At 41.7% G+C, this 107,306-nt stretch overlaps 2 protein-coding genes across 8 annotated transcripts; both read right to left on the bottom strand.

Moving 5' to 3' along the window:
- Positions 1 to 734: 734 nt before the first annotated feature.
- Positions 735 to 11,898, bottom strand: radx (RPA1 related single stranded DNA binding protein). Of its 5 annotated transcripts, none has more exons than XM_024420256.2 (15): positions 10,770 to 10,966; positions 10,542 to 10,684; positions 10,194 to 10,382; positions 9,921 to 10,029; positions 9,683 to 9,783; positions 9,459 to 9,578; positions 9,254 to 9,349; positions 8,244 to 8,411; positions 6,475 to 6,617; positions 6,136 to 6,281; positions 5,837 to 5,884; positions 5,599 to 5,774; positions 5,099 to 5,380; positions 3,240 to 3,422; positions 735 to 2,393 (listed from the first exon to the last, which is right to left on the bottom strand). In XM_024420256.2, exons 3-15 carry the CDS (start codon positions 10,312 to 10,314, stop codon positions 2,257 to 2,259), a joined length of 1,830 nt encoding a protein of 609 aa, XP_024276024.1. In that variant the 5' UTR covers positions 10,315 to 10,382; positions 10,542 to 10,684; positions 10,770 to 10,966; the 3' UTR covers positions 735 to 2,256. The 5 variants fall into 5 exon arrangements, with proteins under 5 accessions (XP_024276024.1, XP_024276020.1, XP_024276021.1 ...); XM_024420252.2 differs by having other exon boundaries at positions 736 to 2,393; positions 10,190 to 10,382; positions 10,770 to 11,898; XM_024420253.2 differs by having other exon boundaries at positions 736 to 2,393; positions 6,136 to 6,278; positions 10,190 to 10,382; positions 10,770 to 11,898.
- An 8,051-nt stretch (positions 11,899 to 19,949) lies between these two features.
- LOC112250263 (neuronal PAS domain-containing protein 2-like) lies at positions 19,950 to 94,749 on the bottom strand. Of its 3 annotated transcripts, none has more exons than XM_024420258.2 (21): positions 94,590 to 94,749; positions 56,299 to 56,484; positions 51,936 to 51,992; positions 50,937 to 51,091; positions 50,356 to 50,447; positions 50,098 to 50,187; positions 46,402 to 46,522; positions 36,219 to 36,332; positions 35,130 to 35,248; positions 34,290 to 34,372; positions 32,697 to 32,803; positions 32,227 to 32,374; positions 31,873 to 31,957; positions 31,430 to 31,559; positions 31,101 to 31,210; positions 28,826 to 29,023; positions 28,423 to 28,644; positions 28,076 to 28,269; positions 27,470 to 27,562; positions 23,929 to 24,139; positions 19,950 to 23,808 (listed from the first exon to the last, which is right to left on the bottom strand). In XM_024420258.2, exons 2-21 carry the CDS (start codon positions 56,352 to 56,354, stop codon positions 23,572 to 23,574), a joined length of 2,622 nt encoding a protein of 873 aa, XP_024276026.1. In that variant the 5' UTR covers positions 56,355 to 56,484; positions 94,590 to 94,749; the 3' UTR covers positions 19,950 to 23,571. The 3 variants fall into 3 exon arrangements, with proteins under 3 accessions (XP_024276026.1, XP_024276028.1, XP_024276027.1); XM_024420260.2 differs by having other exon boundaries at positions 31,101 to 31,207; XM_024420259.2 differs by lacking the exon at positions 94,590 to 94,749 and adding an exon at positions 61,775 to 62,031.
- Positions 94,750 to 107,306: the final 12,557 nt, after the last annotated feature.

Below are 107,306 nucleotides of genomic sequence, written 5' to 3'. Positions count from 1 at the left end.
GAATCATACCTAGCACAGGAGGCTGCTGAGGGGAGAACAGCTCATAATAATGGCTCGAATGGAATGATATTAAACACATGGAAACCATGTGTTTGTTTAATACCATTTCATGAATTCCGTTCCAACCATTATGAAGAGTCTGTCCTCCCCACTTAAGATACCACCGGCCGCCTGTATTACCTAGCCTACACACACAGTATTAAAGACCCAGTACAGTCACACTGAACAAACACAGAAATGTAAAGTGTTGTTCTCATGTTTCATGAGATGAAGTAAAAGTTCCCAGGAATTTACCATGATTAGAAAAAAATTCTCTAAAATCAAATCAGGTCAAATTTGATTGTTCACATACACATGTTTAGCAGCTATTATTGCAGGTGTAGCGAAATACTTGTTTCTCACTCCAACAGTAATATCTAACAAGTTCACAACAATACACACAAATCTAAGGAATGGAATTAAGAATATATAAATATGGGTGAGTATAGACTAACAGCAGAATAGAATACAGTATATACAAACGAGTAATGCAAAATATGTAAACATTAAAGTGACTAGTGTTCCATTTATTAAAGTGGATTGAGTCTAATATATATATACACACACACACACACACACACACCAGCAACCTCTGATGGCAGTTTAACAGTCTGATGGTCTTGAGATTGAAAAACAGCTGTCTCAGCTTTGATGCCCCAATACTGACCTTGTCTTCTGGATGATAGCAGGGTGAACAGGGAGTGGCTTGGGTGGTTGTTGTCCTTGATCTTTTTGGCCTTCCTGGTACATCATGTGCTGTAGGTGTCCTGGAGGGCAGGTAGTGATGGTTATGCCGAGGAACATGAAGCTTTCCAACTTCTCCACTGCAGTCCTTTCGATGTGGATAGGGGGGTGCTACCTCTGCTGTTTCCTAAAGTCCACAATCATCTCCTTCGTTATGTTGACATTGAGTGAGAGGTTATTTTCCTGCTACCACACTCCCAGAGCCCTCACCACCTCCCTGTAGGCCGTCTCGTCGTTGTTAGTAATCAAGCCCACTACTGTTGTCGTCTGCAAGCTTGATGATGAAGTTGGAGTCATGCATGGCCACGCAGTCATGGGTGAACAGGGAGTACAAGAGAGGGCTGAGCATGCACCCTTGTGTTGAGGATCAGCGAAGCGGAGGTGTTGTTTTCAACACCCATGATTTTTTTTTCTCATTATGTCTGTCATAGTTGAAGTGTACCTATGATAAATTACATGCCTCTCATCTTTAAGTGGGAGAACTTGCACAATTGCTGGCTGACTAAATACTTTTGCCCCACTGTATATGTACAGTCACTGTGGGGATGACATCATCGATAGTGGGGTCAAGCCCTGTCTTCCTGATCATCGTCTGCCTGGGGCGTTGTATTGTAAGCAGTAAACTGACACCTGCCTTCTATGTAACCTAAACCAAATACATCAGTCGTCTCTCTCTTATCTTTGTGGACCTTGCTCACTAGCTTTGCATGTGTTTAGTCCAAGTTTACCTGTGAATGCAAGCCTGGAAAAAGAATACAGCATATTGTTGATTTGACACATGATTTTGTTTGTGATATTGCAGTGTTGTAATCCAAAACATCTTGATCTGTCTTCATTAGTTTCAGCCAGTGTGCTATTGAAAGTGTGTAAGAGGAAATGTTCTAGCAGGATTTAAAATTAGCTGTGTCAACAAACACATGAAACGTCAACACTACTGCTGCCATAACAGTGCACAAGATAATACATCACACTGTAGGCTTGAAACACCAAAGTTCAAGCAAAATAATTTAGGAAATTCCTTCGTTTACAGCATCACAAGTTGGAAAGTTCAGCCTAATGTGAAACCAGTTTAGTAACCACACTATAGCTCAAATGTTTAAACTATATCCTGTTTCAGGATGTTTAACAGAACTAAACTATTTTACCTTCTGCATAGTTCCATGTACTTTTTTTCCCAGAGCCCATGTAGCTTGTCTTTATGCTATGGCATAAATAAACATTAAGCATGTGAATGTGGAAGACGATTTGACAAATATTGAAGTTTAAAAAAAGTTAATGAATCCTCATTTAAAATGTGATTTATTTTATTTCTTGTTGAAAGTGTTTTTTTCAAAAATACTCAAACCCCCATTTAAAAAAATATCTACAAAAATATTTCCAGTATTTAACAATAAAATGTCTGGCTAATCATGTTAAAAGAACACACTAATTTCAGATTTGTCAGACAAGACAACACATACTGTGGTCCAATATCTATACCAAAGCAATATCAGTCATTCTATACACCTTGGTGATTATAACCTCTACTTTCTCTCCTCCCAGATGACAGAGGTCAAGGATACACACAAGATGGGTGTCTTTCAGCTCCTCAGCAGTTGCTAAAATCTCCCCTGAAAGATGAAAAATTAAGAAAAACCAGCATACACAAATTAACTTCGGAATATTTAAAATTGTTGGAAACATTATGTATGCAAACCTCCTATAAACAGGGTCTACATTCTACACTGAGTATACAAACCATTAACTCCTTAACTGACCAGGTGAAAGTTATTGATGTCACTTGTTTAAACCACTTCAAATTAATGTAGATGAAGGAGAGGAGACAAGTTTAAAGGATTTGAGCCTTGACAATTGAGACATGGATTGTGTATGTGTGCCATTCAGAGGGTGAATGGGCAAGACAAAAGATTTAAGTGCCTTTGAACGGGGTATGGTAGTAGCCGTCGAACTGCTGTTTGGTTTTTCATGCTCAACAGTTTCCTGTGTGTATCAAGAATGGGCCACCACCCAAAGGACATCCAGCCAACTTGACACAACCATTGGAGACAACATGGACCAGCAACTCAATACTAGGAAGAAGTTCCTAATGTTTGAGTATACTCAGTATGTAATTAATAAATGCCTAATATTATAAATTGACAATCTACCATATCAATTGTTTGATTTGACCCTGTAATCAATAATCAGTCTAGCCTAAAATGGACAGCGCATTTGATTTGCCATAACTGCTTTCTTAAGTGGACTCAAGTTTTAGAGTTGAAAGCCCCATTTGGAGGTCAACATTAGGAAATATGATATTGTAAATATGCATGTGAGCAGGTCAAGAACCACAAATGGCACTCTCCTTAAATAGCCTGGAGTTTTACCTTAGCTAAACACACTGCCCCATGACTTGCTCTCAGGGGTGTGTTTAACCTTTACCCTCCCCTCCTGTCCCACTCTACCTAGTGTGTTACCTGGTTCAGGGAGAGCAACCTCACTCTGGCTCAGGGGGTCTGCGAGAGGGCAGATGAAGCCTGCAGACAGGCAGGACAGAAGTGTGTTGTCATGGGGGTCTTGTGTTAGACCTACGGACCTGGGGTCCCCAGATGACATCACGGGAACAAAGGCAGCATCGATGGCCATCTGCTGGTTTATACCTGCCAGAGAGAGAGACATGTTAGTGTGTCCCATCACTGCAACTCCCGTACAGACTCAGGAAAGGCGAAGGGCGAGAGCCATGCATCCTCTGAAACACGGCCAAGCCGCATTGCTTCTTGACGCACTGCTCGCTTAACCCGGAAGCCAGCCACACCAATGTGTCAGAGGAAACACCGTATAACTGGCGACAGCAGTCAGCTTGCAGGCACCCGGCCCGTCACAAGGAGTCACTAGAGGGCGATGGGACAAGGAAATCCCAGCCAGCCAAACCCTCCCCTAACCTAGACTACGTTGGGCCAATTGTGCACCGCCTCATGGGTCTCCCGGTCACGGCCGGCTGTAACACTAGAGACGCCTCAAGCACTGCCTTAAACCGCTGCGCCCTGAAATTATAGAAGTTAAATTAAATAAAACCACTAAGGATGTATAAAAAAATGTTTTTAAAAATCAGGGGTGAAAGTGGATTGAATTTTTTACCGGTACAGCATCTCGCACGTGCACAAATATTTTTGATGAGTCTAATAGTAAAGACGTGTCACCTGTTACCTTTTTAACAGTGGTGGAAAAAGTACCCAATTGTCATACTTGAGTAAAGATACCTTAAAAGAATGACTCAAGTAAATCACCCAGTAAAATACTTCTTGAGTAAAAGGTCTAAAAGTATTTGGTTTTAAAATATACTTAAGATTCAAAAGTAAATGTATTGGATAAAATATACTTAAGTATCAAAAGTCAAAGTACAAATCATTTCAAATTCCTTATTAAGTAAACCAGATGGAGCCATATTATTGCTTTTTAAATTTACGGATAACCGGGGTCACAGCTCAACACTCAGACATAATTTACAAATGAAGCATGTGTGTTTAGTGAGTCCGCCAGATCAGAGGCAGTAGGGATGTTGTCTTTAAGTGTATGACTTGGACCCTTTCATGTCCTACTAAGCATTAAATATGTAACAAGTACTTTTGGGTGTCAGGGAAAATGCATGAAGTAAAAAGTTAATTGTTTTAGTTAGGAATGTAGTAAAGTAAAAGTTGTAAAACATAAATAGTAAAGTACAGATACAGCAAAAAACAACTTAAATACTTTTACATCACTGCCTTTTAATGGGCCATGAACACAACCAGGCATGATGTTTTTATCTGATTGTCAAACAAATCACATCTGCATACATTGGTCACCTAAAATAATTCCATCAAACTGTACTGTGCACCTGACATTTGAATGGAAAGAGATATCTATTAAAACACCCCAAAAATGATGACATTCGGCAATTGTCATTGGAGACACTTGCAGCCTGAATTGATTGTGTCCACTCACTGGTGTCCGCTTGCATCACATTCCCGGCAAATCATCTCTGCCTTGCAAAAATGTTGTTTACCTAAAACTACACCGCATTTTGGAGTGATACCACCAAGTTAAGTCCATTCACTCATTTCTCATGAGGCTGACAGGCGCCAACAATAAATTATGGTACAATAGCCTAAAGTTTTAATCTTTGATTTAATTATTGTGATAGGCTCATGTTTTACCAGTACACCGTACCGGCACTATTTATTTTGCCGGTACTCTGTACCGGACTGGCTTACCTTCACCCCTGAGAACAATAAATCACAGATTAACTCCAATCAAATGAAAAATTACAAACAAATGATTTACATGAGCTCTACATTACCTAATATTGTGATTTTATAGTATCCTTTGCAGGTTACTGGTGAGAGGGTGTCTGTGGTTTGCTCTGGAGTCCACCTAGCAGCATGTAGGTTACTTTGCTGCAGCAGAAGGGTCTTGTCGTCAAATCTGAATCTCTGAGAAAGGCTCTCTGAGTACACACCACCAGGATGTAAATATTCTAACACTTCTTGTCTCCGCTTTGGCCACGAGCTGCTTTCCCACGATGTCCTATCACAGTCTGCAACTGCTCTCTCTCCAGTAGCGCCTTCACTCTGTGGAATATCTTAGAAACAAAATAATATAGGCCTATCAATGTCACTAGCCTAGTAACATCCCACACGAATGATGCGATGGCAAGTAGTTTCCATGGTTTCCAACAGCATAGTTAATCTCTGGCTAGCCCCCACACTTCACTAGCCATGCATAACCCATAGAGAGGAATACAAGTTAGGCCACATAGATAAGTGGTGAGATTATGTTAATGTGGCAAAACACTCATACCTGGTAGACCTAGTTGTCCACTGGCTCTAGTTTGGTCAGTTCTTTTTTCTAGTGAACTAACTTCCTCTGTTTCAGAATCACTCTCCTCTTCACCTAGCTCCTCTTCTGTTAAGCCATGGCCAGCCTCTCTGTGAACAGACATGCTCGCACCATAACCTGAGCTACTGGGTGGGTCCCTGATGGGCATAGAGAAATTATTACAGTGACCTGGGATGGTTGACAATAGTTGATTCATTACCTTTTCTCTTGCATCCTGGCACGAGTAATGTAGCATCGCTTCATCACTCTAAAAAACAAAAAATTCTAAAACATTCAAGTAAGAAAATATGCTAATCTAATTTCCAATGCCATAGTAAAGGAGAGTTATAAATACAATTTTGAATGTCTAATAGCCTACCCTTGTTTTAGGGTAGCCATACTAAACAAGTGGACCGTGGTCCAGATTTGGACCTAGAACGGAGTCAACAGACCGCAGGTCCCGATGAGATTATATTAATTTAATCTGCAATGTCTCTCTGCTCCACTTGGATTACTCACCTCTTGGCTTGTTTTCTTTTCCGTCTGCTGGGTGAGCTCTGCACACTAGAGGGCGCTGTTTCCCTGTTTATCAGCGTCTGAGTCACTTCTACAGTCCTCTGATCACTGGGTGGGTCAGATTCAGCCACAACAGACTGAACCATCTGCTGGAGAGAACCAGGCATTACATTAAACTTGCCTTACCAATGACAATACCTATAAAGTTCTGTACAGGCAACTGGTGTTTTTTTGTCTTGCAATTCATCCTGCTAATTTTTCTTGTAAAAAAACAACACATTTACTTTAGTCTTTTTCTAAGTGTGTTGATCACATGAAGTCTGTTATATCTATGAAGCCTACCTGGTCTGACAGAGTCTCCTCTGGCAATGTCACATAGTACACAGCCATGATCTGTCCTTGGATTGCCAGACGCTTGTGCTCACGATAATGCAGACCCTCCATCTCACTCTTCAAGTCATTTGCAGCAACTAGAGGAACTTGAGCTGAGAAATACAGTGCATTCGGAAAGTACCCCTTCACTTTTTTAAAAACATTTTGTTATGTAACAGCCTTGTTCTAAAAATGATTAAATAAGAACATTTCTCAATCTACACACAATACCCCATAATAAAAAAGCAAAAAACAAGTTTTAGCAAATGTATTACAAATAAAAAACAAACACCTTATTAACAGAAGTATTAAGACCCTTGGCTATGAGACTATAAATTGAGCTCAGGTGCATCGTTTCCATTGATCATCCTTGATGTTTCTACAACTTGATTGGAGTCCACCTCTGGTAAATTCAATTGATTGGACATGATTTGGAAAGGTACACACCCGTCTATATAAAAAGGTCCCACAGTTGACAGTGCATGTCAGGGCAAAAACCAAGCCATGAGGTCGAAGGAATTGTCCATATAGCTTCGAGACAGGATTATGTTGAGGCACAGATCTGGGGAATGGTACCAACATAAATTCTCAGCATTGAAGGTCTCCAACAACACAGTGGCCTCAATTATTAAATGGAAGAAGTTTGGAACCACCAAGACTCTTCCTAGGAGCTGGATGCCCAGCCAAACTGAGCAATCGGGGGAGAAGGGCCTTGGTCAGGGAAGTAACAAAGAACTCGATGGTCACTAACAGAGCTCCAGAGTTCCTCTGGAGATGGGGGAACATTCCAGAAGGACAACCATCTCTACAGCACTCCACCAATCAGGCCTTCATGGTAGACTGGCCAAACAGAAGCCACTCCTCAGTAAAAAGGCACATGACCGCCATCTTGGAGTTTGCCAAAAAGCACCTAAAGGACTCTCAGACCATGAGAAACAAGAATCTCTGTTCTGATGAAACCAAGATTGAACTCTTTGGCCTGAATGCCAAGCATCACATCTGGAAGAAACCTGGCACCATCCTTACGGTGAAGCATGGTGGTGGCAGCATCATGCTGTGGGGATGTTTTTCAGCAGCAGGGACTTGGAGACTTGTCAGGATCGAGGGAAAGATGAACGGAGCAAAGAATAGAGAGATCCTTGATGAAAACCTTCACCAGATCACTCAGAACCTCAGACTGGGTCGAAGGTTCCCCTTCCAACAGGACAACGACCCTAAGCACACAGCCAAGACAAAGCAGGAGTGGCTTTGGGAAAAGTCTAATGTCCTTGAGTGGCCCAGCTAGAGCCCGGACCCGATCAAACATCTCTGGAGACCTGAAAAAAGCTGTACAGCAACGCTCCCCATCCAACCTGACAGAACTTGAGAGGATCTGCAGAGAAGAATGGGAGAAACTCCCCAAAACAGACATGCCAAGCTTGTAGCGGCATGCCCAAGAAGACTCGAGGCTGCAATCGGTGCCAAAGGTGCTTCAACAAAGTACTGAGTAAAGGGTCTGTATACTTATGTAAATATATTATAGATGTTTAATACATTTGCAAAATAATCAATTTTAGAATAAGTCTAACGTAACAAAAATGTCAAATTCATGAGGCTGAACACTTTCCAAATGCACTATAATTATGAAAACAATTTAAATGGTAATGTCTGCTGTAGTTAAACAAGCATACAAACAAAACAGTGGTGCATATTACAGACGGATGTAGATCTTTCCTTCTTGAAAAAGGTTTACCTCTTACCTGAGCCATCTGCCACAGACTGTGTGAAGATAATAGGGGCGTGAGGGAAGCAGTAATGGCCACCAACAGCAGTCTTCTTCAGCATGACACTGTCCTTCAGAGTCTTGGTCCATTGGATGAAGCTCTTCACCCTGGGGTCTGACACGTAGGGCTGGCCCTTGTGATACCCTAATGGAAAACTACATCTGATCGAGTATAACAACTACATACTAGATCTTAACATAAAGTTGCAGTGCGTTTCCCCATATATTCCTTTTTAAATAGAGCAGTTTTACTGTTGATCTTTTCTGTTTCACAATGTTTCGCATTTGTTTGATAAGCAGTTGTATGAAAATTGGGTACTTTTTCCACTTGAGTAAAAGATACCCCATAAAAGAAAATGACTCAAGCAAAAGTCACCCAGTAAAATACTACTTAAGTAAAAAAGTCTAAAAGTATTTGGTTTTAAATATCAAAAGTATAAATCATTTAAAATGTCTTATTAAGCAAACCAGACTTGTGTGTGTGTGTGTGTGTGATATATATATATATAACTGTATATTATATATACACACATACACATTTTTTAAAATGTACAAATAGCCAAGGTCACAGTTCAACACTCAGACATAATTTATAAACTAAGCATTTGTGTTTAGTGAGTCATTAGGGATGATCAGGGTGTGAAGTGTGTGAAGTGTGTGAATTAGACCATTTCTGTCCTGTTAAGCATTCAAAATGTTACAAGTACTTTTGGTGTCAAGTAGTACTTAAGTTAAAAAAACTTAAGTACTTTACACCACTGTATGTAAGGGACAATTCTTGTGTGTTTATTATATATTGTATTACCTTGTCTGCTATTTTATTAGTATGTTTTACTTTTATCTACATGTCTTCCTCAACAGTACAGAATACATGTAGATGAAACCAAAGTAAGCATTTCACTGTACTGTCGTCACATCCACTGTATTTTGTGCGTGACAAACTTTAATTTGATCTTTTGTTTCTTTGCAAATGACTGCAGCACTTACCTGTAGTGAATATCTGTGTCTCACAGCTGCTGGTGAGGTAAGGCAGTGAGTCTTGCTCTTGACACTTCCTCATCTGAGTGCAAACCAGGTATGTCACTGCATTGGGAAGAGGGGAGGGTGCAGAGCAGGGAGAAAAGAAGTACAATTAAGAGAATTCTGTTGCAGTTTATCTATGCAATTGTTGGTATTATACTGTCATATTTACTTGGGTATAGCCCATTGAATATTTCTGGTTGTGAAGAAGCAAAAATCTCCAAAATGAAAGGAATATTGGATGTTCCATCCACTGCATGGACCCAGCGGTAAGTCCAGTATTTTTCTGGGCCTGCAAAAAAATGAATAAATTATGGCCATGTGTGTTACACTTTCACATGGAATTACCTAAGTGAGAAATAAGTGAGTAGTGCAAGTGTAATGAGCAACTCTTACCTGTGTTCCCCTTACTCTTTATTCTCTCCACCCGACTCACAAAAGTTACCAAGCCAATGACATCACATGCAGAATTGCTGGCCAAGCTGTCCAGTTCTGATCTAGAAGAAAAACATTTATAAGTAGTTCAGGCAGATGATAAAGACTGCTTAGTAATCTTGGAAAATGTTACCCAGGGAAAAGCCTTTGTTTTTACATCAAATCTAATTTCAACTGCATAATGTGGTTGTGAATTTACCTAATGGCGAACTGGTAGGAAACCTCAGGCAAGCCCCATTGAGGTGGCACACTCTTGGCTGGAACCACAGTAAGGACTGCAGTGGGATTCCGTGGATTCAGACAAATTTCTGCAAGGCAGGCAAAGTCAAAATTCATACTAAAATTAACAGTTTCACAAAAAAAAAATCAGACAATGTTCTCTCAAAATGACTACTCAGGAGTGCTGCCTGGCAACATACTGGTAATGTTGATTTACTAAGTTGTGAATGACTTGGTTCAGTTCAGTACCTACTGAGTGAAAGCTCTTCATTCTGTGGTTGTCTATGTGAGGTCGTGACCTGTTCTGATAGCTCTGCTTGAGGGTGTAGTTTTGGAGATAGAGCACAGTTCCAACATTCAGTCTCTGGTACCATTCTGGGCACAGCTCATTCCACAGGACAAGGGACATGGTGCCACTCTGGTCTGCAACCTCAAAGTAGGCCTGGAGAATAGAGAAATAAACAAAATCCTGATGAAACATAATTCAGAATACTGACACATTCGAAGAGACATTAATTATAGTGTCAGGGTTCAGTAGAGAAGAGATGGTGTATTGGTCAATGGTATGGCACAGATACTTGATTATATGTTTATGCCTCACCTGGTACGGGTAATAAATCTTGAGGTCAGGTTTTCCATAATACCGAAGTCTGGATTTATGAATCACCCTCACTATCAGGGGGAGAGGTCGAAACATGCATCCAAGTGACGACTCTAGATCACACAGGAGGGTCATCTTTGACACTGTTGAAGACAAAATATCTTAACACGATTTCTATTGGAGATTGTGGTTTCTCACAAAAGTCAGCAACTTAAATTCACATCTTACCATCCAGCACCACCTCTGATGGGGGGACATCTGGAACCCATAGTCTGCCTTCAGGATCCTCGTTATTCCAAAGAGACAGGTAATGTTTGCGGCCCACCTGCAGAGGTGAATCACTTTGCAATGCCACAATGTTCCCAAAGCCATCCTTTGAAATCATGGGGAGGGAATCCAAGTCCTTAATCTTGCGCAACACATTAGACTCCTTTGAACCATGTTCAATCTTCTCAATGCAAACACAACCCTGACCCAATCTTCTCTCATTGAAAACAAAGGAGCACTGGGTGATGTTGATATCAATTCCACTACGAATAATGTTTTTGTGGATCAGATGATTTAAACTACAGTCAAGAATGCACTTGGCCTGCCAGACTCCATCAGTCACTATCATGTCATAGCTGTAGCTGTCAGGAGGATGTTGTCCAACATTTTGGTGTTCTGTCAAATATCTCTGAAGTTCAATGACAGCTACAGCATCCGTTTTATCAATTTTAAGTGTACGTGTTTTTGCAGCAAAGAACTGTTCCAAAGTAGAATGTAAGAAAGAATTCTGATTATTTTCAGTCAATGGATCGGAACAAGCCGATATGTTCTGAACTTCTTCGGGCATCATTAATGCGCAACAGGCCATGCACTGGGGGAAATGGGTTTGTTTACAACTACCTACCTTGAATGTATGCCTTGGCTAACGATGTAGTTAGCTAGCTAACTTTAGCTCTGTAAATAAATATTGTTAACAGCCGTTTGCTGACCACGCAAACAAGCGTTGACCATCAACCTAGTGCTAGCTGTATCGGTCTTGCCACATCCAATAATATAGCTAGCTTTTTCTTGCAAAAAAAACCCGCCAGTAGCTAACTTTAGATATTTAGCTAACTAACGCGTTAGCATGCTAATGACGTTACCGATTAACAAGAATGAACAGTCTCCGTTTTATGACTAGCTAGCTCGTTTTGTACTTACAAAAGACGATAAAATCACGATACGTTTTTTGGAAACATTGTAGCTAGCTAATTACAGCATCATAGAGAGTCCCGCTTTTGCTTCGGCGGCAGTGGATTTGAATTTTGGAGGCGGTTATTCTACACATCAACGCGGTGCTGGCATGCCCCACTGACGCACACAGTGCTTTGCATATCACTTATATTATGAAGGAGAAAATCATCTGCAATTGCACATTAACCCATTCATGTCCATAACGTAAATGTATAATTTATTTTAGTACACTTGTTCTCTGAGTTTACTGATGGACAAATCTGAATCATTTTTATAAATCGGCCAAAGGGTTTGTCTACAATGTGAGTTTTTTATATTGTACAATATTGATCAAAAATAAACTCAAAATGTAACAATTTCAAAGATGTTACTGAGTTACAGTTCATGTAAGGAAATCAGTCAATTTAAGTAAATTCATTTGGCCCTAATCTATAGATTTCACATGATTGGGAATATATGCATCTGCTGGTCACAGATACCTTAAAAAAAACGTAGGGACCTGGATCAGAGAACCAGTCATTATCTGGTGTGATCACCACCAGTTGCCTCAGGCAGCGCAATACATCTCATATGCATAGAGTTGATCTGGCTGTTGACTGTGGAATGTTGTCCCACTCCTCTTCAATGGCTGTGCGAAGTTGCTGGATATTGGCAGAAACTGGAACACATGTCGATACAGAGCACCCCAAATGTGCTCAATGGGTGACATGTCTGGTGAGTATGCAGGCCATGGAAGAACTGGGACATTTTCAGCTTCTAGGAATTGGGCACAGATCCTTGCGACATGAAGCCGTGCATTATCATGCTGAAACATGAGGTGATGGCGGCGGATGAATGGCATGACAATAGGGCTCGTGAGTTTGTTTACATGGTTTCTCTGTGGTTTCAAATTGACATCAATAAAAATCCATTGTGTTCGATGGTACTGCCACATTCTCTAAAACGACGTTGGAGGTGATTTATGATAATTTAATATTAATTTCTCTATCTGGCAACAGCCCTAGTGGACATTCCTGCAGTCAGCATGCCAATTATCACATTCCTTAAAAACTTAACATCTGTGGCATTGTGTTGTGTAACTAAACTGCACATTTTAGAGTGTCTATTTATTGTCCCCCAGCACAAGGTGCACCTATGTAATGGTCATGCTGTTTAATTAGTTTATTTATATGTCACACCTGTCAGGTGGATGGATTATCTTGGCAAAGGAGAAATGCTCACTAAAAGGGATGTAAACAAAATTTGTGCATAACATTAGAGAGAAATAAGCTTATTGTGCATATGGAACATTTTACATGTTGCATTTATATTTTTTGTTCAGTGTATATTTTGTATTTGGACACATGGGTTTACTGTTTTTTTTTTTTTTTTACACATTTCATGAATCAAGTCATGTGAAGTAAGTATTAAAACTGTCAGATAATAATTTTTAGTAAACAGATTGTCCGGACCAATATACAGTACCTATCAAAAGTGTGAACACACCTACTCATTCAAGGGGTTTTCTTTATTTTTGACTATTTTCTACATTGTAGAGTAATAGTAAAGACATCACAATTATAAATAACACATATGAAATCATGTAGTAGTAAAAAATGTGTTAAACAAATCAAAATACATTTTAGATTTTAGATTCTTCAAAGAAGCCACGCTTTGCATTGATGACAGCTTTGCAAATGCAATGCAAGTCAATGGAGATTAGAGAGCGAGGTAAAATAGTGACTTAATTATACAAGCATGTAACTTCTTTTGAGAATAAATGCAACAACACTTGCAAGTGCATAACGCAATGTGTGAATAAACACTATTTGCAAACATAAATTGATTTGTTAATAAATTCAATAAGATTTGCAAGCATGCACCTACATTTCAGAATGACACTCATTTACAAGCTAGTTAAAGTTAGCCAACTTGAGCAGATATCACAGCTTGCTAACTAGCAAAGCCAACCAACTACACACCAAATATACACAGAGCAAATAATGATTTTATAAGCTAATGTTAGTCTCAACCAAATGACAAGTACATAGCTAGACCTATTGCTCTGATACACAACGTAAGAACCACTAGATACAGGCTAGCCAGAAGGCTCTAATGCTAGCTAGCTAACCAGTCATGTCTGACATCCTCATTTTTTTTTTTTGATTGAATGTTTTGTTTGTGGGAACTGTAGAATTGTTATTTTTTTACCATTTAGATGTGGAAATAACACTACCAGTCATGATGTTTTTGTCTGATTGTCAATCACTTCAAAAAGGCGCTTCTATAGGTTACCCACAGGCTGTGGCGATTTTAGCATGTAAATCTTGGTGGGGCAAAATAATATATACAGTATGTTTTTTGATGCATGCCAGCAAAGCTACTACACAACACAAGACTAAACAATACATTCATTGCACTATAATGATGACTAACAGTTCATTCAGCCTCATTTACTGCCTTTAAAAAAACAGCTGATTTGGCTGACTTACTGAAACAAATGTGGTTTCTACTGACAATTGAGATGTACAAACTATGGCATAAGGGGACGACGAGCGGATAAGAGGCAATCCGTAATTTCGATTAAGACATAAATGAGCAAGCTAGGACAGACGTAGTCAATATAACTATTTGTTCAGCACTTTTGAAATGTACATCGACAGAATTCAGAACAGTATTCTTACAGTATTCTCCGTGTACACCAAGTCATAACCGTAGGATAAATTATGGGGGCATAAATGTAGACAATGAAAGCTCTTACAATATTCCATGATTACATTTGTCTAAAACAGGGTATACGCAACATGTGCACCACCAAGTCAAAACAGTAGGCAAAATTAAGAGGGGGAAAAAGGATCAAATTATTAGTGTGAGGCACTACTAACAGCTTACTACACAGCATACACTTAATATTACTTTCTTAGCTACAGTATACATATCTCCCTGGCACATATAATTTATGCAGCAGCATACAATACATTTTTGGACTCATCTTGTTGTGCTGTGCTCACTTGAACAGGATGGTGGTGCGGCGGTCCTTCGTGGGCAAAATTTGTCTTCAACATCTGGCATTCTCTAGATTTCTGGTGCTTTCAGGACAACTGGGAACTCTGAAAAAAACAAGGCCAAATCATGATGACGTCAGTGACCTTCAGGTCGGTGCTCTAGAAAGAGGCCCGAGATCCCGACTTTGCAATTCAGTTGGATGACCATTCAAAATGTATTTTCTCAGTCAGAGCTCAATTTTTCAAGTTCCCAGTTGTCTTGAAGTTACGGAAGTCAGATTTCCTAGTTCTGAGTTTCCAGTTGTTTTGAAAGCACCAGAAATCTAGAGAATGCCAGACTTTGAAGACAAATTTTGCCCACGAAGGACCGCCGCACTACCACGGCAAAGGTCATGCTGGATTGACAGCATGGCCAATGTTGAATGTTTATCCTTTTAAGCTTGAAAAAGAAACCCTTAAATCCAGACTTGGTACCACACACCCACTCCACTGCATAGCAGGTTAGTGATTGCTTTGCAATACTTTCAGTTAGCCACTGTTTCCTTCCAAACCACACATTGTTGAATTTGCAATTTCCAACTTGTTGTATCATGTTTATGTCCAATGGCCGATGAGCAACGATACGTTTTATCTCTAATTCCTCTTAATTTTCTTCTCTTCATAAGTATGACAAGGATTAAAAAGCATTTTCCAGTAGATAGCTTGCTAGCTAAGATTTTGAAAGTATGATGTTGACATGATCAGTCCAATCAAAGCTGTAGATATAATGTGATTTTACATAATTTTATCTGTGGCCAATTACCTTGAGCCAAATTTGATGGGCACTTCTATTGTATGGGCACTATATGGCAGCACCCAATGGTGTTGAATTCTCAACCTCTACCCTTAGATTTGGCGGTAACGTAGTGTCCCCACGAGTGACAGAACACTGAGCCAATCACGGTGCAACTAGAGAACATTATCCAATCACAGCGCAACTAGAGAACATTACCAACCCCTACACTCTGTATTTTCCACGGGCTGCCCCACCACCACAGACTGCCCATCCACCACAGAAAGCACTGAGCTAGACTGAAACACCTGCATTTTGGACCTGCCTTACTCAAGAAAACAAAAAAGAGACCAAGTTTGTATGCAGCTTTATTAACTCAATGATTTTATTTGTTTTACATTGTTTGCAAACTGATGTGACAGGTATTAATGTCAAAATAACGTGAAAAACATGCATGCCTGTTTTTAGCTAAATGACGGTTTGCCACTGCCCACAGGTCAGCTGTTTGTTCACCCACGGCAATTGCTAATAACCCATCCGGCTATATGTGATAAAGTGAAAATCTGAGGCCAGCACCCAACCCTAAATACAGAAAACGCGCTATAGGATACAGTCAAAGATTTTTTGATACAGGGTGTAGGATTTTTTTTGCTGCCTGGTTTAGATACAGTGGGGCAAAAAAATATTTAGTCAGCCAGCAATTGTGCAAGTTCTCCCACATAAAAAGATGAGGCCTGTAATTGTCATCACAGGTACACTTCAACTATGACAGGCAAAATGAGGGGGGAAAAAAAATCCAGAAAAATCACATTGTAGGATTTTTAATGAATTTATTTGCAAATTGTGGTGGGAAATAAGTATTTGGTCAATAACAAAAGTTTATCTCAATACTTTGTTATATACCCTTTGTTGGCAATGACAGAGGTCAAACGTTTTCTGTAAGTCTTCACAAGGTTTTCACACACTGTTGCTGGTATTTTGGCCCATTCCTCCATGCAGATCTCCTCTAGAGCTGTGAGGTTTTGGGGCTGTTGCTGGGCAACACGGACTTTCAACTCCCTCCAAAGATTTTCTATGGGGTTGAGATCTGGAGACTGGCTAGGCCACTCCAGGACCTTGAAATGCTTCTTACGAAGCCACTACTTCGTTGCCTGGGCGGTGTGTTTGGGATCATTGTCATGCTGAAAGACCCAGCCACGTTTCATCTTCAATGCCCTTGCTGATGGAAGGAGGTTTTGACTCAATCTCGCGATACATGGCCCCATTCATTCTTTCCTTTACACGGATCAGTCGTCCTGGTCCCTTTGCAGAAAAACAGCCCCAAAGCATGATGTTTCCACCCCCATGCTTCACAGTAGGTATGGTGTTCTTTGGATGCAACTCAGCATTCTTTGTCCTCCAAACACGTCGAGTTGAGTTTTTACCAAAAAGTTACATTTTGGTTTCATCTGATCATATGACATTCTCCCAATCTTCTTCTGGATCATCCAAATGCTCTCTAGCAAACTTCAGACGGGCCTGGACATGTACTGGCTTAAGCAGGGGGACACGTCTGGCACTACAGGATTTGAGTCCCTGGCGGCGTAGTGTGTTACTGATGGTAGGCTTTGTTACTTTGGTCCCAGCTCTCTGCAGGTCATTCACTAGGTCCCCCCGTGTGGTTTTTGCTCACTGTTCTTGTGATCATTTTGACCACACGGGGTGAGATCTTGCGTGGAGCCCCAGATCGAGGTAGATTATCAGTGGTCTTGTATGTCTTCCATTTCCTAATAATTGCTCCCACAGTTGATTTCTTCAAACCAAGCTGCTTACCTATTGCAGATTCAGTCTTCCCAGCCTGGTGCAGGTCTACAATTTTGTTTCTGGTGTCCTTTGACAGCTCTTTGGTCTTGGCCATAGTGGAGTTTGGAGTGTGACTGTTTGAGGTTGTGGACAGGTGTCTTTTATACTGATAACAAGTTCAAACAGGTGCCATTTAATACAGGTAACGAGTGGAGGACAGAGGAGCCTCTTAAAGAAGAAGTTACAGGTCTATGAGAGCCAGAAATCTTGCTTGTTTGTAGTTGACCAAATACTTATTTTCCAACATAATTTGCAAATAAATTCATTAAAAATCCTACAATGTGATTTTCTGGATTTTTTTTTCTCATTTTGTCTGTCATAGTTGAAGTGTACCTATGATGAAAATTACAGGCCTCTCTCGTCTTTTTAAGTGGGAGAACTTGCACAATTGGTGGTTGACTAAATAATGTTTTGCCCCACTGTGTCACACCCTGACCATAGTTTGCTTTGTATGTTTCTATGTTTTGTTTGGTCAGGGTGTGATCTGAGTGGGCATTATATGTTTGGATGTCTAGTTTGTCTGTTTCTGTGTTTGGCCTGATATGGTTCTCAATCAGAGGCAGGTGTTAGTCATTGTCTCTGATTGGGAGCCATATTTAGGTAGCCTGTTTTGTCATTGTAGGTGATTGTCTGTTAGTTGCTTGTGTCAGCACAGTTCTCATTATAGCTTCACGGTCCTTATTCGTTTATTGTCTTGTATAGTTTGTATTCAGTGTTCAGTGCTTTCTTTAATTAAAAAATCATCATGAACACATGCCACGCTGCGTTTTGGTCCGCTCCTTACGACGATCGTGACACACTATGTTTCTGCTTATAATTTTCATTTTGGTAGGCTATTTGTAGTCAACTTGTCTATAATTAAATAACTTCTCTTTTGGCATTTTATGAGGCCCTAGAAGATAAATAAACCAATGCTCAGCAGAATAATGTATCATAATAGATGGATAGAACGAATGCTTCAATCTAGTTGACATCAAGTTTTCTCTCATCTTTCGCAGAGCAAAGATGTTTAGGGACTGGGGAGAAAATACAATAACAAAAAGGTCTATATTTTCTGTGCAAAATGTCCAAATGACATTAGTTTTACTGGTTGTAAGGAAAAGAAAGCTGTGAAAACGAGCCAACTGGTTTCTGATAAGATTTCAGTTCAGCTTCGATGCATATTTTATGTGGTTGAAATACTATCTATCAGCTGTTATGATGAAGACAGTACCTTTACATATGGTATCTAACTGAGCATTACAATTCTCTTCTCTCAAGATGCATAAATAAATAAGTCATATTTCTCCACCTGTTCCCAAGTCCAAATTTCTCCTTAATTTGGTGTATAATTTTACTTGAAAAAAATGCATAATTCTGCAGGAGTTATTATTAAGGCTATGTGAGAGGTTATAGTCCTACAGTCAGTGTCCAGATTTCAGTATTCATGTAACCCATCTAAACAGTAGGCCTCAGTTCCCCTGACCTGCCATAGGCCTATTTGAAGTCCCTGTCGAATTTGTATAGTGCCTCACAATCATCACACATACAGCCTGCTATCATCCTCTTTTACTACTTCGTCAAATCTTTTCCAAACATTACTTTTCTGGCCCTCCCTTCTCTTTTTCATCTCTCGTTTCGCAGCTTTTGTTTATTGAATTAAACTTCGACAATGTCCTTTTAGCCTTTGTGGATTGACGTTACATTTTTCTGCCCATTCCCAAAAGCATTATTTGGCGATTGACGCATACAGTTAATCCCTAAAGTTTAGGTTTATGCACTAATACCAGATAGATTGAAATAATGAAAGAAAAACCTCAATATACTGTAGCCTGTATAAATTGCACAATAATTATAAATGTATGGATATTTAAAAATATTGTTTCTCTTTATTCAACTCGCCGGCCACCCACCCGCATTTCAGCCACATAATATTTAATGACCCTAACCCGCCTGCCCCGCATATATAACAGCAGGGAATGCAGGTTATGAGTCAACCCGCGCATCACTATCCCGCGCACATTCGTCCACTCACAAAATAATTCCAGCATCCAAACCACAACTGTGCACTATGCACCTGCAATTTGATGAATGGCATTCTGCGATTTTCATTAGGCCTACACTTGTAGCCTGAATTGATGAGTCCACTTTTGTCCACACGCGCCTCGGGTCTCGGCCACTCATTTCCACCTTGTCCATGCGCGTCTCGGTCTCACATCTCCGCCTTGGCAAAATTGGTCTCCTCGAACCACAAGGTAAATTGGAGCGTATGGCACCGGGTTCAAAGTCAATTCGCTAATTTTCATGTGATTGACATGCAGAAATGTTAAATAATGGTGTAATAGTGTAATAGTCTATAGTTTTTTTGCCATTTTGTGTTAATTATGATATGCTCACGTTGGTACGGCATACCTCCACTATTTCATACTTCTAGTGTCAATCTTAAAATGTCAATGTGGCCTGTGTATTTTGATATTGACATGAATGGGTTAATGAAAACACGCAGAATAAAGTGAACCAAATATATTATATATATATATATATATATATTTATTTTCAAAGCATGTTATCCAGATTGATGTGGAAATAACTCAATATCACTACACAAAATTAATATCCAAGCGGTTTCAGAATGTAAACTTTTTTTATTAATTTATTTTAAAACAATATTAATATGTTACAATTTTATTTTTGATGGTATATACAGAGAGAAAAACAAGCCATACAATATTATCAACTGTGCAACACCAACTTGCTGAATTGAAGAAAATAAAAAACTCAGCTCCCCAATAAGACACTTTAATAATGTGTTACAAAATACTTCTGTTTGTTTTACTTTAAAATCATGTAACATACATACACATACATACATACATACATACATACACATACATACATACATACATACATACACATACATACATACATACATACATACATACATACATACATACATACATACATACATACATATTCAATCTATTTGACATCTTATAAAATAACTATATAATCTAAACATTTTTTGTACATTCTATAATACAATATTTTCAATTAGTTTTCTGCAATGAAATGGCTGTGTACAGTACCAGGTTCTTTTTTGTTTGTGTCTTACTTCTTCCTGGCACATTTTATACAGTATTCATTCATGGACTCTCCACCCCATATACTGCAAGGATGCGCAGTCACTTCTAAAAGGTCAGAAATGTAAAAATGAAGGTCACAAAAAGAATGACACTTGATGAAGAATCAATGAACATAAAACTATCGTCAAACGGTAAAACACAAAGTGCCTATTCTACTGCTGGGGAGACAGATTCAACAGAATCAAAGAGAGAAACAGTACCATTTGATCTAGTGTAGCAATCACAATTAACAAACAAATACCAAATAAACATGAACTTTTGTATAAACTGAAGCAATACACAGCAAACACACAATGGCTATCAGTATGACCTCTGTGGGAAATCATCTGTGGGACTGGGTTAATGGAAATTGAATAACTGCCTGTTGGTGCAAATAGGGGCAACTAAAGCAAATGCTTTACACAAGATGGAGGATAAACTACAGTTAGCTAGAGAGCACACTGGACAATTTTGAGAACATGGTTTACTATTATTCTAGGAGCTTGATAATTAAACATACACTACATGTTCCTTCAACCAGCTTCAAAAGGCAGTTTACTATATGATTGGGCATTGCGCACATTGAACCAACAACTGAGTTATTTTCTGAATGATAAGGTTGAGTGGAGGCCAACCAGGGGACATATTTAGCTGACTATCAACAAACAGGATTTAAAAAGGATTGGGTATGTTAACAGGACTGTTTCTAAACAAATCTGCATCTAGGTCTTGAATAGAGTCACTGTTGTGTCTTTAGAGAAATAACAAACTGACACAGTAAAACTATGTTGAAACAATGTGTTCCTCATATCGCTTAAAACAATGTTTATGTTGGGTTGACCCCAGCAAGAGGCCAACAAGTTTTTACTGAATCTAATATGGCCCCCTTTCCTGATGCCAGCATCACTCTGAGAAAAGTTGACCTGAGTCTTTAGTGTAGATTATGCCATTCTAACAAAGTCTTCAGCAGATACAAGCTGTACCTCAGTAAAGATACTGCTGATATTCATGGTTGAAGGAATGTTAAAGATATTTCCATTTAATTAACATAGTACATTAGTTTATAGTATACAACTATCTCTTTTTTTTTTACATGAGTACATACTTGCCTAGAAGCATAATTTCAACAGCATAAATCATTTCTTCTAAATTAAAACGACACATACTATAAGAATTCTAGAACTTTGTTTGATCTCTTCAACCAAGATGAACAGCACCAGTCTTCGTGAGAGTGCCTGTAACCGATGAAGTGATAGCGACTCAATGTCCACAGCAGAGATTGGTAGGATTGTCATAAACGTTGTACAATTTAAGATTCTTATCACTCCACAATGCATTTCAACCTTCACTTCATGTGAAATGGCACATTTAGTTTAGATTAGAATTCCAATATGTTGTTCCATTTTGTTATGGCTAGTGAGTGTAAAGGGAAATTGAGGCATACATTTCCCTCTTTGTTTGACAGGATATAAGTGTTTCACAGTAGGACTTTCCCATTCAAATATTACAATATCTAATGGGGGTAGGGCAACTCAAGTCAGATACCTACTGTTGTAGTTATTTGGGGAAAACGTATGGAACTTGAAGAAAAAAAAGTAAATAGGAAATACGTAGTATTATTTTAAGTGGTCAGTTTGATTGTCATTTACATTAGCAGGCCATTTGTCTCTGGTTAGTATTTTCTTCATACACAGTATTCCTAAAATCACCAGTGTATGGACATAATTACTCATTCATGGATAAATACACTTATAGTCTCTATAGTCCAAAAATCAACAACATTCTGCTGAATTGCAAAGATTACCAAATATAGACAATTAAACTGTAACCAACAAATTATGAAAAGTACAAATTGTTAATGTAATACTGAGAATATTTGTTTCCACAAATAACCTGAGAAAATAATTATGTTATGAAAGTATACATAATCAATGTAAGACACCTACAATATATTAGTGATGTCTTCCTAATCATTGCAGCATCTCTTACACTTGATACAAAACAATGAGTTCTTAAGTGATTTGGGCAACAAACTACTGTTACTGTGCTGTTAGTAGCTGTTAATGCATTAAGATCTTATTGACCTATCTTTCAATGCCTGATTAAAAACGCACCCAGTAGAACAGCTTAAATTAGTTTAGAAATGTATGATAAACAAACAAACATGCTATGGTAGTCTACTAATAAGGTTTGCTCTTTCCATTAAGGTGTGGATAAAGAATATGAAGCTTGATTTTTATGAATTATTGAATACAAATGTTGCCATAACTAATTGGTACTATTGTTCGCTTTTAGAAAAAATCCTGTCTAAATATTTGATTCTATAACGAAAATAATAGTAATTGAATGAGGACATTTGTTGCTGTGTCAGTCATGCAAAATATTTTTTCCCCAAACATGGACTAATAGTGTTGAGTGGTGAATATACTTCAGTGTTTTAATAATGATATCAACTATGTCTGGGAGTGGCTGATTGAATGTTTGATGAAAAGACGACACGTCCAACATCAAAATTAACCCCTTCCTTTATGTTTCCTTGAAACTACTGTTTCGTAATAGTCTTCCTATGTCAAAACAAATATATGTATGCACAGCAAAACCATAACCTACAGACAAGTGTTTTTCATGTGAAATGAAGATGCAACTTTGAAGGAGTAAATGCTCACTGCAGGTGTTTACTCTCTGGAAACAACAGGACAGATGGTATGACCACAGTGCAGTCAGTGCACAACAAGGCTCACCTAACAACCTCTCTTTTTGTTGAAAACACATCTGCATGAAAACACACAGCAGCACGGTTTTCCTGTTGATTACTTTGATAGTTTTTTTTCCATCCAGCAGTGTCATGATGAAATATGACGAGTAAGCATGGCCTCCAGTAGCACAGTGGAGTGGGACAGAGATGTTGCTGCAGCGAATATTATCATTTTCACGTTTTGTTTTTGCTGTGTAAAAAAGCCACAATGGCTTCTTAAACAGTGAAGAACACAGCACAGCATGGGACCAAATATGCCTCGCTGTGTCTTCTATGCATCCCATAGAATTCTGCCACCAAACCTGTAACAATACGTTTCAGAAGATATCTCACCACTCTGTTTGTGTCTTCGGTGCTACTGAGTGAGCATATTTCGGAAGTCTGAAAGGCTGCCAGGCTGGTTTTGGGAATGGTGGTGTTGCCGCTGTTGCTGCTGTTGTTGCTGCTGCTGTTGTTGTTGCGGTTGTTGTTGCGGTTGTTGTTGTTGCTGCGGTTGTTGTTGTATATAACTGACAGTACCTTGCTGTGGGACATTAGTAGTGTGGAAAAAAGCCTGAGTGGTTCCACTGTGTAAGAGTCCTTGGGGCTGCATCTATCAACAGAAAGGGATTAGGGCATAAGTGAGGCGATACTAGTTCTACAGAGTGAGCCAAACCCCTCCAGCCCAAGGCCTGCTATCACACTACTGCAAGTAGTAGGACTACTACTGTACCTGAAAGAACTGCTGGGGCTGCTGCAGCTGCAGAGAGTGCTGGCAGGCCTGCTGCTGAGCATGGTAGGTGGGCTGGGCCTGGTGCGTGATAAAGCTGTTGTGAGGGATCATGATAGAGGACGTGAAGACGGGAGAGGGGACCAGGACAGCGTTGCAGTTCACATGCTGCATGGGAAACGACGGGGTCATCATCTGCTGCTCCAGGGTGTATCTGGGAAGGGATGGGTGCAATCAACAGGTCAAATACATTTACTATGTTGATAGTTACAGAATGTGTGTGCCATTCAGAGGGATCTATTTTCGGCTGGTGTTACGGTGGTGTTAGTGTCAAACGCATGTTATTTAGAAACATAAAAAACGAATGTTTTTTTCCCATTTAGTTTTATTTGATTAAAAACCAAGCATACCCTCCCTCCTCTTAATTAAGTACTTTTTCCCCCCTGCCAATGCAGTCGCGAAAAAGTCAAGACTGTCGATAAACGGTTTGGATCCTGAGACCGCTTTGAATGACATCTTAATCACCAAAGCTTTATTTATTTTTTTAAGTACGTTTGACAGTCGCAAAACAGTGAATTGACATTCCATTTTTATCTATGTATTATAGGGAGACCCACGTTATTTTAGCCATGCAGGTGCAGTTTTGGACACGAATAAAACCCCCTCCATGATGTAAGCTACATGTCCATGCCCATCATGAAATGAGCAATGAGAACATCTGTACCTGTGAACCTCGTATTTAGAAGTTATTTTCCTGTGACAATTGCTTGTTTTGCGTTTCATATTTTCAAAACCAAAGCCTCCCTTACCCTAGGCCCACTATAATGACTCCCTTACCCTAGGCCCACTATAATGACTCCCGTACCCTAGACCCACTATAATGACTCCCTTACCCTAGGCCCACTATAATGACTCCCTTACCCTAGGCCCACTATAATGACTCCCTTACCCTAGGCCCACTATAATGACTCCCGTACCCTAGGCCCACTATAATGACTCCCTTACCCTAGGCCCACTATAATGACTCCCTTACCCTAGGCCCACTATAATGACTCCCTTACCCTAGGCCCACTATAATGACTCCCTTACACTAGGCCTACTATGACTCCTTTACCCTAGGCCCACTATAATGACTCCCTTACCCTAGGCCCACTATAATGACTCCCTTACCCTAGGCCTACTATGACTCCTTTACCCTAGGCCCACTATAATGACTCCCTTACCCTAGGCCCACTATAATGACTCCCTTACCCTAGGCCTACTATAATGACTCCCTTACCCTAGGCCCACTATAATGACTCCCTTACCCTAGGCCTACTATAATGACTCCCTTACCCTATATTTAGCAAAGATAGGTCTACATTTTGTTATTTCATTTCTGTGAGATATTTAACAAACTATAATGAACTAACATTGGAATTGGAGTTGATTCAATGTATAAAATACCATAAATACACAACTTAAAGGAACCACATACTTCGCCATGAAGCACGTTCTGATTGGCCAGTGAGGGGCCAAGCCTCGACACACCCACAACTTGTTTATTCATCAAAACCCAGCCCTTTCACACCAATGCCACCAAGTGAGCCGATATTTGTAATATTAATAATTCTGCCACACCCCTGAAACTATAACGCATGTGCTTAGATTTACCATTGCGTTAGGTTTCTTAAAATAGAGCCCAGAGGGTGAATGGGCCAGCCAAAAGATTTAAGTGCCTTTGAACAGGGTATGGTAGTAAGTGCCAGGCACACCGGTTTGAGTGTGTCAAGAACTGCAACGCTGCCGGGGTTTTCACGCTCAACAGTTTCCCGTGTGTGTCAAGAATGGTCCACCACCCAAAGTACATCCAGACAACTGTGTGAAGCATTGGAGTCAACATGGGCCAGCATCCCTATGGAACTCTTTTGACACCTTGTAGAGTCCATGCTTTGACGAATTGAGGCTGTTCTGAGGACAAAAGGGGGTGCAACGCTATATTAGGAAGGTGTTTCTAATGTTTTGTACACTCAGTGTATGTAGACCATGTGGGTATGGTGTGATTCTTTGCAACTAAGGGTATATCATGTGTTTTAAGTACATTCAGTTCAGTTCAAGGATAAATGCATTCATTGTTCCCATATTTCACTACATATACAGTACCAGTCAAAAGTTTGGACACACCTACTCATTCAAGGGTTTTTCTTTATTTTTACTATTGGATCACATTGTAGAATAATAGTGAAGACATCAGAACTATGAAATAACACATATGGAATCATGTAGTATCCAAAAAAAGTGTTAAACAAATCAAAATATATTTTACATTCTTCAAATTAGCCATCATTTGCCTTGATGACAGCTTTCCAGACTCTTGTTATTCTCTCAACCAGCTTCACCTGTAATGCTTTTCCAGCAGTCTTGAAGGAGTTCCCACATATGCTTAGCACTTGTTGGCTGTTTTTATTTCACTCTGCGGTCCAACTCATCCCAAACCATCTCAATTGGGTTGGGTTGAGGTTGGGTGATTGTGGAGGCCAGGTCATCTGATGCAGCACTCCATCACTCTCCTTCCAGCCTGGAGGTGTGTTGGGTCATTGGCCTGTTGAAAAACAAATGGGATGGGATGGCGTATTGCTGCAGAATGCTGTGGTAGGCATGCTGGTTAATCGGCCTTGAATTCTAAATAAATCACAGACAGTGTCACCAGCAAAGCACCCCCACACCATCACACCTCCTCCTTCAGAGTGGGAACCACACATGCGGAGATCATCCGTTCACCTACTCTGTGTCTCACAAAGACATGGCGGTTGGAACCAAAAATCTCCAATTTGGATTAATCAGACCAAAGGACAGATTTCCACCAGTCTAATGCCCATTGCTCATGTTTCTTGGTCCAATCAAGTCTCTTCTTATTATTGGTGTAGTAGTTAGTAGTTGTTATTTGCAGCAAAATCGACCATGAAGGTCTGATTCACGCAGTCTCCTCTGAACAGTTGATGTTGAGATGTGTCTGTTACATGAACTCTGAAGCATTTTTTTGGGCTGCAATTTCTGAGGCTGGTACCTCTGATGAACTTATCCTCTGCAGCAGAGGTAACTCTGGGACTTCCTTTATTGTGGCGGTCATCATGAGAGCCAGTTTCATCATAGCACATGATGGGGTTTGCGACGGCACTTGAAAAACTGAAAGTTCTTGAAATATTCCAGATTGACTGACCTTCATGTCTTAAAGTAATGGGCTTGTTTCTCTTTGCTTATTTGAGTTGTTCTTGCCAAAATATGGACTTGGTCTTTTCCCAACTAGGGCTGTCTTCTGTATACCACCCCTATCTTGTCACAACACAAGTGATTGGTTCAAACGCATTTACACTTTTTTGGTTACTACATGATTCAATATGTGTTATTTCATAGTTTTGATGTCTTCACTATTATTCTGCAATGTAGAAAATACTCATTTGAATGAGTAGGTGTGTCCAAACCTTTGACTGGTACTGTACGTCAAATAACCAACAGCATAAAGAGTCAACATAATGATTACACACACTCTCAAACACACACTTACTTGGTTTGCTGGATGGCTGTGTTGCACTGGGAAGCCTGGGAGCTAACACGGCTATCAGGTACGAGTGTCTGCACTGGCTGGTTGAGCAGCATGCTGCCAGAAAGAACAGTCTGTGTCATTCTCAAAGCTAATACTACAAACTTTCTAAAAAATACATTTAAAAAAGCCGCCTGGGCCATGGGGACAGACTGCACAAGCTGTTATTTTCCACCCGTGATATATTTCTCAATTTTCCAAACACAGTGTGAGTACAATGGACAGGACAAAAGGTTTTGTGACTCAACGAGACTATTACCTCTCCAATGTAACCCTAAACTTTCTCTTCAAGGTTAGCGTAAGCACGTGTAAAGCAGGTGTTCTTTCATTCGGAATTCATAAAATGTAGATATGATTTCAACTTCAACTCATAAAGCTTTGTTTTGATAAAATACAGCTTCCCATGTCAATTGTTTCCCAAAATGTACTGAGTTACAAGTTGCTTCAATTTAGACCAAACTAAAGGCTGAATTACACTGACCATGAAGAACAGACTTTCGACAACATGTTCTTGAAAATAATTCTGCAACAAGAAATCAGACTGAGTGGTTTACTGTCTGTAGGGCTCACCGTAGCTGTCTCTCTTGGCTAAACTCAGAGTCTGAGTGTCTTTGGTTTACGTCCTGCAGTGCCTGTGTGGTTGTCTGCTGAGAGAACATCATGGGGTTGCTGTAGAAGGGCATGGTCAAGTTGGCATGGGTCTGCACCGGGAGACTGACTGCCTGCATCTGCCCGCCTGCACTCCTTATCAACCTCTGCTGCACCTAAAGCAACAACAACAACACTGAAACTACCACCAGGTTGACTACAGTCATGCAAACCCACTTCCTTGTACATTTTGACAGAATACCCTGCTTACTCTATACAAAGTAAATGTTGAAAGCTGGGATAAGAGTACGGAGGGAGAACTGGGGTACCTGAGGGGAAAGTGTGCTGTGCTCTGTGAGGAGAGAGTGAGGGGACGAGCCGTGGGCTCCATGAAGAGGCTGTTTGGAGTGGCTCGAAGCCTGCCTGATCACCCCAGACTGGGCCTGCTGCTGCTGCTGCTGGGCTGGCCTCCCTGGACCCTGATGCTGAGGCTGTTGCTGCTGCTGTTGGACCTGGCCAAAGTCACTGTGGACCGGCTGCTGTAACAACATCTACAGTGCGCACAAATACGCACACACACACACACACACACACACACGCACGCACGCACGCACGCACACACACACACACACACGAGGGAGGGATTAGCTACTGTATCCCACTGTATAACAATTAGCTTAGGTTTTGGGATCGTTTTAGGCAGGGTGTCTGACTAGCGGTAAGCATGGTTACCTGGAGGTTAGCCAGCTGCAGCTTCTCCTTGATGTCATGCAGCTCCTGTTGCTGAGTCTTGATGTCCATCTGCAGGATGCGTGTCCTCTCCTCCAGCTGCTCCTTGAGCTGGTGCATGACACCTAGCTGAGGCTCAGGAGGCTGCTGCTGGTACATGGACTGTTGCTGCTGCTGTGGCTTCTGTTGTTGTTGCTGCGACTGGAAGAATAGGATACACAGCCATCATGATAAAGGCAGTTCATATCACAGTACCATGTATGGGTCATGCTCAGGCACAAGCCTTCACAGCTGCTCACACACATTTTCAGAGCCAAGGAGGGCTTTACAGTAGTTCAGAAATACAGCACTCAATAACTTGAGGACCACAGAAATCACCCTCCCAATCATTACAGCTTGATTAGCACTTCCAGCTCTTCTTCTTTCCATATTATGTAGATGTTGGAGATGGTTTTACTGGGCCTCATCTCAGATGAGTTGAAGTGATCATCTTGAGACAATTTTAACATACGTGAGAATAGTAGTTTTGCATCTACACTGAACAAAAATATGAAGGCAACATGTAAAGTGTTGGTCCCATGTTTCATGAGCTGAAATAAAAGATACGAGAAATTTTCCATATGTACAAAAAGCTGATTTCTCTCAAATTTTGTGCACATATTTGTTTACATCTCTGTTAGTGAGCATTTCTCCTTTGCCAAGATAATCCATCCACCTGAGGTGTTGCATATCAAGAAGCTGATTAAACAGCATGATCATTACACAGGTGCACCTTGTACTGGGGACAATACAATTCCTCTCTGAAATGTGCAGTTTCGTCACACAACACAATGCCACAGATGTCTGAAGTTTTGACGGAGTGTGCAACTGGCATACTGACTACAGGAAGACCACCTGAGCTGTTGCCAGACAACTGAATGTTCATTTCTCTACCATAAGCCGCCTCCAATGTCATTTTAGAGAATTTGGCAGTACGTCCAACCAGCCTCACAACCGCAGACCACTTGTAACCTCGCCAGCCCAGGACTTCCACATCCAGCTTCTTCACCCACAGGATCGACTGCGACCAAACACCCGGACAGCTGATGAAACTGTGGGTTTGCACAACCAAATACTTTCTGCACAAAATATCAGAAACCGTCTCAGGCAAGCTCATCTGCGTACTTGTCGTCCTCACCACTCACCAGAGTCATGACCTGACTGCAGTTTGGCGTCGTAACCGACTTCAGTGGTCAAATGCCCACCATCGATGGCCACTGGCACGCTGGAGAAGTGTGCTCTTCACAAATGAATCCCGGCAGCGTGTAAGGCATCGTGTGGGCGAGTGGTTTGTTGAGTACCCCATGGTGGCGATGGGGTTATGGTATAGGCAGGCATAAGCTACGGAACAACGAACCCAATTGCATTTTATCGATGGCATTTTGAATGTACAGAGATACCGTGATGAGATCTTGAGGCCCATTGTGGTGTCATTAATCCGCCACCATCACCTCATGTTTCAGCATGATAATGCATGGCCCCATGTCGCAAGGATCTTCATACAATGCCTGGAAGCTGAAAATGTCCCAGTTCTTCCATGGCATGCATACTCACTAGACTTGTCACCCATTGAGCATGTTTGGGATGCTCCTGATTGACGTGTATGACAGTGTGTTCCAGTTCCCACCAATATCCAGCAACTTCGAAGAGGAGTGGGACAACATTCCACAGGCCACAATCAACAGCCTAATCAACTTTATGCGAAGGAGATGTCACGCTGCAAATGGTGGTCACACCAGATACTGACTGGTTTTCTGATCCAAGCCACTACCTTTTTTCAAGGTATCTGTGACCAACAGATGCATATCTTTATTCCCAGTCATTAGAAATCCATAGATTAAGGCCTAATGAATTCATTTCAATTGACTGATTTCTTAGTATGAATTGTAACTGAGTAAAGTCTTTGAAAATGTTGCATGTTGCATTTATATTTTTGTTCAGTGTAGAATTTAAACATCATCTATATTTACATCTAAATGATGATCATCCTAAATGGCGTTGGTGTGGTCTACAATCAAGTGGGTGTGGAAGCATTTCACGCAATTGAACGAGCAAGTAAATCAACAAACAAGAACAAGCTGTCATAATACTGTGAGACTACAAGACAAACAGTGAGCAGGCAGGCAGGTGACAGACAGGAAAACTCAACACCAACCATTGCGGAGTGCTGGCTGCAAGTAGGAGAAAGGGGAGGCTTAGTTGGGGAAGGAGGTCAAAAGAGTTTAGCCCCAAAGTCTACCTTTGCACTACTGGGTGCGAGTCTGGACAAATTCTTCTCTGTCCCAGCGATGGATGCAGACTGCCGTGATGGTGTGCAAGCATCTGTGTACCGCAAAGATGAGTTGGCTGCTGGGAAAAATGTATCAATAGGTACTGTAGAAGGTTATGCATACTTCATAATTAACCATCTAAATTCAAAATAGTATACATTAAGTAAGTGTGTGGTGGTGCAGAGTTTGGAATAGGGTGAGAGTGGTGTTGTATGGTACAGGGTTCAAGTCGGAACGGACTGATCCAGTATGGGGGTGTTTGGGTTAGCTGGACAAAGAGAGCAGCAAGGGGACTGACATGCCGTGTCGGACAGGGCCGTGTGGGAGGACTTCCGGGAGCTGTGGGAGGACACTGAGCGTGCCCCGCTCATCCTGTCCAGTCCGGAGGGGTCCAGATTGGGACAGATGTCCAGGTACACCTCCTGAGCCTGAAACACACAGGATAGAGGAGCATTAAGTACTGACAGCACCAAAAACAAGATTTGGAACACACATCTGCTTTTACCCTGAATTCACAGCCTGACACTGGATAGCGCCGTATTTGCATGGCAATTCACCATCCCATTCAGTTCTGAACACTGACATTGGAGTGGGAAGTAAAGCACTACTGTACATGATTACTACAACTGGAACTCGACTTTGTAAAATGGCTACGCATTATGAAACTTGAATACTGTATGTTATTGTAACATTCTTCACGATTCATCATTTATATTTGATCGTAGAGTCTCTTCTTCATACCTTCATGGGTGATGAAGTGGCCATGTCAGGGGACGTCTCCTCCAAGCCAAACTCTCTCCTCCTCTCCGCTCGCACCTCCGCATAACTACAAGTCCGCGAAAGAGTGCAATAGAAAGAAAGATCAAATGCCAAATGATCTGCCCGTAAGTCAAGCTTTCCCATTATATTCACCCTAAATGTACAATATCAACTGACAGACAGATACCACAGACCCCTAATGCAGTAGATAAGGTTCAATAGCTCTACACTCGACCGATTTCGAACTACAGGGAGGCGATAACTTTCTCCCCCTCAGGGGGCGTTAGAGTATACAATACCAAATATGACAGAGAGTGACAGAGGAATTAGGTTTACCTGACGACTGTGTGAGTGCACACGATGAACTCTGGCTTGGAGTTCCACTGGTGGTATGTAATGTAGTAGTGTGTCTGGAGCCAGATCCACTGCTGACCCTTGCTTAGAAACCGATAGTAGCAGGATTTACCCTTCCCAAACTGCATTACTGTGAAGACAACACAAGACAGAGGGATATTTTCAGCAGTCAGGCATATACAAACCACTACACCACACTGCCCTAGTTCACAGTGTAGTGTGATGTTTGCATCATCCTAAAATATCAGGGCAGGGGTGAAAAACTCTAAGCAGCCTCATAGTTCCAGGCTTTTTATGCTCATTGGTGAAGCAGAAATAGAAATGTAACTACAGCAGGATGACCTATTTCTGTGAAATGGCTGCCTGGATCCTGTGGTAGTGAGGGAGAGCGAGATAGGGTAGGAGAAGGGGGGGGGGGGTGAAAGAGAGAGAACATGGAGAGAGTTGCTTACATTGCTTATGACACCGGGCTATAAGCTCCAAGTCATCCACATGATAGTAATCGTAGCCAGAAGTCCCAAGAACCTCAAAGGGCAAGTACCCGATGATTGGTGAAGCTCTGAAGAGAGAGAATAATCAAGATATTAAACAACTATGTTTTATGACAACAATAGACTGGTTAAACTGGGACAATAACTAGAGTATTTATTTTGTCAGAATTTACCATTTTATACCCTGAAGAGAATAACTTGATTGATAATTCCATAACTACCTTGACAAGTACATTGAAAAATTCGTAAACATTATGATTAAATAAACCTAACAAGTCTGTATTGTCTCAAGCACATGGGGTAATAGAATCTCATCTTATGCATACTGATATGACACGTTGACAGAATATCAACTCTCTAAATTGGTTAGGGCTGAGCGAGTGGGACGTTTCTCATGCCTCAAAAATGCATAAACATGGCAATGTTGTATAATCACAGCTATGACTTGATTTTGGCTCATTTGATGCATTTCATTCATCAATGCTCAGTTAAATCCATTTAGCCTAGGCCCCCATAAGCCAAATTCAGAATGGCATGCAGGTCACATTATGGAGGCAGCCATTCATGTAACCCAGCACAGTAGATGTCCAATTATAGCTCAGCAGAGGACACAATGTACAATTTCCTCCCCTGGTTTTACCCAATAATATATAAACCCTGGATTGCTGATGCTATGTATTGGCCAATGAGAGGCTTTGAAGCCACCGGTTGGCCATATTGGCACTCCCCAGAAGAAGCAGACGTCCATAGGAATGAATGGAATTCTACAGTATTTCAATTAAATGTTTCAGAGACAAAATGACATGTATTTAAGTATTTTTGTTGTTGTAGTGGGGACATTAACATTAGTACTTGCAAAAAATGATACTTTAAGGAAAATGTTTTTATATATTTGTTCATTTTCTATTTTATGTTCAGCTCACATAATGTCATTTAAATGTGTAATTAATGTGTCTGTAGTAGAATAAACATGAAAAAAACAAATGTTAATGGATTTGATTTGATACTGCAGCGCTGGTGTCATGAATGATAGAACGTAGCAGTCTGGGCTGTTTCTTACTGGGCCGTTATCTCTTGGTGTTGCAGACTACTCTTGGGGCTCCCCTGTCACTATCCAGGGTATGGCAGCAGGTTTAAAGGCCTTACTGGGTGAGGAGGCCCGGCCCCACAGTGGAAACTAGCACAATCAGTCAGTCACGCTACTAGCAGCAGCAGCAGTCTGCTGATCACTGAGCTTGATCACCCAAAGCCAATCAGATGGCACGTAACCAAGGGACACACAGCGTGGCATATGACACACGAGTTAACAGAGTTTACAAACAACAATATCATGTTAATGCCAACATAGGGGAAAGGAGAGAACAGCAGTTGTCCTCTTAAATCTATGTGTTCCTGTAGTGTTAAAGATGTGCAGCCCAGAGGATGTCAGTAGATGGGCATCGATGATAGTGTAGCTTTCCATCAGCTTTCCATGTAGCTTTCTATGAAACTTATCAAATTAAAGACGGATAACAGATGGAAGACAAGATGTACATGTTTCTCAGCTCCTCTTACCTGTGATCTAAGAACAGGAACTTCCATTCAAGGCTGTGTCTAGATGTGAATTCATCACAGGGACCTTCCACATTACACAAATCCTGGTCAAAGAAACAAAAATATGAATTTAAGACCAGTCCTTAAATCCTATAAAAACATATTCTACCTTGGAATTATAAAAAGTTCTATCATAGTTTACTAAAATGACAAATAACTAGGAACATTGCTGAAGCTTACATCTGTATCAGTAAACTTAAATAATTGCCTGGTCTCTGATGCCCATAGTAAGCAAACTACTTGCTAGTTATCCATGAAATATGCAAAGTTTATATTTTTTGGTGAAATACTCGTTCCATGGGAAGTTTTTGTATTGATATATAAAATGATATCAGACAAAATAACAACGCCTCTCCAATGGGCCTTAAACATGTTCCCAGGTACCTATATTTATTTATGTTAGCCAGAGCCATTCTTCTGCAAAACTGGTTGCAAAAGAGGGCCATCGCATAAAATATCAAGGACTTGGAAGTCAAGGACTTGGAATTATAAGGTTCTTTCTTCAAAATGTATAGTTCTGACATATGGAGTATTATTCAAGTCTCAGATCTCAGAACTGTTTTGTGATGTCTTACTCTTTCATGACTAAATAAGTACATGACTTTACATGCATATAATATGAAGATTAACAATGCAAAAACCTCTAAAACAGGCCTTACAAGGATATTCAAAATGTGCTATTTTCTGCTCCCTCTTCCAACACCTTTCCACGGTTCCTTACACGTAATATCCACAGACATAGACCATCTGTATGTTCTCAAATAGAATCAGCAAAGATTTAGCAAAAGAACGTGATCTTACCTTTAAAAATTGCGGAGTGACTAATCGTACAGTGGCAACAAGGCAGACCTGCTCTTCCAACGATGACGGCAGGGTTCTTGGTAATGTCAAATCAAACCCGTTACAAGAAGATGTAGGCACTGTGAGTCAGAAACAACAGAAACAACAGTCACTCAAAATATCTCACCAGAGGACGGATGTAGGAATAGCAAATATGAATGAACAACTACAATCCATTAGGTGTATTACAACAGCATATTATAGACACTGAGTGACAACCATCAACCCCACACAGGTATATCTGTTACAAGAGGATGTAGGCGCTGTGTGTTTCCATGCCACATCAGTGGGTGCTGGGTTTTTTGTCCTTGCCCCTTTAAATCACACACTAATTGGAGAAAGGAAAATCAGCAGGACTGTGGGGCCCCTGAGGACTGGAGTAGTGATCATCCAGCTAAGAGTTGAGGGTAATGGCAAATCAGACTAAAAAATCTATGATTGGCTGTGTGGGGTTATTCTACGAGTGCCAAATATCTTTACATAATCTTTCCATCTCAACACACACTCTGGTGACTTTACTATGGCATTATGCTATTCAAATGACTGGAAGTCCCGCACTTTAAAGAGTATGGAAATACCCAGCAATACGGAGTGTCATTTCAGAAGAGAGGGAAACATTTCCTCATACGTCTAATTTTCCAGTCAATTAGCCTGATATTTGAATAGTGATCAACAATGAGATATGCAGTTCTGAAACGGTTTAAAAACCTGTTTGATTGTCTGCCTGCTTTATGTCTTGAGTAAGTTTTCATGACATAATCATGGCACCAATCTTCATTCCAAACGTAATAGAATGCAGAGGTTGGCCTTATTAATATAACTACATAGTTAGGTGTCGTTATCCGTTTGTAGCTCAGTCAGTAGCTAAAGATGAAATGGCACATAAAATACAGATGATAATCAATAGTTCTGGCTGCTGACAGGGAAAGTCACTTCTGTTGTTATGCGAATATGTCAAGGAGACAAAGATTTGGGAACTAAAACATTGCAAAGTGTTACACAACATTCCAATGTCAAGTGAGCAGGAGGTAGAAAAACAGAAACACTCACCATTGTTATGAAACTTCAAATCTCCGACAAATTTAACATACTCATATGTAGGCGGTTCTTTTGGGTGGCTGTTTCCTCTGGCTAAATGACAGCAGAACTCAATGTGTGTCTTACCTGGAAAAAAGAGCAGATGGGAGTTAGCTGGAGTGTCTTCAACAAAACATAATGCTCGTGGTAAAGAAAAATAAATTGAGATTTTTTTTACTGCCAAAGCAAATAACCCATTACCAGGTTATATTTAGACATCTTCTATAGGCTCTTCCTTTCTTAGATATATATATATATATATATATATATATATGTATATATAGTGTACGTATGTGGACATCCCTTCAAATGAGTGGATTCGACTATTTCAGCCACATCCGTTGCTGACAGGTGTATAAATTTGAGCACATAGCCATGCAATCTCCTTGAACAAACATTGGAAGTAGAATGGCCTTACTGAAGATCTCAGTGACTTTCAACATGGCACCGTCACAGGACACCACTTTTCCAACAAGTCAGTTTATCAGATTTCTGCTCTGCTAGAGCTGCCCCGGTCAACTGTAAGTGCTGTTATTGTGAAGTGGAAACGTCAAGGAGCAACAACTGCTCAGCCACTAAGTGGTAAGCCACACAAGCTCACAGAACGGGACCGCCGAGTGCTGAAGCGCATAAAAATCATCTGTCCTCGGTTGCAACACTCACTTCCGCGTTCCAAACTGCCTCTGGAAGCGACGTCAGCCCAAGAACTGTTTGTCGGGAGCTTCATTAAATGGATTTCCATGGCCGTGCTGCCACACACAAGCCTAAGATCACCATGTGCAATGCTAAGCGTGGGCTGGAGTGGTGTAAAGCTCGCAACTAATGGACTCTGTAGCAGTGGAAATGTGTTTTCTGGAGTGATGAATCACGCTTCACGATCTGGCGGATGAATCTGGGTTTGGCAGATAATAGGAGAACACTACCTGCCCCAATGCATAGTGCCAACTGTAAAGTTTGGTGGAGGAGGAATAATGATCTGGGGCTGTTTTTCATGGTTCGGGTGAAGGGAAATCTTAATGCTACAGCATACAATGACATTCTAGACGATTATGTGCTTCTAACTTTGTTTGGGGAAGGGCCTTTCCTGTTACAGCATGACAATTCCCCTGTGCACAAAGCGAGGTCCATACAGAAATGGTTTGTCGAGATCGGTGTGGAAGAACTTGACTGGCCTGCACAGAGCTCTGACCTCAACCCCATCGAAAACCTTTGGGATGAATTGGAATGTGAGCCAGGCCTAATCACCCAACATCAATGCCCAACCTCAATAATGCCCCTGTTGACTGAACGGAAGCAAGTCCCCATAGCAATGTTACAACATCTAGAGGAAAGCCTTCCCAGAAGAGTGGAGGTTGTTATAGCAGCAAAGGTGGAACCAACTCTATATTAATGCCCCTGAGTTTGGAATGAGATGTTCGACAAGCAGGTGTCCACATACTTTTGGTCATGTAGTGTATATCTTCTTGGAGTCTTCATAGTGCAACATGATCAACTCTGTTTTGAAATAGTTTCATATTTTATGTGAGTGCAATGGATGAATCTCTGACAGAGCCGGTGAATCTCAGGGAAAAGAATGATGACGATTATGTTTGCCATTACAACTGCTGCTCCTCACAACCGCTGACAGCTCAGACATTGTGGCCTTTCTCTCATGGCTGGAAATCACACAGCTCCCGGTGAATGGCATTCAACCCAACATAGTGTGCTTCAGTTGTCATAGGACGGCTCAGCAGTGTTGTTCCTACAGCTGAGGTTTTACTTGGCAGGGGAATGAGACCAGCGGGGGAGAGGACGAGAGGGAGTATGTATGTCACTGTGCCATCAACACACTCTTACAAACTGAACACTGATGATGTTCCAAATACTCTTCATCCAGACACATGGTCACAGTCATGTCATTTTCTAGCGAGTGCATGGCTCCTCTTTTTTTCTAGCGAGTGCATGGCTCCTCTTTTTTTCTAGCGAGTGCATGGCTCCTCTTTAAATGGGCTACCTTGGGTCAAGAGAATGCCTCCACTGACTTGTCAAAGCACTAGCTCAGATGTACTGAACACACTGAGGAGACTCACTGTATACCATTTTTATTAAGCCTCCAAACCCAATGTGTTGCTGTTAGACTGGAAATAAAGCATGGCCCTGTGCCATTCTAACAGAGAGAGAAAGAGAGATCTGTGTAGAATGATACATTTGGGATTTAAAGTGCAGAAAAAAACATTCCCTATCAAACCAAGACTGATATCATCCCTCCATTGTTACATACATACGTGGATTCAAAGAGAAGTAAAATGCTTCCTCTGTGGAACTGTAAGCTCCAACTCAAGTATCGGAGTTCACTTATCCAAGAGTAGTTAGAAGTACCCGACATAATGTGTGTGTTAGTGATGATCCCTCAACTCAGAGCAACACACATTACCATAGCAATTGTCAACAGAATGATAGCAGCACATTAATCAAAATAATATAAATTGCAGACTTCCTAAGCATTCCGTGTGCTAAACATGAGAAGCAGTGTTGTTTTTTGTATATATATATATATATATTTCTTTACCCCTTTTTCGTGGTATCCAGTTAGTAGTTACAGTCTTGTCTCATCGCTGCAACTCCCGTACTGACTCGGGAGAGGTGAAGGTCGAGAGCCGTGCGTCCATCGAAACACAACCCAACCAAGTCGCACTGCTTCTTGACACAATGCCCACTTAACCCGGAAGCCAGCCGCACCAATGTGTCAGAGGAAACACTGTACAACCCTATACCATAGACACCCACCTGTATGACCCAGATACTAAGGAGAAGTCCCTATCTGTTTTATGGGCCTGCTGTAAGCGGCCTGTATGCAGCCAAAATGCGGTCAGAGACCTTCTAGAGCAGCACCGCCCCCTCAAGATTCTGAGCCTGCCTGGCAGGGTTGGTCCTGCAAAGCCAAAGCCCCCTGTAGGGAGAGCATAATATACAAGGAAATTCTCAAAGCTGCTAATGAGAACCTTGACGACCTTGTACCTAGCCGGTGGGGATTCCGGTGGGGGGCCCCCACCCAGGCAGTGGCAGTGCTGGCAACACTAGCTGCAGTAACCCATGGGGAGGGGGTCACACTCTGACATTCAGAGAGGGGGCATATTATTGTGGCCCTGGTGGTGCAAAATCAAAGGTCTGACTGCACAGAGATGCTTGGGAATATGGTCAATACGGGGGACCATGTTGTGGCTGTTTCAGGGGAAGAGGGTATATCTGACCTCCATCATCTAGGATGTGACAATGGTTAATCAAATCTCCACATTTCTGCCCATTTTTATTTTTTGAGCAGCTTTGCAGGCCTTCTCATACAGCTGCAACTGTATACGCATTCGTAAATCAAGACCTTTCTTGAGTTGGGCTCTGGGAGGGTGCAACTGTTGAGAATCTGAGTCTATGGTTGTTGTGGGGAAAGGGGTTGAGTGTGGATGAGTGTGTATGAGTGTGTGGGTGTGTGGGTGTCCCACAACTGTTGCGAGGGAGTAAAAGATGTTAGGGACAATATAGGATGATTTACAATAATTGTTTGCTAATATAATAATTGTTTGCTTGCCAATGTAATTGTGGTAATGGCGAGACTGGTGAGGGGTAAAAATCCTTTGCATAAATTGCCTACATTACTACAAATATGAATAGCTAATTATGGAAAATAAGGATAAAAAAATGTATATTTATATTTAAAAAAATAATAATAATAATTTAAAAAAAAAAAATATATATATATATATATATATATATACACAGTTGAACTCTCTCTCTCGGAGGACCTGAGCCCTAGGACCATGCCCCAGGACTACCTGACATGAAGACTCCTTGCTGTCCCCAGTCCACCTGGCCGTGCTGCTGCTCCAGTTTCAACTGTTCTGCCTTATTATTATTCGACCATGCTGGTCATTTATGAACATTTGAACATCTTTGCCATGTTCTGTTATAATCTCCACCCGGCACAGCCAGAAGAGGACTGGCCACCCCACATAGGCTCTCTCTAATTCTCTCTTTCTTTCTCTCTCTCTCTCGGAGGACCTGAGCCCTAGGACCATGGCCCAGGACTACCTGACATGACGACTCCTTGCTGTCCCCAGTCCACCTGACCGTGCTGCTGCTCCAGTTTCAACTGTTCTGCCTTATTATTATATGACCATGCTGGTCATTTATGAACATTTGAACATCTTGGCCATGTTCTGTTATAATCTCCACCCGGCACAGCCAGAAGAGGACTGGCCACCCCACATAGCCTGGTTCCTCTCTAGGTTTCTTCCTAGGTTTTGGCCTTTCTAGGGAGTTTTTCCTAGCCACCGTGCTTCTACACCTGCATTGCTTGCTGTTTGGGGTTTTAGGCTGGGTTTCTGTACAGCACTTTGAGATATCAGCTGATGTACGAAGGGCTATATTAATAAATTTGATTTGAAGTCAGAAGTTTACATACAGCTTAGACAATTCCTGACAATTCTAGTAAAAACTGTCCTGTCTTAGGTCAGTTAGGATCACTACTTTATTTTAAGAATGTGGAATGTCAGAATAATAGTAGAGTGATTTGGGTCAGAAGTTTACATACACTCAATTAGTATTTTGTGTCATTGCCTTTAAATTGTTTGGCTTGGGTCAAACGTTTCGTGTAGCCTTCCACAAGCGTCCCACAATAAGTTGTGTGGATATTGGCCCATTCCTCCTGACAGAGCTGGTGTAACTGAGTCAGGTTTGTAGGCCTCCTTGCTCGCACACACTTTTTCAGTTCTGCCCACACATTTTCTACAGAATTGAGGTCAGGGCTTTGAGATGGCCACTCCAGTACCTTGACTTTGTTGTCCTTAACTTCTTAGGGAGGATGTTCCCTCGGGGGGATCAAATCAGCGGGTAGTCAGCGGATATTTTAGAGCGTCACTGATCGTTTTTCGATAAAATTCAAACTTTCATTAAGTCATTTTGCAGCATGACAGGGGCTTTTTTTTGAGGAGAGCTTTTAGCGGGTGGAATAGTGGGACCAATTGGAGGTTTACTTAGTGGCAATGCAAATATCATGGTACAGCTATATAGATAATCATCATGTTACTTTTTAATGGTATGTTTACAAACCTATATTTTGATAAATAGAATTGAAACTTGTCTCTCGTTATGGTAAGTGTTGAAATAAGTATAGCCAGTTATAATTGTAATGGCTAAGCAGATAATTAGAAAAGACGATCAGTATTTACCTGAAAGAGAAGGGATATAATATATATTGTTGACAGGAAACTCATTCAACAATTATAGATGAAGTTTTGTGGAAAAAGGACTGGGGGGCAAAATATATTTCTCCCATGGGCAAAGAAATTCAAAAGGGGTGTTGATATTAACCAACAGTAATTTTGATGCAAATTGTCCAAACAGATCATCAAGGTAGATGGATTATTTTAAATATGCTATTGGACAATAAACACCATGGGACCACGCAGCCGTCATACCGCTCAGGGAGGAGACGCGTTCTGTCTCCTAGAGATAAATGTACTTTGGTGCAAAAAGTGCAGATCAATCCCAGAACAACAGCAAAGGACCTTGTGAAGATGCTGGCGGAAACATGTACAAAGGTATATATTTCCACAGTAAAACGAGTCCTATGTCGACATAACCTGAAAGGCTGTTCAGCAAGGAAGAAGCCACTGCTCCAAAACCACCATAAAAAGCCAGACTACAGTTTGAAACTGCACATGGGGACAAATATCGTACTTTTTGGAGAAATGTGATGAAAGAAAAATAGAACTGTTTGGCCATAATGACCATCGTTATGTTTGGAGGGAAAAGGGGACGCTTGCAAGACGAAGAACTCCATCCCAACCGTGAAGCACGGGGGTGGCAGCATCATTTTGTGGGGGTGCTTTGATGCAGGAGGGACTGGTGCACTTCACAAAACAGATGGAAACATGAGGGAGGAAAATTCTGTGGATTTTTTGAAGGACCATCTCAGGACATCAGTCAGGAAGTTAAAGCTTGGTTGCAAATGGGTCTTCCAAATGGACAATCACCCCAAGCATACTTCCAAAGTTGTGGCAAAATGGCTTAAGGACAACAAAGTCAAGGCCATCACAAAGCCCTGACCTCAATCCCATAGAAAATTTGTGGGCAGAATTGAAAAAGTGTGTGCGAGGCCTACAAACCTGACTCAGTTACACCAGCTCTGTCAGGAGAAATGGGCCAAAATTCACCCAACTTATTGTGGGAAGTTTGTGGAAGGCTACCCGAAACGTTTAATCTAAGTGAAATAATTTTAAAGGCAATGCTACCAAATACTAATTGAGTGTATGTAAACTTCTGACCAACTGGGAATGTGATGAAAGAAATAAAAGCTGAAATAAATCACTCTCTCTACTATTATTCTGACATTTCACATTCTTAAAATAAAGTGGTGATCCTAACTGACCTAAGACAGGGAATTGTTACTCGGATTAAATGTCAGGAATTGTGAAAAACTGAGTTTAAATGTATTTGGATAAGCTGTATGTAAACTTCCGACTTCAACTCTGTGTATGTATGTATATGTATGAATGTTTATGAATACATATATACAGTGGGGAGAACAAGTATTTGATACACTGCCGATTTTGCAGGTTTTCCTACTTACAAAGCATGTAGAGGTCATTTTTATCATAGGTACACTTCAACTGTGAGAGACGGAATCTAAAACAAAAATCCAGAAAATCACATTGTATGATTTTTAAGTAATTAATTTGCATGACATAAGTATTTGATCACCTACCAACCAGCAAGAATTCCTGCTCTCACAGACCTGTTAGTTTTTCTTTAAGAGGCCCTCCTGTTCTCCACTCATTACCTGTATTAACTGCACCTGTTTGAACTCGTTACCTGTATAAAAGACACCTGTCTACACACTCAATCAAACAGACTCCAACCTCTCCACAATGGCCAAGACCAGAGAGCTGTGTAAGGACATCAGGGGTAAAATTGTAGACCTGCACAAGGCTGGGATGAGCTACAGGAAAATAGCCAAGCAGCTTGGTGAGAAGGCAACAACTGTTGGCACAATTATTAGAAAATGGAAGAAGTTCAAGGTGACGGTCAATCACCCTCGGTCTGGGGCTCCATGCAAGATCTCACCTCGTGGGGCATCAATAATCATGAGGAAGGTGAGGGATCAGCCCAGAACTACACGGCAGGACCTGGTCAATGACCTGAAGAGAGCTGGGACCACCGTCTCAAAGAAAACCATTAGTAACACACTACACCGTCATGGATTAAAATCCTGCAGCACACACAAGGTCCCACTGCTCAAGCCAGCGCATGTCCAGGCCCGTCTGAAGTTTGCCAATGACCATCTGGATGATCCAGAGGAGGAATGGGAGAAGGTCATGTGGTCTGATGAGACAAAAATAGAGCGTTTTGGTCTAAACTCCACTCGCCGTGTTTGGAGGAAGAAGAAGGATGAGTACAACCCCAAGAACACCATCCCAACCGTGAAGCATGGAGGTGGAAACATCATTCTTTGGGGATGCTTTTCTGCAAAGGGGACAGGACGACTGCACCGTATTGAGGGGAGGATGGATGGGGCCATGTATCGCAAGATCTTGGCTAACAACCTCCTTCCCTCAGTAAGAGCATTGAAGATGGGTCGTGGCTGGGTCTTCCAGCATGACAACGACCCGAAACACACAGCCAGGGCAACTAAGGAGTGGCTCCGTAAGAAGCATCTCAAGGTCCTGGAGTGGCCTAGCCAGTCTCCAGACCTGAACCCAATAGAAAATCTTTGGAGGGAGCTGAAAGTCCGTATTGCCCAGCGACAGCCCAAAACCTGAAGGATCTGGAGAAGGTCTGTATGGAGGAGTGGGCCAAAATCCCTGCTGCAGTGTGTGCAAACCTGCTCAAGAACTACAGGAAATGTATGATCTCTGTAATTGCAAACAAAGGTTTCTGTACCAAATATTAAGTTCTGCTTTTCTGATGTATCAAATACTTATGTCATGCAATAAAATGCAAATTATTTACTTAAAAATCATACAATGTGATTTTCTGGATTGTTGTTTTAGATTCCGTCTCTCACAGTTGAAGTGTACCTATGATAAAAATTACAGACCTCTACATGCTTTGTAAGTAGGAAAACCTGCAAAATCGGCAGTGTATCAAGTACTTGTTCTCCCCACTGTATATATGATATGTATGTATGTATGTATGTATGTATGTATGTATATTTACCCCCAAAATATATGGGGGATTGGAACTGACGCAGACAATTACATTGATGGAAGCAACAATCTATCCACAATATTGAAGCTGATCCACCCCCCCAATTAAAAAAAAATAATAATAAAAAATAAACAATTAAAACACCATACACCAGGCGACCTGTCAGCATGCACTGCGCCCTGCCCGCCACAGGAGTCGCTAGTGCACGATGAAACTCAGACATCCCTGCCGGCCAAACCCTCCCCTAACCTGGATGATGCTGAGCCAATTGGGCACCGCCCCACGGGTTTCCTGGTCGCAGCCGGCTGCGACAGAGCCTGGACTCTAACCCAGAATCTCTAGTGGCACAGCTAGCACTGCGATGCAGTGCCTTAGACCACTGCTCCACTCGGTAGGCCTGAAGCAGTGTTGTTTTACATGAAAGAAAGGAGATGAAAGACAAATACAGGAATTGCCTATTGTGAATGAGGCTAGGAGGAGATGATGATTATTCCAGACACAGTATCGTACAGGAATACAGTTATGCTTTGTATTCCTGTAGTTCTAAACATAGACCTAGCCGATTCCACACCGGTCTATTTCTCAGAAGAGCACAATTGTAGCGTGGGATTGAGGTCAGTCTCTAGAGCCCTAGATACAGGCAGCACTGCTGTGGATTACTGACGCTACCATAACAGTGATTAAAACTCCTATCCACGCTGCTAGGCCAGCTACTATTTTTAGCTAAAGGACCAAACTGTCCAGCAATCCAATAAACGTCAACCTGCTCTATATTTAAGGGCTCCATCACACCAATATCGTTTTATAGCTGAGCGTACTTAGCACATCTGAACAGAGTGCTGGCCGTAATTTGCTATACCAAGTGCGCACCGATTTTACATGTAGAATCACGTGAAAATATTGGCAGTCAGACGTCTATAGCAGGTGGTCCCTAAAACACGCGCGCTGAATGATCGGCAGAAGAACAGAACAGTACAGTGTGAACTCCTAAAGCACAGTGGCAATAGTCATGCAAATACAATAGAACTGGATGGATGCCTACAGGAGAGATTTAACACCGTGTCAAACAGAATTTTCCCCACTGCTGGAATAAAATCGCTGCTTGTGTTGGAGGTTTTGGTGTGTGACTGCTCGGCCACTGCATGCTTTGATGTATAATTCATGACATGGGGATATCATCCATGAAATAAGTGATATCCAACTTGAATAATTGTTCTGTAACATAGTGCCAATAAGAAAAACAAAATAGAACAAATGTTTATTCAGCTACCCTAGTTAAGACCTGTGGATGAACAACAACATAATTATGTTTTAAATGTTTGTTAAATGTCACCCAGGCCTCCCGGGTGGCGCAGTGGTTAAGCGCCAACTGTGCGATCAGAGACTCTGTGTTCGTGTCCAGGCTCTGTCGTAACCGGCCGTGACCGGGAGGTCCATGGGGCGATGCACAATTGGCATAGCGTCGTCCGGGTTATGGAGGGGTTGGCCGGTAGGGATATCCTTGTCTCATCGCGCACTAGCGACTCCTGTGGCGGGCCGGGCACAGTGCACGCTAACCAAGGTTGCCAGGTGCACGGTGTTTCCTCCGAAACATTGGTGCGGCTGGCTTCCGGGTTGGATGCACGCTGTGTTAATAAGCAGTGCTGCTTGGTTGGGTTGTGTATTGGAGGACGCATGACTTTCGACCTTTGTCTCTCCCGAGCCCGTACGGGAATTGTAGCGATGAGACAAGATAGTAGCTACTAAAACAATTGGATACAACGAAATTGGGGAGAAAACGGGGTAAAAGACACTCCAAGACACTCTGAGACAGGCAAGAACATTGTAAACTTCTCATCAAACAACACTATTGTAAAATACACAGCCATCTCCTAAGCTGAGCATTCCTGGTGGTGCCAGGGCTGGAGATGGACCCAGTACTGATGGACTGAGAAGGGTGGTACTGAGAGAGTGAAAAGGAGGAATAAATACTCACTGTCCAGGATGTCAGCAGAGATGGGGTCAGTCATCAGCATGTGGGATGATAGCAGCTTATAGACCTCCCCATGCTCATGCTCATGGAGGAAGTTCAAGATATTTTGGTCCACCATATCTGACTGATAAAAAAGGATAAAAGGTTAGTTTCTATGGTCCATGATTGTCCATGAACATGTCATATATCATAGTCATATTATAAGTTATGGCATTACATATCATACTGTAGTGTCAGTGTCCAAATTGTAATAAAGCATACATTGATTTGAATGAGTGTATTGAGAGCATAAGTTCAGTACCAGTCAAAAGTTGACACACCTACTCATTACAGGGTTTTTCTTAATTTTTACTATTTTCTACATTGTAGAATAATAGTGAAGACATCAAACTATGAAATAGCACATATGTAATAATGTAGTAACCCAAAAAGTGTTTAACAAATCAAAGTATATTTTAGATTTTAGATTCTTCAAAGTAGCCACCCTTTGCCTTGATGACAGCTTTGCACACTCTTGGCATTATCACAACCAGCTTCACCTAGAATGCTTTTCCAACAGTCTTGAAAATGTTCCCACATATGCTGAGCACTTGTTAGCTGCTTCTCCTTCACTCTGCAGCCCAACTGATCCCAAACCATCTCAATTGGGTTGAGGTCGAGTAATTGTGGAGGCCAGCACTCCATCACTCTCCTTCTTGGTCAAATAGCCCTTACACAGCCTGGAGGTGTGTTGGGTCATTGTCCAGTTGAAAAACAAATGATATTGAGACTAATTCGCAAATCAGATGGGATGGCGTATAGCTGCAGAATGTTGTGGTAGCCATGCTGGTTACCCTCTCTAGGGTTGGGGGCAGCATTTGGAATTTTGGATGAAAAGCATGCCCAAATTCAACGGCCTGCTACTCGGGCCCAGAAGATATGATATGCATTTGGATTTGGATAGAAAACACTCTAAAGTTTCCAAAACTGTTAAAATAGTGTCTGTGAGTATAACATAACTAATTTAGCAGGCGAAAACCTGAGAAAAATCCATTCAGGAAGTAGTTTTCTGGGGGTTTTGTAGTTTTCTATTCAATGCCATTACAGTATCCATTGACTTAGGACTCCATTTTCAGTTCCTATGCCTTCCACTAGATGTCAACAGTCTTTAGAAATCGTTTCAGGCTTGTAATCTTATAAATGAGGGAGTAAGACCAGTCTGAACGAGTGGACCCTAACGTGTTGCAGAGCTTTTTCAGGCGCATGTGCATTTCTTGTTTACCTTTTATATTGACAACGTTATTGTCCGGTTGAAATATTATAGATAATTTAGGCTAAAAAACAACCTGAGGATTGAGTATAAACTTCATTTGACATGTTTCTATGAACTTTACAGATACAATTTTGATTTTTTTGTCTGAGTTTTGACTGAGTTTGAGCCTGTGGATTACTGAAGAAAACGTGCTAACAAAACTGAGGTTTTTGGATATAAAGAGACTTCATCGAACAAAAGGAACATTTATTGAGTAAATTAATGTCTTCTGATTGCCACCATATGAAGATCATCAAAGGTAAGGGATTCATTTTATCTCTATTTCTGAGTTTTGTAACGCTTTTGCTTGGCTGGTGACTGTTTGTAATAATTTGTCGGCTAGGTATGTTCTGGGCTAGGTATGCTTTCGCCGAAAAGCATTTTATAAATATGACACTGGTTGGTTTAACAAGAACTTAATCTTTAAACCTATGTAAAATATGTTTTGTTTTCTGAATTTTTATAATGAGCATTTCTGTAATTGAATTTGGCACTCTGAAACCTCACTGGATGTTGGCCAGATGGGACGCTAGCGTCCCACGTACCCTAGAGAGGTTAAGTGTGCCTTGAATTCTAAATAAATCACTGACAGTGTCACCAGCAAAGCACCCCCACACCATCACACTTCCTCCTCCTTGCTACATGGTGGGAACAACATATGCGGACATCATCCGTTCAACTACTCTGCGTCTCTCATTTTTGGACTCATCATACCAAAGGACAGATTTACACCGGTCTAATGTCCATTGCTCAATTTTCTCGTTCAACCATGAAGGCCTGATTCACGCAGTCTCCTCTGAACAGTTGTTGAGATGTGTCTGTTACTTGAACTGTGAAGCATTTATTTGGGCTGCAATCTGAGGCTGGTAACTCTAATGAACTTATCCTCTGCAGCAGAGGTAACTCTGGGTCTTCCTTTACTGTGTCAGTCCTCATGAGATCCAGTTTCATCATAGCGCTTTATGGTTTTTGCGAATGCACTTGAAGAAACGTTCAAAGTTCATGAAATGTTCCGGATTGACTGACCTTCACGTCTTAAAGTAATAATGGACTGTTGTTTCTCTTTGCTTATTTGAGCTGTTCTTGCCATAATATGGACTTGGTCTTTTACCAAATCTTCTGTATACGCACCCCCACGTACCCTAGAGAGGTTAAGTGTGCCTTGAATTCAACTGATTGGCTCAAACGCATTAAGGAAAGAAATTCAAAAAATTAACAAGGTACACATGTCACGCCCTGGCCTTAGTTATCTTTGTTTTCTTTATTATTTTGGTTAGGCCAGGGTGTGATATGGGTGATGTATGGTTTTTGTCTCATCTAGGGTGTTTGTACTGTCTAGGTTTTTTTGTAGATTTATGGGGTTGTGTTCAGCCAGCCAGTCCGGAGCTGCCCTTCAGTCCGGAGCTGCCCTCAGTCCGGAGCTGCCCCTCAGTCCGGAGCTGCCCCTCAGTCCGGAGTTGCCCCTCAGTCCGGAGCTGCCCCTCAGTCCGGAGCTGCCCCCCAGTCCAGTGGGGCCATTTAGTAGGGTTGCCAATCCTAGGTCGGCGGCGAGGGTCACCGTTCCTAGGATGCCACAAAAGCGGACTAAGACTATGGTGGAGTGGGGTCCACGTCCCGCGCCAGAGCCGCCACCCAGACCCTCTCCTATGGGTTTAGGTGTGCGGCCAGGAGTGGGGTAGGGGGTGGGTACTGTCATGCCCTGGCCTTAGTTATCTTTGTTATCTTTATTATTTTGGTTAGGCCAGGGTGTGATATGGGTGATGTATGTTTTTTGTCTCATCTAGGGTGTTTGTACTGTCTAGGGGTTTTTGTAGATTTATGGGGTTGTGTTCATTCTAGGTGTTTATATAAGTCTATGGTTGCCTAGATTGGTTCTCAATCAGAGGCAGGTGTTTATCGTTGTCTCTGATTGGGAACCATATTTAGGCAGCCATGTTCTTTGGGTATTTTGTGGGTGATTGTTTCCTGTGTCAGTGTTTGTGCCACACGGGACTGTTTCGGGTTTTCACGGTTCTTGTTTTGTAGTTGTGTTCATGTTTGAGTTTTCCTATTAAAACCATGGACACTTACCACGCCGTATATTGGTCCGATCCTTGTTTCACCTCTTCAGAGGAAGAAGAGGAAATCCACCGTGACAACACATTTGAATTTAAATGCATTCCAGGTGACTACCTCATGAAGCTGGTTGAGAGAACGCCAAGAGTGTGCAAACAAGGCAAACATGATTCCATACTACATGATTCCATATGTGTTATTTCATAGTTTTGATGTCTTCATCAAAATTCAAGAAAAACCCTGGAATGAGTAGGTGTGTCCAAACTTTTGAATGGTACTGTATATACATTAATATTAAGTTAAAAATGATCAAACATGTAATTCCGAGCTAGATCAGCGTGGCTCTCACTTACCGGTAAATGGCCAATGAGTGAAGACACACTGTCGGACACATATATAATGTTTCCATCTGTAGTTAGTGCTATGAGGAAACCGTCTAAAGCCTATGGAAGGAAACAAAGTCATTATTATAATGCCGGCTACTATAATTATTGTGTGTTATATTTCTTTCAGAGGTACATCATGGGTACTGTTGGTGCTGGCCTACAGAGGTTCATCAGGATGTTATTTCATATCAGAGGAGGTAAACGTGGAGCTGAGCTGATTTTTACCTCCAGCATCAACTGGGTGAACTCCTCATTACTGAGGAACGAAGGCTTCCAGTCCTGCCGGATCTCACATGACTCTGTCTGTGCTGTGATTTCTGAAACAGAGGAGGCAGAGGAAGGCCAGGAAGAGGGGTTAGATATATCTGTTAGCACTACACATCCACATCCAGGCACCATCGCTGCCAAATAGGTTAGTAGTGGAAGGATCCTGATGAATACCGGAGACACATAACAGAAGAGGAAAAGAGGTTAAGAAATATCCCAGATCAGGAATGTTTATCTCAGAAACACTGACATCTGTGACCTTGATTCTGACAGAAGACTGAGTTGAGGTTATGTCGGTCTGAGCCAAGCTTGTAAGGAAAGTGGAGTAGTCCTCTCTTTTCTCTCTGTCCTGTCCAACAAGTACTAGACAGCTAATGTCCTCCACCCTCATAGTTCCTTCTCTTCACACCCTTTTTGTGAGCAGTGATGTTCTGCATGTAGGGCAGGACGCACGTGCCACGCGCACACACACGACAGGTCAGCAGGAGGCCAACGCCAATGTGATGACTGACGCAGCCGACTACGTTACACATTCCTACCTTTCTGTTTCTGCAGGAAGTCGATAGTTCTCTGCAGTATGGTAGACTTGTCCATCTTGCGTGGATGGCCTTGGCCTTGCAGCATGGTGCATAGCTCCTTGATGAGCACATTGAATTGGTCTCTTCTTTTCTTTTCTGATTTGTTCCGAGATGCCCTTGAATAGAACAGATGATAAATGTACAGGATTACCTTTCTGACCTTATACACTTCGGGAACTTTGACCATCTATATGCTTTATAAAGAAGTGCATTTGAAGTGGAAATTGCGAGCTCAACGATTCTAACTACAGCTTCGTATTTATGAAACACACACTCCTGAGTGACAGCTGATTATCAATAACCACCATTGCAATTCACTCATTCCTCTGCCACAATAAAACAGCTTGCAGGATGGAAATCCCTTCTGATAGCACAAGCAAACATTTATGAAGATTCATCTGATATGGACCTGTGATGTAAAAAACTATGACATCAATAGCATCGCAAACACAAAATCTACCATTAACACAAACGTTCAGACATTTTCTCTTACTTGAAGTTTTTGCTGCCATTCTCCCCAGACTCAAATACATCTGCACCCCCTGACTAATGATTTTGAAAGTCTATTTTCAGCTAGACTTGTGTGCATCATTACTGGAAAGCAAAAATGTCTTGACCCTGTTGGATAGATGGAGGGGGCCCTCTCCTCAACACATTCCTATGACATTTTTTTAAGCTGTCTAGTCACAGAAACCAACAGAAACATTTGTCTTAGCGCTGAAAAGTGATTTTGAGGGATGAAAATGTGAAGAGTCTTGAAATCTGCAAAGCAGACACCTTCACAGATGTAATGCCAAAGTAGGGCCACGTCAAAGTGGACCTTTTATTAACAGGTACAAGTTGTGAACTTCCACTTGTCTCTGTCTGCCTCATCTTGCGTCCTCACACTCAAAAGTCTCTTGCTCAGAGACACACACGTGGACACACACACACACGTGAACACACACACTCGTGGAATACCTTTTTGCCCTGTCTTTATCATCTTCATCCATCAAATCGTCCACACAGCTGCTGGTGCTAGAGGGAAAAGGGAGAGACGAGTTGGAATGCCGTTTCTCTGAATATTCACCAATAAGATTCATTTCAGAGAGACAAATAATCATGTTTTCTTTTCAAAATGCTATATAAAATCGGCCTCAATCTCAGATAAATAATTAGTACTGCTAGGTTTTACACAGACAAATGTAACAAATAACTACATTTTTATTAAGAACTGTACAAATGATCCACAAATACAATTTAAATATTTTTTCTCAATACAGTAATATGAGATCTTTACATTTGACATTTTAGTCATTTAGCAGATGCTCTTATCCAGAGTGACGTGCATTTATGTCAAGGATTTCCTCCTCTTCTTCCGAAGAGGAGAGGCGAAAAGGATCAGAGGACCAATATGCGGCGTGGTAAGTGTCCATGGTTCTTTTAATATGTAAATGTACACATGAACACTACAAAACAATAAACGTGTGAAACCCTAAACAGTCCTATCTGGTGCAAAGACAGAGACAGGAACAAACACCCACAAACACACAGTGAAACCCAGGCTACCTAAGTATGATTCTCAATCAGAGACAACTAATGACACCTGCCTCTGATTGAGAACCATACTAGGCCGAAACATAGAAATACCCAAATTATAGAAAAACAAACATAGACTGCCCACCCAACTCACGCCCTGACCATACTAAATAAATGCAAAACAAAGGAAATAAAGGTCAGAACGTGACAATTTATCTCAAATCAAGTACATTTTTATTTGTCACACGCTTCGTAAACAACAGGTGTGGACTTACAGTGAAATGCTTACTTACAGAACCTTCCCAACAATGCAAAGAACAAAAATAGAGAAATAATAAAAGTAATAATAGATATGCAATGAGTAATGATAACTTGGCTATATTCACGGGGTACCAGTACCGAAACGATGTGCAGAGGTATGAAGTAATTGAGGTAGATATGTACATGTAACTAGGAATAAAGTAACAGATAGAAAACAGTAACAAATCAACTTTTATTTGTCACATACACGTGGTTAGCAGATGTTAATGCGAGTGTAGCGAAATGCTTGTGCTTCTAGTTCCGACAATGCAGTAAAAACCAACGAGCAATCTAACCTAACAATTTCACAACAGCTACCTTATACACACAAGTGTAAAGGGATGAAGAATATGTACATAAAGATATATGAATGAGTGATGGTACAGATCGGCATAGGCAAGATGCAGTAGATGGTATCGAGTACAGTATATACATATGAGATGAGTAATGTAGGGTATGTAAACATCATATTAAGTGTCATTGTTTAAAGTGGCTAGTGATACATTTTTTACATGTATGGCAGCAGCCACTCAATGTCAGTGGTGGCTGTATAACAGTCTGATGGCCTTGAGATAGTAGCTGTTTTTCAGTCTCTCAGTCCCAGCTTTGATGCACCTGTACTGATCTCGCCTTCTGGATGATAGCGGCGTGAACAGGCAGCGGCTCGAGTGGTTGTTGTCCTTGATGATCTTTATGGTCTTCCTGTGACATCAGGTGGTGTAGGTGTCCTGGAAGGCAGGTAGTTTGCCCCCGGTGATGCGTTGTGCAGACCTCACTACCCTATGGAGAGCCTTACGATTGTGGGCAGAGCGGTTGCCGTACCAGGCGGTGATACAGCCCGACAGGATGCTCTCGATTGTGCATCTGTAAAAGTTTGTGAGTGCTTTTGGTGACAAGCCAAATTTCTTCAGCCTCCTGAAGTTGAAGAGGCACTGCTGCGCCTTCTTCACCACTCTGTCTGTGTGGGTGGACCAATTCAGTTTGTCCGTGATGTGTACGCCGAGGAACTTTAAACTTTCTACCCTCTCCACTACTGTCCTGTCGATGTGGATAGGGGGGTGCTCCCTCTGCTGTTTCCTGAAGTCCACGATCATCTCCTTTATTTTGTTGATGTTGAGTGTGAGGTTATTTTCCTGACACCACACTCCGAGGGCCATCACCTCCTCCCTGTAGGCCGTCTCGTCATTGTTGGTAATCAAGCCTACCACTGTAGTGTCGTCTGCAAACTTGATGATTGAGTTGGAGGCGTGCAAGGCCACGCAGTCGTGGGTGAACAGGGAGTACAGGAAAGGGCTCAGACCGCACCCATGTGGGGCCCCAGTGTTGAGGATCAGTGGGGTGGAGATGTTGCTACCTACCCTCACCACCTGGGGGCAGCCCGTCAGGAAGTCCAGTACCCAGTTGCACAGGGCGGGGTCTTGACCCAGGGTCTCGAGCTATGGTGTTAAATGCTGAGCTGTAGTCGATGAACAGCATTCTCACATAGTTATTCCTCTTGTTCAGATGGGTTAGTGCAGTGTGCAGTGTGGTTGCGATTGCGTCATCTGTGGACCTATTGGGGCGGTAAGCAAATTGGAGTGGGTCTAGGGTGTCAGGTAGGGTGGAGGTGATATGGTCCTTGACTAGACTCTCAAAGCACTTAATGATGACGGAAGTGAGTGCTACGGGGCGGTAGTCGTTTAGCTCAGTTACCTTAGCTTTCAGCAGCGTATGTGATGAGTCAAAAAAGTGAGTTGTAGTCAATGAACAGCATTCTCACATAGGTGTTCCTTTTGTCCAGGTCGGAAAGGGCAGTGTGGAGTGCAATAGAGATTGCGTCATCTGTGGATCTGTTGGGACAGTATGTGAATTGGAGTGGATCCAGGGTGCCTTTCAAATCAAAGTTTATTTGTCACGTGCGCCGAATACAACAGGTGTACAGTGAAATGCTTACTTACAAGCCCCGGCGGGACACAATGCAAATAGTCCGGGTAGCCATTTGATTAACTGTTCAGGAGTCTTATGGCTTGAGGGTAAAAGGTGTTGAGAAGCCTTTTGGTCCTAGACTTGGCGCTCTGGTACTGCTTGCCATGCGGTAGCAGAGAGAACAGTCTATGACTGGGGTGGCTGGGATTTTTGACAATTTTTAGGGCCTTCCTCTGACACCGCCTGGTGTAGAGGTCCTGGATGGTAGGTAGCTTAGACCCAGTGATGTACTGGGTCGTACACACTACCCTCTGTAGTGCCTTGCGGTCGGAGGCCGAGCAGTTGCCATACCAGGCAGTGATGCAACCAGTCAGGATGCTCGCGATGTTGCAGCTGTCGAACATTTTGAGGATCTGATGACCCATGCCAAATCTTTTCAGTCTCCTGAGGGGGAATAGATTTTGTCGTGCCCTCTTCACAACTGTCTTGGTGTGTTTGGATCATTCTAGTTTGTTGGTGATGTGGACACCAAGGAACTTGAAGCTCTCAACCTGCTCCACTACAGCCCCGTGAATGAGAATGGGGGCGTGCTCGGTCCTCCTTTTCCTGTAGTCCACAATCATTTCCTTTGTCTTGACTACGTTGAGGGATAGGTTGTTATTATAGATGTGAGTGCTACGGGGTGACAGTCATTTAAACAGGTTATTCTTGGGCACAGGGAATATGGTAGTCTGCTTGAGACATGTAGGTATTACAGACTGGGTCAGGGAGAGGTTGAAAATGTCAGTGAAGACACTTGCCATCTGTTCGGCGCATATTCTGAGATAGCTAAGTGAGACAACACCATATCACAGTAAAATATACAAGATACAAACATTGCATTTCAGCACAACAATGGATATATAGCTTTTTGCAACAAAAAAAACTAAACATTTTCTGTCACACCCTGATCAGTTTCACCTGTCCTCGTTATTGTCTCCACCCCCTCCAGGTGTTGCTTGTTTTCCCCAGTGTCTTTATCCCTGTGTTTCCGGTCTCTCTGTGCCAGTTCGTCTTGTATGTCCAAGCCTACCAGCGTTTTTTCCCGTTTTCCTGCTTTGCCTTTTCTCCTTTTTCTAGTCCTCCCGGTTTTGACCCTTGCCTGTTCTGGACTCTGTACCCGCCTGCCTGACCATTCTGCCTGCCTTGACCACAAGCTTGTCTGCCATCTCCTGGACTCTGACCTGATTTTGACCTTTTGCCTGTCCATGACCATTCTCTTGCCTATTCCCTTTGGATTTATTAAACATCTTAAACTCCAACCATCTGCCTCCCATGTCTGCATTTGGGTCTCGCCTAGTGTCATGATATTTTCGTACACATCTAAAATCTATTAATACAAATCTGAGAACAGTAATATGTCACACACACACACACAAATGTACCCATAAGAAATAACCACTGATGAAAAAACACAAATGTAAAAGATTGGTGGATATAGCATTTTGGAAATAAACTCTTCATATATTGTTAGTAATCAAGTAATATTTCTCTATACAAGCACATGTATTTATAAGTGACAGGAAACACAAGAAAAAATAAAAGTAGCCTAGATACTTACTCCCATTCTCTCCTGCTGGACGGACATAGGGACCCAAAGTCGGAAAGGTTGTCCATTCTCACTCCCTCTCCCAGCCAGGCCCTATCTGAAGTCTGATGTATCCCATCTGCGCCCCAGGAAAAAGCTAATGATCACCTGCTGCTGCTGCCCACCTCCTCCTCGAGTCCACCACAGAAACACCAAAACCTGTGAAGTACAATAAGAATGTGGGCTTGAGTAAAGGGGAAAAAATCTAGGCCTATTACATCCGATAATCCGTTAATTACTGTAACTTGATTCATCTGCAGTTTCATTCAAGTGTCATAACTGTAATACACACAGCGACAGTGTTGCCCCGCAGTATTCTCTTATTCACACTTAAGCACATCCCAAAAGGTACTTGAAAGTGATCATATTTCCAATTCTATTCTGACCAAGTGTACGTTTTAAAGTTATTCTTGTGAAAAACAATGCATACAGAATTATCTAGTTTATTGTAAAATACAATAGGCTATTATTTATCAACCCAGAGCATATCTCAGAGAATATAATCTCAGTGAGTGAACATTACCAGAAGAAACATCATTATTCATTGTGATTTATGAGCCATGATTTTCCACAGTGAACAGCATGCATTAAAGGGAAGAGTGTTAAACATCAATTACCATGGATACAACAATTCAACATGGAGGAGCTCTACTGACCCCAACAAATTAAAGAGGCAGAGACACCTCTTTTGCTAATCCACCATTACTGGTATTAAAATAGAGGTAATGTGGGCTGGAAATATATTTATTTTAATTCTAAAAGTTTGGACACAGCTACTCATTCAAGGGTTTTTTCTTTATTTTAAATATTTTCTGCATGAAGACATCAAAACTATGAAATAACACATATGGAATCATATACTAACCAAAACAGTGTTAAACAAATCAAAATATATTTTAGATTCTTCAAAGTAGCCACCCTTTGCCTTGTTGACAGCTTTGCACACTCTTGGCATTCTCTCAACCAGCTTCACCTGGAATGCTTTTCCAACAGTCTTGAAGGAGTTCCCACATATGCTGAGCACTTGGCTGCTTCTCCTTCACTCTGCAGTTCAACTCATTCCAAACTATCTCAATTGGGTTGAGGTCGGGTGATTGCGGAGGCCAGGTCATCTGATGCAGCACTCCATCACTCTCCTTCTTGGTCAAATAGCCCTTACACAGCCTGGAGGTGTGTTGGGTTATTGTCCAGTTGAAAAACAAATGATAGTGAGACTAAGCGCAAACCACATGGGATGGCATATCGCTGCAGAAAGCAGTGGTATCCATGCTGGTTAAGTGTGCCTTGAATTCTGAAAATAATCTGATTTATTTAATCTTTTACCCAGATGTAATAACAAAAACAACAGTACAAGATGTTGTAAACTTACGACTTAGACCTCAAACACTTGATGTATACCCTTTACAAAGACAGAAAGTGGCTACAGATGGAGAGTGAACTACAAAATCACAAGAATATATTTTAAAATCGGAAGATGATAGGATGGGTGTCCCTTTGAGAACTACGCTACTTCTCCTTCAATTGGACAAAAACACTGACCAAGTCCAGTAGAGTAGACTGGACACATTGGGCACAAACGTCAATTAAGCATCTATTCCACATTTGGTTCAACGAAATTTCATTGAAATGACATGGAAACAATGTTGAATCAACCAGTGTGTGCCCAGTGGGGAGCTTCTTCCATCGAAGAGGACTTCCTTTACTTTCATATACAAGGAAATAAAACATTGAATAACCCATGCATTTTGGTGGTCTACTGTACATGGTGCATGGTGAATTTCTACCTGGAAACTCTTTGAGTGAGAATATTACACCACAACCAGAATGCATTGAGTTCAGTGAGACAAGGTTTACAGCTGTCAATTGCAGTGACACATGTGCCCTGAGGGGCACAGATTTTAAATTGTCTGCCAGAACTTGATGGCAGAGGAGAGGAATATACATCCAAGTTTATGTTCATGACCGTCGCCTGCACTAACATACACCACCTCAGGCAGGCACGCCGCAAGATTACCTTTCTCACTAACTCTGGCAAGAAACGATTGACGTGTCAGACTTCATCTTCCTAGAACTCGTCTGTACACATGCTGAACAACCTCACAATGACAAAAAACTGTTCTTTTGCAAAAGGTAGAAAACCTCTTATCTTCATCTTTGGGAGATTTTGATTAAAGTATTTCATTAAAGAAACAAACTAAGGGCCTCCCGGGTGGTGCAGTGGTTAAGTGCTGTGCCACCAGAGACTCTGGGTTCGCGTCCAGGCTCTGTCGCAACCGGCCGCGACCGGGAGGTCCGTGGGGCGACGCACAATTGGCCTAGCGTCGTCCGGGTTAGGGAGGGTTTGGCAGGTAGAGATTTCCTTGTCTCATTGCGCACCAGCGACTCCTGTGGCAGGCCGGGCGCAGTGCACGCTAACCAAGGATACCAGGTGCACAGTGTTTCCTACGACACATTGGTGCGGCTGGCTTCCGGGTTGGATGCTCGCTGTGTTAAGAAGCAGTGCGGCTTGGTTGGGTTGTGGATGCATGACTTTCGACCTTCGTCTCTCCCGAGCCCGTACGGGAGTTGTAGCAATGAGACAACATAGTAGCTACTAACAATTGGATACCACGAAATTGGGGGAAAAAAGGGGGTAAAATTCAACAACAAAAAACAACACAAAAAAACTAAACAAACTGAAAAGCCATTCAATAGCATATTCACACTGCCAATGGTTCACGTTCTCACACACACACACACACACACACACACACACACACACACACACACACACACACACACACACCCACATTCAATGGAATTCAGAAAGTAATTATTTTTATTGAAGCATCCATCTTGAAATCTTAGAATCGTTCAACTATGAAACCGGTCAATATATATCACTGCTGAGAATGGTTTGGAGGGAGCTGCTGGTTACAGCTCTTAACTCTTTCATAACCAAAGTGACTTATTTACGTGTTCATCAAGGATGTAATTCCTTGAGATTATCACCTTTGCATCATGTCAAGGAACAATTGGTTGTTTGCTTGAGGTGAGAGGTAGCCAATGACGGCATAAGGATATTCAATCTAGGCTGAAGTGTCAGTAAAACATACGGAGAAAAAAAGGGAAAGAGAATGTGAGATTAAACACATATGACATGACATGTTTCAGGCTGATGATATCATTTAAGGGGGGTGATTTGATTGGACTTGACAATGATGTAATTGATGTGACGTTTGTGATATGTAATGTCAGTGTTGTACGTAATGTCACGACAGCAGGTAGCCAAACGGTTAGAGCGCTGGGCCAGAAACAGAAAGGTTGCTGGTTTTGAATACCCGAGCCGACAAGGTTAAAATTCTGTCGATGTACAGTTGAGCAATGCACTTAACCCTAATTTACTTCAGGGGCCATGTACTACTATGGCTAACCCTGTAAAGTAACACATTTCACTGCACCTATCTGGTGTATGTGACATTAAAAAAATTTTTTTAAATAAAAAATATTATACTAAATGGTCTAATTTGTATAGACAGGTTAGCTGATCATCAAAACCGACACGTGCACAACTATAGGGCAAAACAGATGTGGCCGGCTTAGATTGTTGACAACATGTAAACTACAGTGCAATCGTAAGTATTCAGACCTCTTCTGTCACGCCCTGGTCGAAGTGTTTTGTGTTTATCTTTATTTATTTGGTCAGGCCAGGGTGTGGCATGGGTTTTTGTATGTGGTGTGTATATATGGGGGATTGTAGCTAGTGGGGTGTTCTAGATAAGTCTATGGCTGTCTGAAGTGGTTCTCAATCAGAGGCAGGTGTTTATCGTTGTCTCTGATTGGGAACCATATTTAGGCAGCCATATTCTTTGAGTTTGGTGTGGGTGATTGTCCTTAGTGTCTTTGTTCCTGTCGCTGTGTTAGTTGACACAAGTATAGGCTGTTTCGGTTTTCGTTACGTTTATTGTTTTATAGTGTTTTGTGTGTATTCGTGTTACGTTTGTTTGATTAAACATGGATCGCAATCTACACGCTGCATTTTGGTCAGACTCTCCTTCACCACACCAAGAGAACCGTTACATCTTCTCCTTTTCTCCAGAGTGGCGCAGCGGTCCAAGGCACTGCATCTCAGTGCTAGAGGCGTCTCTGTAGCACTCCACCAATCAGGCCTTTATGGTAGAGTGGCCAGACGGAAGCCACTCCTCAAGTAAAAGGCGCATGACAGCCTATTTGGAGTTTGCCAAGAGAAACCTAAAGGACTCTCAGACCATGAGAAACAAGATTCTCTGGTCTGATGAAACCAAGATTGAATTATTTGGCCTGAATGCCAAGCGTCACATCTGGAGGAAACCTGGCACCATCCCTACAGTGAAGCATGGTGGCGGCAGCATCTTGCTATGGGGATGTTTTTCAACGATAGGGACTGTGAGACAAGTCAGAATCAAGGGAAAGATGAATGGAGCAAAGTACAGAGAGATCTTTGATGAAAACCTGCTCCAGAGAGCTCAGGACCTCAGACAGGGTCGAAGGTTCACCTTTCAACAGGACAACGACCCTAAGCACACAGACAAGAAAACGCAGGAGTGGCTTCGGGACAAGTCTCTGAATGTCCCCTTGAGTGACCCAGTCAGAGCCCTGGCTTGAAAATAGCTGTGCAGCGACGCTCCCCATCCAACCTGACAAAGCTCGAGAGGGAAACTCCCATTCTTTTATAATAATTGTATTTAACCTTTATTTTGACAGGTAGTCATGCTGAGACCAAGTTCTCTTTCACAGATGAGCCCTGTGTCCACATCAATACACACTACACACATCAATAAACACATCAACACACACATCAATATTCAAATCAATACATGAAAAGCAAAACACAATCATAGAAAACAAACACATTCGTCAGTAAAATAGGTCCTCAATCAGCCTGTTGAATTGCCCTAGAGGCACCAATTCATCACATTTTTGAGAGCCTTGGAGATTATTCCACAATTAAGGGGCAAAAACACTAAAAGCAGATTTACCTAACTCAGTGGATATTGAAGAGATCTAAAGTCCTAAAGTTCCAAAAGCACTATGTTCTAATCAAGGTAAACATGGTTTTAAAATGATTTATCTCAAAAAAAGACAACTCATTCCCTTGCAAGGACACACTATACTTGTAAATCTATACCAGTGAGCTGAATTGTGCCTTAAGAAAATGATTAACTACGTTGTGAAATACACACAGGACATATAACACTTCTCTATGAAAATAGACATAGAAAGCATAGAAATTAACATTGTATAATAGTTAGCCTAGTTTATTTGTATGTTGACATCTTGGCTTTAAAAGCAAAAGCCAACAGATATATCCATCCAAAATGGAAGCAACTGCCAACCTATAGCCTACTGATTTGATTTGATTTACTGTACGTTTGAATTAATACATGACTAGAGTGACACAAAACGCAAAGGACATTACAATCTTACATACCTTGAAAACTGGACTTTAGATCCATACTTTACTTTTGAAGGTACTCCTTTTCCAACAGCCTACTGTGTAAATCACTGAGCCGACTATCCTAAGCTTGACTCACCACAAGCACATCGCAAACAGATCATAGTGTATACAGACGCTGCCTATGTATTATTCAAACTACAATTTGAGTAACATCCCTATTCGGAAACATAGATTCCAGGAGTAATCATTTTCAGGTCTATGCTCGGTCTGTTTTCCTCTACCACTCAACATCCTTCGTTGACAGTCCCTTGTAAACAGGACTGAGCCGCTGTGAACAGGGAAAGTAGGTCAGTCGGTAGCTCAATACTTAACTAATGACATCATTAGCAACCGGCTGTGCAACACACAACTAAGAGTATATAGTGAGAAAATAGTTTGGATTAATAGGCTATAGACACTTGAACGCCATTTCGGGACACATTATTCTGAATTCGAATGTTTGTAATTCATTTCAGTGCTGAGTTTCTTCCAGGTGAATTGAAACATTGTAACCAACAGAGGGTAGAGCACGACGTGTAGAAACTCGGATATGTTCGAGGTTTGCTGTCAATGAGTTTGCTCCCAATTACTACATAGTAATAATGTTGCCAATGATGTATATGATCGAGGCCTTATTGTCACCTGTATCATGTAGCCTATAACCTCCTGTGTATGGTTGGCAATTCATGGCAGGTTGACAAATATTGAAATTAGAATTAAATGAATTTTATACTGAATTTTATACTGAAAAGTTCATAATGAATGACATTTGACCAGTCTTTTCTAATGCCCTGGCCTGGAGCCTAACAAATAATACTGAACAGTGTAATTATGAAAAATATTCAGTACAGTAGGCCAACATACAAGCAGAAATCATTTCCAAAAAATGTCAGCCTATTCTAAGAAAATATCTGGTACTGTGGTTGCCCGATGCTACCAATAAGATCTCATTCACTAGAACTCTAAGTCACATGTCTACAAAGGCTACGCTTTACAAATAATGTTAGTACAATTTACAGAATATTTCTGTCTGTTCAGAGAAGTCTATTCAGAGTCTAATAATTGAATGAAACATAATTCAACCCAACTGAACAAAAGCGTTTATGCTACTCATCATCTCAATGTAAGAAGTACTGCATCTTCCTAATTTCTGATATCAAATTAGGACCTACCAGAGTAGCAGAACAATCAGGAAACAGTAAAGCAAAAGGGAATATTGGACAGGTCCTGCAGACAGAGTAATAAAATATACACAACCTAGTTATGGGAAATAATAAAATAGCACAAGATCTGATATGCTGTAACAACAACACACAAACCCACATTTACAGTGCACACATGGCGACACACAGATTCAGATTCTACATACTCTCTGTATTATTACAAAATAAATATTCAGTAAGTTACATGAATACCCGTTGGATGATATAAAAATAAGAATTTGTTCTTGACTGACTTGCCTTAAATAGAGGTCAAATAAAAAATAAATACAACATTTCCCTACACCAGCAGCCTTGCAGGATCATCTCCGCTACACTGGTAATATTGATATATCAATAAATGTGTTTTGAACTGGATCTCATCTACTTACAAAAAAATGTTACTGAATGCTTTCTGAATACCAAACTCAAGCTACTGTACACATACACAATAAAAACACGCTTTGCTTCTTTTTTTTTGTGTATCGCACACATAGACACCTGTTACTCTGATAAATCTTCAAAAATTATAATAATGAGGGACAGATTTTGTCACGTTCGTTATAATGATCGGACCAGAGTTCCACATGTTTTTAATAAAACCGAAAATCAGCAAAACAAAACAAACAAGCACACACGAAACGTGAAGCTATATGTATAGTGCAGACAGGCAACTAAACATAGAACAAGATCCCACAAACACCAAAGGGAAATGGCTACCTAAATATAATCCCCAATCAGAGACAACGATAAACAGCTGCCTCTGATTGGGAACCATATCAGGCCACCATAGACATACAAATCACCTAGACCTACAAAACCTCTAGACATTTTAAATTGACAACTTACAAATTTGCGTTTCTTTCTGCAGTCTAGGTGACATTTAGTCCACTATCTACAGCTTTAGACAACCTCCTCATGAAAAGGAAAGCATATGAATGAGGAGGCTTCCCAAGCAATAAGAGCCATAACTACTTATCTGGCTGCAATAAAACCTTATTACTTTGTTTACCTGAGAAATGTAACATCATGACACGTTTCAACTTTAAACTTGTCAGTTTCTTAACTAATTACAGCCATAAGCTTCCTGTACCAGAATGATGCTAAAGTCTCAGAGGTGGAAATGTGTTCTTTTCACACAGACTTTAGCTCCAAGACCTGTCTTCGAACTCGAACTGGATACAAAACGTCACTGTTTCCTTTTGAGACCTTTGGAAATACCTCAGAGTATAAGCTGGATAATACAAGGCTTGGTTTTTAATGGCAGCAATAGTCAACCTGATACAGAAATAAACACAGATTCAATGGAAGTAGTACGCACACTCAGAAACAAACCTGGGATGCCTCTATTCTATAATCTCTCGTAGACAGATTCTCGTGGACAGATGAAACAGTGAGAATCTGTCAAGGCTCATGTAGAATTATGTGATATGAGCAGCAGTAGATCCTGGTTTTGGGTTTTCGTTGTTGATTATTTGGACGAATCAGGATTGGACGAAGGCGGTACTTAAACTGGTGCGGTGATTTTCAAGCCTGTGTGTGGATGATGAACAGTTTCCACTAGATTCCACAGCCACAAAGTTAAAATTGTCTGTATCATAAAACAAAAATGTGCTTATTGGCCATGATAAACACGTGTGAAATTAGCGGAAGGGAGGAGTTTGGCCGAGAGTTTTGTTTGTGAGTGATGAGACTTCGCCTCCTTCCTTTGTACAAAGCTAATCCCAATTGTTAATGGAATTAACCCCAGAAGTAAAAGGGTAAATGACAAACTTTCACAAGATAATTGTACTTCTGGGTAACCGAGATGATCTATTCTGTAACCATTGCCATGTCCTGTGTGTCAAGGAATCATGGGAACCTGTCCACCCCCCATGCAGTAGACACTATAATCTCTCCTATTACCTGTTTTCTTCTATTTCACTGTATTTTATTAACCTTAGCCAATTGCAGTAGTAATATTGTAAAAAAAAAAACTGTAATAACGCTTCATCTCGTAATGACAAAATGCAAGTAGATGCAGAGATTCTGGCAGGTTTTAGATACCTGATATCCCTTCAACAGTCTTTCAGTCAGAGACACACCAACCCCCAAGCTATTTGTCTACACTACTGTCACGACTTCCGCCGAAGTCGGCTCCTCTCCGTGTTCAGGCGGCGTTCGGCGATCGACGTCACCGGCTTTCTAGCCATCGCCGCTCCATTTTTCATATATCCATTTGTCTTGTCTGGATTTCATACACACCTGGTTTTCATTTCCCCAATCAATCTACTTGTATTTAACCCTCTGTTTCCCATCATGTTTTGTGTGTAATTGTTTCATGTTATTGTGGTGTTTTATTACGCGCTTTACTTTTGTTATGTTCTGTGTTTTGAACGCGTTTGATTTATGTAGTGCTCTCGTTTCTGGAACTAAAATAAAAGTGCGCCTGTTTACATCACTCTACTCTCCTGCACCTGACTTTGCCTCTAATACACCTGTTGAAAACTACCATTCAAAAGTTTGGGGTCACTTAGAAATGTCCTTGTTTTTGAAAGAAATGCAAAAATGTTTGTCCATTAAAATAACATCAAATTGATCAGAAATACAGTGTAGACATTGTTAATGTTGTAAATGACTATTGGTAGCTGGAAATGGCAGATTTTTTATGGAATATCTACATAGGTGTACAGAGGCCCATTATCAGCAACCATCACTCCTGTGTTCCAATGGCACATTGTGTTAGCTAATCCAAGTTCATAATTTTAAAAGGTTCATTGATATCCTTTTGCAATTATGTTAGCACAGCTGAAAACTCTTGTGCTGATTAAAGAAGCAATAAAACTGGCCTTCTTTAGACAAGTTGAGTATCTGGAGCATCAGCATTTGTCTTCTGAAACTCGTCAGTCTATTCTTGTTCTGAGAAATGAAGTCTATTCCATGTGAGAAATTGCACAGAACAGCGCAAACTGTCTCTAACCAGAATAGAAAGTGAGTGGGAGGCCCCGGTGCACAACTGAGCAAGAGGACAAGTACATTACAGTATCTAGTTTGAGAAACAGATGCCTCACAAGTCCTCAACTGGTAGCTTCATTAAATAGTACCCACAAAACACCAGTCTCAACGTCAACAGTGAAGAGGCGACTCCGGGATGTTGGCCTTCTAGGCAGAGTTCCTATGTCCAGTGTCTGTGTTCTTTTGCCCATCTTAATCTTTATTTTTATTGGCCAGTCTGAGATAAGGCTTTTTCTTTACAACTCTGCCTAGAAGGCCAGCATCCCGGAGTCGCTTCTTCACTGTTGACGTTGAGACTGATGTTTTGCAGGTACTATTTAATAAAGCTGCCTGTTGAGGACTCTAATGATCAATTATCCTTTTAAAAGGATAAACTTGGATTAGCTAACACAACGTGCCATTGGAACACAGGAGTGATGGTTGCTGATAATGGGCCTCTGTATGCCTATGTAGATATTCCATAAAAAATCTGCCATTTCCAGCTACAATAGTCATTTACAATATTAACAATGTCTACCGTGTATTTTGGATCAATTTGATGTTATCTTAATGGACATTTTTATTTGCATTTCTTTCAAAAACAAGGACATTTCTAAGTGACCCCAAACTTTTGAATGGTCGTGTAGTTCAAGAGAAAATCCTGAAATTAGGAATTTTGCCCTAACCTTTAGAAACTATTACTCCTTATATGGCTACCCAGACTTTTGCATTTTCCCCACCTGCCATTTTTACGCTGCTGCTATTCTCTGTTTATTATCCATGCATGGTCACTTTACCTCTACCTACATGTACATATTACCTCAATTACCTTGACTAACCGGTGCCCCTGCACATTGACTCTGAACCGGAACCCCCTGTATGTAGCCTCGCTACTGTTATTTTATTGTTGCTCCTTAATTATTTGTTATATTTCTCTCTTTTTTCTTCTTAAAACTGCATTGTTGGTTAAGGGCTTGTAAGTAAGCATGGTCAAATAACTCAAGAATATGCACACAGAAACTATAGGCCAAAAATAATGGCACTGATTGGCTTATAGGTGGCACTGTTATAAGCAGTCTCACTTAAACCCTCATATCCGTCGCCCCGTTTGACCTAGAGGCTTGAAACGTTGGATGTAGGTGTCTTTCATCATGCTGAACAAATTGGTCTCAAGGACCTATAAAGTCCATCAGGATAGACTTCCCTCCGTCTTGACAAACCTTTGAAAAACATTTTAAAAAGTCAAAATAACACGGGATGTAAACCCATGGTACATTGCTTAATTAAGATTGAGAAAAATTAAATAAACCCACTCCACAATGGCCTATCAACTTGATACAAGACGTTACCATGATGAACCATGTTACGTTTGGCATTGATATCTTTAAAAATACGGAAACTATTAACAATTCACTTTTTTTAACCATGTAACGTTAATGAAAAAAATATATATTCTCAAATTCAGATTAATTCCAAATGAATAGTCCCTAAAGAGTTTGAGAAAATAACATTGATGGATTCAAAGGTGGCCACACTATAACAGTAGATGCATATTAACACATACGCTAATATGCTAAAATATTATTCTTCAAATGAACCATTGGACCAAATGACACCAAATGTGGAATGTTGGCCCATGGTACACATCTTAACTTTGGTCAAAAGATGGCTGAATTATTGACAACAACAACAAAAAAAGATTTTACTTGTCCATTTAAACCCCTGTAAATCTACTCCACAGTGGCCTATCAACTTGAAACGTGTAATCGCTATCATGGACATTCGTAAAATGAACCACAATGTATTTGGTATTGATATCTCAAACAACAAGGAAACTAATAACAACTCATTCTTTGCATTTGTAACACTGATGCTCAAAATCACCAGCAATCAACCCTCATGAACCTCAGATTCACTCCAGATTTTGTAATTAGACTCATTACATCAGTCTTTAACCCAATGAGTCCCACCGTAACGTCGGCGTGTTTTGGACTTCTAACCCCTTCGAAACATTGCGTGTTTGAGCTACAGACTGGGCTGTATCTTGGATTTGTCTATTTCTTCTGCAACTGTATGTATCATTTTTGCTGCATTCAAATATGGACACACTGTACCTATATTAGCATATGTTAGCACATATGCTAATGCGAAAATATGGGAAAAATCTCTTCTCGTGAACCATAAATCAGATCGATATAGATTAGTTGATGCATTCAAAGTCGGCCACGCTATACCACTAGATGGCACCATAGCTATAAGTACTGGATGGCACCTGGGCTATAAGTACTGAACCGATGAAAAAGGGGCCATGAAATTTGGTATGTAAACTTTATGTACAGTATCAGTAAAACGTTTGGACACACCTACTCATTCCAGGGTTTTTCTTTATTTGTACTATTTTCTACATTGTAGAATAATACTGAAGACATCAAAACTATGAAATAACACATATGGAATCATGTAGTAACCAAAAGAAATGTTAAACAAATCAAAATATATTTTATATTTTATATTCTTGAAATTAGCCACCCTTTGCCTTGATGACAGCTTTGCACACTCTTGGCATTCTCTCATCCAGATTCAAGAGGAATGCTTTTCCAACAGTGTTGAAGGGGTTCCCACATATGCTGAGCGCTTGTTGGCTGCTTTTCCTTCACTCTGCGGTCCAACTCATCCCAAACCATCTCAATTGGGTTGAGGTCAGGTGATTGTGGAGGCCAGGTCATCTGATGCAGCACTCCATCACTCTCCTTCTTGGTCAAATGGAGATTAGCCAGCCTGGATAATGTTTATTAATTATTAAAGTATTAAAAATACTCATAACATTCCACACATAAGGCCACTAGAGGGCGATTTGGTCATTTGACTGTAGGAAAGGCCTACGCACTGTAATTTTGAATCAGAATTATTCAAATAAATGTAACATAGTTTTGATTGAAATAAGGTTATCTGAGTAAAACAAAGTTCCCTCATGCTTGTCAAAAAGGTACCCTTATTGCACAGAGTGAACTGATTCCAGGATGATGATGCTGTATCACACTGGAAGAACAGTTCCTATGCCAGCGGTCAACAAGTCGCAGGCATATATGATTCATAAAGATCTTCCACATTTTACTGCATTATTCACTATCCGCCTACGTAGAGATTAGTTCCTCTCTGTTATGTAGGTCAGGCGATTGGATAATGGGATGACACTCACTGTTCATAAACAGTGTCCTTCTACATAATAAATAGATGGGCTGCAGCGTATGTCACTTTGTACTTAAAGCCCTGCTGATTCCCTCAGATCTTAGAAAAAAAGAGAATAGTCTTTTAACACTGCTAAAAATGTGATGTTTAGCCACACTGCCTCTAGCAGGCATCTGTAATGCTGGTGTCTGTGATGTCATCACAGTCGTCATCTGAAGCACTGACTGTCATTAATCAAGCTGGGATATTTCTGTTCTCTCTGTGTTCCCATGGAAACGCTGTGTGGCGGAAATGCATTTAGTCCTGTCTTTTCCATCAGCCAACGCAGTCCTGTCCCTCAACTCACTGAATCAAAGCAGAGTCCTACCATAGGTCCAAATATAACTGGAAGGTAGTCTTAGAATGGCTCTGTTTCCGCAAGACTGAGGACTGGCTTCCTAAAGCCTGATGAAATACAAAAATACACTTTTCAAGTGCAGAATCCACATCAATGTTGGCAAAACTAAGTACATTTTTGATAAATATTTGATGGAATTAATGTTCACGATATTGCCACAATATACTCTAGGTTTAATTTACATCCCATGTCCCATCTGACAAAAGGTCATAATGACTTACTAAGATGGACTGTGTAAACAATGTTCCCAAAAGGAGACACCTTTGGAAGCCCCGAAGCAGCAGAAATCATGTGAGTGGAGAGGAGCTGACCAGTCTGAAAATCACAAATCTACCTCAGAATGAATTTCATGCCACGCATGCATGGTGTTGAGTCTTTGGCTATGCCGGATTAAGTGATATGACATGCTATTCTATAAAATAATTTCTCCGTAATTAATATTACCTGATTGAGCTAATCATGTAAATGTAATTAACTAGAGAGTCGGGGCACCACAAAATACTATTTATAGAGCTGTTATCTTCCGAATAAACTCTTAAAGACCTAGTAATATTTTACATCAATAGCAGACAATATTAATTGTCACCTTAATTCAGTCTCATCTGAAAGTTGTAAATTCTTGGTTATTTTCACGAACCCTGGCTAACAAGTTGAATCAGCAATACAAAATTGGGTTTAATTATTTATTTACTAAATACCTAACTAATCACACAGCTGGTTACACAAAAGAAAAGGGTCTGGGTTTGAGTGAAAGAGCGGGAAGACTGAGTAACAAAGGAAGAAGCTGTGCTATCGTAAATACAGCATCTTATGCATTCTAAATTACCGCCGATTTGGAAAAGGAAAATGCAATAAATATTTACTCTGAGCTGCGCTTCAGTAGGTTGGTGGTAGATGGAAGGCCGTGTTGCCAAACCGAGTCCTTTGTGCTTTGAAGAATGTCTCTGGTGGTCAAATGGATACGTTGTAGTAACGTCATTGTGTGATAGACCGGATACTCTGTCTGTTCCTTCCTAACCCTCATTTGCAGCTGCTGTTGCTAACTCAATGGCTAGGAGGTATCACTTCTGTAGTGAATAAGAGTTCAAAGTTCATACCATTCGCAACCAAAGCTCACGCTGATGTTGGCTTCGTTCTGTAGTTATTATCTGAACCATTCTGACATCGGACCATCGTCCTCACATCCTTGGAACAGGAGGTTACATTGTCGTCAAGGCTTTATATAGTGGAGCGAGAAGGGTGTGTCTGAAAAGTTTTATAACCCATGACTCTTCACAGGGGCGGGCCACTGATTGAGCAGAGCCCTAACCTTATGAAAACCCAATTCTCACATTTTAGAAGCTAAAATCACATTTCATCCCACCACGAATAATTTCATATTCAAACATTTAAATTGAACAACAATTCCATGTGATTCCGATAACTCTGATGTGTAGACTTTCCACTGTAGAGTTTATGTCATCTTATCATTGATGAGAATGTCTCAGATGACAACCGAACTGACATCATATTCATTAAGTACCACCGTATATGTTCAATTGGTCGGATTACCAGAATATAGTTCATTTCCCCACACCTTCTGATGTTCCCAGAATCTCTATGTTAACCAAGGGGTTTGCAAATGTAACATCAGTAGGGTAGAGAGAGGAAAAGGGGGGAAAGAGGTATTTATGACTGTCATAAACCTACCCCCAGGCCAACATCATGACAATGGACTGAGTGAGTTCTGGCGTACATTCACATATTCCTTGTCGAGATAAGATAAGGATATCTTATCTTATCATGATGGGTGTCATTCAGCTTAACTAAATGGAATTGGATACTTTGCTTAGGCATAAAATACACATGAATGACATGTATTTGAAACTAATGGACCTTACATTAAATATACAAGCAGCCTACAAAAGCACGCAATAAATGTATTTGTCATCTTGAAAATTATGAGTGACATGAATATAGTTGTTGACCTTGAAATGAACCATTATTAGGTGACAGAAAATCTACATCCAAAAGGTGATTATTTGTATTTATTAAAGGCAGCAGCTACACTTCCTGAGATCCAGCAAAATTAAGGCCATTCATTCAATTTTAAAAACCTTACAATACATTCACAGATTTCACTACACACTGTGTGCCTTCAGGCCCCTACTCCACCATTACCACATTCAGTGCCTTCGGAAAGCATTCAGACCCCTTGACTTTTTCCACATTATGTTAGGTTACAGGCTTACTCTAAAATTGCTTAAATTGTTTTTTTTTTAATAATCAATCTACACACAATACCTCATAATGACAAAGCAAAAACAGGATTTTATAAAAAATGTTTAAAAAACATTAACATAAGTATTCAGAACCTTTACTCAGTACTTAGTTAAGCACCTTTGGCAGAGATTACAGCCTTCTTGGGTATGACGCTATAAGCTTGGCACACCTGTATTTGGGGAGTTTCTCCCATTCTTCTCTGCAGATCCTCTCAAGCTCTGTCAGGTGGATGGGGAGCGTCACTGCACTGCTATTTTCAGGTCTCTCCAGAGATGTTCGATAAGGTTCAAGTCCGGGCTCTGGCTGGGCCACTCAAGGACATTCAGAGACTTGTCCTGAAGCAACTCCTGCGTTGTCTTGGCTGTGTGCTTAGGGTCGTTGTCCTGTTGGAAGAAGATCCTTCGTCCCAGTTTGAGGTCCTGAGCTCTCTGGAACAGGTTTTCATCAAGGATTTCTCTGTACTTTGTTCTGTTCATCTTACACCTAGATCCTGACTAGTGTCTCCCACTCCCTGCCCCTGAAAACATCCCCACAGCATGATGCTGCCACCACCATGCTTCACCATAGGGATGGTGCCAGATTTCCTCAAGAAGTGACGCTTGGCATTCAGGCCAAAGAGTTCAATCTTGGTTTCATCAGACCAGAGAATCTTGTTTCTCATGGTCTGAGAGTCTTTAGGTGACTTTTGGCAAACTCCAAGCGGGCTGTCATGTGCCTTATACTGTGGAGTGGCTTCTGTCTGGCCAGTCTAGCATAAAGGCCTGACTGGAGGAGTGCTGCAGAGACGGTTGCCCTTCTGAAAGGTTCTCCCATCTACACAGAGAAACTCTAGAGGTCTGTCAGACTGACCATCAGGTTCTTGGTCACCTCCCTGACCAAGGCCCTTCTCCCCCGATTGCTCAGTTTGGCCGAGCAGCCAGCTCTAGGAAGAGTCTTGGTAGTTCCAAACTTCTTTCATTTAAGAATGATGGCGGCCACTGTGTTCTTGGGGACCTTCAATGCTGCAGACATTTTTTGGTACCCTTCCCCAGATCTCTGCCTTGTCTCTGAGCTCTACGGACAATTCCTACAACCTCATGGTTTGGTTTTTGCTCTGACATGCACTGTCAACTGTGGGACCTTATATAGACAGGTGTGTGCATTTCCAAATCAAGTCCAATCAATTGAATTTACCACAGGTGGACTCCAATCAAGTTGTAGAAACATCTCAAGGATGATCAACGGAAACAGGATGCACCTGAGCTCAATTTCAAGTTTTATAGCAAAGGGTATAAATTCTTATGTAAATAAGCTGTTTCTGTTTTTTTATTCTAAAAACCTGTTTTCGCTTTGTCGTTATGGGGTATTGTGTGTAAATTGCTGAAGAATTGGTTAATTTAATCGATTTTACAATAAGGCTGTGAGGTAACAAAATGTGGAAAAAGTCAAGGGGTCTGAATACTTTCCGAAGGCACACGATCTACAGTACAAAATCCATGTGTACGTGTGTGTGTATAGTACGTCTGTTATCGCATGTGTGTATGCGTGTGTCTGTGCCTATGTTTGTGTTGCTTCATAGTCCCCTCTGTTCCATAAGGTGTATTTTTATCTGTTTTTGATCAAATTTTACTGCTTGCATCAGTTACTTGATGTTCCATGTAGTCATGGCCTTGGGGACTGTGAAGAGACCTTTTGTGGGGTGTGCATGGGTTTCCTAGCTGTGCGCCAGTAGTTCAAAACAGACAGCTCAGTGCATTCAACAGGTCAATACCTCTAATTAATACAAGTAGTGATGAAGTCAATCTCTCCTCCACTTTGAGCCAGGAGAGATTGACATGCATATTATTAATATCACCTTTCTGTGTACATCCAAGGGCCAGCCGTGCTGCCCTGTTCTGAGCCAATTGCAATTTTCCTTTTTGTGGCACCTGACCACATGACTGAACAGTAGTCCAGGTGCAACAAAACTAGACCCTGTAGGGCCTGCCTTAGTGCTGTTAAGAAGGTAGAGCAACGCTTTATTATGGACTGACTTCTCATCTTAGCTACGGTTGTATCAATATGTTTTGACAATAACAGTTTACAATCCAGGGTTAATCCAAGCAGTTTAGTCACCTCAGCTTGTTTAATTTCCACATTAGTTATTATAAGATTTAGTAAAGGGTTAAGTGAATAATTTGTCCCAAATACAATGCTTTTAGTTTAAAAAATATTTAGGACAAACTTATTCCACTCTGAAACTAACTGCAGCTCTTTGTTAAGTGTTCCAGTCATTTCCGTCGCTGTAGTAGCTTACATGTACAGTGTTGAGTCATCCACATACAGTTGAAGTGGGAAGTTTACATACACTTAGGTTGGAGTCATTGAAACTTGTTTTTCAACCACTCCACACATTTCTTGTTAACAAACTATAGTTTTGGCTAGTTGGTTAGGACATCTACTTTGTTCATGACACAAGTCATTTTTCCAACAATTGTTTACTGACAGATTATTCACTTATAATTCAATGTATCACAATACCAGTGGGTCAGACGTTTGCATACACTAAGTTGACTATGCCTTTAAACAGCTTGGAAAATTCCAGAAAATGATGTCATGGCTAACCTGAAAGGCTGATCAGCAAGGAAGAGGCCACTGCTCCAAAACTATAATAAAAAAGCCAGACTACGGTTTGCAACTGCACATGGGAACAAAGATCATACTTTTTGGAGAAATGTCCTTTGGTCTGGTGAAAACAAAATAGAACTGTTTGGCAATAATGACCAACGTTTTGTTTGGAGGAAAAATGGGGAGGCTTGCAAGCCGAAGAACACCATCCCAACTGTGAAGCACGGGGGTGGCAGCATCATGTTGTGAGGGTGCTATGCTGCAGGAGGAACTGGTGCACTTCACAAAATATATGGCATCCTGAGGCAGGAACTTTATGTGGATATATTGAAGCAACATCTCAAGACATCAGTAAGGAAGTTAAAGCTTGGTCGCAAATGGGTCTTCCAAATGGACAATGACCCCAAGTATACTTCCAAAGTTGTGGCAAAATGGCTTAAGGACAACAAAGTCAAGGTATTGATTGGAGTGGCCATCACAAAGCCCCACCTCCATCCTAAAGAAAGTTTGTGGGAAGAACTGAAAAAGCGTGTGCGAGCAAGGAGGCCTACAAACCTGACCCAGCTCTGTCAGGAGGAATGGGCCAAAATTCACCCAACTTATTGTGGGAAGCTTGTGGAAGGCTACCCAAAACGTTTGACCCAAGTTAAACAATCTAAAGGCAATGCTACCAAATACTAATTGAGTGTATGTAAACTTCTGAACCACTGGGAATGTGATGAAAGAAATAAAAGCTGAAATAAATAATTCTCTCTACTATTTTTCTGACCTTTCACATTCTAAAAATAAAGTGGCGTGTCACGCCCTGACCATAGAGAGCCCTCGGTTCTCTATGGTGTAATTAAAGATGTGGAACTCAATTCATGCTGCGCCTTGATCCCGTTCTTACGACACCCGTGACAGAATATCCCACCAACAAAGGACCAAGCAGCGTGAAAATGAGGTAAGGAAGTTTTGGACTTGGGAGGACATGAGAGGACATGAGACCCTTCCTTGGCGAAAGTCGCCAAGGAGCATGGAAGGACAGCGACGACAACGGGGGCCATGGCCACTGAAACCCCAAGATGTTTTTTTTTTGGGGGAACGTGGAGCTGGCGGTCGAGCAGCGGAGAGTGCCAGAGCCTGTTTGGGAGTCGGAGGAGGAATTTGATGAAAGATTCCGGAGAGAGGTGGTAGCGATGAGAATGCTGCCGTACAGGCGTGCTGAAGAGCGTGACACCAGTCCGGTGCCATCTGCACCGGTTTCACGCATCTGGCCTCAAGTGCGCCTTCCCAGTCCGGTACGTCCTGTGTGAGCTTACTGCACTCGCCCTGAAGTGCATGTCACCAGTCCGTTGCCACCTGTGCCGGCTCCACGCACTAGGCTTCTAGTGCGCCTCCTCAGTCCGGTACGTCCTGTGCCTGCTCCTCGCACTTGCCCTGAAGTGCGTGTAACCAGTCCGGTACCACCTGTACCGGCTCCACGCACTAGGCTTCCAGTGCGCATTCAAAGTCCAGAGCTTCCGGCAATGGTTCCCGGTCCGGAGCTTCCGGCAACGGTCCAGAACCTCCTGGCGACGGTCCGGAACCTCCAGTGACAGTCAACGGTCCGGAACCTCCGGGCGACGGTCCACGGTCCGGAATCTCCTGGCGACGGTCCACGGTCCGGAACCTCCCGGCGACGGTCCACGGTCCAGAGCTTCCAGGCAAGGTGTCCAGTCCTGTTCCAGGGCGGAAGTCTTCCTCTGCACCGATGTCCAGGCACGGTTCACAGTCCAGAGCTTCCGGCGACGGTTCCCGGTCCGGAACCTCCCGGAGACGGTCCGGAACCTCCAGCGATAGTCAACGGTCCGGAACCTTCAGTGACGGTCCACGGTCCGGTACCTCCAGCGACGGTCCACGGTCCAGAACCACCAGCGACGGTCCACGGTCCGGAACCTCCAGTGACGGTCCACAGTCCGGAACCTACAGCGATGGTCAACGGTCTGGAACCTACAGCGATGGTCAACGGTCTGGAGCTTCCAGGCAAGGCGTCCAGTCCACCACCGCCACTAGTCACCCCCCCCCTACCCTCCCCATTTGGTTTCAGGTTTTGCGGCCGGAGTCCGCATCTTTGGGGGGGTACTGTCACACCCTGACCAAAGAGAGCCCTTGGTTCTCTATGGTGTTTAGGTCAGAGCGTGACTGGGGGAGTTATCTAGTTTATAGATTTCTAGGTTGGTGGTTTGTGTGGTTCCCAATTAGAGGCAGCTGGTAATCGTTGCCTCTGATTGGGGATCATATTTAGGTAGGCTTTTTCCCCACCTGCCTTTGTGGGCTATTGTTTGTGTTCGTGTGTTTGAGCACTACGTCGTCACGGTCTTTGTACGTTTTGTTATTTTGTTTCTAGTTTCACTTTGTAATTAAAGATGTGGAACTCAATTCACGCTGCGCCTTGGTCGCGTTCTTACGACAGCCGTGACATGGTGATCCTAACTGACCTAAAACAGGGAGTTTTTACTAGGATTAAATGTCAGGAATTGGGAAAAACTGAGTTCAAATGTATTTGGCTAAGGTGTATGTAAACTTCCGACTTCAACTGTACATATACACACTGGCTTTACTGTCATTAGTAAATATTGAAAAAAGTAAGGGGCCAACACAGCTGCCCTGGATAATTCCAGATTCTACCTGGATTATGTTGTAGGGGCTTCCATTAAAGAACACCCTCTGTGTTCTGTTAGACAGGTAACTCTTTATTATATCGCAGGGGTGCAAAGGCATAACACAAGTTTTTCCAGCATTAGACTATGATCGGTAATGTCAAAAGCCGCACTGAAGTCTAACAAAACAGCCCCCACATCTTTTTATCATCAGTTTCTCTCAGCCAATCATCAGTCATTTGTGTAAGTGCTGTGCTTGTTGAGTGTCCTTCCCTATAACCATGCTGAAAGTTTGTTGTCAATTTGTTCACTGTAAAGTAGCATTGTATCTGGTCAAACAATTATTTCCAAAAGTTTACCAAATAACAGGCTGATAACAGGCTGCTTACTATATTGTGATATGGTTATTATATTGTGATCACTACATCCGATGGATCTGGATACTGCTTTCAAACTAATTTCTGCAGCATTAGTAAAGATGTGATTAATGCATGTTGATGATTTCATTCCTGTGCTCTTTGTAACTATCCTGGTAGGTTGACTGATAACTTGAACCAGGTTGCAGGCACTTGTTACAGTTTGAAGCTTTTTCTTGAATGGGCAGCTTGATGAAAGCCAGTCAATATTTAAAATCACCTAGAAAATATACACCTGTTGATATCACATTACATTATCAAGCATTTCACACATGTTATCCAGCTACTGACGGTTTACACTTGGTGGTCTATAGCAGCTTCCCACCAGAATGAGCTTTAGGTGAAGCAGATGAACCTGTTGCCATATTACTTCAACAGTATTTAACATGAGATCCTCTTTAATCTTTACAGGAATATGGTTCTGTAAATAAACAGCAACACCTCCACCATTGGCATTTCTATATTTTCTGTAAATGTTATAACCTTGTATTGCTACCACTGTATCATCAAAGCTATTATCTAAGTGAGTTTCAGAGATAGTCAGAATATGATTGTCATCTGTTACTAGCAAATTATTGATTTCATGAAACTTGTTTCTTAAGCTACATATGTTAACGTGGGCTATTTTTGAGCACTTTTCTTCTGGTATGCTTACTTGTTTTCATTGCTTTACTGGGAAGCTTAGAAGAAGCAGATATGCTCATGTTATTTATATTAGTGCAGGGTGAGCTGCACACAGTCGACTTCCTAAGGCACACCGTCTCAGTGCTAACAGTATAAATCTGGTTCATAGGCACATGATTACTGCATACAATAGTTGTAGGGTCAGCAGAGGCATTCAGGGCAGTTAGATGGATATACATTAGGTAACTTACATTGTGTCTACCAATGCCCCTGGTGTAATGTACATTTTCTGAAGCATTATGACAACTCTGTGTCACAATGGTAGGGATTAGATGAGCTGGGCTTGGGTCATTGATAAGTCATTGTCTCAACGCAGCCTTATAATGCTGTGAAAGGATCCAGGAACCCAAATTATTTGGGTGGATCCCATACTCCTTATAAAACGTGTTTTGTTTCCAAAAGATATTGAAATTGTCAACAAAAGTTACACCCATTGAGCTACAATAATCCCGTAGTAAATTGTGAAGAGAATGAAACCTGCTAAAGCGTTCACTGCCACGATTCGGAGAGGGCACAGGGCCAGATATGATGGTTCTTTTGTTAGTGTCCAGCAGAAAGTCAAACAGCTCTTTAAAATGCAAGTTTCAACTGTTCAGAGCTGCCCTTCATAATGCCATTAAAACCCACATGGACTACGATAGAATCGATTTAAATGTCCTGACGTAGTACATTCGGGAGCAGCTTAGTAATGTAATTTACTCAAGGTCCGGAATAGGACATTGTTATTCATAAATAATCTATTGGTAGCAGCAAAGCCATACACTGAGTGTACGAAACATTAGGAACACCTGCTCTTTCATTGACAGACTGACCAGGTGAATCCAGGTGAAAGCTATGATCCCTTATTGATGTCACTTGTTAAATCCACTTCAAATCAGTGTAGATGAAGGGGAAGGGACAGGTTAAATAATGATTTTTAAGTCTTGAGACAACTGAGACATGGATTGTGTATGTGTGCCATTCAGAGTGTGAATGGTCAAGACAAAAGATTTAAGTGCCTTTAAACGGGTTTTGGTAGTAGGTGCCAGGTGCACCGGTTTGAGTGTGTCAAGAACTGTAACACTGGTGGGTTTTTCACACTCAACAGTTTTCCTTGTGTATCAAGAATGGTCTACCACCCAAAGGACATCCAGCCAACTTGACACAACTGTGGGAAGCATTAGAGTCAACATGGGCCAGCATCCCTGTGGAACGCTTTCGCCACCTTGTAGAGTTCTAACCCCGACGAATTGAGGCTGTTCTGATGGCAAAAAGGGGTACAACTCAACATTAGGAAGGTGTTCCTAATGTTTTTTACACTCCGTGTAGACCTCATACTCAACTGCTCAGAACTCGGTCGGGCTTCGACCTCTGGTATCATATAACACAGAAAACGTGACAAAATTGTAGAATTGCAGAAAATGAGCTTTAAACGTTTTGTATGATCCCCTGATGCAGATAAAAGTAATTTTTTTTTAAAAGTAAAATTAATTGAGCTCTTTGAACTACTTTCTGAGAGTGGACCTACTGTTTTTTGTAAATGAACTAACTGTTTTCATGCACCATCTAAGAAACGTTCTAACCACAAAGCTGGTGCCATGATTTTTCACCAAGAAGTCACCATTTGTTTTACTATTCTGATTCAATCAATTAAGACATGTTCAGATTCAACAATTATTCAGAAAGCTTGGTTTCCCTGAATAATACATCCCCTGAACAAATCTTAATGTATTAATGAATGCCCGGTACATCAATTCATCAAATGGTTTCATTAAGAAATGTGCCTAAAGCAAATGTCTGTACAACTTGAATAAATGATCAGTTGATCTTGATTCTTAAACTACCAGGGGGAATTCATTTCAACAATTATATGGAAATGACTGTGTAAACTCCTTTTCCTATTAATAATACTCAACGTAGAAACATAACAGTATTATGAATGTAGTTTGGTCAAATAAATTGTATTAACTTTGAAATATTTCAAATAGTCCACTATTACACTACATAGATTTCTGACATTCATTATCGTTTAACAAACTTCCCAAGCATACACCACAAAATAAGAAAGACATTTTCAGTCCTATCATTGAACAGGCCTCTTATTGCATCCTGCTCAGGAGCAAAATACATGATCTTTGATATTATGACAATTATCTAAAGTGGTGTGTGAGCCGATATGTGGGGTAACAATTCTAGGGCATGGGTGGAAGGGCCATGCAGCTCACATTTTGTGCACACAAGCTCTGAGAGGAGGCTAGATGGCGCCAACAGACATGGTCGCCTCGCTTCGAGTCGATAGGAACCTACGCAGTATTTTGTTTTTTTATGTATTATTTCTTACATTGTTACCGCAGGAAATCTTTAGTCTTATTATATACAACCGGGATGGACTATTGGATATAAGAGCAACGTGAACTTACCAACATTATGACCAGGAATACGACTTTCCCGAAGCGACCCAAAACAACGGCCATCTAAGAAACATTTTAACTACAAAGGGGCAGACGGAGAGGCCTCATGGTCAACTCCGTAGATGTGCACATGCCCACCGCTCCTGAGTATACTACTCGCCAATGTCCAATTTGAGCAAGGGTTGCCTTCCAGAGAGACATCAGAGATTGTAACATTCACTTTTTCACGGAAAAATGGCACTCTCTGGAAATGTTGTCGGGAATCGGTTCTACCACCTGGCTTCTCCATGCATCGTGCCGACAGAGATAAACACCTTTCTGGGAAGAGGAAGGGCGGGGGTGTATGCTTCATGATTAACGACTCATGGTGTAATCATAACAACATACAGGAACTCAAGTCCTTCTGCTCACCAGACCTAGAATTCCTTACAATCAAATGCCGGCCATATTACATCCCAAGAGAATTCTCATCAGTTATTATCACAGCTTTGTATATTCCGCCTCAAGCAGACACCAAGATGGCCCTCAAGGAATTTCATTGGACTCTATGTAAACTGGAAACTATATATCCTGAGGCTGCATTTACTGTAGCTGGGGATTTTAACAAAGCAAAATTGAGAACAAGGCTACCTAAATTCTATCAGCATATTGATTGAACTACACGAGGGGATAAAACACTCGATCACTGCTACTCTAACTTCCGTGATGCATTCAAAGCCTTCCCCCGCCCTCCCTTCAGCAAATCCGACCATGACGCCTTCTTGCTCCTACCGTCTTATAGGCAGAAACTCAAACAAAAACTGATCGCGCGAACCACAGCATTTAACCATGGAAAGAGGTCTGGGAATATGGCTGAACATAAACAGTGTAGTTATTCCTTCCGCAAGGCAATCAAACAAGCGAAATGCCGGTACAAGGACAAAGTGGAGTCGCAATTCAACGGTTCAGATACGAGATGTATGTGGCAGGGTCTACAGGAAATCACGGACTACAAAAAGAAAACCAGCCATGTCATGGACACCGACGTCACGCTTCCAAACAAACTAAACACCTTCTTTGCCCGCTTTGAGGATAATACAGTGCCACTGTTGCAGCCCACTAACAAGGACTGCACCCCCCCTCTCCTTCTCTATGGCCGACTTGAATAAAACATTTAAACGTGTTAACCCTTGCAAGGCTGCTGGCCCAGATGGCATCCCTACCCGCGTCCTCAGAGCATGAGCAGACCAGCTGACTGGTGTGTTTACTGACATATTCAATTGCTCCCTATCCCAGTCTGCTGTCCCCACATGCTTCAAGATGGCCACCATTGTTCCTGTGCCCAAGAAGGCAAAGATAACTGAACTAAATGACTACCGCCCACTCACTTCAGTCATCATGAAGTGCTTTGAGAGACTAGTCAAGGATCATATCACCTCCACCTTACCGGCCACCCTAGACCCACTTCAGTTTGCATACTGCCCCAACAATCTCCATCACACTGCACACTGCCCTATCCCATCTGGACAAGAGGAATACCTATGTAAGAATGCTGTTCATTGACTACAGCATTCAACACCATAGCACCCTCCAAGCTCATCATCAAGCTGGAGGCCCTGGGTCTGAACCCCCACCCTGTGCAATTAGGTCCTGGACTTTCTGATGGGCCCCCCCCAGGTGGTGAAGGTAGGAAACATCATCTCCACTTCGCTCACCCTCAACACTGGGGCCCTACAAGGGTGCGTGCTCAGCCCCCTCCTGTACTCCCTGTTTACCCACGGCTGCGTGGCCATGCACGCCTCCAACTCAATCATCAAGTTTGCAGACAACACAACAGTAGTGGGCTTGATTACCAACAACGACGAGACAGCCTATAGGGAGGAGATGAGGGCACTCGGAGTGTGGTGTCAGAAAAATAACTTCTCACTCAACATCAACAAAACAAAGGAGATGATCGTGGACTTCAGGAAACAGCAGAGGGAGCCCCCCCCCTATCCACATTGAAGGGACATCAGTGGAGAAGGTGGAAAGTTAAGTTCCTCGGCGTACACATCACAGACAAACTGAAATGGTCCACCCACACAGACAAAAAAAACTTTTACAGATGCACAATCGAGAGCATCCGGTCGTGCTGTATCACAGCCTGGTACGGCAACCGCACCGTCCTCAACAGCAAGGCTATCCAGAGGGTAGTGAGGTCTACACAACGCATCACCGGGGGAAAACTACCTGCCCTCCATGACACAGACAGCACCCGATGTCACAGGGAGGCCAAAAAGATCATCAAGGACAACAACCAACAGCTTCGACCTCAAGGCCATCAGACTGCTAAACAGCAGTCACTAACTCAGAGAGTCTGCTGCCTACATTGAGACCCAATCACTGGCCACTTTAATAAATGGATCACTGATCACTTTAAACAATAGCACTGTCAATAATGCCACTTTAATAATGATGTTTACATATCTTACATTACTCATATCATATGTATACACTGTATTTTATACCATCTATTGCACCTTGCTTATGCCCCTCAGCCATCTCTCATCATATATTTATATGTACATATTCTCATTCACCCCTTTAGATTTGTGTGTATTAGGTAGCTGTTGGGAAATTGTTAGATTACTTGTTAGATATTACTGCACTGTCGGGAACTAGAAGCACAAGCATTTTCCTACACTCTGCTAACCATGTGTATGTGACCAATAACATTTGATTTGAAATCTTTAATTGAATTCCTTGCTGCAGAAAGGCCTTGATTATGCTACAATACCTTGAAGAGACACCTTGGGCTGACAAAGTATCATCATCATTGTCACCATCAGTATAATACAACTAAATACATTTCAGATCTAAAGGTGAAGCGGATGAAGCTCTGAGTGGAGCATACTGGAATGGCTTTGAAAAGCAGAACAAACTATCCATGGAAAATATGATCCAATGTGTCATTCCTGTCAATTGCTACCTAATTGTCTTCATTGTGTAAGAGTTTACTGCACTTCCAGATTTGGCCTCGTTTTAGATTTAAAAACAAATCAAATACATTTTTATTGGTCACGTTCGGAATACAACAGGTGTAGACTTTACAGTGAAATGCTTACTTACAAGCCCATTCCCAACAGTACAGAGTTAAAAAGACAAATATTTGCTAAATAAAACAGGAAATAGTAACACAGTAAAAACAATAACGAAGCTATAAACAAGTAGTACCAGTACTGAGTCAATGTGCAGGGGTACGAGGTAGTTGAGGTCATTGAGATAATACAGTCTTTACATGTGGGTAGGGGTAAAAGTGACTTGTCAATCAGGATATATAATAAACAGAGTAGCAGCAGCAGCGTGTGTAAAGTGTGTGTGGCATCAATATGCATGTGTGTGTGTGTTTTGTGTGTGTGAGCATATGTAGTGCGTGTGTGTGTGTGTGTGTCAGTGTAGTATGTGTGAGGATGTGGGTAGAGTCTAATGAGTGTGCACAGAGCCAGTGTAAGAAAGTCAGTGCAAAACTATTAAGATAAATTAATAAATAATAAAGGTGGTCAATGTAAATTGTCTGAGTAGCAATTTGATTACCTGTTCAGCAGTCTTATGGCTTGGGGGTAGAAGCTATTCTGTGAGGTAGCAGAGAGAACAGTCTATGACTTGGGTGGCTGGAGTTGCTGACAGTTTATAGGGCCTTCCTCTGACATCGCCACTTCCTCTGGTTCATTAAGAAATGCTAGTGGCCCTGACTGAATTCAAACGTGACATGGTTTCAGGGTTGTGGTTTGTTGTTGGTGTCGTGTGTGTTCGCAGGTAGGGAGAGTTCGACAAATTATTTAGTCAGTTAGCTTCAGCCGGCTGGTGTGCGACCATGGCAAAGTTGGTTTGACTTTGGGTAGCCTCACTCTGGGTATAGTTAGGTATGTAAAAGATGGACAATATTTTAATGTTGCCCATCTTTTAGTCTCATCTTTTAGTCTCATTAAATGCTTTCAATATTTGTATATGAATTTCTAGTCATTGAAGTTTTTAGTCATTGAAATTCAGAGCTATTGACCTTTTTAACATAGTGTCTTATGTACATTGTGTAATTTACTTATGGTCCCCAAATAGCCACATAGGGATATCGGATGTCAAACCAAATTATGCTCCAAATTGATGGTTACTTCGGTGCTGTCAGATGTAGGCAGGATTAAAATAAACCCAACCCACAGAAAACTGTTATGGTACCCTTCATTCCGTGACATACTTTATCACCAAAATTATCCTAACTACAAATCTTACACTGTGTAGTAAATTCTGATACTAGAATAAATGTTTCTGACATAGGACATTGTCAAAACAAGAAGTTGCATTTTAGGAGCAGTCTCTCTTTAACACAGCTCCTTATACTAGGGCTGACCCCATTTACTCGACTGGTCAATTGTTTAGTCGATAGGCTGTTGGTTAGTCGACAAAGATTTTTTGTTGTTGACACCTGTCAGACACCTGTCTGATATACACCTGTCTATGTTGACTAATCCATTGCGGAAGCCACATGGATGGCACACCAGTTTCACCAGTAGTACATTTACCATTAATTACCATCATTTCTCATCTACAATGTTTGTTTGGTTACGGTAATTTCTATTAAAGCATTCAATATAGTATTATTAGTCTTACCGTCGTCAATCTTGAGGAGTGGACACGTTGTTTGCAGAGTGCACAACCTAGGCTACACTTGTGAGAATTTGGGGGGGTTTATTTAATTCCATGTATGAGTTGTCAATTTATTCATTGTCTTTAGTTTGGAGCGCTTCTGTCAATCTTGAGTAAGGACACTCACCTGGCTACGCATAGAAGTAGGCCTAGGCTACTTGGCCTGTGCGCAAATGTAAGCTTATAAATGTGCCCATTTGGGGATCTGATACTATTTCTGATTGTCTTAACTCACCATCACTGTGGAGCTTCTCAATGTAATGTTTTCTTCGCCTCAAACAAAGTCCGTTTTTACATCCATTGAAATGACAATAGCTCCACAATGTAGCCTATTTGAAAAATCTTTCCAGCTCTCTCCCTTTCGATAACCACAACATGAAAGGGGGAAAAAATGTCATGCTCTGATTCGGTGGACAAGACATAAAAAAAGACCTACCTGATTACTTCTTATCCCTTGAGCAAATAGCCTACAGCTGTGTTTGTCTGTCTGGAAACTTGCTAGCACTAGCATCTTCAGGCTAGACCAAGATAATAGTTGATACAATGTTTCAAGTTCCTTATAGCAGACAGTCCATGCAGAGCCAATGTGATTTATAGGATATTTGTTTTTATCAGGATATTTACCTGCGGGCGGACATCTTTTTTGGGGGGAGGGGGTGCTTTATGTAGGCTATTTTTACATATTGGCAATGGCAAGAAAATTACTTTTAGATTTGAAGCATTTTCATTTAGATATAATTTTGATTAACCACATAAGATTGATTTAGAGATATGAAGACTATTATAAATTAAACTCTTCCATGAAAATGTGCAATTGAAAATTATAACTGGCACGCAGATCAGTAGAAATGGAACGATAACTTGGCACTCCAAATGGCAACTTCAGGAGTGTCAGGCGCTGCAGCGTGAGGATCGATTGGACGAAAGAACAGACAACTCTCGGTTGACCAATCCTTTTTTTGTCAGAGACAGCCCTACCTTTTACTCCCTCTAGTTTGGTCTGGGAAAGCTAATGCTTTTCAGCAACAAAAAAAACACTTACGGTAACAAGTCATACACATATCTCTCTCTCTTGACATGTATACACAGCGACTGTAATGGATCTCGTCCTCCTCTTCTGAGGAGTAGCGAGAAGGATCGGAGGACCAATGCGCAGCGTGGTAAGTGTCCATAATGTTTCATCAAAATGAACACTGAAATACAAAACAACAAACGTGAATAAACGACACAAACGAAACAGTCCCGTGTGGCACAAACACTGACACGGAAAATAAACACCCACAACTCAAAAGTGAAACCAGGCTACCTAAGTATGATTCTCAATCAGGGACAACGATTGACAGCTGCCTCTGATTGAGAACCATACTAGGCCGAACACAGAAATCCCAAATTATAGAAAAACGAACATAGACGACCCAACCAACTCACGCCCTGACCATACTAAAACAAAGATATAATAACAGAACTAAGGTCAGAACGTGACAGCGACGTGTATGAGAAATAATACAAGATACAAGCAATGTTAAGAGTAGAGTGTTAAGGTGTAACAGCATCTTCTAAGCATTGTAATAATAGAATTTCATACCGCCTGTCAATGGTGGGTGTAGCTGGTGCATGGAAGTCAGGCGCAGGAGAGCAGAGATGAATGGACAAAGCACTTTACTTTGGCAATCATAGTACAGAACGCAACCGCATCACAACACAAATGCCCAAAGAACAAGTAAGGCAGCACAAAGTACAAAACCCAAGTACAAAGTACCAGCTGCCACAAAGCACGGGTACAAAACAAAACCTGCCGCAAACCAGCCGGAAGCGTACCAACCTTGACAATAAACAATACCCCACACAGACATGGAGGGAACAGAGGGCTAAATACACATGTAAATTAGTAGGAGATGTAAACCAGGTGTGCAGGAAGACAAGACAAAACAAAAGGAAAAAGAAAGGTGGATCAGCGATGGCTAGAAGACCCGTGACGTCGACCGCCGAACGCCGCCTGAACAAGGACAGGAACCGACTTCAGCGGAAGTCGTGACACAGCCTCTATATCCTAAATCAAAATATTGTCTAAGATTCTACTACAGAATTTGCACAGCTTTAACATTTGAACCCACATGTGAGTAAAGGTTTGTAAAAATTACATTTACAATTTCCTTATTATTTAAAACGGGTTATTAACATGTGGAAATACTTTTATCTAGTTCATACTAGGGAGTTGTCATACCTATACTCTACTGTATAGTGATTTAGACATTTGCTCATTTGATAAACATTCAGGGAGAAGCGCCAAATGTGCATTTGTAGTATTCCATAACACAAACAAATGATTACGTCAGTAATAGACACACAACCAAAACCCTGAGCACAAGATCTGAATCACATCTAAGTCATTCACACAAGGGCTGGGACTGCTCATATTCTGAAACCAAACGGTCTTCCCCTGAGAGCACCACTGTAGCCACACCAAATCCTTGACTGTGACCTTTTGCCTTGGGTGACTCAGATAAAGCCAGGATTATTACAACCAGCCATAAGAATAGACCCTCTACAAGGCATCCCTGTCTGGCACATGGTTGGGGATTAAAATAGATCCAGATTGAAGTATGTTCACCTCTCAGTTAACTAGACTCATTATGTGAGAGGTCTATTCTATGATACCGTGAACCAGCTGCACTGATCACCATCTGTCTGGGGATTCCAGGTCATCTAGGCCAGTGGTTCCCAACTGTGGGGCTTGGGATCGGGGGGGCAACTTGCAATATTCTTGAAAGTTGTAATAGTAGAATGCAAGGTGCAATTTCAAAATTGGGTAGTGAATTATCAGTTTTCCACTTGTCATGTCAGTCATTGCATACCTAAGAGAGCTATTTATAACTTGTCAGAAATGTCCAGATCAACTAGCCCATGTGAGCTAATGTTTTTTAGCTAGGTTTTTTAGCCCATAGATTTTGTAGTAATGTTTGAATGGTAGAAATGAACACTGCAGGGGGAAAACCCTTGGTAATGTTATCTTAGTAAATGTTTCACATTCAGTAAATACGCATGCCTTTGGGAATAAGTATGCGTGCCATTTCTGCTAACTAATTTCAATGGATCCACTGAAGCTACATGACACACAACACATGCTTATCATTTGAACAACTGGAAGAAAGGAACATAAAAGGAAAAAGCAATTTGGTGTCTTTAATCATGCCCCTAGTAGGTCTCTGCCTGTAGCTAGTAAGTACAAAGACAGTGTGCTGTGGCCCAGAGATGAGCGACATCAGCAGAGAGGCTAATGACGTCTGTACTGGCAGTTGTATAACCCGAGCTGAACATTTTGTCTGTCACAGTTAGAAGGTTAAAGAGGGTGACATGAATACCAGACATACTCTCAAGAGTCATGTGCAACATAGTTCCACTGGGCATATGAAGCCACCACCAAGTACACCAAGGAATACTACAGTACTACTACAGCACACAGGATCACCAGGATTCTGTGCCTAATGACATACTGAACCACAAGCTACCTGACATATTTAGGTTATCATGTCAGGCCTTTCTACCTCTAGATTTGCATATCTGTATTTCCACCATAGGTTTGATCCGTTAAATTAATATGGGTTATCTGATAACAGAAATGCCTATTTTTTGCTTATATGACAAGCACTAAGCTGTACTAGGCAGGTAGCCTAGCAGTTAAGAGTGTTGGGATAGTAACCGAAAGTTTGCTGGTTCGTGTCCCCAAGCCACCTCCGTGAATAATCTGTTGATGTGCCCTTGAGCAAGGTACTTAACCGTAATTGTTGCTGTGAGTTGTTCTAAATGACTCAAATGTCAAATGTAATCCATAGCATGATCCAATTGTGCCGTGTCATGCCTGTCAGGCCTATTCAACTGGGGTAATTGGCAGAACTTGATCTCATCTTTGTTATACTTCATTTTCAAAAAAGGAGCGATGGGAATGATACATAAATCATGTATTCCAGATGTGTTAACACTGACCTAATTATTTAACTGATCAATAGTTGTATCCTCAACCTATCCCAGCAGAGGACACCAAAATCACTAGAATATCATTTGTACGACTGGTTACGAGTCAGTCATAATCTAATCCTGTTGGCAGATGCATTACACTTGACTGTCACCTCATTACAGTAGTTAAGTGTTAATTACTGCTCTTACATCCATTCCAATTATGTTCCAAAAGAAGGGCTTAGGGATCCCCTTCAAAAAATTAATGAAATAAATATCCTCTTTGCTATAACAACGACTTCCCAGGAAACAAGTATTTGTTCACTGTATTATCAGTCACTGCCTGAGGACATAAGAGACAGGAAAATAACTATCAAATGCATGATGTTGGTGATGGGAGGCATTATTATGTTGATATTGAATGTGGCACAGTGCAGCTGACACTCATGTGACATGACATTTTTGGTGTCCCAAAAAAACATGGCACAAACACAAGGTGCACAACACAATGGAAGAAGGGGACAGTAAATAGATGCTTGCTGTATAACAGTTGTGCACTGCCAGGGTGACTGCCTTTATTATTTTACATCAGTTACTAGAGATATAAGGTTTAAATGTAGCCCAAATCACTAACTATTGACTTCTACTGGCCTGTGAAACTAGGCTAACCCTGGCTCCATCTTATCTTCCCGTACAAACTGACAGACAGTTGAGGACTACAGATAACAGGCACCCCCAAATCAAACCATCGCATCTTTGGAGTTAGATCCTTTTCTTCGGATTGGCTCTCAGACTGGGATTTCTCCCTGACCTGTCCATGACATAAAGGGTCAGGGCACAGTCTTTATCTAACCTGTGTCTTTCTGATTGAATCCATTCTGAATCATTCTCTGAATGTGTTTCATAACCTTACACTTGGAGCTCTGCTACTTCTCTGCAAAGCAGTACAGGTTTGATTGGATTCTGTCCTGAGTTGCTGCCGAGCAGAATACACTGCCTAATCAGAGCCACTGATGTAGGTCACAGTAAGATGGTTTAGATATCTGGCGCCTAGCTGCTGAACCTTAAGTAGAGACCTTGTGACCCAAAACTCAGAGGTCTGACAGAGGCTGAGTCAGTGAATAGAATATTGGCATACAGAACGAGAGACAGAGAGCTTTATATTCACATGCAGTAGGCTACATCCTCACTGATTTCTCAGAATGCACCTTGACAGAGGAGTTCAACTGTGTTTCACAGTGCTAACAGGTCAATTCACAAAATGAACATTTTCTTTGATATAAAACTGCCTTTAAAAAGAAAAACTACAGCACACTGGTAAGCTTGTTGTTTCTCTTTAACAAAAACACCTAATAACACAATAATAGCAGTTGAACAAAAAAACTTTTGCGATACAGACACTCTCAGTTTCATTGAGAGTACATAAAGAAGCATTCTCAGGTAAATCATGGAAATAAAAATGGTACGGTGCGATCCTCACTGCTCAAGGCTAAACTCATCTCCAGACCCCTAAAAAATAAACCTGTAGTCATGTTTCATCTATATTGTGTGCAGTTGAAATGAATCAACATGAGTTGAACCTTCACGGAAGCTTTGAGGAGAGCCGACTGTCTTTCTTAAAGGGACAGAGCACAAGCAAAGATGCCTTTCCTATTGCATGGACCTGCTCCATTTGTGGATGGCCAGTCACATAATGCAGCTCCAGCAATATTCTGACTAGTGTTCAGTCTAAGCTTGCAGGACATGGCCCAGTAACCTACTTTCCCTCCAGCAGGCTCTGTAACATCAGAGGCGTACATGTCATCAGTTACCTAACGTTCACAGAGCAGGGTAAATCCATTTGAATTCAATCACTATTTGACAGCATTCCTTTTAATTTGAACAAAACTTTCCATACATGTTTGCCCATGGAAGAAGTGGTCAGTCAGTAAGGGACTTTTTTACCTGAATGCCAAAACATTCAGGAGATAAAGGTACTCAGAGTTGACACATTTGAATACCCTACCATACCATGAGACATCCATGTCTTCATCACAGGAACAGATAAACGGTTGAGTTTGATATCATGAAAAAGCTTACCAATAGGGTTGTCAAACTATTTGTTCATTGCTTGAAAAAAATGTATTTTAGATAATTGACCATGTTTATTTTCTTTAAAATAAATTATCAAATAGCTTGACAACCCTGTTTGTAAGTTTCTAAATGACATCAACCATATATATTTTCCAGTGATGAAGACATGGTTGTCTCACGGTATGGTGGGGTATGCAAAATATATCTACTTTGAGGACCTTCATCTCTTGAATGTTTTGGCATACAGGTCCAAAAAGTCACTTTCTGAGCACTCTACAATGGGCATGTATGTATGGAAGGTTTTGTTCAAATCAAATGGGGTGCTGTCAAAAATTTGCATTTTTTTCAGGCAAAGAGACGTGAAAACCCTCTACATCATAAGGAGGGGTCAGAGACCCCACTTCCTATCTGAACGCACTTCCAATAAAATAAAAGGATGTCAATGAGGTATGTGAAAGCAAAGTTTATAGCATCACCACAGAACTTGCTGCATCTACTTTAGCTATAAACTGAAGTGAAGGCTTGTTGTTTGTTTTCAACCTTTATAACCAGGGCTTGAACTGACCCTCTATACTACTGCCATGACACAGCTTTGCTAGGAAGACCTCATAGTTGAGCCAAACAGTCAGAGTGAAAGGGCAGTGTTATCCATAAAAATAAAGGAATTGGATGGAAAGAGCATGAAATACAGAGAGAAACAGATACCGGTAGATAGAAATGTGCAGATGAGTGAGGAAAAGGAGATGGGAGCCAGTTGAGGGCAGACAGCATATCTCTTGCATTAAAAGTCTAGCTCAAGCAGATTGGTTCAGTAAAAAACTCTTACCTCACCACCATTACTTCAACTCACCTCAATGCGGCTTCCACAAGCCTGACCACATGGAACCACCCACATCACAGACCGGATTAACATGAGTAAAACATAGGCTAACAATCAATGTTCCGTCAAAAAATGTTTTGCCACTGAGCAAATGTCTGGTCTGCAGAGTGTAAACTTGAACGTTGTGACAATTCTGTGCAACTTTTGGCACGTTTACTGTGAACACTGAGGCTCTATCTCCTTTAAGTTACAGTACAGTTATAACAGTGGCCAAGTAGGCTGCTGTGGCTATTTGATCATAATGTAGGCCTATCAGAGTGGTCTACCATCAAAAACAATGGAGAAAATGCACCCCATAACATCATTTTAACATTGAAATAGTTGTTTATCATTCAGCCTACAGTAGCAGCCAATGTGTGGTGTTAAATGTAGGCCTACATTCTGTGAAATTTTGGAAAGAATATTCAGGGTTTGACATTAACCTGTTTACCCACTTGTCCTTCAGAAAAGAAGTTGACTGAAAATGTGTTGTTTGATGCAAGAAAACACTTTACAAAATAAAGTTAATTATTATTCCCATACCATTATTACAGAGAATCAGACAAATTATGCTACCCTCTGCCTATTGGCTACTTAGCATAGTCCAGCCTGTCTCAAAATACAACACCGCCCCTTAAGACAGAAAGAATTATCTTTACCTGACTGACTTTTCAAAGACGGCTACAAATGCACACGCTTTGTGCTCTTGTAGGAAACAACCACTCCCGCAATGCTGACTAGAAATTATCTATAACTGGTTAATAGCTCACTTACTAGCTACATGCAATGCACATCTACTCATGACCACTCATGCTGTAAACACAGTCCAGTTCAAACTAAACGGCACAGATCCATATATGGCAATAGTCTATTTGCATATAGAGATACTGAAGCTCTGATTGGTTTTGCCACACTGGTCTGTAGAGTACGGGCTGAGTTGTGCCTGTCACTGCAATAGAATCTTACTCAGGTGTGTTCTGCCTACTGTACAAGAAAATCTCTTGCATAGTTTGTTTTGTTTCGGTATGTTGCAGTGAAAGTGGCTAATATTGGCAATTCCCCCAGTGGAAGGAAACGTTGATAGCGTTAACTAAAGGGGAAAACTAGAAAGTTGAAGTTCAAATCTTCTGCTTCTCTGTGTGGCCTGATATTTATTCTGTGCGGCAGTCCTGTACCCGCGAGCAGCTTAGAGGGAACATAATCAAGGCAAATGGAAACTTGAATATGTAATGACTTTAAAATAATGGTTCACATCATTGCAGTGTGTGGCAGTAATGAAACGATGACAAACCTTTTGCCATCAAAAATGTAATGTGGTTTGACTGAAGGAGTACTATCCATATCCAGACTGAATTAGGCCAATGTTTTGAATATTAATGGTTTGAATATTAATTTTTTGAAGGAAGGGCATGATGCATGTCTTTGATTGCCTCATAAGAAGACTCCCATATACTAGTCACAAAAATACATTTATCTAGTTTTATTTTACAAAAAATGACTGAAATGATCTGAAGAGCATATTTTTGTCTGATGTACTGTTACCTCTGCTTTGTATTGTGTGACACTGTCTGTCCTATGTAGGCCTATGTGACTGTAACTGTACCTCCTGCTGAGTTGATTGTGTAGTCTAACCTGTACAAAATAACATCCTCAGGGGATAATAAAGTATTCTATCATATTCTGCTCTGCTCTATTGTAGCCTACTTTCATTTATCTTATAGAAAAATGTAGAACATAGTTTCCTAAGGCTGCCTTATCTGAACTATTTCAGATAGTCTGATATTCAAGAAATTGAGGAGAGGCACAATTATCATCATCAATCATACCACGCAATCAAAGCCCTACATAAGGTTGAACAGCTTTCGTTGCTGCGCAGCAAGGGTTAGATAGTTTTCCTTTTAATAAATAAATCTGGGGCATGACGTCACTGCAATCGGCTCATGCTTCTTCTTGAGTCATGAGTTACATAAGAGCATATTTCTATTTTAGTGATTAACCTACATAACTTTGATTTGTGTTAGGCCTGCTCTGCTGACTGTGTGCTCACTGTCATCCTTTCAGAATAAAGGAACTTGATATAGGACCAAAACTATAATTCCCTGGACAATGGTCTGTCTCAGATAGCATAGGATAGCACATACTGTATTTCAAAGTAGGCTACAGGCTATTCAACAATCAACACATATAAAACGTGCAGTCTTTTATCATTCCTAAATATTGGATGAAATTTTTTTATAATATATACATCACTTGGTCTAGTAGCCTGTCATGTTAAGTAATCTTATAGTAATAACGAAATCACCTGGAAGTTCCTTTCGGACTGATGCACGAATATAAAACCATTATAGGCTCAAGAGAGAAACATAAAACAATAGGCAGGCCTAGGCTACTAAACATGTATACGCAACATACCGGTGGACTATTATTCACAGACATATCAGTGGAACTTCAACGTTCGATTACGCGTAGCCAGATGTCACTCACTCCACTAAATGTAGGTTACGCTTGAACTTGCTGTAAGTGACTAAAAGTCATGCATGAACTTACCTCATGTAAAGCAGTAACGAGGGGACGATTCCAATATGAAAGGCGCATCCGTGAAATACAAAACGGCTTTTACACTGCTCTTCCTACCATGCAATAGTGTTATGTAACTGGCACAATTTCTGTGGGCAAGACATCGAAGTGTTCTCTGTGCTGGTTTTCATTTTCCAACCCACACACCTCACAATTTACATCATCAGCCTTCGTCGCACCTTAAAAGGAGATAAAGGGTGTGACTAAATCAAGCGCGTTGTATCCGGATTCGCTACAGTTGGGGAGGGAGGCACCCAGCACCGCAAGTAATATTCAGTTTCAATGAGGGAGGAGCGACGTTCTCAAATCGAATATTAGCCTAATCATGTTGTCAATAAAGCAGCATGGTGCATCGTCCAGAAATATACATCTATTTTCCATCAAATATATTTTCAAATGTTCAAACTAGTTTTCATTGGGAAGGCAGATAAAGCGTTTTTATCAAAAGCAATAACTTTAGCGTGTGAAAACACAGAATTGTACATTACACCACGTGCATAATCTAGCCTAGGCTACCTCACTTGTGAGCCGATATCGCTGTGAGTTTTGAAGGGGTTACCTGGCTGGTTCCAAAACGAATGCAATCACTTTTCACCCGAACAAACTCCTCCAACCGGGGTAAGCCGGGCTAGATAATCGAATCCCCTCATTGCCATAGAAACGTAGCCCGCTAATGTCATCGCGTAAAATTATGGACGACATTGGCCGTATTCGAGAGGCTCAAACACGAAATGTATCATGGGTAAATTGTGACTGACTGATCTACAATGGGTAATTATTTTTTATTTATGATGCAAGATGATTTGTAGATCAGTCAGTCGGCTGTTGCCTGCAGTCGTTTTGATGCTCTCGAAAACGGCCATTCACTATATATTCGTTCACGTGCTAATCGGAACTAGGAAACTCGGATATTAACGATTTGCTAATTTATTGAACACGGCGCGTTCAATAAACGTTAGTAAATCGGGAATGTCCGAGTTTCCTAGTTCCGATTAGCAATTAATTCGTACTAGGCTATCAACCGAGGTAATCTGCTGCTGCAGTTTCCAATTTATGCAACATGCATCATGTGCACGGCCTTTTTGGTGTCAGGACCAAGTCGTATGAAGTGTGTTCAGCTACTTATTTGGTTACACAACAACCATTAATTAATCAAATGAAGGGGTACTACTACTTGCTTCCATCACTGAATGGACTGTGATATTGCATCACTACCCTGACAGACTTAGCTTTTTATGTTAATAACTATTATGCCTTACCATTGGCATATGGCACAAATAGCCTACTATGCTAGAGTTTAAAGTAGACCACTATAGTTGGATTAAACAGGTGGGCTGAAACTGGGTCATCCTGGACTTTTTACAGTCTTTATACAGGACAGATAAAGGCCACACAGTATCAAACCTAACTTAGTGCAATTGATGATTGAAAATACGTATGACTTTTGTATTTAGAATGATTGAGAAATGCTATGAGACTTTCACATTATCTAAATCACTAAAATATTAAAATGTCTAATATCCACATGACATCATGATTTCAAAATGTACATTCGCATGTAGAAATCAAATTAACACCTGCATTTCAAAACCGAATCAAATGTTATTTGTCACGTGCCGAATACAACAGGTGTAGACCTTACAGTGAAATGCCTACTTACAAGCCCTTAACCAACAGTGCTTTACATTAAGAAAAAAAGTGTTAGGTAAAAAATAGAAGTAAAAGTAACAAATAATTAAACAGCAGCAGTAAAATAACAACAACGAGGCTATATTACAGGGTGTACCGGTACAGAGTCAATGTGTGGCGGCACCGGTTAGTCGAGGTAATATGTACACATAGGTAGAGTTAAAGTGACAATGAATAGATAATAAACAGAGAGTAGCAGCAGCGTAAAAGAGGGGTCTGGGTAGCCATTTGATCAGCTGTCTTATGGCTTGGGGGTAGAAGCTGGTAAGAAGCCTTTATGACCTAGATGTGGTGCTCCGGTACTGCTTGCCGTGCGGTAGCAGAGAGAACAGTCTATGACGAGGGTGGCTGGAGTCTTTGATCATTTTACGGGCCTTCCTTTGACACCACCTGGTGTAGAGGTCCTAGATGGCAAGAAGATTGGACCCAGTGATATACTGGGCCGTGAGCACTACCCTCTGTAGTGCCTTGCGGTCGGAGGCCGAGCAGTTGCCATACCAGGCAGTGATGCAACCAGGATGCTCTCGATGGTGCAGCTGTAGAACCTTTTGAGGATCTGAGGACCCATGCCAAATCTTTTCAGTCTCCTGAGGGGGATTAAGCTTTGTTGTGCCCTCTTTACGACTGTCTTACTGTGTTTGGACCATTATAGCTTGTTGGTGATGTGGACACCAAGGAACTTGAAGCTCTCAACCTGCTCCACTGCAGCCCCATCGATGAGAATGGGGGCGTGCTCGGTCCTCCTTTTCCTGTAGTACACAATCCTTTGTCTTGCTCATGTTGAGGGAGAGGTTGTTGTCCTGGCACCACATGGGCCAGGTCTCTGACCTCCTCCCTATAGGCGGTATCCTCGTTGTTGGTGATCAGGCCTACCACTGTTGTGTCATCGGCAAACTTGATGATGGCGTTGTGGTCGTGCCTGGCCATGCAGTCGTGAATGAACAGGGAGTACAGGAGGGGAATGAGCACGCACCCCTGAGGCGGCCCCGTTTTGAGGGGCCCTGTGTTGCATGTCGGATGTGTTGTTACCCTTACCACCTGGGGACAGCTCGTCAGGAAGTTCAGGATCCAGTTGCAGAGGGAGGCATTTAGTCCCATGGTCTTTAGCTTAGTGATGAGCTTTGAGGGCACTATGGTGATTAACGCTGAGCTGTAGTCAATGAATAGCATTCTCAGATAGGTGTTCCTTTTGTCCAGGTGGGAAAGGGCAGTGTTGAGTGTTGGATCTATTGGGGCGGTATGCAAATCGGAGCGGGTCTAGGGTTTTTGGGATAATGGTGTTGATGTGAGCCATAACCAGCGTTTCAAAGCACTTCATGGCTACAGATGTGAGTGCTACGGGTTGGTAGTCATCTAGGCAGGTTACCTTAGTGTTCTTGGGCACAGGGACAATGGTGATCTGCTTGAAACATGTTGGTATTAAAGGCTCAGTCAGGGACAGGTTGAAAATGTCAGTGAAGACATTTGCCAGTTGGTCAGCACATGCTCGGAGTACACGTCCTGGTAATCCGTCTGGCCCTGCGGCCTTGGGAATGTTGACCTGTTCAAAGGTCTTACTCACATCGGCTATGGAGAGCGTGATCACACAGTCGTCCGGAACAGCTGATGCTCTCATGCATGCTTCAGTGTTACTTGCCTCGAAGCGAGCATAGAAGTAATTTAGCTCGTCTGGTAGGATAGTGTCACTGGGCAGCTCACGGCTGTGCTTCCCTTTGTAGGCTGTAATAGTTTGGAAGCCCTGTCACATCCACTGAGCGTCAGAGCTGGTGTAGTACGATTCAATCTAAGTCCTGTATTGACGCTTTGCCTGTTTGATGGTTCGTCTGAGGGCATAGCAGGATTTCTTATAAGCTTCCGGGTTAGAGTCCAGCTCCTTGAAAGCGGCAGCTCTACCCTTTAGCTCAGTGCGGCTGTTGCCTGTAATCCATGGCTTCTGGTTGGGGTATGTACGTACAGTCACTGTGGGGACCACGTCATCGATGCATTTATTGATGAAGCCAGTGACTGATGTCGTGTACTCCTCAATGCCATCGGAAGAATCCCGGAACATATTCCAGTCTGTGCTAGCAAAACAGTCCTGTAGCTTAGCATCTGCTTCATCTGAGCACTTCCTTATTGACCGAGTCACTGGTGCTTCCTGCTTTCATATAATTATGGTCAGATTTGCAAAATGGAGGGTGAGGGAGAGCTTTATACATGTCTCTGTGTGTGGAGTAAAGGTGGTCTAGAGTTTTTTTCCTGTTTGCTTATGGACGTATACAGCTCATTGAGTGCGGTCTTAGTAACAGCATCGGTTTGTGGTGGTATATAGACAGCTACAAAAAATACAGATGAAAAATCTCTTGGTAAATAGTGTGGTCTACAGCTTATCATGAGATACTCTACCTCAGGCGAGCAAAACCTCGAGACTTCCTTAGATTTCGTGCACCAGCTGTTGTTTACAAATATACATACACCGTCACCCCTTGTCTTACCAGAGGCCCCTGTTCTATCCTGCCTGAAAAAGCTTAAAACCCGACAGCTATATGTTATTCATGTCATCGTTCATCGACTCAGTGGAACATAAGATATTACAGTTTTTAATGTCCCGTTGGTAGGATACACATTATCATAGTTTGTCTATTTTATTATCGATTGATTGTACGTTGGCTAATAGGACTGATGGTAAAGGTAGATTGCCCTCTTGGCGACGGATCCTAACAAGGCACCTGGACCTTCGTCCGCGATACCTCCATCTCCTCCTCCTACGAATGACGGGGATGAGGGCCTTGTCGGGCGTCTGATGTAAATTATTCCCATCCGACTCGTTGAAGAAAAAGTATTCCTCCAGTACGGGTAAGTAATCGCTGTTCTGATATCTAGAAGCTCCTTCCAGTCATAAGACACGGTGGCAGAAACATTATGTACAAAATTAGTTACAAATAACGCAAAAAAATACACAATAGCACAACTGGTTACGCAATCGTAAAATGGCAGCCATCTCCTAAGGCACCATTCTTTACAATACCAAATATGGTATTGAGAGGTAGCCCAGTGGCCGGCAGTGGGAGAAGATGGAATGAGATCGATTTTGGCCGACATTCTGCACATTTTTCTCATCGATGAAACATTTGATCTCAATACAGTTTTCTGTTCCCAAGAGTAGAATCTCTTATGAACAGAGTGGATTAAGTTTTGTAAACTTTACACTTTGCCAAAGTTTCCAAAAATGACATTGCTTAGAAGGAGTGCAAAGGCAAATTGAGTTATTGCACATGCACACTTCACGGAGTAGGCGTTCCCAAACAGAAATATGCAAATGTATGCTAGAACACCCCAATAGGATCTCGCTAGCTCGTGTTTGGCTCTGCCCATCTCCTTGCTTGTTCTTCCCACTATGACTCATTTGTTCCCGTTTGAAATGACAAGGTGTGGTCTATCTTGGTTTAGTTACAAAGAATCTTTGGTGCCACGGTCCTGCCCTCTACTTCATTATCGTTTTCTTCCTTAGGGAGAAGGCAAGCACGCTGTCGCTCCTCAGCACGACTTGAACAACTGCTTAACTGTGACCTGTTCAGTGTAGGACATGAGCTTCTCGTCATGAGGACTGAGCACACTTACCTAAAGGAACGTTTTCTTCTCAGTCTCCAGTCGAAACTAGCGCTACGGCTAGCCTTCGCCTCTCTAGCCCAGTTAGCTACCTGCTTCGTGCTGCTTTGTTCCCACCACGGTAGACGAGACAGAGGAGTCTTTTAAAATGTGGTTATCCCATGCTGCAAGGCAAAGCTAATCTAGCTAGCTCACTAAAGACTTAGCAATAGCTAGGCTATATGGCCCACTAGGTGAATGATAGTTAGCAAATGCCGGGACTACCTACACAGCTAACATCGGCCAGTACATGCTTAGAGCTCTTCCTCTAGCTCTTTCTACCGGCTCTTGGTAGCATTCTTAGCTACTACAGCCAAGCGTTAGCACACTCAGCTGCTACTAGCTAGACACGCTGTACTTTCAAGCTTCCAGAAGCACTCGCATAACCTGGCTCACAAAACCACCAGAGTTATGTCTACTTACTTCCCTGATCTGGGGGCCAGGCACTCGAGCCATCTTCCCTTGTGGCTCTCGCATCTCGGAGAAGGACCTGCATCCTGTCTGTTTTGCCTGCTTGGGGCATGAACATGCTCAGGTGGCTCTCAACTTACTAGAGTCCTGTATGTACTGCAGGGCACTATCAAAGTCTAGCTGGAGAAGGAGGCTTAAAAAGACAGCTCCTGCTCCGGCTTCCAAGCCACCCACTGAAGAAAAGCACCAGCGTTTGACCCAACCCATCTGGGGCGAGATCATGGACAACCTCGACTCTCTCCCTTCACTTTCTGATGACATAGTCTCAGGGGAGGCAGGGGATTATGAGGCTGAGTACAATAGCAGTCTCACTTGCATTTGCGTACACAGGAATGGAGTGGTGGGAGCCTCTCAGGCATTCACAGCGGACCTGTGTGAGGAGTATCTTTCTCCCTTTAGGGAATTCTGCTTCTGCACATCTGTAGGCGGGCCGCGGCCAAGCTCAACATTGAGTGGTCAAATGATCCGCCTAGCCAGGCTAACAATAGGGTAGCCTATGACGGAAGGAGATTCTCTTCACAGATGGTGCCCACCAAACAGCTCGTTCCGGTGGTCCAAGCCTGCCTCAGGGAGGCAAATTGGGCCTGGGGCAAGCCGTGTTCCACCAGACTAGTCCCTGAAGGCTCCCCTAACCTGGACATGCAGGGCATGGGTACATGCCTATACATGCCTCCTGTATAACCCTATGATCTGTGAACCTTATGGTGTAAAATCCCAAAGTCTAACAAGCACAAGATGGCACGTGCAAGCAAGATGAAAGGCCAGCGTGGTGTGCAGAAATTAAACTTTAGAGTTTATGAGTGTGACTTTGAACTACATTTCCTCACACAGTAAATTAATTAGAGAGCAGAGATTTTTGTTCGCCTGAAGAAATACTTACTAGACTCAGAACTCAGAAATTACTGCACTCTCACAAATACGCCGCTTCCCCACACTGGTGTCTTTTCTCCAGCCCACATCAATTTTCCACTTTGCTCTCCAAAATCCCTTTAGCTCTCGCAAATGCTTACTATAATTTTATAACAGGGGGACATTCGAGCCAAGGAACATAGCCTGTAGCAGTCTACTGAAGTCTACTGAAACGCAATTGGTCAGGTTTTTGGACCAATCACGGCTTGACCGTTCTCTAACCAGATTTATTTTACCATGGAAATGAAAGGGGACGGTGAAAGCTGACATGACTGACAAAAATTAAGAAGTAAGTTGGATAGTTTTTCAGTGGAAAAAACAGCTAACCAACAATGATTTTAAAATGTTGAAATTGAAGTAGACAGTTATTTGGTTCTCTGTTATCAAAACAGGCAATTGATGAGGCAAGCCCAATGAAAGTTATCTTGCTAGGAAGCTAACTGGGACATTCCTACAATGCGGTTCCTTTTGGACCACATAAGTTTTGAGAAAAAAAAATATTTCTCATTTGTTTTGTATCAGAAAAACATATTGGTCAAGCTCAGGCACTTAAATCCTAATAAATATAGGTAGATTGTTCACACACGGACCACGGGATAGTTCCACCCTATCTGAAAGTGTTAATGATGCATGTGCATTACCGTTCAAAGGTTTGGGGTCACTTAGATATGTCCTTGTTTTTGAAAGAAAAGCACATTTTTTGTCCAATAAAATAACATAAAATTGATCAGAAATACAATATAGACATTGTTAATGTTGTAAATGACTATTGTAGCTGGATCTGATCTGGTTTTGACCTTTTTGCCTGTCCATGACCATTCTCTTGCCTACCCCTTTTTATTATTAAACATTGTAAGACTCCAACCATCTGCCTCCTGTGTCTGCATCTGGGTCTTGTCTTGTTTTTTAAAAATATTTATTTTATTTAACCTTTATTTAACCAGGTAGGCTAGTTGAGAACAAGTTCTCACTTACAACTGCGACCTGGCCAAGATAACGCATAGCAGTGTGAACAGACAACAACACAGAGTTACACATGGAGTAAACAATTAACAAGTCAATAACACAGTAGAAAAAAAGAGTCTATATACATTGTGTGCAAAAGGCATGAGGAGGTAGGCGAATAATTACAATTTTGCAGATTAACACTGGAGTGATAAATGATCAGATGGTCATGTACAGGTAGAGATACTGGTGTGCAAAAGAGCAGAAAAGTAAATAAATATAAATAGTATGGGGATGAGGTAGGTAAATTGGGTGGGCTATTTACAGATGGGCTGGTACAGGTGCAATAATCAGTAAGCTATTTTGTAAATTACGTCGCTGAAGTCAAGGATCGGTAGCATAGTCAGTTTTACGAGGGTATGTTTGGCAGCATGAGTGAAGGGTGCTTTGTTGCAGAATAGGAAGCTGATTCTAGATTTATTTTTGGATTGGAGATGCTTAATGTGAGCATGGAAGGAGAGTTTACAGTCTAACCAGACACCTAGGTATTTGTAGTGGTCCACATATTCAGAAGTCAGAACCGCCCAGAGGCGGGAAAAAATCAGTTGAAGAGCATGCATTTAGTTTTACTAGCATTTGGAGGCCACGGAAGTAGTGTTGTATGGCATTGAAGCTCATCTGGAGGTTTGTGAACACAGTGTCCAAAGAAGAGCCAGAAGTATGCAGTGCGGCAATATCTAACAATTTCACAACATGTACCCAATACACACAAATGTAAGTAAAGGAATATAATTAAGAATATGTACATATATGGACAAGCAATGTCAGAGCAGCATAGACTAAGATACAGTAGGATAGTTTAGAATACAGTATATACATATAAGATGGGTAATGCAAGATACAGTTGAAGTCGGAAGTTTACACACACTTAGTTGAGTCATTAAAAGTCGTTTTTCAACCACTCCAAATTTCTTGTTAACAAACTATAGCTTTGGCAAGTCGGTTAGGACATCTACTTTTTTCATGACACAAGTAATTTTTCCAACAATTGTTTACAGACAGATTATTTCACTTATTATTATTGCAGGAGGGACTGGTGCACTTCAAATAGATGGCATCATGAGGCGGGAAAATTATATGGCTATATTGAAGCAATATCTCAAGACATCAGTCAGGAAGTTGAAGCTTGGTCGCAAATGGGTCTTCCAAATGGACTATGACCCCAAGCATACTTCCAAAGTTGTGGCAAAATGGCTTAAGGACAATAAAGTCAAGTTTTTGGAGTGGTCATCACAAAGCCCTGACCTCAATCCCATAGAAAATTTGTGGGCAGAACTGAAAAAGCGTGTGCGAGCAAGGAGGCCTACAAACCTAACACAGTTACACCAGCTCTGTCTGGAGGAATGGGCCAAAATTCACCCGACTTATTGTGGGAAACTTGTGGAAGGCTAACCGAAACATTTGACCCAAGTTAATAATTTTAAAGGCAATGCTAGCAAATAATAATTGTGTATGTAAACTTCTGACCCACTGAGAATGTGATGAAAGAACTAAAAGCTGAAATAAATAATTCTCTCTACTATTATTCTGACATTTCACAATCTTAAAATAAAGTGGTGATCTTAACTGACCTAAAACAGGGACTTTTTACTCAGACTAAATGTCAAGAATTCTTAAAAACAGAGTTTAAATGTATTTGGGGTGTATGTAAACCGTCGACCTCAACTGTATGTAAACATTATTAAAGTGACTAGTGTTCCATTTATTAAAGTGGCCAGTGATTTCAAGTATATGTATATAGGCAGCAGCCTCTATGTGCTAGTGATGACTATTTAACAGTCTGATGGCCTTGAGATTCAAGGTTTTACTGCTAACCTACAAAGCATTACATGGGCTTGGTCCTACCTATCTTTCCGATTTGGTCCTGCCATACATACCTAAAGTACGCTACGGTCACAAGACGCAGGCCTCCTTACTGTCCCTAGAATTTCTAAGCAAACTGGAGGCAGTGCTTTCTCCTATAGCGCTCTATTTTTATGGAATGGTCTGCCTACCTAGAGACGCAGACTCTGTCTCAACTGTCACAGGCCAGCTCATAGCCTGTGGCAAAAATGAGGGGACGGGAACAACAGGTATAGGTCAATTTAAAAAATGTTCTTTATTGTAAACAAAACTATTAACTTTAAACTAAGAAAAAGGAATGAGGTGTGGAAGTATCATAATGTAAGGTATATGTAAAGTGCATGGATGTGTGAATCTGTGTGTGTGAATGACTGGGTGAAAACTATGAAAAACTACATAAGAACCAACAGGTTCATACCTGGAGGAGCGGAGAGAGAGAGAAAGAGGTGATTAGTGACAGTTTAAATACTCTGATCCCAGGTGACTCCAATCACTAACGACCCTCCTCTGCCTAACGACCCTCTTTCTTTCTTTCTTTCTTTCTTTCTTTCTTTCTTTCTTTCTTTCTTTCTTTCTTTCTTTCTTTCTTTCTTTCTTTCTTTCTTTCTTTCTTTCTCTCCCTCTCTCGGAGGAACTGAGCCCTAGGACCATGCCTCAGGACTACCTGGCCTGATGACTCCTTGCTGTCCCCAGTCCACCTGTCCGTGCTGCTGCTCCAGTTTCAACTGTTCTGCCTGCGGCTATGGAACCCTGACCTGTTTACCGGATGTGCTACCTGTCCCAGACCTGCTGTTTTCAACTCTCTAGAGACAGCTGGAGCGGTAGAGATACTCTGAATGATCGGCTATGAAAAGCCAACTGAAATTTACTCCTGAGGTGCTGACCTGTTGCACCCAGCGACAACCACTGTGATTATTATTATTTGACCCTGCTGTTCATCTAGGAACATTTGAACATCTTGGCCATGTTCTGTTATAATCTCCACTCGGCACAGCCAGAAGAGGACTGGCCACCCCTCATTGCCTGGTTCCTCTCTAGGTTTCTTCCTAGGTTCTGGCCTTTCTAGGGAGTTTTTCCTAGCCACCATGCTTCTACACATGCATTGCTTGCTGTTTGGGGTTTTAGGCTGGGATTCTGTACAGCACTTTGTGACATCAGCTGATGTAAGAAGGGCTTTATAAATAAATTTGATTGATTGATTTGATTGAGATAGAAGCTATTTTTCAGTCTCTCGGTCCCAGCTTTGATGCACCTGTACTGACCTCACCTACTGGATGATATCGGAGTGAACATGCAGTGGCTCGGTTGGTTGTTGTGCTTGATGATCTTTGGGCCTTTCTGTGACATCAGGTGCTGTCGGTGTCCTGGAGGGCAGGTAGTTTGCCCCCGGTGATGCGTTGGGCGCACCACCCTCTGGAGAGCCCTGCGGTTGCGGGCAGTGCTGTTGCCGTACCAGGCGGTGATACAGCTTGAGACTCGCCCTCAGCTCTTTGTATACTGCATACTGCCATCTGGTGCCTGAATCTGAAGAGCCTGTCCTGGAAATGACTGACAAGTTTGTCCTCAGTCGTCGTCACCTCCTTCTTCACTGTAACATTGGTCCTCTGTTCTTCATCTTTGGAGGTCGCAACTGACCATTGGGCAATTTCATTGTTTGATGGGAGTTTCACCAGGGTGTGAGTGGTATGTTGGCACTCTTTACACTCACCATACGCACATGTTTAAGACTTGATGTTGCACACAGTGACATCTGCCATCCCCTCAAGATTTTTTGAGGATAAAAGCCCACGGCTGTAAAGGCTGTTAGCCATGAATTGGAGATTCTCGTGGGATTTAGATTGGTAACTCTCACGGTCAGCTTCTGTGGGTGCTTTTTACTCCGTTACATTTGACCACATCAACTGTTACATATTTAGTTAAAGATTTATATTATTATATATTATGTTGACAGCCGATTCCATTGGCCGAGTCCTACTCTGCGAGCCCAGCCGATACACCAGGTAAGTAGAGAACTAAAAATCTATGGAGACAGGGTGAACCTTATTGACGCTATGTGTAAGGTGTTTGCCTTTTTAAGCCAGTGACCTGGGTTTGCTTCCCTGCCCCGCCGTTCGCTACATTGGTGTCAGTAATGGAATTTACCGTCCACCTTCCGCTTCCATCATGTTCTGTTCCCCTGGATAGCTTTCGTGCTATACTTATTTACAGACGCCTAGCTTTCTCACCATTGTTGTATTATATAGGCGCTGGAGCAATACAACGAGAAAAGCCTCCCTCTAGTAGGGTGCCCTATGGAGGGGCAGCGCGGCTCATGCTTGATCTCCAAGCCTATGGTCCCGTTGCGGGCCTTGTAGGTCTTGCTGGGATTTCGTGTTGCAGCTTTTCAGCTGCAGTTAGACGTACACTTTGCCTTCCTGTGACAAGCCATCTGCCATAGCCACATCCGCAGAGCGAACGGGTGCGCCACGACACTATCATTCTGCTATTGCCGGCAGCTTGCCAGGGTTTCTTCCGTAACGGGATCGAACCCTACCTTTTGCCTGGTACCGGTGGGATGCTTTTCCATCCAGACGATACTGGTCTCTACTCACGACCCCCGTTTTTCCCCTAGGAAAACGGCACCTCCCAACTTGGGGATCCATTTGTGCTTTTTACACGTCTGTTTGGATAGAGTTGGATTGACAGGAGAGCTGCCTCTCCCTGTCTCCTGGGCACCTTCAGGCCCACTCAATGGCATTGTTTGAGGCATCTATGTTAAGAGATTTGTTAAGCTCTACATTACCCCTCATTCATTATGAGGTTTCCACCGAATGGACGTCTTGTGCCTGTTCGGTGCATACATCCCCTAGTTTGGGGCCTCTTAGGTATGATTCTGTCAAGACTACCTAGCTTTAGAGAGTATATGAGCACTACGGAAGTTGGCTTCATCCCCATAGTGAGAGACCAAAACTAGTATTTGTAAGAGAACTTAAGGTTACTTGCTTACCACCAATTCTCTGATAATATGAGTGAGGTCACTCACCGAATTTCCCTTCACACTTGTAAGGAAGAAAACCTATGGTTGATAATGAAGTAGTGGGCGGGACAGTGGCGCCTTATAAGGAGTGGGGTTCCCGACTATTCACCATGCTTCCTGTCTGTATC

The sequence above is a fragment of the Oncorhynchus tshawytscha genome, linkage group LG30 (assembly GCF_018296145.1).
Source record: "Oncorhynchus tshawytscha isolate Ot180627B linkage group LG30, Otsh_v2.0, whole genome shotgun sequence".
In the NCBI taxonomy this organism is placed as follows: Eukaryota; Metazoa; Chordata; class Actinopteri; order Salmoniformes; family Salmonidae; genus Oncorhynchus; species Oncorhynchus tshawytscha.
The sequence above is the reverse complement of the archived record's forward strand: the minus strand, read 5'-3'. Positions and strand labels throughout refer to the sequence as shown.

Coding starts and splice junctions, on each gene's coding strand:
- radx (XM_024420252.2), bottom strand. CDS start 11,397: ATGGCCTGTTGCGCATTAATGATGCCCGAAGAAGTTCAGAACATATCG. Junction 9,579..9,682: donor AAAGAGTAAGGGGAACACAG/GTAAGAGTTGCT, acceptor ATTTTTTTGCAG/GCCCAGAAAAATACTGGACT. Junction 8,412..9,253: donor GACACAGATATTCACTACAG/GTAAGTGCTGCA, acceptor GTTTTCCATTAG/GGTATCACAAGGGCCAGCCC.
- LOC112250263 (XM_024420258.2), bottom strand. CDS start 56,354: ATGGACAACCTTTCCGACTTTGGGTCCCTATGTCCGTCCAGCAGGAGA. Junction 51,092..51,935: donor GATAAAGACAGGGCAAAAAG/GTATTCCACGAG, acceptor GTTCTATTCAAG/GGCATCTCGGAACAAATCAG. Junction 36,333..46,401: donor CTCTGCTGACATCCTGGACA/GTGAGTATTTAT, acceptor TCTTTTTTCCAG/GTAAGACACACATTGAGTTC.